This window comes from Phoca vitulina, unplaced genomic scaffold (assembly GCF_004348235.1).
Source record: "Phoca vitulina isolate PV1807 unplaced genomic scaffold, GSC_HSeal_1.0 scaffold19, whole genome shotgun sequence".
NCBI lineage: Eukaryota > Metazoa > Chordata > Mammalia > Carnivora > Phocidae > Phoca > Phoca vitulina.
Window position 1 is genome coordinate 30,665,364 of NW_022589722.1, and position 141,889 is coordinate 30,807,252.

The 141,889-nt window shown below is 52.8% G+C and overlaps 1 protein-coding gene across 2 annotated transcripts; it reads left to right on the forward strand.

Annotated features, from left to right (window-relative positions):
* The first annotated feature begins 23,132 nt into the window (after positions 1 to 23,132).
* Positions 23,133 to 105,544, forward strand: FBLN1 (fibulin 1). 2 transcript variants are annotated; one of them, XM_032416637.1, is made up of 17 exons: positions 23,133 to 23,233; positions 40,150 to 40,255; positions 45,064 to 45,199; positions 47,193 to 47,364; positions 51,491 to 51,550; positions 52,959 to 53,060; positions 53,670 to 53,807; positions 54,949 to 55,086; positions 59,202 to 59,345; positions 60,156 to 60,284; positions 61,016 to 61,141; positions 63,750 to 63,869; positions 64,660 to 64,791; positions 66,724 to 66,847; positions 82,468 to 82,610; positions 84,549 to 84,680; positions 104,747 to 105,544. In XM_032416637.1, exons 1-17 carry the CDS (start codon positions 23,158 to 23,160, stop codon positions 104,884 to 104,886), a joined length of 2,118 nt encoding a protein of 705 aa, XP_032272528.1. In that variant the 5' UTR covers positions 23,133 to 23,157; the 3' UTR covers positions 104,887 to 105,544. The 2 variants fall into 2 exon arrangements, with proteins under 2 accessions (XP_032272528.1, XP_032272529.1); XM_032416638.1 differs by lacking the exons at positions 82,468 to 82,610; positions 84,549 to 84,680; positions 104,747 to 105,544 and adding an exon at positions 74,154 to 74,612.
* The last annotated feature ends 36,345 nt before the right edge of the window (positions 105,545 to 141,889 follow it).

The window sequence follows — 141,889 nt, forward strand, 5'->3', positions numbered from 1 at the left end:
CCTCCTTCAACCCGGGGCTCCAGGTGGAAAGAGGTAACAAAACATCTCTATCCCTCCCAGTCAGGGAGATTTCAGTGGAGGCTCAGTGGGGAGCCAGAGCTCCTACCTACCCCCCAGAGGGAATGGGAAGCATCCACCTTGGGTGTCAATGAAGGCTGAGTGGAAAACCAGGACTTCTGTCTCCACCTGGCAATAAAGAGGCAGGGCCCCCACTTCCCCTGCCAGAATGGTGTGAGAAAGCCACCTGAAACAGAAGGTTTAAATAAGATCCAGAATTGCATAGGTAATATGAGAATGTCCAGGTTTCAGTTGAAAATCACTCATCATGCCAAGAACCAGAAAGGTCCCAAACAGAGTGAAAAGCAGAGGTGATGGCAAAGATGGCGAAGATTACAAAGCACCCATGATAAAAATACTTTAGCAAACAATTATGAATATGCTCAAAGCAAATGAAAAAATAGAAAGTCTCAGCAAAGAAATAGGAGATAGACAAAGGAAAGAATCTGTGAACTGGAAGACAGAATAGAAATCATCTGATCTGAACAACTGAGGGAGAAGAGACTTGGTGGGGGGCAATGAACAGAGCCCCAGTGACCCGTGGGATTATATCAAAGGATCAAATATTGTTACGTCAGAGTCCTAGAATGGGTAGAGAAAGGGGGTGGGCCTGAAATAATAACTGAAAAGTTCCCAAATTTGGCAAGAAACATAAACTATGACTTCAAGAAGGTGAGCAAATTCCAAATATGATAAATTTAAAGAAACGCACACCAAGACACATCATAGTCAGAATTCTGGAAACCAAAGACAAAGAAAAAATTCTTGAAAGCAGCAGGAGGAAAAGGACACTCTACCTGTAGGGGAAACCATTCCAATCACAGTAGACTCCTCACCAGAAGTCACAAAGGCCAGAAGAATGTGGCACCATATTTAACAAGGGCCAAAAGGAAAAATTCAGAACTCTATACACAGGGAAAGTAATCCTTGAAACGAAAAGGAAACTAAGGAATTTTTGTCAGTTGACCTGTCCTAAAATAATTGCTAAAGGAAGCTTTCTAAACAGAAAGGAAACAATAAAATGAGGAAACCTTGGTACATCAGAAATGCAAGCAATAGGATGGGAAAATACAATGAGTTTTCCTTCTCCTCTTGAGTTTTCTAAATTATGTTTGACATTAATACAAAAACTGGTTGTTGTGGTTCCAAATACATGTAGAGGAAATATTTTGGGCAACTATAAATGGGGGAGAGTAAAGGAATCTGAAGGGAGGTACAATTTCTACACTTCACTCTGATTGGTGAAATGACACCAACAGACTGTCATAAGCTTTGTATATATAATGCATACCTAAAGCAACAACTAAAACAGTTATACAAAACAATATATTTAAAAACATGATAGACAAATGAAAATGTAACTCTAAAAAATATTCAAATAACTCACAGGATGACAGGGGAAAAACACAGAGAAATAAAAAAAATAAAACAAATATAAAACAAAAAACAAAAGGGAGACTTAAGCCCTAACATGTAAATCATTAAATTAAATGTAAATGGTCATTTCCCATGTGAAGACAACTAACAGACAGAAATTGGCAATTAAAAGACAGGAGTTAGCATAGCGGATTTTTAAAAAGATTTTATTTATTTATTTGAGAGAGAGAAAGAGAGAGGAAGTGGGGGGAGGAACAGGGGGAAGGACAGGAGGGGGAAAGAATCCCAAGCAGACTCCATGCTAAGCATAGAGCCCAAAGCAGGGCTCGATGCAGGGCTCAATCTCACCATCCCAAGACCACAACCCCAGCTGAAACCAAGAGTCAGAAGCCCAACTGAGTGAGCCATCCAGGTGCCCCAGCAGAGTGGATTTTTTAAATGACCCAACTATATACTATCCACAAGAAACTCACTTACACTGACATAGGCAGGTTAGAATCAAAAGGGTAAAGAAAGATCATATAAATATTAATCAAAGGAAAGCAGGTGGCTGTATCAGATGAAGTGGATTTCAGAGCAAAGCAAATTACTGGAGATAGAGACTATATGATGATAAAAGGATAGATTCACCAACAAGGCACACCAGTTCTGAATGTGCATCAAATAACAGAGCTGCAAAATATGTGAAAGAAAAATGGGTAGGATTGAGAGAAGAAATAGATAAATCTACACTTATACTTGGGGACTTCAACATGCCTCTCTTGATGATTGATAGAACATCCAGACAGAATATCAACAAAGATGGGCACCTGGGTGGCTCAGTCATTAAGCATCTGCCTTTGGCTCAGGTCATGATCCCAGGATCAGGCTGGGATCCCCCGCATCGGGCTCTCTGCTCAGCAGGAAGCCTGCTTCTCCCTCTCCCACTCCCCCTGCTTGTGTTCCCTCTCTCGCTGTCTCTCTCTGTCAAATAAATAAATAAAATCTTAAAAGAAAAAGAATATCAACAAAGATACAGAACTCAACAACACCATTGACCAACAGGATCTAAACAACATTTATAGAACACCCTACCCAACAAATAACAGGACACATATTCTTTTAACTGCCAGGAAACATACGCTAAAACAGACCATATCCTGGGTCATAACACAGATCTCAAAAAAATGAAAAGAACTGAAACCATACAGTGTGTTCTCTAATCACAATGGAAGCCAACTAGAAATCAATGACAAAAAGCTAACAGGAAAATCTCCTGACACTTGGAAAGGAAACAACATGCTTCTAAATACTCCATGGGTCAAAGAGGATGTCTCAAGGAAAGTAAAAAAAATACATTGAGCTGAATTAAAACAAAAATACAACATATCAAAATGTGTGGGACACAGCTAAAGCAGTGCCAAGAGGGAAATTTATAGCACTAAATGCATACGTTAGCAAAGGGGAAAATCCTCAAATCAATAATTTAGGATTCCACCTCAAGATTCTATAAGAGGAAGTGAAAAACCCAAAGGAAGCAGAAGTAAGGAAATAATAAAGAGCAGAAATCAGAAGACAGAAGAAAGAAGAAAAAAAAATAGAAGTGGAGAAAATCTACAAAACAAAGAGTTGGTTCTTTGAGAAGATAAAACCGACAAACCCAGCAAGACTGACAAATTACAGAAAGAATATACAAGTTGCCAACACCTGGAATATAATAGAGACCATCACTCCAGATCCTGCTTTTAAGGGCTGATAAGGGAAATCTATGAGCAACTGTACACACATAAATTTGGCACATTAGATGAAATGGGCCATCTTCTCCAAAAACACATACTAATCACAAATCACTCAATATGAAAGAGATCATTTGAACAGCCCTACAACTATTAAAAAAATCGAATTCATTATTTAAAAATTCCTGAAAAAAAAAAAGAAAGAAAGAAATCTCCAGGCCCAGATGGTTTTACTGAAAAATACTACCAAATGTTTAAAGAAGAATTAACATTAATTCTATACAGTCTCTTCCAGAAAATAGAAGGAACACTTCCCAAATTCACTTTTATGAAGTTAGTATTATACTGATATCAAAATAAGATAAAGAAAGGACAATTAAGAAAAGAAACAAAAAAATTACAGACCAAATATCCTTCATGAATTTAGATACAAACATCCTTAACAAAATGCTAGCAAGTAGAATTTAGCAATGTATAAAAAGAATTATACACCATGACACATGGGATTTATACACATGGGGTTTATTCCAGAAATGAAATCCAGTTCAATATTTCAAAATCAACTGATGCACTTATTAATGAGCTAATGAAGAAAAATAATACGATCGTATCAACTGATGCAGTAAAAGCATTTGACAAAATTCAACCCCATTCATGATAAAGAACTCTAAGAAGAGAGGAATAGAAAGGGATTTCCTCAACTTGATGAAGAGCATCTACAAAAACCCTACAGCTAGCCTTAGACTTAATGGTACAAGACTGAATGCATTCCCCCTAAGATCGGGAACAAGGCAAGGTCTGCTCTCACCATTCTTACTCAGCATTGTACTGGAAGATCTAGCCAGTATATTAAAGCAAGAAAAGGAAATAAAGAGCATTACAGACTGGAAAGGAAGAAATAATACCATCCCTATTCACAGATGACCTAATTTTCTACATAGAAAATTCCAAGGATTCTGCAAAAAACTCCTAGTGCTAATAAGTGAGTTCAGCAGTATCTCAGGATACAAGATAAATATACAGAAATCCATTTTTCCGGGGCGCCTGGGTGGCTCAGTTGTTAAGCGTCTGCCTTCGGCTCAGGTCATGATCCCAGGGTCCTGGGATTGAGCCCCGCGTCGGGCTCCCTGCTCCGTGGGAAGCCTGCTTCTCCCTCTTCCACTCCCCCTGCTTGTGTTCCGTCTCTTGCTGTGTCTCTCTCTGTCAAATAAATAAATAAAATCTTAAAAAAAAAAAAGAAATCTATTTTTCCTATATACTAGCAATGAACATGTGAACACCAAAATTAAAAATACAATATCATTTATAATCACTCAAAAAATGGAATACTTAGGAATAAACCTAATAGAACATGTACAGGATGAAATTTATACAATGCTGATGAAACAAATTACAGAAGAGCTAAGTAAATGGAGAGACATACCTTGTTCATGGATTGGAAGACACAACACAGCATTGTTGTCAATTCTCTCCAAACATACATACATGTTTAATGCAAGATATAGACAATATATAGATATAGACAAGATTGTCCCATAATCTATATGGAAAGGCAAAGGAACTACAATAGCTAAAACAGTTTTGAAAGGGAAGAATAAAGTGGGGAGAATCAACGTACCCAGTTTGAAGACTTATTTTACAAACTGGTTATAGTAATCAAAACTCTTCTATTGACAGAGGAAAAGACACACAGATCAATGGAATAGAATAAAGAGCCTAGAAATAGACCCACTCAAATATGCCCAACTGACTTGTGATAAACGTGCAAAAGTAATTACACAGAGGAGAGATAGCCTTTTCTACAAGTGGTGCTAAAGCAATTGGACATCCCTCAGATAATAAATAAATAAATAATAAATTAATAAACGTCAACTGAAGTTTCCCATCCATTAAAAAATTAACTCAAAATGGATCACAAACTTACATGTAAGATGTAAAACTTTTAATTTTTTTCCCCAAATTTTTCTTTAAATTCTAGTTAGGTAACACATAGTGTAATATTTGTTTCAGGACTGGAATTAAAATGTAAAACTTTTAGAAAAAAGCATGGGAGAAAATCTTTGGAATCTGGGACTAGGCAAAGAGTTCTCAGAGGTGACGTTCACAGTATTATTCAGAAAAGGAGACACTCATAAATTTGACTCATTAAAATTTAAAAATTTTGCTCCTATTAAAAAGTTGAAAAGACAAGCTACAGACTGGGAAGAAATATTTGCAAACCACATATCCATCAAAGGATTAATATGTAGAATATATCAAGAATTTGGGGCGCCTGGGTGGCTCAGTCGTTAAGCGTCTGCTTTCGGCTTGGGTCATGATTTCAGGGTCCTGGGATCGAGCCCCGCATCAGGCTCCCTGCTCGCCAGGAAGCCTGCTTCTCCTGCTTCTCCCTCTCCCACTCCCCCTGCTTGTGTTCCTGCTCTCACAAGAACTCTCAAAAAAACAAAACGGAAAAAAACCCTCACGAGTGAAAAAAACCCAAACAATTCAATTAGAAAATGGAAAAAGGACATAAAAAGACATTTCTTTGAGTCTGGGCAGCTCAGTCAGTTGAATGTCTGCCTTTGGCTCAGATCATGATCCTGGGGTCCTGGGATTGAGCCTCGTGTCAGGCTCCTGGCTCAGCAGGGAGTCTGCCTCTCCCTCTGCACCTCCACACCACTCATGCTCTCTCTCTCTCTCTCTCATTCACTCTCTCTCAAATAAATAAATAAAATCTTAAAAAACGGAAAATATACAGAAAACAAATAGGCACATGAAAAGATGGTCAACATCCTTAGTCATTAGGAAATGCAAATTAAAACCATACTGGTATGGTTCAGTGCACACCTATCAAAATGGCTAGAACAAAAAATAGTGACAACACTAAATGCTGGTGAGGATGTGCAGAAACTGGATCACTTGCACATTGCTAATGGGAATGTGAAATGATACCACCAGTCTGGAAAATAATTTGGCAGTTTCTTTAAAAATTAAATATTCAACTACCATATGCAGCCCCCCCCCCACCAAGCACTTGTCTTCCTGGGTATTTATCCCAAAGAAATAAAGATTTATGTTCACACAAAAGCCCGTACACCAATGTTTATATCACCTTTATTCTTAGTGGCCCAAACTGGAATAACCCAGATGTCCTTGAACATTTCCTGAGCATGTTCACTGTCAGTCTGTGTGGAGGACCTTTATCAGGTTGAGGGGCTCCTTTCCATTCCTAGTTTGCTGAAATGTTTTATCATGAATAGACATTGAATTTGTCAAATGCTGTTCCTATATGTATGTATCATATATATACATATATACACACACACACACAGAAATGATGGTATATATATCAAATGATGATATATATATATATATATATATATATATATATATATATATATATACAACACACACAGAGAAATGATTATATAATTTATGTCATCTGGTAAATTACATTGATTAATTTTTAAATGTTAACCATGCATTGCATTTCCATAACTCCAACTTGGTCATGATATATTATCTTTTTTTTTTTTTAGAGGGGGAGAGGGGCCGAGGGAGAGGGAGAGAGAGAGAATCCTAAGCAGGCTCCATGCCCCCAGTGCAGAGCCAGAGGCGGGGCTTGATCTCACAACTCCAAGATCACGACCTAAGCCGAAATCAAGAATCAGATACCTAACCAACTGAGCCATCCAGGTGCCCCAACCCCCCCTTTTTAAGTTTCATTCATTTAAGTAATCTCTACACCCAATGTGGGGCTTGAACTCATGATCCTGAGATCAAGAGTGACATGCTCTACACACTAAGCCAGCCAGGCACCCCAATGTATTATCGTTTTGATACATTGCTGGATGTGATTTGACAGTGTCCTGTTAAGGATCTTTTGTGTCTGTATTCATGAGAGATGTTAAGCTGCAATTTCCTTTTCTTCTAGTGTTCTTGTCTGGTTTTGGCAAGAGAGTAATTATAAAATGGGTTGAGAAATATTCCCTTCTCTGTTTTCTGAGTTTGTGTACAATTGGTGTCATTTTTATCTCAAATGTTTGATGTAATCCACTTACTAATCTTTGAATCTCCCCTCTAACCGTCTGTCCCTCTACAGATACAGTAGGTACTTAGCACATGTGGAATGAACGAATCTGTGCTTCTGGATCAACGGTTACAAATTGGAATGGCTTCAGGGCTGAACCAGTAAGATCAACAGGTGAAGCAGCTGAGTCTGTAATAGGGAGTGGTGGGGTCTGTGGCTAGAGAGCAAAGCACTCAAATTCAAACTTCTTTAAAAAAAACTTCTTTGTGGATCTTGGCTGCAGACCTCTGGTTTGCAACCCCTATAAGTAATTCTAATTCCAGTTTTGCTAAGACACCAAGAAGAAGATAGAGCACTTTGTGAGCCCTACTATACCCAGAAATTTAAAATGTGTACATGTGGCTCTGTTTGTTGCCTTCTTTGCACTGGTTTACCCCATTTCTCTGCCTCACTTCTCCTCCTTCTCTCTCATTCTTACAACACTGAGATCAAAAGCTTCCAATAAAGCATGTTTTAAAACAAAAGGGAGGGGGCATTCTGGCAATATGTGGCCATTGCCCAGCGAAGTATAATTACTTCTCCAAAATTAAGGGCAGGTGGAAGAAGCCTGCTCTTGTTCTTTTCAGTCCAGGCCCAGGTAGGGGTCTTGCTGGCAACGCATGGTTTTGGGGCAGCATTTCGTGGCTAGCAGGCCAGAAGGGTGCAGGAGTTGGAATTCTCTCTCTGGGTTGTCCTGATGCCTTGGTTCCATAACCCAAGTGTCTGGGGAGCAGATTCACCGAGGGAAGTTCACAGAACTTAGAGTCATTCGTCCTAGACTGCTGGAGCCCCTCTCCCTGTCTCTCCAGCTTCTGACTTTCACTCCTAGAAAGGGTCAATCAGCAAACCGTTAGTGCGTGTCTGTCCTGGGTGGGGATAAGCTACACACAAGCCCTGCTCTTGAAGACGCAGGACTGTGTCCCATCATCATTACGGCTAGAAATCATCAAAGGAAATCATAACCATATAAGCTCGCACTCCATTTCTAAAGGCAAGGAAATGTATTGTGTGTTTTTAAAATCTCTCCTTTCAAAATTGTCCAAATAAAAAACAGGCTTGTCGCTTGAAGGGAGAAGCGTCAAAACCGGGGGAGGGGGGGATTTGCTCATGTGGGACTGGTTCTTTTCCAAACACGCTTGATCACTGAGTGGTTACTGTGTGGTGTTTTTAAAGGGAAGATGGAATGTTCTGTGACAGCAGAGGGGGTCACACTGGCAGTCCGGCCCCTCGCTTGGGGTCTCGGTGGCAACTTCACTGTTGGAAACGATTTTTTTGATCAGGTCTAAAGTCTTACGAATTCTGGATCACTATGACCAAATTCTTACTTGTGTCTCTAAAGTAGAGGTCACGTCTTTACGGGCTGTTTCATTTTTCTATTAAAGTTTAAAAAATATATTTTGAATTTTCCCTGGCTCAGAATGAAGTCATAAGATCTCAGAATTGCCAACAGATGCTCTCTTTCTAGAACGTGAGCGTGTGGGGAAGTTTTATTAAAGTGATTTTCGTGTGCAGAAAAAGATTAGGCTTATATAAAACCTGCCATAAAAAATACGTGCATTCTCTGGGGAATGTCTCAGATTCGATTTCAGGGGTTCAGTCGTGCATAGATAGATAACGATGGCCTCTAATATATGCATGTATTTTTTCCCTTTTCAGCTTGGGCTTGCTTTTTGTTTGTTTGGCCTATGTCCCCAGTGTGACTCTAAATGGCCAAAACTCAAACCTGGGAAACTGGCATTTAAGATTAGGCGTGAAATTATGAGATTGCATACCTCCCAATTTTCTCATGCATTTTGGATAGCTTCAGCTCCAACGTTCTTACACGCCAATAACGAACATTGCACTGGGAGCAGTGCAGGTTGTTAAAAGTGCTTGCCAAATGCACTTCTAAAGCTAACCCCAGAGGGGAAAAAAAGAAATAGCATTACAGCACATTGGCTCGAAAGCAGTTTACCCCATGGTTGGCCCCCAAATGTTTCTCATTAAGGATCTTCCCCAAGGGCAGGCCTGGGACTCATTTATTCCTTAATTTTCAGCCCCTAGCTGCACTTCCGACAGTGTTAGGTGCTCAGTAGATAACAGCTAACTGGATTCTTGGAGAATGTTTTGACACCGAGAGGTGTGTTAAATGGATGGGTCCCCAAGGAGTATGATCCATGGCTCAGGGCAAAGGATGCCATGCTGCCTTTCATGTTCAACATGAACTTTTGGAACTCTGAGCAGACGGGGCCTTAAAATCTAAGGAGCTGCTTTGCTTGGAGGGAGGGATTCCAGAGAGGGGAGGAAGAGAGTTTATATGCTGCCAAGTCCCTGGGTAAGGCCTGTGCCTGCTCCCTGTGCCTCTCTTAGAACTTGATGGGGGTGATTGACTCCCAGGAGAAGTTCTGGGGAATCCAGAAGAACAGGGACCTTGCACTCTTGGAGGCCCTGGGCTGTGGGCTGGAGGCCATCCGGAAGTCGGGGCAGAGAGGCCTGGCTGGTGGCTTCTGTCTGGAATGTCCTCTCTCTTTGATCAGTGATTCCCACCTGTTGCTTAGGACTCCAGTCAGACGTTCCCTCTGTGGGAAGACCGCACCGCCCCAGCCTGGGTCACCTGTCTCGTCCCCTCCGAGCCTCTGTCTGCCATGAACAAATCACAAGGGATTGCAATCCTCTGTGTCATTCCCAGCCTGTGTGCCTCTCTGGGAGGGACCATGTGTTCGTGTCTCTGTGATCGGCACAGGGTGTTCTACTCTTCCCTAATGCTCTTTCCTCTGCCCACCTTAATTTATCAAGGGTGTTTTGAAGATAATGTATTTTCTCTCCCCCTACTCCTACTCCCAGCTGCCTTTAAGATTTTTCAACTTTAAGGTTTTTCAACAGTTGGACTATTCTGTGCTTTAGAATGTGGTTTTCTTTGTGCTTATCCTGTTTGGGGTAAACTGAGTCAGCTTTTTGAACCTGTGTGTTGACATCTTTCCTTGTTTTCAGGAAATTCTTGACCATAATCTGAGTACTGCCTTGCCCCTCCCTTTTTTTCTGGAGCTATAATTACGTATACGTTAGACCTTTTGATTACATCCCATAGGTCTTTTATCCTTTGTATTTTTAAAAATCGATTCTTCTTCCTCTTTCTTTCTATGTTTCAGTTTACATACTTTTTACTGACTTGTCTTTCTGTTCATTTTGTGTGTGTTGTGTTGTGCCTAATCGGTTGTTAAACCTTTCCATCGGGCACTTAATTTCTCAGTTCAAGAATGTCCATCTGGTTATTTGGTTCTTCCTTTCTAAAGATTTCATTTTGTTGTCATTGTTGTTGAAAATCACCTTTCATTATTTTGCCTCCATTTTTCTTTATTTCCTTTGACATTATTATTATTATTATTATTATTTTTAAAGATTTTATTTATTTATTTGAGAGAGAGAGAGAGAGGATAAGAGAGACAGCATGAGAGGGGGAGGGTCAGAGGGAGAAGCAGACTCCCTGCTGAACAGGGAGCCCGATGTGGGACTCGATCCTGGGACTCCAGGATCATGACCTGAGCCAAAGGCAGTTGCTTAACCAACTGAGCCACCCAGGCACCCTGACATTATTATTTTTAATCGTTGGCTAACTTCAGTATCTGCATCGAGTGTGGTTACGTGTTCTTTGCCAGTGTTTTCTCTTCATTATTTGTCCTACTTTCTTCACTTTTTTCATGTCTTATGATTTTTAACTGAATGCTGGACATTGTGTGTGGAAAGCAAGGGGGCTTCAGGTGACTTTATTCTCCTCTGGGAGTGGTCTCTCCTCACCTCCTAAAAATATTCCTGCTAAACTAAAAAAAAGCTAAATACAAAAACTGTCCCTACTCGATAAATAGTATGAGGGGCTTTTCACTCCAATCCAACCAGAAATTGAGCAGGGAAGGGTCTGGGTTGTAGTTTTAGTCATGGTCTGTGTGTCTCTGGGTGTCCCTGTCCCCAGAGCATGTCCTCCTGAACTTTGAATCGAGAACCTGATGAGACCTTGTCTCCTCAGCCCTGGCACACTCCAGGAGAGCCAGCTCTGCCCTGCAGGGGATCCTGCCCAGCTCTCCCACTCCCTGCCAAGTGGCTTCCACATCTGGCAAATATGTGGAGCAGGGGGACAGGCAGCGTGTTTGAGGCAGGTCTCTCCCTAGCTGGTCTTTTGTGCCCGAAGCTCCACTCTGCCTTCCAGGTTGACCCCTGGCTCCCCTGATCCCTGCACAGCACCAGAACTCAGCAAATGCTCCACCAGGAAAAATGATCCATGCATCTGAACCCTCTCAAGCTTCCTTGCCATGCACTCTGCTGAGTGGCTCAGTTCGTTAAGCATCTGACTCTTGATTTAGGCTCAGATCATGATCTCACGGTCCTGGGATCCAGCCCCTCGACAGGCTCTACATGGGGCTCTGTGCTCAGCAGAGAGTCTGCTTGAGGATTCTCTCTCTCCCTCTCCCTCTGCCCCTTCCCCCTGCTGGTGTTCCCTCTCTCTCTAAGATAAACAAATACATCTTAAAAAAAAACAAAATTCTCTGTCTGTCTGTCTCCTCCTGCCCCAAAGTCATGCCTAAGTGAAAAAAACCTAAATATACAATTATATCTATGCCATGATTCCAACTGTAAAAATCCTCCATGCAAATGAACAAGAACTGGAAAGAAACATGAAAAATGAGCCTCATGGGTTGGGGTGTCCGTTTTTCTCTGTTCTTTTGATTTCCTTTAATGTGATTAAAATGTGGCTTATAGAATTTTTAAAAATATCATTTTTGGAAACCAGTCTTGGCGATGTGGCTCTCCCTGAGGTCTGCTTGCCCGACAGTGTCCCAGGTTCTTGTAAATGGGCCACCGCCCCTCGGCTCTACCCATGCTGTCACCCGAGGTTATCCCTGCTTTTCCAGAGAGCCCCCACACACTTCATCTGGCCCCTGGCTTCCTCCTCATTGAGATGCTTTAAAAAGCTGGGGAGAATTAACCACATTGGCCCATTTGAGTCTCCTGTTCATTTTCTGGTACTTTGATGGATGGAGCTGTGGACATGGAGCCAGGAGAGTTGGGGCAAGGGGAACACCAGGCTTGGCCTCTTGCTGGCTGCACAATGGCCAGTGAGGCCCTGGCCTTCCTGAGCCCCTGTTTCTCCACCTGTGAAGTGGGCACAATACTCCTACCTCACAGGGTGCTTTGAGGACTCAGGGCCGTGTTGTCTGTGGCTCGCCAGAGCTGGGCTAAGCCTGCCTTGGAGCCGTGGGGTCAACAGGCATGAGCAGATGGCAGGTGTGGAGGCTCAGGGCACTGGCCTGAGTCAACACACTCACCAGCTAGGTCCACTCATTCATTCCCCACGGTTCCACAGGACGCTCAATGTGGGTGAATGCAGGACAAATGCGCACTTTGTCCAGGCGAGCCCTGAGCTGGAGTCTGAGATGAACAGAAGGCCGCCCTCCCTGTGGTGAGAGAGCTGGGCAAACGGTCCACACCATCACGGGCTGGCGAGTGTGAGGCTCGGGGGAGCAGGACCACGGAGACCCAGAAGAGGGCCGAAGGGAGAGGAGACGCGCATCCCAGCCTGTCCCCACTGAACACCCGGCTGTGCCCAAGGTCAACCCCGAAATCCCAGAGGAGTTAAAGGTGTTTGGTGGTCTGAAATGTGAGAGCACGTAAAGTGTGGTCATAAATGAAGTCAGCCTCATAAATTGTGAAATCCAAAACACAGACTGACTCTTTCCATGTCAGAGTAAACACTGCACATTTTATATTAAGACTGAAACTAAAACCAAAGGTAAGGTCAGAGCCCATGCCCTGGTGAGATACAGCACTCTATGTCAGATGATCGTGAAGCTTCTGTGTGTGGTCAGGGAGGGTCAGCAGGGGCGGTGCTGAGATCCCACCCCCCACCATCATTAGACTGACCCTGGGGAGTTGGGAAGACTTGGGGCACCTTTGAAGGATGAGGATGGATTTGCCAGAAGGGGAGGGGCTGAAGATGATACTGAAGGCAACAGGCAGGCCAGCGTCCCAGGGACTTCGTGTGGCAGCCTGAGGTCCTGGACGGGGTCCTGCAGATGGCAGGGAGCCAGCAGGGACGCAACAAGATCCCCTCGGTATTGCCCAACTGCCCCCGGCGCCCGGGGTGGGAGCAGGCGTGGGGCCGCCGGACCCTGGGCAGGGCCACGGCCACAGCCACCAACCTGGAAGCCCTCCAGGACCGCCCAGGGGCTTGGCCGACGTCTTGCTGTGAAGTCTGTGTGCGTGCAAGGCTTCTCCTGGCCACACCGCCACGGGGCCACGTGGCCAGAAGAAGCGAGAAACAAACAGCTGCGAAGCCAAGCGGCTGGAAGGAAGGCGAGGGGCAAGACGGGCTCAGCAGACCGGAGCAAAACCCCAAGAGGAGGCTGCCTTGTGCCCGGGGGAAGAGAGTGCCCCCGGGTGCAGAGGGGCATTGTGCCCCCAGGGCCTACCTCTGTAAAATGGCAGCTTCCCAGCCCACGGGTTCTAGGAACACCGTCTAAGCTGACGAGCCAACAGGTAGCACGGCGCTGGCCCGTGGTCGGGGCTCCCTATAGACACACCGGGATATTTCTAAAAACGACAGAAACACCAGGTCCACCTGGGGAGGCCAAGGCCTCTCTCCAAGCCTTTGTTGTGCTTTCTGCCCCAGATGCCCCACCCCCAACTTTTCATCCTCTTCCCAGGTCGGGTTTCAGCACCTCCTTGAGGTCTTTCAAGATCAGCTCTCCCCACACATCCTCGTCCTCCGCTTTCTTCTTCTCTGTCATGGCTGACACTCACCAGACAGGTTCCCTGTGCCGTGCTCAGGTCGAGAAGCCTCACATATGTGACCCTATTTAATCCTCCCAACACCGGTATGAGGGTGACGACAATATCCTTTATTATAAAGAAACCACTGCAGCTCAGAGCAGGTAAGGGGCTTGCCAGTGATTGGTGGAAGCAGCATTTAAACAGAGGTGTGTGAGGACAAAGCCTGCTGTTAGCCATCAGGAGACATTGCGAGGTGTGCGACAGGTGACTGTAGTCTCTGACGTTGTCCGTTGGTGCTCTGTATGTGCACAGAGGGAGTCCTGATTATTTTCCTCTAGGGTTAGCTTCACATGCTTGTCTCCATCCAGCTGAGATTCTTGAGAGCCAGGCCCACGCCCCACTTGCCCACATTCACCACACACTCTCCTCCCGGGTTTCCCCTCTTCCTTGCACACCTGACACGCTTCTGCGGGCAGCCTGAGCCCCCCGGCTCCCTGCAGCCTGCCCCTTGCCGGGGCTCCCACGGCTCTCCCCGGTACTGAAATGGCTGGTGTAGGTCTCCCCCCAGACCACGAGGTCCCAGCACAGGTCTGTGCTCAGCGTTTGCAGAATGAATGAATCCAATCCAACGTGGACTGATTCTGAAGCGTCCCTGGGACTGGAGGGACTAGATGGAGCATTGGTTTTGCTACTGAATCCCTGTGGGCTCTCGGGCATGTCCCTTCACCCACTTGAGCCTCAGTTTTCTCATCTGTAGAATGGGGACAATTTGAAGTAAAGAGAGATGAAAACACTTGATAAACCAAATTGGGGCGTGGTGGTACGGAGGGACAATGGCAGTTCCCAAGCCAGCTCTGGGGAAGGCCTGCTCCTTGCTAAGCCAAGCAGACGCTCTGTGAGGCTCACAGCTATATGGATTTTCCTCTATCATGAGTCAGTACAAAAGATTGCAGAGTTCCTTTTAGAAAAACACTAACTACAGAGACTTCTGGCACTCACCACTTAGTTTAGCAAGTTTGCTCTGGTTGCAGAGACCCCAGCCGCTTCTCCCCCTCCACGCAGCTGGAACCTACGGGAAAACTTTGGGCCTTTAATTAGAACCATTTGTCCTTCCAGCAAACGGCAGGTGACTCGGCCAGCTTCGAGAGAGATGCTCATTGGGGCAGCATGTGCCCTTTGACCCATTCATCTGACTTCTGGGAATCTGTCCTAAAGAAATAATCCCGAATATGAAAAGCCTCACAAGCAAATAAACGGTCTTTGCAGTATTCCTTATATCAGCAAAGAAACTGGAACGAACTCAAATATCCAATAGGGGAATGAGTTGATGTTTCCCCAACTGGATGGCGTTTTATTGCCCACCGAGACGGCGTGGCCACGGAGGACTTGCAGCCACACAGAGCATGTTTATGATAGAATGTTAATTAAAGAAATCGGGTTACAAAACTATGTACCCTGAGATGAGCTATGTAAACTATGCATACAAAATACGGGAAACGAATGCACCACAGTTCTGCTTCTGTCAGAGGGTGGGATCATGGATAATTTTTCTCTCCGTCTTCCTGATTTTCTGCAATGTGGTTATAGTTAAAAGTATATTATAAACTAAGAAGTCAAAACAAAGAAACAATGGCTGGTTTTCCCGGGGTGGAGATAGATCTCCTGACTTTGTAAAAACAAATTCTGCAGAACCACTGGCATGGCTTATTTTAGATTTTATTTTTCTTCAGTGAAAAAGTAACACACATAGAGGGTAAAAAAATATTCAGTGCAGAAAGATCTAGAAGTGCCACCCCCCTCATGAAACGGCATTTTTCTTCCAATATCTCTCCATATTTATATATGTTTTAACAAAGCTTAGTGTATGTGCAATATGTATATTACAATTTTAAGTTCTGCTTTCATTTTTATTTGATTAAAAAACAAGCATCTCTGTCTTCATATTTGTAAATTTACAAAGTTACATGATATTCCAGAGCGGGGGTCTGCCATAGATTTACTTAACTATTTCATTCTCCTACACACTAGATGCTATGTTTCCATTTATGCTCATGTTTCTATTATAAATCTCATGGCAATAAATATAATTGCATGTGATGCCCATATAGTTGTACGAATTGGATATGTAAAATCTTACAGCTTTCCTTTATATCAGCGGCAACAACGTAGAAACCACGATGGAAAACATATTCCGGTGGAATGTCAATCACACACACAAAGCACTTAGAACTAAAGAGGTAAGTTGTAAAATTTGTCCTTCTGAAAAATATGAAGTTTTATTTTTTTTATTTTTTTTTAAAAGAATTTATTTATTTATTTGACAGAGAGAGACACAGCGAGAGAGGGAACACAAGCAGGGGGAATGGGAGAGGGAGAAGCAGGCTTCCCGCGGAGCAGAGAGCCCGATGTGGGGCTCGATCCCAGGACGCTGGGATCATGACCTGAGCCGAAGGCAGACGCTTAACAACTGAGCCACCCAGGCGCCCCAATATGAAGTTTTAATAAGGGATGCAGCTCTCCAAGAAGAGGGAGTCATGGCAGTGTGTGATTCCCCAATGGTGCCCACAACATTTTGCCCGTTGGCGCTCTCAGCACCCTAATATACCTTCCTTTCTCTCTCTCTCTATATATATATACATACAAGCTTGTCTTTGCTGAACTCAAGCCAACTCTCTTGCATACAACTACAAAGCTGTGAACTTCCTCCCACCAGAGGCAACCGAAGTCATGTTCAGAGATTGTATTCAGACGCGAGATGACATGAGAGCCCCTCTTCCCAGGGCCCACCATCCGTAGGGGAAGGCCCGTTCCTCCTCCTATAACAAGGCCCAAGTGTCAGTCAGGACTCTTAGTTGCCACCGACTGGGGTCAATGTAAATGGAAAGCAGTTTATTGGCATGGTATTGGGCAGCCTGTAGAATTATCAGCAATACCGCAGACCAAGCTGGGCTGGACCAGGGGCATCTGGAGTGAAGCCAGGGCCGCAGACAAATTCTGGCCACATAGCCAGCCAGTCAGGTGATGTCCCTGCCACCCACCACTGTGCCCCTTGGTGCCCTGGCTTCTCTGTTGCCAGAACGGACCCCAGAAACTCCATGTTCTCGCTGCCGTTGCTTCTCACTGCCAACAGAAGGGATGTGCCACCAGCCCTGCCTCTTCCCATTACCAGCTCCCACTACAAAGTCTGGGGCGGTTCGCTCCCCTTGGGCAAGGGCCCGCACCCTGCTTTCAAGGGAGGCGGGTGTGGGAGAAGTATGGGTTTAGGCTCTGTCGTGGGAAGAAAGCAGAGCTGCCTCATGAGGCTCTTCAGCGGGGACTTCCTCAAACGAAGGGGAGAAAATGATAGATGTGCTTATAATCCCACTCGTGACTCCGCAACCAGACTAACAGGAAGCTTCGAGATTCCCCTTCCAAAGCAATATCTCTGGCAAAGAACACAAGACATGCAGATCTGTCGAGACAAACGAAAACCAAACAAAAGGCAGTCCGAGTTTCCACCACTGTCCCCAAGGCATTAGGGGGCAGTTTTTCCAGAACCTGATCAGTTAGATCCTCTCATTTTTGTCAAAACAAAATTACATTTGCTTCAGCATGTAATAGCTTCTCCCCCACAACACGCACAACTTAACCACATGAGCTCCGTGCTTTTAATCTTGTTGACTTTCATTTTTCCCACTTCTACTTAACTACTCTTAGGTCAGCCCAAACATCATGCCTGGTCCCCCAAAGACAGAATCTCGTTGGCTTTTCTGTTGTCTGGGCTTCTGCTTGGATGGCCCTGGAGCTCCCGAGGCCCCTCAAGACTTATGTGTAACACAAAAATGAATGATGGTGGTTTTATTTGAATTTGCCCTGATAGTTCTGATCCATAGAGTCCTGGGACAGCTGAGCTTCTAGAATGCTCTGGAATGTTGTACGCTCCCCCTCCTCCTTCCTTCCACAGACTGTGTGGTTTGAACAACAGAGCTATATTCTCTCGTGGTTCCGGAGGCTGGGAGCCCGGGATCACGACGTCGACAGGGTTGCCTTCTCCTGAAGCCTCTCTCTCTGGCTTGTAGACGGCTGTCCTCTTGTGCCTACAATGGTCATCCCTCTGTATGTGTATGTATACTAGTCTCGTCTTATAAAGACCCCAGTCATATCGGATTGAGGACTGCCCTCAGGACCTCGTCTTACCTGACTTACCTTTTCAAAGGCCCATCTCTAAATACAGTCACAATCTGAGGTCCTGGGAGTTAGAACTTCAACAGGTGGATTTTGGGGGGAGCCTAATTCAGCGCCCACCTTAGCCGACCACCTGGCACTGTGCTGGGTGGGCACGGTGGGGTGGTAAGACACACCTGGGGTGCATCCTGGCCCTGCAGTTGGTCCATGTGAGGCCAGCAGCTTCCTCCATGATCCTGCCTCACTCGCTGCGAAATAGGGGTCACACAGAGACTCCCTCACGGCTGGCCATGTGAGTGAAATTCGATCGAAGGCCCGAGGCATGCTAAGCCACTGGAAGTGTGGAAATTCACATCTTTAGGTGTCACGGGGGGAGACAGAAGTATTAGAAGGCCCCGGTCAGGGGCTTCCCTAGTCATGGCATTCCCTGATGACAGTTGTCACTAGACGTGGAGGCACCCAGGGCGGGCCTCGATTCGGTGCCCTGCTGTGTGGGAGTTTGGGAGAGAGACGTGTGCTGGGGGATCTGGGGAGCCCAGTGGGCCTCCCTATTTTGTGTATTTTATGGATATTTGGCATAATTTGGAATCTCTCCTTTTCTGCAGCCACCTGGAGGGGACAGGATTCTTTTCTCATTTGTCACTCTAGTCATGCCATTGTCCCTAGGACCTTCCTAGTAAGGAAAAGACCCTGGGATAGCATGGAGAAGGGACCTGGAGGGGCCGGGGAGGGGAACCGGGAGTGGAGGTGGTCGGATCGCAGCCCGGAGCCAGCTCCTGAGCTGAGCCACACTGGGCGTCAGGGACTCTGTCACCTCCCCGGCTCAGTCTCCTCGGCCGTCGTATGGAAGTGATGTCCAGCCCAGTGGACATTGTGATGCTCTGTGTGTCTCTGATGCAGAACCCTGCTTTTCTTACCACATGGCACGGCCAGCTGCTAGGAAGGCGGCTTTCTCTGCTGATGCGCTCAGCAAGGACTTCTTGTGCACTGATGTGCCGACCCCGTCCCTGCCCTCAGGGAGCTCACAGGCTAGTGGCCAGAGAGAAAACCAACACATTAACAAAGAAGTAAAGGAGTATGAAGAGGGAAATTGTCGTGAAGGGGATGGAACTGTGCAGCATGGGGCCCCGGGCACTCGGGTTAGCACCAGGGGCAGCAAAAGACCTCTGCCAAGTGACATCTTAGCAGATGCCTGAAGGACAGAAGGAGCCGGCGGAGCAAAGAGGCAGGAAGGGAGGGGGGTGCTTGGGTGCTCTGGGAGCCGTGAGCTAGGGATGCAGGGCCGGGTGGCGCCTGGAAGGGTGGGGGGGCCAGGGCAGCCACTGCCTTTAGGGTGGGGAGCACATACAAGAACCACAGGAGGCTTGTCCTCCAGAGTTTGGGCAGCGCCAAAGCCATTTGTTTTCTGACTTGGAGAAAAACAGTCCACGTGTGCCAACAATGATCTTTCAAACGGAGAGCTATTTGTTATGGGGGGTGGGGAGCAGTGAGTGGCTCGGCTCCTCTGAGATGGGAGAAAGCTGGACTGTCACAGTGGGACATGACAGATGGCTTCCTGCTTGGAGCAGAATCGGGGCGGGGGGGTGGGGTGTCGTCTTTCCCTGGACCCGGGGGTCAGATGGTGGGGGGGCCTCCCTGGTCCCTAATCCTCCGGTGGAACCTCTCTGAAGACCAGTCCCATCTTCTGCAAATGACATGCAACATGCAATGTGCCACTCCTCAAGTTTCTTGATTCTTACATAAGGACCCAGAGGGAAAATGGTTAGAACTTAGTGCCAGAAGAAGCTGGTCTCTCCTGACGAAAGGATGCATGCTCTTTGGTCAGAAAACAGGGATTATTTAAGTGCTCAAAAAAAATTATTTTTACTTTGGTTGCCCAGAAACTCAGTCAAGTTTAGGTATAGGGATTATACCACTCCAGGTTTCTGGTACAATTACTCCTTTCTGTCGCAACTGTTTCTTAAAAAAATAATAATAATAATAACAACAACAACAAAATTTTCACTAGTAAACACAATATCCCATTTCTTTTAGTTCCCTTTTGATCTCTAGCTACATAAAAATAGCTTTCTAGGGTTGTAATTGCAGGGTGGACCTATACACTCATACTCAATTTTGTTTTTTGTTGTTTTTGTTTTGTTTTGTTTTTTGTTGTTTTTACATAATATTAGTTCACAAAGATCCTATTTCTACTTAGGCATCCTATTCAGCCTTTTCTGCAATGGTACAATATTCCCTTGAACCACAGAATATTGGTATAGTTGAATCTAATCATATACACCATAAATAGGCTATTAGACACTGCATTTTTTCTCGATCATTCACTATAATAAACAATTTTGTTATTATAAAAATAAATGAGTAAAGGTTATGAAAGAAGTCGCAAAGAAAAGAAATACAAATGGCTAATAAGCCCCTGAAACTTGTTCAAATTCTGTGGTGATACATCAGATGATGATTGATGATGCACTGAAACAGTGAGACGCCCGTTGCTTTTGCCTGTGGACCTGGCCCAAATTAAACAAAGATGTTACTCAGTGCGGGGCAGTAGTGGAGAGACTCGGGGCTTGGCCGTGTCCCTCTCCAGACACATGAGTAAATCAGTCCATTTCTGGGTGCAGAATTGCTCTTCTAAGGTATCCTCTTCTACGCTAGATGCTGAGCCTAGAACATGCAGGTTTCACTGCAGCATGATTTATTAAACACCCCTCCCCCGGCCCCCCAATTTATTATTTATTTATTTATTTATTTTTTAAAAAGATTTTATTTATTTATTTGACAGATAGATAGAGAGCACAAGTAGGCAGAGAGACAGGCAGAGGGAGAGGGAGAAGCAGGCTCTCCACTGAGCAGGGAGCCGGATGTGGGGCTCGATCCCAGGACCCCAGGATCATGACCTGAGCCGAAGGCAGCCGCTCAACCGACTCAGCCACCTAGGTGCCCCGGCCTCCCAATTTAAATGCCCTAAATGTCCAGTCCCCGGGGAGTGGTGAAGCAAACGTGTGTACAGCATTCATAGTATTCACTCTCAGATGAGCCCAGGACTGGGACTCAGCCGGCCTGGTTTCAAACCCTAGCACTGTCAATCACCTAGTTGTGAGCATTTGGCCAGTGACCTTGCCTCTCTGAGCCTCGGTTTCTTCATTTGCAGAATGGGAGCACTAAGACCTTCCATGGCTGTTGAAGTAACAAAATAATGTGCAGGCGTGTGATATGCACTGCACATACCACACCTACTCTGGCCATAAACTCTCTGCAGGGCCCCCTTATTCTCCCATGGCTTAAAAAACAAAAACAATACCTAAGCACAAGTCTTCAATCTGTCTCCAGCTCAGAGCTCCCCACCCACGCCCATCCAAGTGCCAACAGGTCTCTGCCTCTTGCAGACACCCCCCACCATCCAGTGAAGTGGACCAGATAATCTTCCCGAGCTGCCCAGGGCAGGGAACCCTTTGTACCCTCTGCTCATCTGTCAAGGGCCAATCCCAAGCCACCTCTTTTGGGAGGCGTCCTTAGCCTAGGAATTAGCAAGTGATCCCCTTTCATGAGCATTCCTAGACTCTCTGCAAACCTCCACCTCAGGAGGCATCCTGTGAAGACATGAGTTTTTTGTCTTTTTGTTTTTTATTTTTGAATCTAACGTTTGTTTAGAAAAGGGCACATAGCATAATTGAACAGTTGGATACATTTTCACATAGGGAACCCAACCTTGTAACCAATACCCAGGTTTAAAAACCAGATCCCAACCAGCCCCCCAGAAAACTCCCTGGTGCTCCCCAAGGACTATCACTCTCCTGACTTCTAAGCTGTTCTTGTCCTTCCCATAGAGGGAATCCTGCAGCATCCACTTTTCAGAGAGGTGTGGCTTCTGCCCCAGGATGTTTTCATTCTGTGCTGGTAATGTCTGGCAGTTCCTAATTAGAAGCTACTAGGAAGAGTGCTGTTATCGACACCCTAGCACCTGGCTTGCGGTGCACGCTTACACGTGTGTGCGTTTGTGCTGGGTGTGAACGTAGGAGTGGCATGACGCATCGGGGGTCCATACTGAATGGTGTTTTTTCCGGTTTCCTCTCATCCTCCGCACCTTCGCCTGCACTAGTTTGGGGTTTTTTCCCCCCTGTTTAAAACAAATGTATTTATGGTTCCAACAGACTAATTCCCCTTCAGTAACCACGGCCTGGTTGCAGCCATGAATTCCCGCACAAAGAGGTCATTCCTGCAGGCCCAGCTCAGGGGCTGCTCCCTCTCGGCAAAAACGAATCTCTTCCTCTGCGCTTCGGGGTCCTGGGTTCAACAGATTCCCGGGGAGTTGGGATGTTGGTTGGAGTTTGTCTCGCCTGACTGGCAGTCTCCTGAGGGCAGCGCCAGGTGCCAGGACACAGCTGGGACGGCCGGGGACTTGCAGGCCCCAGGATGGTGCGTGGGTGCAGGGCGGCCGAAGGCGGGAAACGATCTGACAGTGGGTGCGGGGCTTTGCTCGCGGGCCAAGTCCTGCAGGGAGCGCCCCCGCCTCGGAAGGGCACCGCCCTGTCTCCCCCCCTCTCCCCCGAAGGTGCCTACGACCCTTCGGGACCCCTCTCTACCTTGGTCTCGGTCCCCCGCCCTTTCCGCGGAGTCGGGCGGAGCTAACCTTTGATACCCAGCCCGCCCCTCGGGCCGGCGGGTGGGGAAGGGATCGGGTTTCACGGGCGCCTGGGGGGAGGGGGAGGGCGGCAGCGGGTGGGGGTGTCCCCCGCCCGAATGCGCCCCCCCTTCTCGGCCCCCACCTGGGAGAGATTTGGGGTCCCCGCTCCCGCCCCGGGCCGTGGGCCCGCGCCCCCTCGAGGCCAGGGTGCGCGGGCCTCAGGCAGGGGGCGGCCCGGGAGGGAGGGCACCGCGCGCCCCGCGGCCCCGCCTCCGCCGCGCCCCCCTCCGGGGCGGGATAATTGAACGGCGCAGCCGGGGCCCAGCGTTGGCTGCGGAGGCTCGGCCGGAGCGTGGAACCCAGGAGCCGCGCCCCGCGCCCCGCGCCTTTGTCCGCCCGCCGCCCGCCGCCCGCCACCCGCCGGCCCCATGGAGCGCGCCGCGCCGAGGAGGGTCCCGCTGTCGCTGCTGCTGCTCGGCGGCCTCGCGCTGCTGGCGGCCCAAGGTAGGGGCGCCCCAAGTCCACGGCCCCCGCTCTGGTGGCTCCCCTCCCAGCCCCGCACTCCTCGGAAGTCCTGGAGCTGTAGGCGTAGCGGGAGTCTGGGTGCTGCGCCCCCGCGGCGGCCCTGGGGTCCTGTGCGCTGTGGCCGTGCCCTCCCCTCACCCCACCCCTGGCCCTGGTCCTAACCTCGAAGACCTGGGGCACTTGTTTTAAAGAAGATTTTTCCTCCTCCCCGCCCCCACCGTCGCCCGCACCCTCCTGCTGCCCACCCTGGTGCCCACCCATCTTCCCACGGGGGCCAAGGTTGGGAGGTTAGCGAGGAAGCCCTAGCTGATGGTTGCTGAGCCCCTGGGTGCCCTGCTCTGCATCCAGAGCACCCATCTGTTCCCACTGCCCCCACCTTCACCTCTTGGTAGGGGCTGTTGTACCCAGGTTGTTGGTGAGAAGACTGAGACTGGGGACAGTACTTTGTCCAGGAGACAAAGCCACTCATGGGTTAGGGGGTGGATTTGAAAAATCAGAAAAGAAGGGAGCGGTCTGGAGATAGATTTTTTAAGGAGATAGCCGTGTATGGGGAAACCTCTGTCTGCCCTCCCGGGATATAGAGGGTCCCAAGACAGAGGCTCAGCCAGGCTACATACTCAGCCTGGGCTGGGGACAGGCCACTTCCACACCCACCCACCCTGTGGCAAGGGGGATGTGTCTCTCCTGGCAGACCCCTGGGCCAGAGCACTCGGCCCAGGACTGACAGCACGGGGATGGCCCTTCTTTCTCCCTTAATTCTCAAGGCCTAACTCCTGGGTTGGGGTGGGGGGTGCGCGGGGAAGCATTAGACCCTGTGGATTAGAGCAGTTGCGGGTGAGCAGAGCCCTGGCCTCTGACCTCTCTGCTGACCCATGACTCATGAGTCATTAGTCAGGCCTGCCTGCCTGGAGGCTTTGTTCTTCCTGGGGCCAGGCCCAGACAAGAGCCCTGACCACCCTCAGAATCCTAGATGCTTTATCTCTGGCTTAGTTTAGTTTCTTTTCAACTCTCAGATGACCACCCTCCTCTTTGGTCAAAAGGTCACCTGGGAGAGGTTGGGGGCAGAGGGCAGATCTCTGCGGAGGTTTCTTGGCTTGCTCACTGACTGCAGCAGATCCTGGGCCTCTGGCTCTGTCTCGGGCGTGTGCTGGGGGGCATCTCGTGGGGGGAGATGTCATGGGAGGCACAGGGCTTGGGGTTGGCAGCGAGAGCCATCCTGGTCCCCCCAGGGGCTCACCGGAGGCTTGTTGGAAGAGATGGTGCTGGGGCACGAGCGGGTCAGGCAGGCAGAGGGAAGATGGGCATTCATCAGAAGGTGACTGGTGGCTGGGGTGAAAACCCGGGGACTGGGGGGGGGGGGCTCTGATTGGAGGCCACACAAGACTCTTGTTGGAAATAGAAAGGGCCCCAAGGCCCCCTGTGTATTTTACAAATGGGGTAACTGAGGCAGGCCCAGACAGAAGGCATGGGTGAACTCTCCCGAGGCTGAGTACCCGCTCCTCCATCACTGTGAGGGTCAGGCTGGAGGGGCTCACATCGTCTTCATGGAGGAGGCCCTGACTTCAAGCGGATGTGATAAAGGAGACCTGCTCATTGCGTACCCCGGTTGGCGTGGCCTTCTGTTTCTTTTGGGGTGGCCCTCTTTTGAGTTTCAGCAAGTTTGGTGTGGTTTGGGGGGAGGGAGCTGGAGCTCCCTGGTTTGTGTCTGCGGCTGCAAGCTTGGGGGCTGTCAGGTTCCCTGAGGTGGCACGGGCCCACCCTCTGGAGAGCCGGCGGGGGGCGGGGGGCGCACCAGGAAACGTAATTTAGAAGTGACACTGGGAAAGGCCATCCAGTGGTGGGCCCTGTCACTAATCTGCTGCGACTAGCTTGGCCTGGCCACAGCAGTGCAGGAGGGCGCTGACCTTCCGTGCCAGGGGACAGAGCCGAGCCACCGTCTGTCCTTTTGGGCTTTACTGAGAGCGGGGTGGGCGGGAGTGGAGAGGAGGAGGGCACTGGGGAAAGACAACTGTGCTTTCTGCAAACTTTCTTGGCCTCTGGCTCCTGTGGGCAGCGTTGCTGACTGATTACAGAGCAAGTCTCAGGGAGGGAGAACAAAGACGGGAGGGGAGAGGGCTTGGCTTGGAAGCACGTGGCCTGCACTGCTGCTGGAACTTTCCCAGGCAGGGGGGTGTGGGGGGGCTGCTGGAGGGAATTGGATGCATGAAGATGAGGCTCGGGGTGCCCCGGGGTGGGGGGCAGTGCCGCGGCGCCTCCTGTGGGGCCCCCGGCTTGGGGTGACACCTTCTCCTGGCTCTGCCTGAGGCCCCCCAGCTCAGGACTCCATTTGCCACCCCTGCTGGACTGTGGCGTGTGGGGGCGGGGGAGAAGGGACAGCATGGCTCACTCATCTTGGGGTCCCAGCGGGCTGCCACGAGCTTTTGTGGGACAGGAAAACAACTTTGCCTGTATCCGGCTGGAAAAGCCCACAGGATGGGTTGGTGGTTTTCTCATTTGTAAAACGAAGATAGCAGAAACCGACTTCTTAGCGTGCCTTGGGGTCTGGGGCGGGAAGACATGGGGCCACGCCTGCCAAGGCAGCTGGATTAGTATGACCTATTATTTGTGTGGCCCCCTCCCTTAGGGTAAGACAGGGTCCTTTTCCTCGAGAGTGCTCTGAAAGTCCTACTAATTTCCCCAGGAGGGCCTCAGAACCCGCAGCTGTCCAGAGCCAAAGCCGTGTTGGGAAAGGTCATGCGGAGGGGCGTCGCTGGCCTCCCCAGTCATCTACACACTAGATATCTGCTCTGTGCCGGATGCTGCTCTAAATCGTGGGGGTACGGCAAGGAAGAGGCGAGGGCGGGCCCTTCTGCCTGTGGGGCTCCCACCCCCCAGGAGAGCCAGACGAGTGGACAGACCATTACAAAGCAAGCCCACAGGCGGAGAGTCAGGGACGACATCCCCGAGGACGAAGGATGCAGCCCGTAGACTGGCAGACAGCAGGCGCTGCTGGGTTTCTGGGGAGGGTGGCTGGGAGGACGGTGCTCCGGGCAGAGGGAACAGCACAGGCAAGAGCCCAGAAGGCGAGAGAGAACGTGGACATGTCTCCTCTTCCCTCCTGTTCCTTTGAAAGCAGGGCTCTGAGCATCGGGGGCAGCGAGTGGGACAGCCTTGCAGATACAGTTTTATGAACACAGGTCTACTAGCACGCACGGTCGTCTTGCTGGTATATTTTATCCAATAAAAGACTCCTTTGCAAAACATCGCATTATAACAATTTGATTCATAAAAGCTTGTTCAGGCTCTGTGTGGTTCCAGTGTCCTGGCAATGAGCTCACGTGTGGCCACCTAACCAAACGGGGACACCCATTCTGTCAACTTTCCTGGGATCGGAGACCCTTGAGCCTGGAGGGAGCTTGGCGAGGAGGGGGTGTGGCAGGGAGGCTGATGAAGTCGCAGCGGGCAGGGCAGGACCAGAGGCTGGGTGCTGCAGACCAGTGCTCTTCCCCTGGGGCTGCCTCCCTTAGCCCTCAGGCTGGTCCTCAGCAGGCTCTGAGGCAGGAGGGAGTCAGGTGTGTGTTGCTCCAGCTGCCTGCACGTTATCAGCAGGTGGGGGCCAGCACTCAAAGGAGGTGAGGAGACTGGTCCCAGTTCTGAATGTGACCAATCCCATACTCTCTCTCCTTTTCCTTAAGTACGGAATGAGAACACACTCTGCCCTAGGAAATTTTAATAATTGACATATTTTATATGTAGTCCCTAATTTAATCCTCTCAACAATTCTATGAAGAAGGGACTGTCCTTATTTTCATTTTATAGATGTATAAACGAAGGCCCAGAGCAGTTAAGTAACTTGTCTGGGATACACAGTTGTGAGTCGAGGGCCAGGACACGGAACCCCACGCTCCTGACCGCTTGGCTGTCTTGCCTTAAACCTAATGAGGGGAAATAAAAGCAGGTTGGACAGGACTTAAGCCCCATAGACAACTGCTGCACATGTGAGGGGGTCCTGAGGAAGAACAGGTGTTTCCCATTCGTGGGGGACCACAGAACCCTTGAGGGGCTCGTGGCTGGCTTGGTAGGATCCCCCAGGTGATGGCACCTGTCTTGTTTCAGATCTGCGGACAAGCCCGTCCTGTCCTGGGGAGGCAGTGGCCGTGGTGGTGGAGGGCTGTTTGCTGGGGTACCCAGCCCAGGGTCTGGCCTCGGACCTGCCTCTCCCTTGGGTGTGGCCCAAACCAGGCCCTCCTTGCTGCCATCTGGGGGTGGGGCTCGGGAGCCCCCCAGGAACCTACGCTGGCAGTTCTCCTCCTGCTGCAGGGGGAGGTGGTGCCCTCAGGGACGGATGGCTCTGGCCATAGGACGATGGGTGAGGTCTAGAACTGTCCGCAGGGTAGGAAGTCGCCCCTTTCCTGGCACCTTTGTAGAGGAAAATGTTCTTGGCCTGGGTCCTGGGTTCCAGACACAACAGGGCGGGCCCAGCATCTGGAAAAGACAGCCCTGGAAATTGTTTAGGTCATATTCCTGCCTGATCGGGCCCCGGCCTTGCCAAGTGATCCTGCCAGACGGCTGTGCTGACATGACCAGCACCGGGACTGGGGACGCTGGGTTCCCGCCCACCCTGTTGCTGACTTCCTAACCTTCTTTTCTCCATGTGGGGGGTCTCCGATGTGTGTTGTTACCTGCACTGCTGGCTTCAGGCCACTCAGAGGGGACACCACACAGAGGGGGGTCTGGACCCTCCGGGGTCCCTACACCTCCCAGGCGTAGCAAGGATATAAGAACCAAAGAACCAGCCTTGGGGTCCGGTGGGGCCCCGGATGGGTTTTATGATGGGCACTTGAGGTGAATTTGGGAAGACATAGTTTGTCTATCGGGACATGGAAACCATAGATCAGCTGATCCAGTCTTTGTATAGGTGGGGAAACTGAGGCCCAGAAGGAGGAAGTAGTGATCCGCAGTGTCATTTATCGGCTGTTTCTCAGTTCTAGTTAGCAAACGTTTCCCGAGCCTCCCTTATGAGCCTGGCCTGGCCTCAGAGGAGCTAATCGTCATGCCGCCAGCATTTGTCAGCATGTCATCCCTGTGCTCGGCAAGTGCAGGGCCCCCAGGACACGGGACAGACGAGGCCCCTGCCTCACGGAGCTTGTGTGCTGCGTGGGTCTCCTGCGGCTCCGAATCAGATTACTGCAAACCGAGCGGCTTAATACAACAGGTCTCTATTCTCACCATCCCGGAGGCCGCAAGTCCGATGGCACAGTGTCTTGCAGGGCTTTGCTCCCTGCGGAGGCTCTGGGGGAGGATCCGTCCTCACCTCTCCCAGCTCCTGGGCTCGTGGCTGCCTCTGTCTTCACGTGGCTTTTTCTTCCTCTCTGTGTCTCTTCTAAGGACCCTTGTCATGGGATTTAGGGCTCACCCGGATGATACAGGAGGATCTCCTCTTGAGATCCCTAATTACACCTGCAAAGACCCTTATTCCAAATAAGGCCACATTCCGGGGTCAGGATGTGGATGTATCTTTTTAGGGGCCACTGTTCAAGCCACTGCATATACTAGTAGATGCCCTCACAAGGATGTATCGGTAAGAATCAATGCCACAATGACCGTGACGTGCCATGACGGGGACAGCAGACAAGGGTGCCTCTCAAGTGGGTGGAGGGGGGGTGACACCTAGCTGAGGTGTGAGTGGCGAGGAGCCATCTGTGACCTGAGAAGAGCTTTTGGACAAATGAAGCAGCTGGCTCCAGGCCCCAGGGGGGACCGGGTGTAGTAGAGGGACCGGAGGGAAGTGTGTACCTCTGGGGAAGAGTAGAGGGGAGACACAGGGTGCTGCAGAGGGCGGCTGAGACAGGAGGGCCTTAAAAATTAGGGTGCAGACTGTGGGTTTTATCCAGAGTGCACTGGGAAGCCGCTGGAGATTTTAAGCAGAGGAGTGACTTTATTTGACTCAGGTTTCTAGAAGCCACTCTGGACTCCTGCATGGTGAATGGACTGTGGGGAGACGAGAGGAGGCAGAATAAGCCAGCGTGGAGGTTTCTGCAGGGTCCAGGGCTCAAGGTGCCCTGGGTGGAGTGGTAATCAGGGGGCCACTGGGAGGTGGATAGATCTAGGGTGTCTGGGAGCTCGAGTGGCCAGGACTTGCCCTGGGATGGGAGAGAGAAGGTGAGGGAGAAGGTATAATTCAGGCTGACCCCGTTATTGTGGTGCAAGCAGCTGGATGGATGGTGATTGCTAATGACTGAGCTGGAGAAGGCTGGATGGGGTGGGGCCGGGGGGCAGTAGAAGAGTCCAAGTTCCTAGTGGACCCCATAAGCTTCCTGCTGGGCATCTGGTGGAGCCTGGGGTTGGAGGCAAGACCAGGCTGCAGGCAGAAATATGGGAGTCTCAGCCCATAGGATGAGGCTGCAGGAGATGGGCTGGGGAGATGGCAAGGGGGGGACGAGGGGCCACAGGACTGAGCCCTCCCAGGCACTTTGAGGAGGGAGAAGCTCCAAGGTATCAGGCCCGCTCGGGGACTTCCCAGAACCCTGGGTGGTAGCTGGGACATTGCCAGGACTGGTTTTGAGATGGGAGGGACCCGTGTGTTTTTTTTCTAATGGGGTATTTTTCTTGAGCCTGTTTTTCCTTTTGGATCATGTCACCTGCTGGAGTAAAATGTACTGTAAGTTTTGCTGCCTACATATGCTTCTGATTTTGACATAAGGCTTCTCTCTGCAACCCCACTCCTGTTATTATCCCCCATTATCCACGAAGGAGGGTGTGAAGACACCAAGGCTCAGAGAGGCCAAGTAGTGTGACTGAGGGCACACAGCTGCTAAGTGGGTCCACCCGGACTGAAACCTGGAAGCATGGCTCTCAAACTGTATTGTTTTTTTTTAGGATTTTATTTATTTATGTGTGTGAGAGAGAGAGAGCACGAGCAGGGGCAGAAGCGGAGGGAGAGGGAGAAGCAGGCCCCCCTGCTGAGCCAGGAGCCCGACGCGGGGCTCAATCCCAGGACCCGACCGACGGAGCCACCCAGGCGCCCCTCAGATTATGTTCTTAAGCAGGACACTGCCCCGCCTCATTTATCTTTCTGACTGAAAAGTCTTGATTTTGCTAAGTCCAGCTTCAGGAGGAAGCCAGTTTCCTTCGGCATGTGACGGGGGGGGGGTGGTGAGCTTTCGAGTTCGAGCCAGACTCCAAGGCCACCTCTGTGTTTGCTCTGTGGCCTGGGGCAGCTTGCTTAATCTCTCCCTGAGCCCCTATTTCCTAGAGTTGCTAGGATCCCATGAGATCATCTGTCCATTGGTTCTTTCCCAGGAATTTATTGAGTGCCTGCTCTGAGGCCGGCCTGGGGCAGCGTGCAGAGCTTGTCCCGGTCCCTCGGGTGCTAAGTACACACGCAGTTAATTATTTGTGCTCAGTGCCGGGAAGTTCAGGGTGCAAAGAGACCATGGAGTGTGTGTGTGTGTGTGTGTGTGTGTGTGTGTGTGTGTGTGTGTTGAGGGGGTAAGGGAAGACTTCTGGAGGAAAGGACCTCTGAACTGATGTGGGTGTGAATGAGCCAGTCCTAGGAAGGGAGTGGACCCAGGACCACCCAGCTCCAGCTTCTAAAGGCCAGGTGCAGAGGACACATGACAGGTGGCCAGAGAGTTCAGAGGGAAACCGGGGGAGATGGGTCCCGCAGGGTGGGATGCTGTACGGAGGAGACTGGAGACTGCTGGGGAGTCTCCTGGGAGACGCTTCTCCTCTCCTTCCCAGAGATGTGCCTTCTGGTCCTTGTCTCTCGCTGCCTCCGGCCAGGTGGTCCTCTGCCCCGGACCCCTGTCTCTCGTGGCAGGTGCTAGTGTGTGGCAGTTTGAGGCACCTGCGGCTCCTGTGCGAGCCCTGAGAGCAAACTCCGGCAAACCCCACTTCCTCCTGGGGAGGTCAGCTGCCCTTATCCTTACGACCCGCAAGGGGTGCGGAGGTCCGGCGCACCAGACCCCAGTGACAGTTGCCTGGTGTCTCCCTGGGCTATCCCCTTGAGGACCAGGTCCTACCGTTTCACCTCTGGATCCCTTGCCCCAAGCCAGAGACTGCACATGGAAGTGTTGTAAGAGGGATTTTTTTTTTTTACACGATTTTATTTTTGAGTAATTTCTCCACCCAACGAGCGGCTTGAAGTCACAACCCCGAGATCAAGAATCGCGTGCTCTACGCACCGAGCCAGCCACAGAGGAGCTTTTTGGATGCACAGAGGATGGACTTAGGACAGCATGAGAGCCGTGGCCAAGGGTTGGGGCCTGGGCTGGACTCCTGCTGGCTCCCCAGCTTCAGGAGGCGAGGGGCCCTGGCAGGGGTGGGCTGAGTCTTGCAGGGTTCTGTTTGGTCACAATTTCCCGTTGGTGTCTCACTGCATTTCAGGCTTCCTGGTGATGTGGGTCCTGGACCCCACGGGGGCCCCCTCCAACTTTGGCTGCAGCTTTAGCCAGTTGCTGGGGAGCAGATGAAGCATGAGCCTTGCGGGGTGGCAAGTTCAGGGGACCCACAGGACACACCAGGATCCCATTCCCATTCTGAAACACTCGAGGCCCCCTGCAGCTTTGAGCTTGTACGAGGAAATGAGAAAATTGACTTGCTAGCTAGCTTCTGGTCACACACCTTCCCCCCCTTCTCGTTTATGCACAGAGCTTGTCAAGTTTTTATTTTGCCAAATGAGAATATTAAAATATAAAGCAGAGATCCAACCGCTCACCACCTCCTCTCTTACCATTTCCTGTACACGCAGGGCGTTTGGACGGGCAGGGTCTCAGAATAAGAGAAAGCCTTTTAAGCAGGATCAGGCTGACTTGTGGGAAACCTCCCTTGGCCATTTCCTTTCTCGTTCATTTTGTTGCAATCCAATGGGAATTTTGTCGGACCAGTGTCCATACACACGGTGGGGTTTGGCAAGCCTTCGCTTGACTCCAGGCCGACTTCTCCACCCAGTTTACAGATGAGGAGACTGAGGCCTGGCCTTGCTCCAAGTGGAAGGACCCTCGATGGCGGAGCCGTAAGCAGACCCTGGGCCTCTGGAGCTCCTGTCCCACCACAATGTGGCGCACCAAGCAACTTGGCTTGCTGCTAACCTGCTCACAGGCCAGTCAGACATTGCCTAGAGCCCCTGTGATGATAATGGGTGGCGGGCTGACATTCTGGAAGCTTCTACCCAAAGAGCAGTAGAGCCCCTCCAACTGCCAGCTGGCATCTGTGGTGTTAGAAAGAACATGTGTCTGTATGTTTACCCCTCGACGAGAATGTGTGCAGCTTTAGACCGTGAGCCTCGGTGTGGCTCCCAACACGTGGTGCGCCTTTGTCCATCAAAACCACCACGACTCAATCCGCGCTGTAGTCTTTATGACCGCATAACTCACCTGGGAGAAATTTCGTTTTAGCCACTGTCTCAGGTGACAAATGGTATCCGATGCCCGTGAACCAGGCCTTCTCTGTCCACATGCTCGCCAGTTACGTCTGGAAGGTGTGTCTCTTTCCTGGAGGGAGGTGGGGGGGTGTTGGCGATGTGTGAGTCTCGGGGAGCGTGTGATTCCCTTCAAGAGGAATGCCCTCCCCGCAGCGGTGCGGTAACTTCTGTGACGATTCCATTTTGAAGATTCTTTCTGTGGCTGGCTGCCAATTTAAGCATTTTGCCTGGATGATCACATCGATCTTCCCCGCCCTACCCAGTTACCACCCCATTTGACAGATGGAGAAAGGGAGGCTCAGTGAGGTGGAGGCAGGTCCGGGGCCTGGGCGGTTTTAACTCACATGTCCGTCGCCTTCCCTTGGAAGGTCCACGTCCAAGGCTAACAAGATCTTGCAAGAGAGTTTATTCTTCATTTATATTTAGTGCAATGCTTTGTGGATCCAATTTACAGTCCGATTACAGGAACCAGAGATGAAAACTGTGCTCGATCGAAGCTTCTGCTCAGAAGCGAGGGAAGTGATCTGAGAGACTGCAGACCACTTCTCTCTTAAGAGCACCTACAGCCCCGCAACGGGCATGGGTGGGCGTCCAGCGTGGGGTCACCTGGAGTAACGTCATCGATACTGGCATGGCTCCCAGGAGTGAGGGGTAGAAGAAGCAGTAGTGGCCTCGTTTGCTCCATGTTGCTGAGGGCCGTTCAGATGTGCTGGGGTCTCTGCATGGGATTTCTGTGAACTGATGTCCTTCTGGAAGGGCTTCCAGCCAGTGTGGCTGCCGGTTGGCCCGGTTGATCCAACACTGTCGACTGCAGTGAAATCCTTGGTGGAACCAGTGAGATGTGGTGTCCAGTGGGAGGTGTCACTTGTTTTCTTGCTCCCTCCCCCCCGCGCCCCTCCCAGCCCCGCGGCCCAGCTGTGTGTCCTGTGTCGGAGTGAAGTCACTGCCTGGGAGCCCCCTCTCTCTTTCCCTTCCACTGACAACACTGAATTCTTACTGTGTGTGGTTGGGGAAGTGATTCCAGAAGCCTGGCCTCCCTGTCACCTCCTGAGAGCCTGCCCTAGGCTCCTCCTTGGGCTTGGGAGTGAGTGCTGCCCTCTGCTTTAATTCGTTCCATAACATTTTACCTGTCGCCTTGGAGGTCACCTAGCTTGCTTATGTAAAACACTGCAGTCACAACCAAACTGCTATGGGGGGGACGCTCTGAAATAGTTTACCAAATTAATCCTCTCTACGGTATGCGTGATCGTGCATTAAAACATCGATTGAGAACAGCAGGTGAGATCATCAGCAGAACATCTAGGCCTTTTCTGAGCGAAGAGCAGTACAAAACGGCATGCAAACACTTAGTTTTTTAAAATGTATTTTTTTAATCGTGGTGAAATATGCATAACATAAAATTAGCCATTTTAACCATTTTTAAGTGCACCGTTCAGTGGCATTTCGTACATTCCTGTGGTTGTGCAACCACCACCCCTGTCCGTCTCCAGAATGTTTTCATCTCCCAAAACTGAACCTCTGTGTCCAGGGATCAGCTCCCCATCTCCCCCTCCCGCAGCTCCTGGCGCCCACCATCTACTTTCCATCTCTGGCTGTGGCTTCTCTAGGGACCTGGAATCACACAGGGTTGATCCTTTTGTGACTGGCTTATTTCACTGAGCATGATGTCTTCAACGACAAAATTTTATTTTATTTTTTTTTAAGATTTTATTTATTTATTTGAGAGAGAGAGAAAGAGAGCATGAGTGGGGGTGGAGGGGCAGAGGAGGGAGAAGCAGACTCCCCGCTGAGCAGGGAGCCTGACGTGCAGCTGGATCTCAGGACTCCAGGATCATGACCTGAGCCCAAGGCAGACACTTAACCCACTGAGCCACCCAGGCATCCCAACAACAAAATTTTAAACAAAACATTTAGTTCAGTATTAGGTGCTCAGCTTTTAAACAACTGTGGGGAAGTTTAAGTTAATTTTAACCCAAGGATGCATGCATGGCCATTATTCTACAGGAATGGGAGAGGGCGAGTAATGGTTTTAGTAGAACAGCAGGTTGGGGTCTCTAGCCTCTGAACACAGTAGGTAGTGGTTTTCATACTCTCTGTCCAGGTTACAGCAAACATTGATAGTGACCGCACCTCCCTTGGTAAACACCAGGCAGACAAGGTGGGGACGCCAGCCCAGGCTCCCTATCTCGCACTCTTTCCCTGGGTCACTGTGCCTCCTTTCTGGCCTAATGTGATTTTCATCACCAGAGTAAAGCTTGCTCACTCCAAAGGGGACAAGTATGAAAACAGCAAAGACAGCTCTGTGCCCCTATCGAGTTGGCATGTGTCTTGGAAGAGGTGTGTCCAGGGGTGGGAGTAGCATTGAGAGCCTGGTCCCGCCCCATGGAAAGGAAACGCTTGGGAAGAGCTGGGCAGCTTTTTTTGCTGTGGTTGTTTCAGAACATAAGTTAATAACAGACCTTTTCTTGGACGGGATGCACGAGTCTGTTAAAGACCGACCTACTGCCGACGGTTATCTCTGTTGACATCTTGCGCCAGGACTCCAGAGGATTCTGCAGGGCGTTCCCCTCTCTCCATGAGACTCCTCCTTTCTCCGCAGCTCTGATGGGTTGGGGGCAACTGTCTCTAAGGCCAAGCGAGTGGCAGTTCTGGAGTCTCAGACCCGTGCCCCAGCATGGTCCGGGCTCTTGCGGAAATTCTAAGCAGCCCTGCTCTTCGGGGTCGTCGGCTCCAATCACATATTGTTCCTTGGGGGTCATTCCCTTCCCGTGATGAGGCGTGTTTGCAGCAAACCCTACACTCCAAGGACAGCCTTGCAGTTCAGGCCCCTGGTTAAGATGCCTGTCGCCAATCTGTCCTGTTGAACTAACACTGAGCCTCACTGTTTGTGCTGGGCATGGGCGGGTGCTTCAGAGTCACTGAGAGGAGAAAGATACCATCCCTGCCCCAAAGGAGTTTCTAATTCACCAGGAGGCAGACTAGACCTGCTTTGGAGACTGTCAAAACCAAGCCCCATGCGTGGCTCTGCCGCTCACTGGCCGACCTCTCAGGCTGTGTGACCTTGAGCTAGTCCCTTAACCTCTCGGAGCTGGAATTTTCTTATGTGCAAAATGGGGAGCATCATGAACTGGCCTCTCTGGGTTCTTGTGAGAACCAGGTAAGAGCTGGTGCAGTGCCTGGCACGTGGTGAGCACTCAGTGAGGAGCACTCAGTGAGGAGCACTCACTGAGCCATGGCAGTGATGCTCAGGAGGCCTGGTGCTGAGGAATATCTCGACAGAACTGGGTAGTGTCTGGAGGTGAGCAGGTGACAGTGCTGGGCAGAGAAGGACCAGCGCCTGGAGGGGCCAGAGCCCAGGCCGAGGAGCAGCGGGATGAGAGGTTGTCAGGAAAGCATCAGGGATTTTGAGTGACCCCTGTGCAGAGCTGGCCACCCAGTGGTTTCGGGAGGGCAAGGCATGGTCCCGGTGGGGACGAGGACACCTTAGCGTTTATGTTCACATCACTATTTGGGGACTTAACTCCATTTGGCTTCTTCCGTTTGTAATTACGTTTGAAGTCCAGGTTCCAGACCTACAGCCACTAATTGTGACAGTTTGGTTGCCCGTTACTTATGGCATATGGTTTAAAGAGAGTGGCGAATGGGGATGGAGCAGGAATAGGAGTAGGAAGATCCCTGGCTGCCTTCCGTGTGCCGGGCGCCCGCAGGAATCCTGTGATTCGGTGGGCCGAGCCCCATTTCACAGATTGGGACACGGATCCGAGGTGCAGACAGCTTCAGGAATTTGCCCCGGGATGGTGAGCCACAGAGCATGGGCCAGGGGCTCAAACCCAGGTCTGCCCGAAGCTGACCCCATCCTCCCCTCTGCCCTGCTGCTCTCCGGAGGAGCGTGATAAACACAGGGGCTGGTGTTCTTCCTCAGGTCCCTCTGACTTGCAGCTGGGGCTCTCAGCTCATCCCCAGGTCCATGCCTCCGCCTTGACCAGAAGCCCATGAGCTGCGGCCAGTCAGCCCACCTCCAGCAGGCCCGTCGGCCCCAGGTGCTGGCTCTACACACATCCCTGGTCACCTTGCCCCAGCTGCAGGGTCGGCAGGGCTGTGTGAGCAGGGACGCCTCTCGGGATAGCAGTCCGCTGTTTGTTTGGAGAGTCTCGAGAATGTCTTCCCTTTGATCCAGCTCCTCTCCTTCGGCTGCCTAAGCAAATGCTCAGGACTGTCGGAATGACGGCGTATGAATAGAGATGTTCAATCCAGAGCTGTTCATCCCTTGAGAATAAAATATAGGAAGTGACCGAGGGGCCAAGAGAGGGGGAATGGTTGGAAAAGATGCCTCTTCTACTCGACAGTGTGACACCATGCGCCCTGGGCATAACCAGGAAGGTATGGGGTTGAGGGGGCAAAAGATGGTGACTGAAAGAAGCTCATCACGTGTCAGGGATGCTTGTTACAATGAGGACAGTAATGCCCGGGTCTGTTCCCTACACCTCGGCCTTGTCACCGTCCGGCCTGGCTGTGGTCCCTGGGGGGCTTTCCATCGCCCATCTGATGGGGCTGTGTGGGAACATCCCTGTGGCTCCCAGGGGGCTGCATGCTGATCCCACCCAGCCCCGGCCCTCAGATGGCTCTGTTTTGCATGAGTTCCAGCTCTGTGGCTGCTTGGAGCATTCCAGGGACATTCCAAAATTTCTGGATTGAGGAAAGAACTTAACGTGTTATTGTCCTGCTGAGAGCAAGGTTCAAAGTGCTCAGGTTCCCCAGAGAGAATCATTTCCAAATGTTTCCACGGCTCAGGGCACAAAGTGCTCACCCCACTGAGCTGGTCATGGGAGTCCGAGCTTCCCTCGTGCTTGCCTTTCTCAGGGGTGAAGGGAGGCTTTGGGGCTGCTGCTCATCCCCGGGGGGCTTCCGCACACCAACCCGGGGCCATGGTTCCCCATTTCTCATGGGCCACGCACAGCAAGCAATCTCCTTTGTTCCTTTAACACATAATCAAGCGCTGTTTACCGAGAGCTCCCTGTGTTGCTCAGAACTTTGGAGCTATATCCATCCGCTCAGCGACTCTGCGAAGGTACTTCGAGCCCCATTTTACCGTCGAGGAAGCTGTGGCTCAGAGAGGTGAAGCAGCCTGCCCAGGGTCACAGAGCAAGAAAGAGCTGGAGCCGGGACTGGAGCTGTGAGCCCAGAGCTCAGGCTCTGATCAGCTCTGTAGCTGCCTTGTGCGGAGGAGCGTAAGGACAAGAGATAGGCCAGCTCACAAGCTAACTGTGGGTGGGAGGGTGAGGCCGTCAGGATATTAGGAAGCAGGGAGCTGCGCTCCACGTGCAGGCTGTGCTGTGCGAGCAGAGGGGCCCCCGGGCCAGGCAGGCTGCAGGAGTGGGGGGCCCTGTTGGGTGGGGGGCAGGCCGCCACTGGAGACCCGAGAGGCTGTGAGAAGCCCGAGGGGTGAGACTGTGGGCAGGAGGGCTGGGCGGGCGCAGCTGGAGCCGGGGCGGATGGGGAGTTGGGCTTGGCGGCGTGGGGGAGATCAGCCTCCCGGCTGGGTCACGCTCATCCTGGGGTGAACCGCAGGCCATATTTTATCTCCAACAGATAAGATCCTCTGTTTCGCGAATGCTTTTCCTAAATTCAGGGTAAGAATGAAGGAATGAGCGAGGGGGTGTGTGAATGGGAACGTTCGACGTTGTCCCCGTAACTCTGTGGCTTCCCCTCGGGACAGAGGTCCTGTTTTGGTGCTGGGAGGCCCGTGACGCCAGGCAGTTTTATCTGAGCCCCGGCCCCACGGTGAATCTCCCATGTTCACCAGATGGCATTGTCGGGGAATGAGGAGGGGCGACAGCTGAGCTGGGGAGGGGCCGAGTGGCCAGGTGGCAGCAGACTGGGTCTCTGTCACTCTTTGCCCTGTGTGGGTGAGAACAGGCCAGGGCACATCTCTCATTGGGGGGAGCGGCTCAGAGATCCCCGGGAGCCCCGGGGAAGGGGTGGTGCTCACTTGGCTCCAGGTGACACCCGTCTTCCTCCTGGCCATGTGGAAAGGCTGGCCAAGCACGAACTGTCCCAGCGTCCTTCTGGAAGCGATTACTCTTGGTGGGCAGTGGTAGCTTCTGCCCACTGGGTGTTCAAGGGCAGCGTGTCCCACACCCGGTTGAACCGCAGAGGTGCTTGTGACCGTTGACTGCAGGTTGTCAGGGCTGGCGTTTTAGGAAGTCGTGGCCTTGTGCTAAGCCCGAGAGTGAGCCTCCCTCCTGGGGCCACCTTGAGGGCCCAGCCTTGGAAGAATAATGAGCCCAGACCAAACACCCATGGCCGATGGTGCCAAGAAATTCTGCCGAGCCCAGCAGGATTTACCCCATTGGGTGCTGGAAAGCCATCAGTAAGAAAACGTGGTGTTTCTTAAAACCCAATCTTGCCACATCCTGCCACAGTGTGGCCTTCCACGCAGACTGCGGAGGCCGTCAGGGCTAATGCTCTGGCCACGCGAGTCCCCTGTGCTGGGGGCACCTCCGTGCCCAGCTGCTCCTCCCTTGGGCACACTGGGGCCCTCTCCTTCCCGCCAGGCGTGGGGCTCATCCGGGCAGCAGTTTGGGGTGAGGCTGAGAGAGCCAGGCTGGGGACTGGAGGGCCATTGTCCAGCTGTGAGGGCGTGCGCGGCCGGCTGCTTGACCCACATGAGCCCTTCTGCTGTCCTCCTTGTGGGCGAGGACGCGGTCTTGCGCAGATCGAGGGCAGGAACTGTTGGCCACTGTATGATGAGGACTGACGCCTCGCTAACAAGGAGCTTAGAGAAATTACAGCAGAGAACACAGCTGTAGCTCCCAGAAGTTGGTCTAGAAACGTGGGCTCTTGTCGCTGAGGGGGCTTGTGGCGATGCGGACTCCATTTCCATTCTGTCCCCCGAGTCTTGCTTCCGCTGCACCTCCCCCTTGGTGCACGCTCCCTGCTGGCCAGGCGATCTCTCCTCGGCGGGGAGCCTTCCCGGATTGTCCCAGCGTCTGGTGTCAGCCCTGCTGGGAACCTCCGGGCCGCCCCCATTTCTGACCCTCTGAGAGTCAGGTTGGCAGTGTCTGAACCCCCTCGCCGTTGGGCTGGACGGCAGCTGGCTCGTGCCTCGTTCCTGCCGTGGCTGCCCTCCCAACCTGTCTGGGCAGGGTCCCCGTCTGAGTTTCTGGCGCGTGGCTGGAGCAGGGAATCAGCCTGGGTGAGCGTGGATCCCAGGGGCTGAGCTGCAGCCCCATAAGAACTGGATTAGGAAGGTAATAGTTCAGACATCAGGCCTTTCTAGAAAGGAGCGGGTGTGCGTTGCAGCCCAGGACCCGGTGGGTTTTCCGTTCACGTTTGTGGAGTGACTCACGGATGTGTGCATGCCCGTTCAGACCGGCCTGACTTGTAGTGGGGGCCCGAGGAACTGGGAGGGGGGCTGCATGTCAGAGGGCACCTCCCGTGGGCTAGGGGGGAGTCGCTCCCTGACCAGGCACCCTGCTCTCTCCCTGCACAGTGGCCGCGGACACCCTCATGGAGGCTTGCTGTGCGGACGGACACAGCATGGCCACACAGCACAGGGACTGCTCGCTGCCTTATGCCTCGGAATCCAAGGAATGCAGGTACGTGTGCCAACGGCCACTGCTCTCCCAGAATGGTGTTCCTTTAGCAGAACGCCGGGCAGGAAGGAACAGCGTGAGCCAGGACCCCGGCAGAGCCTGGCGCACAGGCCCACGTCTACGCAGGCTGCGGGAGGTGTGGTGGCTCACCCCGGCCTCCTTCCTTTGCGCTCCCACGTCCCCGTACGGGACTGAGCTCACCATTCCTGGGCCGCCCTGGGATGCCCGGGGCATCTCTCCCCTTCCCCGGGCTGCAGAGCAGGGAGACCCGGGTTTGCTGCTCTCTCTGCCGCCGCTGGGCACTGTGGCCACGTCAGGCTCCTCCTAACAAAAAGGGGTCTGTTGTGGGGTCGGATGTGATCACGTGAGTGGCCAGGCGAAGTGTGGGCTGCCTTCAGACCCCGAGAATGCAGACGGGCCAGTCCGGAGCAGAGCTCCCCCAGATGGCTGTTCCCCCTTATGCAGTAGCCGACACCTGGATCCGCTGTTCTTCTTCCCTTAAATCAACCCCAGGTCCTTCAAACTTTTGGGAGGATACACGCTTAGAGAAAATGACAAAGATCTGTAATGTTGATCGTCACCGTAAGAGTAATAGTAAAAATAGTAGCAAGTCTGTGGGAAGCACGTCCTCTGTGCTGTGCTTTGTGGCACGTGACCCCATTTAACTGTTATTAATCCCGGTTCACAGATGAGGAACCTGAGTTTTCCCCCGTACACGCAGCTGGTAGGGGACGGCGTTCGGATGTGAACCCAGATCTGCTTGCCTAAGAGAGCCAATGTCGCGGGGGCGACTTTCCCTCCCTTAGTCTGCTCTGCCTCCCGTCCGGGTCTGAGCTGAGCCACACTCGGGCTGTGGGCAGCTGGGCGGAGAGCGGCCGCGGAAAGAATGTGCAGGGAAGGCTCGCTCGCCTCGTTCTGGATTTCTGCATTTATGCTGGCAGCAAGCATCATGTGCAGTCTGCCAGCGCGGCCGGGCGATGTAAATCTCGATTTAGGAAATTCTTGAAAAGTCAAGAGCATTATAGACCGAACAAAGGAAGAGAAAACAGGATGCTTGGCTGTTGGAATTGACTGGGAGGCCCCGCAGTCAGGATTTGCGGGGCATCTGAGGAGTGAGAGCCGAGAGTTTGGCTCCCGAGTGTGGCTCAGGGCTAGAAATGTCAGAGGGGCCGGAGCCAAGCTGGGTGGTCAGCACCGAATGTTCTGTTTGCAGACTGTGTCCATGACAAGTAGCCTGGCCGGGGGAAGCTGGATGGACCGGGGCTGGATTTCTGGCTGTGTGACCTGAGCCAGCTCAGAGCCTCAGTTTCCCCAAGTGGAAAAGGAGGATTATGATGACATCCCTTCAGGGTTGGGAAAATGACAGAGGGGAGGGAAAAAGCCAGCACCACAAAGCCAGACAGTGTGAATGTCAGAGTCTGCCTGGGCTGCCATCACAAACACCACAGTCCGGGGCTTGAAGAACAGAGGTTTATGGTCTCCTGGCTCTGGAGGCCAGAAGTCCAGCATCACGGTGTGGGCTGGGCTGGCTCCTCCCGAGGCCCCTGTCCTGGGCGTGCAGACGGCTGTCCTCAACCCGTGTCCTCACGTGGTCGTCCCTCTGTGCGTCTTATCCTGACCTCCTCTTCTTATAAAGATCCCAGTTGTAATGGATTAACGCCCACCCCAATGACCATTTCACTTTAGTTACCCCTTTAAAGACCCTCTCTCCAAATATAGTCACATTTGAGGTACAAGGGCTGAGGATGTCAACATAGAATTTTGGGGCGGGGGAGACACAGTTCAACCCATAACAGGGAGCCACTATGATCAATACTTCTTGAAATCAAAGACTTTCAAAGTGAGGCATCAGCCAGCCAAACCTCTCAACGTGCAGATGGAGGGACTCGGGTCAGAGAGACCTAGAGGTCGCTGGGCCCTACTTGTGAATTTGGATTTCAGTCATTACTAAATTTGTTAGTGACTTCTACCCACCAAAGTCTCTAATAAGTTCCGGAGTTATCTGTAATCCCCAGTTGGGCCCCAGATTACGTAGAAAATATACCTTCTTAGCTATGCAAGAGGCTTTTGTTTATGACCTGCATTTTGGTCAAGGGTAAGTCTCGAACAGACCTCAAGAGATATCCTGAAATGTCAGGAATATCATCTGAACGGCTGAGCAGGAATTTCTTCTCTCTTTGGGAAATGTGGCTGCAAGTCCGGGCTCCCCCTGACCCCCCCCATGTATTGCTGGTGGAGCTCACTTCATCGCAGGGACCTGCGGAAATTCTGGTTGGGGGGTGCGCATTTCCACATTACAGTGTCCTCAAAACATGTCATTGAACTCCCGGGACACCACCTACGGGCCACTGATTGGCAGTGACCAGACTTCTGTTTCACGGAGGCCCCAGGAGGCTAGTTGGCTCGTCCTGGGGAACTCACGGGCCGGGCTGCGTGTGTGTCCGGGGCCTCTTGGTGAATAGTCAGCCATCGAGCTCACTGGTTCTAACTGTGTCACAGTCTGCCACCCCCTCCAGACCTCCCCTGCCTATTTTCCCCTTTGCTCAGTTAACATTGGGGTTTGAACCCCACCTAGTCTGCAGAGATCAGAGGCTGAGCCTGGACTGTTGGCTCAAAGAGAGGTGTCACTCAAGGTGGGATGGAATAACACAGCAGGTGAGCCTCCTGGGCAGACTTGGGTGCGGCCAGCTCCCCTGGGCGGGGAGGGGGCGATCCCAGAGGACCGCGGGAGGAGCTGAGCCCTCTCTGCACACATGGGCAGCCAAGTGCATTCAGCTTCCGCCAGAGCCTCTAAACAAGACACATTTGGGGGCAGTCAGGGGACAGCAGCTCTGATGCTTCCCCCAGACGCATATCACCCCACACCCCAGCCCGAACCAAGGACCAACGTTCCTTATTATCTAAATTTACTAAAACCTTGGACTGAATCAAGCCCACGGACCGCTCAGAGGAGTTTGAATACGCACTGGACCCAGACCTAAGACTGACGTTTTTCATCACACCTGTCTCACCCAGACGCCTTCATCTCTTAATCTCACAAACATCCCCGAGGGCCTGCGAGGTGCCAGGCACCGTTCTCGATGAGACGGGGATAAATCAGTGAACAGAACAGACAAAATATCTTCTGTAAAGGATACAGATGATCAAACAATAAGTTAACTATATGGTTTGTGAGAAGGTGCTCTGTGTCATGGGAAAGGAAAGGTCCATCCGTGCCCAGAGCGGGTGCGGGATCTCCTTCCTTCCTTGTTGAGGCTGAATCACGTGCCACAGTACGGATGGACCGCATTCTGCTTAGCCGTTCCTCAGTGGACACGGGGTTGCTTCCGTCTTTGGCCGCTGTGAATGATGCTGCCGTGAACCTGTGTGTGCAATTATCTTCTTGAGTCCCTGCCTTCAGTTCTTTTGGGTGTATACCCACGAGTGGGATCGCTGGATCATATGGTAGTTGCATATTTAATTTTCGAGGAGCTAACCTACGGCTGCTGCAGCATTTGCGAGTCCACCAGCGGTGCCTAAACCTTCCCATCGACCTCCTCACCAACACTGTCTTCCGCGCAGCCAACATCGTCGAGTGCATGGACAGACGGATGCCTGTCTGGCTGCTGTTCTTGACAATCTAGTGGAATCCCTATTATTTGTAAATTCACCGAAAGTGTGAGTGAAACGTGTAGTATCACAAGCATAGATAAATCCTTCCAGATGGTTCAGGAAGCACATGGGAAGCCAGGTGCAGAGAGCTCCAGCCCCGCGGGGTGGAGGTGGGGGGCAGGACGGGCTGGGGGGTGCTGCTCCGCAGGCAGAGGAGGCCCGGCAGGCCCCATTCTCTCTGGACCGGCGCAGGTCGGGCGGCTCCTCCGGCCCTTGCCGGGGTTGGCTGAAGCCACGGGGGAAGTTATTTTGGGGGAAGCCACACCTGTGACTCACACACAGCCCCTGCTCGCTCACCCGCCTCAGGCCAGCCCTCCCTGCTCTGAGCTGAGGCACCACTTCCGGCTGCCGCTGGCCCTTCTGCCGACACAGGACACGCACGGGTGTCCTCTGGTTTCCGAGGACCTTCTTCCCGGAGCCCCCGGCAGGGCCAGGAGATGGGACGCCCCAGCCTGGCGTCACCGTTGCCACCGTCCCATGCCCTGTGGCCGTGGGCAAGCTCCTCCACCTCTCTGGAGTGATTTCCTGAGTCTGGAAGAGAGAGATGAGCGGTGAAGGATGAGGGTGCCTGGTCTAGAGTCAGCAGTCAGCCGGCCTGGTTTTTCAACTCGGCGGGAACATTCTGTAGGACGACGCTCAGAGCTCAGAGAGCTGAATCGGGCTGGGGCGGCACAACGGGGTCTCCTGACCCCACCCCCAGGCACTGCTCTGCTTTCAGGCTCTCCAGTTGTACGCTTCTGGAGCCCCTTCCTTCTGCCAGCTATTGTGTGCGTGCGAGTGTGCGTGTGGCTGTGCGGGTGGGGCGAGTGTGCGTGCGAATGAGCGTGTGCAAGCGAGTGTGGGTGGGGTACGTGTGCGTGTGCGTGAGTGTGAGTTAGCGTGTGCACGTGTGTGCAAGCGAGTGGGTGGAGTGTGTGCATGCGAGTGAGCAAGTGTGGGTAAGTCTGTGCAAGCGAGTGTGCGCGTGAGTGTGCGCACGTGTGAGTGTGTGCGTGTGTGTGTGTGAGTGAGAGTGGGAGTAGGTTGAGAAGGGGAGGCACCCAACGAGGCCAGAGCCCCCCTCCCTGAGGGGCTACCGCTCCCAGGCCCCGTGGACCCCCAGGCGGGACCCCCGCCCTCCCAGGGCCCTGCCCTCAGGCCGGCTGCCCCTGCGCCCACAGGATGGTCCGGGAGCAGTGCTGCCACAGCCAGCTGGAGGAGCTACACTGCGCCACGGGCATCAACCTGGCCAACGAGCAGGACAGCTGCGCCACGCCACACGGTGACAACACCAGCCTCGAGGCTACGTTCGTGAAGGTGAGGACCCGTCCTCCCACCCGCAGCCGCCCCTGTCCCCCGCGGGAGGCCTGGGTGCTCTCCTGCCTGCAGCACCTGCCCAGGCCTGTCCTTCTGAGCAGCAGGGGGGACCTCGGGTCCCCCCCCCCCCCCCCTGCAGTTTAGTCAGTAAACCCTGGACGACCTGGAGGAGACAGGGACGAAGGGACCCAGGCTGGCCCTGCGGACGTCCAGTCCCCGGGCTTCCAGCCGGAGTGCAGAGATCAGAGCAGAGGTTACCTGAGCTCCGGGGCCGTCAGAACCCTCTTCACAGTTCAAGGCAGACCCTCCCACCCGCGTCTGCCAGGAGCAGGAGGCCCTGAAGCTTTCCTGCCCACCAGGGCGAGGTGGAGCCTGGGCCTCAGACGGGGCCCCCACCGGGGCTTCTGAGAACACACGACCTCCCAAACTGCCCTAGAAGAGAAGAGGGAGGTTCAGAGAGGCCCCCACTCCAAAGTGGCCTGGCCAGGGGCACTTTCAGGACCAGCAGGGGAGGGGTCTGGAGAGGCAGCCCGAGGTCCATCGGGCCTGGGGGGAGGTGAGCGCTGAGCGAGTGACATCATCCATCGTGGGTCTGCGCTGGGTCCCTCCGGGGCCTCTGTCCCTGTGGAAGGTTTGCATTTTCCCGTGGGGGTGGGGGAGTTCCTGACCACTTTCTGGGCCTGAAAACTGCAAATTAACTAGGTTGTCCCTCCCTCACCACCCACTGCGAGAGAAAAACAAGCCCGACCAGAAGGAGCTCTGGACAGTTAACCTGGGCAGCTGGGTTCCCGTTGGAACTGCATTTCCAGGAAGAAAGATTTCCCATTCCCCGTTAGGAGGGCCAGGAAGCGATTTCAAGGAGCATGAATTGGAATGGAGTCTGAATTCTGGGAGGGAGGTCCTCCACCCACCCTCAGCCTTTGTGGGCCTACATGGGAGGAGGCTTCTGGCATGAGGGAGCTGGGTGGGGCCAGAGTAGGGAGGTCTGGTCGAGGGGGCCCCCAGAGCCAGGAGCCTGGGCGTCCAGCGACCGCCTCCCCAGGCAGGGCTGGGGCCCTGCAGACGCCGTCTGCCCAGCAGACAGCTCTGCCCTTGTCCCCAGACTAGAGAGAAAGGGAGGTGTGGAAAAGGCATGGAACATTCTAACGGGAGTAGGAATAGGCCACTTTGGCAGATGGGTGATTTGTGTTTCCGGGAAGGCTTACTCATGCCCTGGAAGGTGGAGGCGGTAACCGGTGCCCCGCTCTTTCTGGCGTGGAGGTTGTAGAACCAGCGGGATGGAAGACCCATCAACCCCCACAGAAACTCAAGCAAAGCCACACCTCCTGGCTCCTGCTGGGGGCCTTTTGGAAAGTTCTGTGCCTTTCTTAGGATAGTAAGGACTGAAATGGGGCTCTTCACATAGGCTGAATGCCGTCCCCGGGATTCAGGTGTCACTTTCAGGAACACTGGGGTCCAGGTGACAGGCAGTGATTCTGTCCCTCGCTTGATGACTTGTCTGGAGGTTCTCGTGCTTTTCAAATGCACGATGCGCTTCCTGCTGCCCAAATCACCTGCATTCGGGAGGGAAGAGACAAGTGCGTATTCATTTTTCCGGGCATGGTAGAGAAATCTTAGACCACACACCAGGAGGGGACCCTCGGGGAGCTCTTGTGTGACCCTCAGAGGGTCCCTGTTATAGCTAATTCCTCCTGGAGGTATGTGAGTGGGGCGGGGCGGGGATGTTGGGGGGGACAGTCTGGTGTGGTGGGGTACGTGTTGGGTGCAAGCCCCTTTAAGGTTCCTTTCAAAACCCGGAGGAACCTGGGAGATTTGGGGGGCGGAACGCCTCAGGCTTGGCTTGCTGAGCTGCTTACTGCCAGAGTTCAGAAGAGAGAGCTAAGTCCCACAGTGCCATTGCTGTGCAGGCTGAGTGGATACGGGGCCCAGGGCGGCGCGGGGGCTCTGCCGTGTTGGGCGGCTTCTCCATCCCGAGGGTCCACCTTGTTTGCAGAGGTGCTGCCACTGCTGCCTGCTGGGGAGGGCGGCCCAGGCCCAGGGCCAGAGCTGCGAGTACACCCTCATGGTCGGCTACCAGTGTGGCTTGGTGTTCCGGGCCTGTTGCGTCAAGGGCCAGGAGACGGCCGACTTCGCCCCCGGGGACATTGGGGACATCCAAGAAGCAGGTAATCCCCCCCTCCCTTTTTTCCCTTTTGGCCAGTGCATTAGTCAGTGTTATCCAAAGAAACAAACCCAATAGGATGTGTGTGTATATGAGAAAGAGATTTATTTTAAGGAATTGACTCACTCAATTGTGGGGGCTGGCAAGTCTGAAGTCTGCAGGTTTGGCCAGCAGGCCAGAGACCCAAGAGAGAGCCGATGTTGCAGCTCAAGTCCAAAGGCCATCTACTAGCAGAATTCCTTCTTGCTTGGAGGAGGTCGATGTTTCTCTGAAGGCCTTCACCTGATTAGACGAGGCCCACCCACATTATGGAGGGCAATCGGCTTTACTCAAAGTCTGTTGATTTAAATGTTAATCTCATCTAAAATAAAGTCATGGGCGCCTGGGTGGCTTAGTTGGTGGGGCATCTGCCTTTAGCTCATGTCATGATCCTGAAGTCCCAGGATCAAGTCCCGCATCAGGACCCCTGCTCAGCATGGGGTCTGCTTCTCCCTCTGCCCCTCACCGCTCTCGTGCTCTCTCTCTCTCATTCTCTCTCTCTCAAACAAATAAATAAAATCTTAAAAAAAATAAAATAAAATGCAGTCACAGCAAATACAGATTGGTGTTTGACCATATCTCTGGGTAGTGTGACCCAAGCAAGTTAACACGTAAAATTAACAGTCACGGGGGGGGGGGCACACCTGTTTGCTGTTGTTTTAACTCAGCACAGACTGATTCTAGGTGTCAGAGCAGTTTCGTGTTCATTACCTCATCTGAGAGAGCCACTGCCCTAGAGTGGGACCAAAGACTTGGGATCCCGGATCTGACAAATCTGGGTTCATGTTTCTGTCCTAACATGTATTTTAAGTAAACTGATGTATCCAGACCTCAGTCCCCTCATCTGTGAAATGGGGATAATTATAATCCTGCTTCATAAGGTTTCTGGGAAGATTATTTGGGAGAATGAGTATAGAGTGTTTGGGGTGACTCCATAAATGTTCGTCATCAAGATTCTTCCCAGTCCCTCCAACAGCCCTGGGCTGGTCAGCATGGTGGCCGACCCTGCTCTCATTTCACGGATGGAGGGCCTGATGCTCAAGGTCAGATGACCAACACACAGGGGAGGGAGAATGCTGGCCTTCCGCCCCTTGGCCAGTGCCCTTTCTCTCTCCATCTGGTGCCAATGACATGTCAACAAGAGGCGGGCAGGGTTACCACTCATTACTAGCTGGCTGTGCTCTTTTAACTAATAGATCTTTATTCCATGGCAGGGTCGGGGGAGTATCTCTGCTCTATCAGGTCAATAAAATGCGTCCTGGTCCCCGGCAAAAAAAAAAAGGGGGGGTGAGTGACCCCAAGGATAGCTTCAAGGGAGCTTGGGAGGGTTAAGGGCAGGAAGGCCTTAGGAAGGAGGAGCTCACAGACCCGTGCTCCTTAAGTCAGGCTGCCCATCATCCTGGCTTTATGACCCCAGTGGCTTTGTGGTCCTGGGTCAAACAGACCAGTCTCTCTGTTTTTAATTTCTCATGGATGCCGTGGGGCTGATTTCAGATATCTCAGTCATAAAGAAGGTCTGGAACCACATTCTGGCTCCCTCCTTGACTTTTGAAACCCCAGAGATAACATTTTCACTTTAAACAAACCCAAACTATTCGTCCTGGTGGAGAATTTCTCCTGTGTCTCTGGGGAGGATTTTTGTTGATTTATGTCTTGTTTCCATAACAATCTCTGAGCTTTGCTGCCGCTCCAGATGTCTTATTTCTCTTCTGTCTTTTATCTGTTTCAATTCTTGCCCCTGACCTTTCCCCCAAAGTCTATGTGAGGACCCCCTGCCCTTCCTCCTCGCAGATACAGGCGTGTCTTCCTTCCTTCCAAGGGTGTTTGTCCCAGGCCTACTGTGTGCTGCCGCGGGGCCGCACAGAGGGTCCACAGACCACTACTGGCCTCTAACAAACTAAGTACATGAATTGAGAGTAAGCTTTTAGAAACTTTTATAAGCCTTTGATAGCATGACTTATGTCTGTTTCATCTAAATGGGGGCCTATTTGTCTGTTCTCATAACTTAATTTTTCTGGTAATTACTTTATATTACATGTTATCAAGGTATTGGCCTACGATGGGGGAAAGAACCCTGTCCCTTTACCGCAGAGAGTTTGGGAGGAACTGTGCTGGGACATAGATTGGCTATCCCCATTCTACAGATTGGGAGGTGGAGGCTGGAGAAGCCCAGGTTTGGGATTCGCTTTCTGGCGGAAATGGTGGTGTCTCTGTGCCAGGCTCGCTGGCTCCCACAGAACACCATGCAAACCTCGATGGCCTCCTTACCCGGGCAAGAGGTAGCCCCTCACGGGTTCTCCTGGCCGACACCCCGACCTGTGCCCTGGCCTCGACTGAATGCCCCAAGTGAGCCAAGAGTCCCCAGGTTGAATGACCGTAGCAAAGGCGCTCCCAGCCCCCTAAACTAGAAGACATGATTCACACTCTAAAGATCTTTTTGCTTAGTTTCTGGCCAAGTGAAAGGTTTACTTAGGGACCCTGACCATATTTTAACAGCCCCGAAAAGAGACTACCTTGTGCCTAGTGTATATGAGTTACGTTGTATTGAATTGTTAGAGTAATTATTAATATGTTTCTTCTTGATGATGCTTATTTTTCTGGTGTATTGTTACACACTCACTGTGGGCGTTTTAGAAGATACAGAAAGCAGAAGGAAGAGGAAATCGATACAGAGAAATATTGTTTCCATTAGGTCACATTTCCTTTCCTTGTTTTCTCTCCGTCTCTTTTGGCTTCTCGCACACGGGCGCGAGTGTGCGGTGGATGCGCTTGGATTTATTTCCCGCCCATCGCAGTCATGCCAGGCTGCGACTCATGCCTGAATTGTGATCGCTGCTATCCTCTCTTGTGGAAGGGGCCTCGACTTCCCAGAGCGTGGTTTCCGGGTATTTTTAGGGATCCTTCCCTCCCTTGGCTGTCTTATGCAACCTGGAGGGACGAATCCATTTCTTCTCTTCACCCAGAACTACCAGTGGAAAACTACCCCATTAGGTTAAATTAGGGGACCCCACTGGTCCCACTGTCTCCCTTTGCCCTGTTGAAGTCTCTGTTGAGAGTAGGGGCCTTGTCTCTGCCGAGTGCTCGGCCCACAGAGCAGATGCTCAGATACCTCGTCTGAATGAACCCAGTGAGTGACTATTGATGACCCGCACTAAATTGAGTTTTGCAGGCAGACTGTATATAGTTATTTATTTCCTGGGGCTGCCCTAACAAAGCACCACGGACTGGAGTTGGGGGGGAGCTTAAACAACAGGAATGTTCTGTCTCCCAGTCTGGAGGCCAGACGCCCCTGATCAAGGTGTTGGCTGTCTGTCTGAGTCCCTCTGAGGCTGTGGGGCAGAATTGGCTCCAGGCCGCTCTCCTGGCTTCTGGTGGCCTTGGGTACATGGATGGCTGTCCCCTCCCTGTGTCTTCACATCAATTGCCTCTGTGTCCTCTTTCCTCTTTCTTTAACGATGCAGACATACTGTCTGGGGGCATGCCTTCACTCGCCTTAACTCGATCATCTGCAAAGACTCTTCTCCGAAGGAAGGTTACATTTGCCGGTACTAGGGGTTAGGGCTCCAACATCTTCTGAGGGGGGTGACACCGTTCAGCCAACAACAAGTTTTCACCGGGTGCATTGTTTAAGGTTTGGGGGCCACGGCCCGGTTTAGAGCAGGACCGTGACTACATTTGCTGAAATAGGCAAGTAATGTGGAGTGCCTCACGTCCCTTGGCAATCCCTGAGTTCCCCAAATGGGCATGACTGCCTGGTATTTATAAGGAGATAAAGTGGGGTGCCCGGGTGCCTCAGTCTGTTAAACGTCTGCCTTCGGCTCAGGTCATGATCCCGGGGTCCTGGGATCGAGCCCCGCATCGGGCTCCCTGCTCAGCGGGAAGCCTGCTTCTCCCTCTCCCTCTGCCTCTGCCTGACGCTCCCCCTGCTAGTGCTCTCTCTCTCTCTCTCTCTGTCAAATAAACAAATAAAATCTTGAAAAAAAAAAAAGAATATTTTTTAAAAAAGGAGAAAAAGTATTCAGGGTTTCTGCTGAGACATGATGGGATGCTGCATTTGTAGACATGTCCTTTTTGCCTCTCTTTCCCCTCAGCCAAGATTTCAGAGATCGAGGAGGAGCAGGAGGACCCGTACCTGAATGACCGCTGCAGAGGTGAGGCCCTACTACCTCCCAATCCCACTGGGAGTTCGACCTCAGGTTTTGCTCAGGTTCATGTGGGAAGAGCCCTCTGGCTGTGAGTTGGCTCAAGTCTGTCTGCCCTCCCCGCACTCCTGGGCTCCCACCTTCTCTTTCCCTTCGAGCTGGGGCCTGGTGGGCTGATAGGGAGGGGGCCATGTGGGAAGCAGGCATCAGAAGTGCCCCCCCCAGCCACAGCACCCACCTAAACACAGGCTCTGCGAAGGGTGAACACCCGGGGAGGGGGGAGCGTTACTTGACTTTGGGTCCTGGAGCCCCAGAAGGTGCCGTGGACTGTATCCATTTGTCTGGCAAGGGAGACGTTTGCAAATTAAAAGTGAGTGGGGCCTGGCAGGTTTGTTTTTCATGTGATAAAACGTTATTTCTCCTTCATGGAACATTCCCACATGTCTAGACTGGCGAGTCTGCTCCAAAGCTCCATTCGGAGGCTTGCCCTGTGGCTGGAGCATTGATGGGGGGCCAGTGTAATCACAGAATGATGTGGTCAGTGCACAGTGCCAGTCTGCCCAGGGGCGGGGGTGGGGATGATGGCGGGGGTGGGGGAGGGCAGAGAGCCCAGAAAACTCCCTGGGGGGGGTGTGGGAGGGCCTTCCTGGGGAGGATGTAGCTGGTTTGCGAGGGGTGAGTGTGGGTTAGCCAGGAAAGTACCACTGGACAGAGATTTGGGCAGGAGGAGTGGAGACATGTGGACCCAGACTCGGCGTGGGTGAGTCTGGTGGCCATGGCATGGGGGAGGGGTGTGGTGGGGGATAGAGGAAGAGGCTGGGGAAGCAGGCAGAGGCCCACAGGCCCTGGGCAGCAGTCGGAGCTTTGGAAGCATCTTTAGCTGGTAGAGGTTTGTCCCAGTGAGAGGCGCTCTTTGAGCATCACTCAGCGGCCTGCAGGAAGTGTGGTTGGAGTGGGCAGGGGGAAGGGGGGGAGTACCAGGGACAGTCAGGGAGCCAGGTGAGCTGTGGGGGCCCGTGGGGCCTCTGCGGGGCCTGGCCTCCCTCATGGGACGGCCCCGTCCGTGTCTGTGCTGGGCGGCAGCATCCCTGGCTTCTCTGCCCGGCCTCTCCCGGCGCCACTACGACCTGCAGGGGTGGCCCAGCCCGCTGCCATTTTGTCGGACCAGGGCTGGGACCTGAGGCAGCCGCCCCAAGGTTGTCCAGGGCCAGATCCTGGGCTGGGGGGGGTCTCGCGTGGGAAGGGAGTGGTGCTAGGCCGGAGAGGGTGGGCTCCAAACCGGGGAGACTGCCTTTGTGTGTTGTCCACCCTGAGGGCGCTCGCTCCGGCCTAGTCCAAAGAGAACTGGGAACCCAAAGGGCCTCTGGTGTGTGTTGGGCTCCTGGCTCACATGCGCTCTCATCTGCTCTGGTTCCAGGCGGCGGGCCCTGCAAGCAGCAGTGCCGAGACACGGGGGAGGAGGTGGTCTGCTCGTGCTTCGTGGGCTACCAGCTGCTGCCCGACAGCGTCTCCTGTGAAGGTAACCGTTGCCGTGCTCCAGCCGCAGCAGGATGGCACGCAGCCGCCCTGGGGGCCTCGGCCTCGGCTTGGCACCGGGCAGGGCCCACCCTGCAAACCCCCGGGCCCCCCTCGGAGGTGAAGAACAGCATTCCCTGGAGTCTACCGCGCACGGCGCCCAGCCACGGCTCTCCTGCAGGAACGCACAAATACCGCGTTGGGGAAGAGGGTTGGCTTTGGGGTCTGACCGGGCTCTGAATCCAGGATCTGCTGAGTGGCCCCGGGCACGTCCCTCAGCCTCTCTCGGCCCCTCCTGTCCGAGGTGGGGGAGACGGAGCAAGGTGATCGCCTCTCGTAGGGGCCTTGCGGATCACGTGGCTCGGGTTCAGGGCCTGACACCTGCTCCGTGGGTGCTCAGGGAGAACAATAGATCTGAAACTGAGCAGGGGATAGAAACCATTGCTTTTGATTTGGTGGTGGGTGCCCAGGACCCCGACTAGGCACGTGCGTGGGGGACTGGACAGATGGCTGGGAACCAATTGCACCATGCCTTCCGGGACATTCCTTTGGATAAAGCTCGGGGGTCCGTGGTTCCTGCTGGTTACTCCTGCTTTGCCTCCATCTCTCCTAGATATCAATGAATGCGTCATGGGCAACCACAACTGCCGGCTTGGAGAGTCCTGTGTCAATACAGTGGGCTCTTTCCGCTGCCAGAGAGACAGTAGCTGTGGGACTGGCTATGAGCTCACGGAGGACAATGACTGCAAAGGTATAACATGCTTCGAGTCTACACACCTCAGCTCCCCGGGACTAGATAGGATGTGCTGGTAAAGCAGCACCGGGCTCCCGGGGGTCTGGGCTCCCCGTGACTGCCCAAGGGACACTGGCCGGTTATGTCTTTGGTAAAGATTTACCTTTTTGACCGTAACGTTGAGTTAATGACAGTGGTGAGTTTGCATTTCTGGAAAGGCTCAGAGCAGGATCATTTCAAAACGAGACCAGAGGTGAATTTCAGGTGCTCACATGTGCTTTCTCCCCGCAACTCCCCCCCAAAATATTTTCTGTACAACAGCTGCCTTCCATCTGACTCCAGGCTTCCTTGAAGTTCAAAGCATATTCTCTTCCGCTGCATAAAAACATGACATTTTTGGCTGCTGGCCTTTTCCTGCCAAGCCATAGATGTGATTTGGCAGATAAGGCTTTGATGAGGATCTATTAGAACATAGTTTTCTTCTGAGGGTTTCCAGCCCTCCAGAATGACAAAACCACTTGTGTGAAAATTTTGGTTGAGTTACGAGGGTAACTCAAAAGCCAGGCACACCCTCCTGACGTCTGACGGCCTTTGGGCAAGCTCACGCCACTCCACCCTCGCTGGGCGGTTTGGACCCTGAGAACCCAGGGGCCCAGCCAGCTGAGTATACACTTTTGAACACTTGACAGCCATGAACTTCAGGGGAAGGGCAGCCAACGTGTCTGATCATGACAATCACCATTGTTCATGTTTGGAAGATTATGACGATTTCAGAATGAATAACTTTATAGGGACAGTGTTTATTGCCACTAAGATCATTGCTTATTATCTAAACTAAACATGCACTTAGCCTAAAGTGAAGAAAAAAAAAAAAATCCCACATACTGCCAGGAAAATGCCTGGGATATTTATTATATAACAGAAAGTTTGCCTCATAAGAGCCTTGGGGGAAGAAAAAGAGTTTTCAATCTTTAGCAATATGAGCACTATTTGGCTAGCTAAGGCTCCTTTTTATGTGACCTCTCTATTGGAATGTTTTGGGTTGTAGTCTGAGTAATGAGCATTAAAAAAAAAAAAAACTTTCTTGTGATTTTTAAATGTTGTATGATGCTTCTGGCAGGACTCTTGCTAACAATTTCCTTTTTTTATGACGTACCAGATATTGACGAGTGTGAGAGTGGTATTCATAACTGCCTCCCCGATTTTATCTGTCAGAATACTCTGGGATCCTTCCGCTGCAGACCCAAGCTACAGTGCAAGAGCGGTTTTATACAAGATGCTCTAGGCAACTGTATTGGTAAGACACTGTCGCCAGGGCTGGCAGGGTCCCCCGGGCGGGGCCGATGCCCCAGTGCCGGGCCACGTCTCTGTGACGTGAGGGGCCGCCGAGCAGAGGTTGGCAGGCACATCCTATAAAGGGACGGGGAGCAAACACTGAGGCCTCGTGGGCCGTCCGGTCTCTGTTGTGGCTACTTAGCTCTGCCGTTGAAGCTGGAAGTCAGCCACAGACAACGTGGATGAATGGGCGGTGTTGTGTCCCCATAAAACTTTATTTACAAAAGCGGGTACAGGCAGGGGTTGGCCCCAGGGCCAGAGTTTAGCAACCCCCGGGTTTAGACGAAACCCCCGGTTTGGCTTCAATTTTGGACTCAGAGACACCTGGTTTAGAACTCAGTGACTTAAGGTAATTGACTTCCTTCCTCTGACCCTCAATTTCTTCCTCTATAAAATGGGAAGAATCGTAATATCTGCCTTAGAGGCTTGAGGCAAGGATCGAAGAAGAGGATTGTGAAGAGTCTGGTGTACTAAAGATTTGTTTTAAGAGATACTGTGTGTTAGTAGTCAGTTTCGTAGAGAGAGGAGAGGAGCACGGGAGGTGCAAAGGGCCTGGGGCAGGGGAGTGGGGCGCTAGTGTTTACTGGGCAGGGAGTTTCAGTTGGGGATAATTAAAAAGTTGCGTGGTTGGATGGTGGTGATGGTTTCACAACAGCATGAACGTCGTTGATGCCACCTGTCTGTAGACTTACAAATAGGGAAAACGGCATATTTTCTGTCACACGTATCTCACCACAAAACCCCACAAAACTACTCTGTTGCTATCAGAGAAAGAAAATCCCGTGGGAACGTAGTAAACTAGTAAATGCACGAGGCCTGGCGAGAGGCTCAGGTCGGGGAAGCAGCGTGCGGGAGGGGCAGGGAGCCGAGCGGACCAGTTACCTGCTCTGTGCACGGGGGGTGACTCCCCTTTCTCCTGGGCTCACCCTGGCTAACCACCTGGCTCGGTCACTGTGTGCTGTTGGCCTTTGCGTCCAGATCCGCCGGCCTGGCCTTGGCCTCTGCTCAGCAGAAGCTTCTGGGTCCTGCCTTTGAGGATAGGAAGACTTCTCTCCCGATGAGAGCTGCAGATGCCACCCGTTAGAGCCCACCCTCCCTGGGGGCTGCCCCGTTACCCTCTTTGAAAGGTTGACACCTCCGAGAGTGAGGGATGGCGGGTGTCTGTCTTCAGTCCGGCTCACCCACTCTCAGAGAAATCTGTATTGATCTTTGATTTGAAATGGTAGTTTGGACTGAAAGCTCTCCTAGCCTTTTTTTTTTTTTACCACCCTGGGATATTTAAAGACAAATAGAACAGTGACCCTCACTTTGGACAGGGGCCTCCTTGGAGCCCTGCCCCAGCCTCCTTCTTTAAAGCTCCCCTGTCATCCCGTGCGGGGAGTGTGGGGAGGCTTCGGAGCTGGGGGGCGGGGGAGGGGCTCAGCTTGGCTGGGCTTGGCCCCTCACCAGCTTCCACCCAGTGCAGGGGACCATGCTGCTGACGGCCCTCCCAGGGCCAGCAGGGAGGAGGGGCCTGCCCAGACTTGCCGTGCACTTGGAGGGGGCTCTCCCGAGGAGGCTGGCATCTGTTTGGGATGGAAACCCTGACTCATGGCAAAACCAGCCCCGATTTCCACAAAGGAACATTGGCAAGTCTCAGTGTGGCCCCCTCTTCCCCCTCTATGGGGTGCAGACCGTGCACGGACAAGGTGTGAGAGTAGCGGGAGGGGACAGTCCCCTCAGTGTCTTCCCCTAGACACAGGGAGAGCCCGGGGGAGTGGAGCTAAGCCCCAAAGGAGCCCCACCCGCCAGCACCTGGTTATGTGGATGGTTTGCAAACCAACCATGAGGTGCCCCTCATCTCAGCCCTGGGGCGGCCCCCCTTTTCATGTGCCCACACTCCTTGCAACCAGACTCAGGATTCTTTCTTTAAATTTTTTTTTTTAATTTCAGAAGTTTTATACATATATATATCTTTATTTACAAAAATGCAAGCCAATCCCAAAGTGCAGAAAGGAAACGCTTCTCTCTAGCTCAGCAGTGTGTGTGTGCCCTTCTGGGCTCCTGCTGTCTGGAGACTCTTTGTTTCTGATACAAATGGAGCCAGACTGAGCTGCAACGTGCTCCCCCCCACCCCACCCCGACCCCTTCACGATGTATTTTGACATCATTTTACGTCAGTACCTTTATGTCATCTTTTTAAAAATGACCTCGTCATCCCAAATACTTCTCTACAAGGAGAAAGTATATCGGGATCCGATGCTAGTTTCAAGGCCGTCTGGGACAGGGCGCTTCCCCTCCCCTGTGTGTGTCCTGGTCTTCGGCTTGCACACCTCCACCAACGGCACCCTCACCCCCTCCAGAACAGCGTGAGGTGGTGGGAAGCTCTGACTTCACGGGCAGCCAAATGCATCTTCCTGGGACTCCTGGAAGCATTCCTGGTGCCCCACAGGCCTGCCTGTTCCCCTCCGGCCACCGGCAGACAGCCCAGCAGCTGTAGAGCTCTACCCCGGGGTGAGGGGGGAAGGGGGGATGCACAGAATGGCCATGCTCTAAGAAAGCAGAGGCCTTTTTCCTTATTATAAGACATAGAATGTTCTAGAACCTTGAGGTTTGGTTGCTGAGGGCCTTGAGAGATCCCATCTTTTTGTTGGTTTTCTTTTCCCTGTTTCTTCTGATTCCCAATTGGTGTGCGCCGTCTTCCCTTCTGTTTTAGAGAGGACCAGAGCAGGGCTTCCCACACGCTGGCCCACTCTGTCTTGGGACGCTCACAGGTCCGGGGACAGAGTTTGGGAACTGTAGATCTGATTGGCGAGCACAAGGCTTGGAGGGAAGCCATGTTGTTGCTAAACACTGCATTTATTCTTGATGCAGAATTTTTTTCTGTAAAGGGCTAAATACTAAGTACCAGCTTCATGAACTCTAGGGTCTCTGTTGCTGTAGACAACAAGTAAAAGAATGGGCATGGCTGTGTTCCAATAAAGCTTTATTGACAAAAATAGGCAGGGGGCTGGATTTGGTTGGTAGACTGGCAGGCTATAGTTTGCCCACCCCCGATTTGAGGGCGGGGAGGCAGGACTCCCTGGTTCTAGAGCTGAGTGGGCCCAAGGCCCAGCTGCGTGCTTGGGGAGTTTCCTTGTTTATAAAATGCAGAGACTAATCCTGGCCCTGCCTAACTTGGAGGCTAGCTGTGGCAGGTGAGGGCAGTATGGACCTAAACGCTTTTGTCAACTGTTAAGTACTGCACTCGTGCTTAAGGCCGACTCAAGGGGGAGGATGCGGCTGGTCACTGACTGTCCGAGGAGGGTGGGGTGTGGCCGGGAGGGGAGAAGTACAGCCAATCCCTCTTTTTGACTTCAGCTCAGGGGTCTTCTACCATCACTCCCTTCTCTTTGTCCCCTAGATGCTTTGTAAGTATCTGAAAAAGGGAATTCTTAAAAACCTCGGTCCCTTTAGAAGTCTCCCCTAGTAAGAAGTTCAGCCTGTGCGGTTTGTTGTTGTTGTTTGAGAGAGAGAACGCGAGTGGGGTGCAGGGCAGAGGGAGAGGGAGAGAGAGAATCTTAAGCAGACTCCACGCTCAGCACAGAGCCCGACACGAGGCTCGATCTCACGACCCTGAGATTATGACCTAAGCAGAAATCAAGAGTCTGACACTTAACCAACCGAGCCACCCCCGCGCCCCAGCCTCTGTGATTTTGCACCGAATTGGAGCTAGAAGAGTGAAAGGTTATCCTTGTGCATTTACCGGTTCGCACTCACTAGGCGTGTGAAATTCAGAAGAGACATGGCTGTGTGACCATGGGCAGACCTGAGAGCCAGGCAGGCAGCCTCAGATGCCGTGCAGGGAAAGACGGGCGGGTTGAAGGTTCAGGGGCAGGGAGATGGCCCAGGCAGGTGGTGTTTGAGGTGGCATGTGCTGGCAAGATCTGGGAGCCACTTGGGAGGCTGCTGTGTGGTCCAGGGTGCGGGGGCACCATGGTACCTCTGTGTGGGGTTTTGTAGTGAGGGGGGGAAGTAGGGGTCTTCTGGAGGCCGGGTTGTTGGGTTTCTGCAGGCCCTCCGTGTTTCACCACATTGTCTCTGTCTTCCCTGCTGCAGATATCAATGAGTGTTTAAGTATCAGTGCCCCGTGCCCTGTCGGGCAGACGTGCATCAACACGGAGGGCTCCTACACATGCCAGAAGAACGTGCCCAACTGTGGCCGTGGCTACCATCTCAACGAGGAGGGAACCCGCTGTGTTGGTTGGTATTAAAAAAGAAAACCAACTTTTCTGTCTGCTCCCAGCGCACCCCTCCCTTCTCTGAAAGGGGAGAGGATATCCCCAAAGTGAAGCTGTTTCCACCTGTCCATCCATCTCATTGCTCATCTCCAAGCATAGACCTTTGCCATCGATTGCTTGGACTGTTGCAGTAGGATGCCAGCCTACCACCGCACCCAGCTTTGTCCCTTTCAGTCTGTCTGGGGTGTCCTGAGCTGAAAGCTCCCTTGTGCCTCCCTGCTCACAATCCCCACTGGTGGGACAAAGAGTTCAGGCAGTGACCCTGCTTACAATTCAGTCCTCCTGAGGTTGACCCAACTTCGAAAACCTTATAACTCAGATGAAATAGGTCTTGCTGCTCCCTAAACAAGCCCTACCCTTTCCTCTCTGTGTGGTTTTCTGCTTTTACATCATTCCCTCTGCCCACCTGCTGCTACATTCCTTTGGATCCAGATCCCTGCTAGCAGGAAGGAGTCTTTCTCCCTGTGACTCCCAGAGCACTTCCCTAGCATCTCCCCCGGGTCACTGGGCACTTCCTGCCTTCCCTAGGGCCCTTGCTAGCCAGCCGGAGCAGGAGGCCCCTGAGGGCAGGGGCTGCACCTGGGTCCGCTGTCTCCCCAGCATGGGGCGCAGCACGAGCAGGCACTCTGTGACATCGTGTTGAAGAATAAATAATGTTGCTTTGTCAACATACATGTTAGTTTGCTGCTTTCTTGTCTTCCTCTCTGATATCTTAGGGGAAAAAAAAAACCCACACTAAACGTTTTTTCAATGCGTCATTCTCTTTTACAAGATGTGGACGAGTGTGCGGCACCCTCTGAGCCCTGTGGGCCGGGGCACCTGTGTGTGAACTCCCCCGGAAGTTTCCGTTGCGAGTGCAAGGCTGGATACTATTTCGACGGCATCAGCAGGACGTGTGTGGGTACGTGGGTGTCCCCACAGGCCTCGGTGGTCCCCTGAGAAAGTCCCGGTACAGCAGCCCCAGAGAGCAGACCCTGAGTCGGGTGACCCCCATCCGGTTCCACCTGCCGCTGCGCTCCCGGGTGTGAGCCAGGCCCCCTGCCTGTACACCAGGTGCTCTGCTTGACCCAAGGCCGGCAAGGGTTTGGGAGACTGCGGCCCGCTCCACAAATGTCCAGAGGCATGAGTGATTTCCCAGAGTCCGTGCTCACCCGCAGGGCTTCGGGGCGGTGCGCACGGATCACGGCAGAAGAACCCGCGGTGGCATGGCCACCTCTCCGCCAGGAACGGGGACAGACCCCCGCTGACTGCCACCTGCCACGCCCAAACCAGGCTGCTCAGGGGAGGCTGACAACTGCCCCGTTCAGCCCCAGAGCCCCGTGTCAGACCCCAGCGGACCCTCCTTCAGGACTCCAGGGTGGAGAACTGGCGGGTGGGCACGTCCCCAGGAGGGCGGCTGTCAGGGAAGGAGCCTGAGACTTGCCCGGCGGACAGGCAGAGGCCGGCTGTGGTCCCGGCTCCCCCGCTGACTCGCTGTGGCTTTGGGACGAGTCGCTTTGCCTCTCTCATCCGAGAGATGGGGCTGCAGGCGGTGGGGGACGGAGGTGGCGCGCAGAGGTGGCGTGGGGCGTTGCCTGCTGGGGGACGGGGGACGGACGCTGCCCTGAGCCGGCCCCGTCCGCCCTGTTGCAGACATCAACGAGTGTCGGCGCTACCCCGGCCGTCTGTGCGGCCACAAGTGCGAGAACACGCCGGGCTCCTACTTCTGCAGCTGCACCGTGGGCTTCCGGCTCTCTGCCGACGGCCGGTCGTGCGAAGGTGAGGCGCTGCGGGCAGGGCGGGGCGCTCCGGGGCCCCTGCTCCTGGGGAGAGCCACCGCTCCACCTGCAGGCCCCGGGGACGGACTCGAGTTTGGTTCCCCAGCACGTACTAGGTGACGCGCTGGTCGGGGAACCGTCTGTAAAAGGTGGCTTGTCAGAGATGACTGCCCACCCAGTCCCTCCCAGGCCCTGGAGCACCTGGTGGCATCTGTCCAGGGCCACGCACGTGGGGGTTAACGAGCTGAAGAAGCTGTGTGGGACACGGCTAAGAGTGTGGGATTTGGAGGCATCCGACCCACCCTGTGTTCACGTGACCGTGGGGAGTGGCTGATGTCACCTGCCTCCGTGTCCTAACAGGAGAAATGGGGTTGATAGGTCAGATTTTCAAGTAAATTGGAAAGACAGGTTTTACTCAGATTTTGCAGTAGCGGAGAGAGACAGATGTCAGTGTAAATCCATCTCAGCTCTGCAGAAACAAAAGGCGAGAGGCTTTTGAGATGCTGGGACATGCTAAGGAGAAGCACCACAGGATGTTAGGTGGGGGTCAGCCTGGACCTGCTAACTGGCTCCTCCCCTCCCGCAGAGACTGGGAGAGGGGCGCCTCCCCTTTTGATGACCACATCTCAAAGGTGTGGTTCCTGCATCCTGGAGAAAGACTCTTGGGTGGCAGAGGATACATCTCAAAGGGACAAGAGAGAGGGTTTACATTTACAAGTTTTCTAAGGTAAATACTTCTAAGAAGAAGGAGGCCAGGGCATGTCATCAGGTGTTGGCTGGAATACTGAGTATCTTCTTTGGGCAGCGCTGAGCTTTCTCAGGCAGGCCTTTTAAGGGTCTGAGGCCGTCATCCTAAGTACCCCGTCTTGGGCCAGTAGAAGCCACGCTAAAGTGTGGTCAGGTCTCTCCGTCCACCAGGTGGGGGTTGGATGGAGTTGTTCGTGCTGCGTCTTTCGGTTAGCACACAGCACCAGCCTCTTCTGGTGACGGACCGAGATGGCGTGAAGGGCATTCAGCACAGGGCTCGGCACACAGTAGGTGCTCAACAGGTATCGCATCTTCTGTGGGGATTAGGTTCTGAGGTCAGCAAAGGAAAGAGCTTTGACAGCCCTCAGTGATGCCCTCCCATTGCCCAGCACAGCCCCTGGACCCTCAGCAGAACGATCACAGGAGTCAGCTATGCCCAGATGCACCCAGTATGCACAGTTCTCAAACTGGAGGCTGGACAGTGTGACAAAATCCTGGGCCCTAGGGTCCCCCCAAGAGTTAGGATCTGCCCCCAAGAACCAGACCCAATGCATGTATACTGGCAAGGAAAGCATTCACACATTGGGGGGCGGGGGGGTTGTCCCTTGAGCTTGGGTTCAAATCCTAGCTCTGCCATTTTATGGTCTTGAAGAAGTAACTCAGCATTTCTGGGCCCCAGTGTCCTCACCTGCAAAAGTGGGGGGTAGCAGGACCCACCTTATCGGGAGTCATGAGGGTGAAGCACGTGAAGAGCTCATCCCAGTGTCCTGCGTGCGACAAAGTGCCATCTGTGGAGATGGCCGGTGTTCTTGCTCTTATCATTCATGGCTTATGCTGTTCCTCATCACTGCTAAGTGACCAGAAAGGAGATATTCACGTCTACATTAGCAGCAACACTGGGGACAGAAAACCAGGGCCTGGCCAGCTTCACCGTGTCATTCCACTAGGCTTTTCTGAAGGCCCCCTGACAAGGTGTGTGGCGGGAACACGGTTCCTGCCTTCAAGGAGTGTCTCCAGGATGTGACGAGAGCAGAGGTGAGCAGGTGGGCAGGTGGGCAGGTGGCGGCCAGGCTGGGCACCGGGCTACTGCAGGACGAGACACGGGGTGAGAGGCAAATGGACATTCTCAGCCGCTCGCCCCTCCTGCCCTGCTAGGAGTTAGCAGTAAATAAATGTGAGAAGAGGCTTCTAGGCCAGAGGTTGGCAAAGTTGTTTTTTATCCCTGAAAGCCACATAGTAAATACAATCTGTGTTGTAGCTACTCCCCTCTGCCGCTGTGTTGCAAAAGCAGCCACAGATCGGGGTAAATGAGTGAGCGAGCATAGCTATGTGCCAATAAAACTTTCTTTACAAAACCAAGAGGTGGGCCGGATGTGTGCTGATCCCTGCTCTCAGTGAAGGGAACCGAGAAGCAGGAGCCCAGGGTTGCCGAGTGGGCTGGTGAGCGCCAAGCATTGGCGTGTTGGGAATATTGGCCTCTCGGCTGTTCACCCCGGCCTCCCTGTCTGCAGAGGGCATCGTCTTGGAGGTGCAACGGGGAGGGCCGTGATCAGGTCTCCATTTGAGGACTAGAACAGACCTGGCGGTAGTCTGATGGGGACCCACTGGGAGGAGCCGAGGCCGGAGACTTTACTGTCGTCCTGAGGAGAGGTTCCCGGCCCCTCGGCCGTGGGGGATGGAATGGGAGCCGCTGTCCCTCGGGACGAGCCCAGGCGGGTCCCCAGCCCCCACCGCCGCGGGAGCTCTGGCCCTTCCTCTGTGTTACCTTGAGGGAGGTGCTGTGTCTACAGCCCGGCCAGGGAGCCCAGGCGGGTGGCTGGCTGGCTCCGAGCGCTGACCTCCGGGGACCCTGTCCCTTTCAGACGTGAACGAGTGCAGCAGCAGTCCTTGCAGCCAGGAATGCGCCAACGTGTACGGCTCCTACCAGTGTTACTGCCGGCGAGGCTACCAGCTCAGCGACGTGGACGGGGTCACCTGCGAAGGTGGGGGCGCCCCGCTCGGCTGAGGGGAGAGCACCTCCTCCCCGCTTCTGCTTAACGCCCTTTCAGGCTGGCGGGGGGTGTGGGGTTTTCTTCCCCCTCCAACTGAGATTTATTTGGATACAAAGAAGCCATTGCGAGTGAGGTTTAGAAAGCAGCAAACACGTGACCGTGAGCATCACGTGCGCCGGGACCTTGAACCGCGCACGTGGCCGGGCTTGGTGGTGGCGACCCAGGGGCGAGGCGGGGGCCCGGGGGCCGCCCACAGGCCTGACCCGAAGCTCTGCCTCTCCTTGGCCGGGCCGTGCGTCCCCTGCCGCCTGAGGGCTGAGCCCAGACCCGCCAGGCTGTCAGAGGATTAAACCGGACGACGACTCGGAAGCGCTTGGTCCGGTGCCTGGCGCCCCGCGGGTGCTCCGAGGACAGCTGCTGTTAGGATTCCTGCTCCTTTCCCGGCAGGCGTGTTTTTTATCAGCACATTGGTACTCATTAGCATCAGGATGCACCTGGGGCCTGCAGGTCGCCTGTATAATGTGCTAGTCCCCTCCCTGAGCCCCCAGTCTGCCTCCTCCCCCACATATGCACGCTCCACGCCACGAACTCGCTGTGTGACCTTAGGCGAGGCCCTTCCCCTCTCTGGGCCTCAGTTTCCCCTTCTGGCATAATAGTTTCTGAGGCCGCCCCAGCACCGGAGGCTTCCTGTGTCCAGATTGCCCCATCCTGGCCCACTGTTGGGAATGCAGCCCGGCCGGGGTCCACACGGGATGCTGAGGGGGGGGCTTTGCCGTCACAGACATTGACGAGTGCGCCCTGCCCACTGGCGGCCACATCTGCTCCTATCGCTGCATCAACATCCCTGGAAGCTTCCAGTGCAGCTGCCCGTCGTCTGGATACAGGCTGGCCCCCAACGGCCGCAACTGCCAAGGTGAGCATTGTGGAACCCTCGGGGGTCGCTCAGGCTGTGCGCGGGGCTCTGCGGTGCTGGGGAGCTGAGGCCAGGCAGCCCCCAGCTGTGGGGATGCGCTCCCCTGACCCAGGGGCCACACCGTAGATGGGGTGCATCTGGGAGGGCGAGGGGAGGCCTCTGCGCACGCACCCTGGTCTCCCACACGCGGCACACCTGTCTTCAGGGGGTTCTGACCCTCCTGCCGGGCCCCCAACAGCCCCAAGGGGACCAGAACAGGGGATGACAGCCTTTAGGAAGGTGCCAGCCAGGGAGGAAATGGGAGCTCAGTGCCCAGAAGACCCCATTCCACAGCACAGGGCCACTCGCTCCATCTTGCATTCGCCCACTCGACGAACCCTTGATGCGAGCCTGCCAAGAGTTAAGGGCAGAACAGTGAGCGGATGGTGGAGGCCTCTGTCCCCGGGCGCTGATGATGACTGCCCGGTCGAGGGGACGGGTGTGTTGTGGTGCGTGACAGCCTACATAGTTATGAGCATAGTCCCTGAAGTTATGAGCACTATGGCTGCGAGGGTCCTGCTGGGGCCGGGGGTGGGCTCCAGCATGGGCTAAATGAGGGGGCCAGCAACACCCATCTGTATTCAGCTCCCACGTCTAAGAACACTCGAGGGGTCATCGTGAGCTCTGGAACTGAGCCATTTGGCAACTGAGAGGGGGTGCTGAGTAGATATTTGTGAATGAAGGACCCTGGAATGGATCCAGGGACGGCCCCAGAAGCTGAATCCCAGAGGTCGGGTCTCTCGGCCCCTTGCTCATGAGTGCCCCCCACAGGACTGTCGACCCAGAGGCTCCAGAGGCCCCGGGTTCTGCACTTGTCAGTTCTGGTCGGGAAGAAGGTGGCTTTGATTAAAGGCAGGCAGGAGCTATATGGCCTTTCCTGGGAGGCACCCACTCAGCTCGCCGGCAGCTCTGGATGGAAGTCACTTTGTTTTCTCCTTTCTGGCGGAAGAGATGACTACCGCAGCCTGGGTGCTCTGCCAGGACCAGCAGAAACACATTCCTGAACCTCGGTCTTTGAGATTAAGACTGTTGTTTTTGCCACCAAGATCAGGCACCTGGCCCCTCTTCACAGATGCCTCCCAGGCTTGGTGGCGTCCCCCGGACCCCACTGTGCGGCTGCTCCAGAGAGCTGTGGGAAGGGGGACAGTTCCCCGTGTCCAGGGTCCTCTCAGGACCGTGCCCCCGGCATCACCGACCCCGGGCTCGTGGTGCAACCTAGAATTCCTGTAAGCCTGGGTCTCCTCCCCTACACCACATGGGACCAATAGCGTCTGCCATGTCCCTGCCGGGATGTCACAAGCCCCACACGAGGTAAAGGTGTCAGATGAGGGTGCACCGACCCTGGCACCAGCCCGTGTGGGTTCAAAGCTCGACTCGGCCGCTTGCAAAACGTGTGACCTTAGGCGAGTCATGGAACCTCTGTGAGCTCCTCCCTAAAATGAGGATAATAATGGTATTGCCCATGGAAGCGTTAGAAGGGACAGAACTTGGGGCGCCTGGGTGGCTCAGTCGGTTAAGCGGCTGCCTTCGGCTCAGGTCATGATCCTGGGGTCCTGGGATCGAGCCCCGCATCGGGCTCCCTGCTCTGTGGGGAGTCTGCTTCTCCCTCTGCCTCTGCCTCTGCCACTCTGCCTACTTGTGTTCTCTCTCTCTTTGTCAAATAAATAAATAAAATATTTAAAAAAAAAAAAAAGGACAGAATTCCCCAAAGCACTTCCAGAGCTGTTATTGTCACCCTCATCCCAGGAACTGTGAATAATAAGTACAAACTCTATAGATACCGCTATCCTGTAAGTAAAGGAGCTGCGCGGTGGGAGGCCTGGGCTCCCCGCTGGGGATGGCCACAGCGCGGGCGGCCCCCGCTTCACCGGGCTGCCTCGGGGTCTCTCATAGACATCGATGAGTGTGTGACCGGCATCCACAACTGCTCCATCAACGAGACCTGCTTCAACATCCAGGGGGGATTCCGCTGCCTGGCCTTCGAGTGCCCCAAGAACTACCGGCGCTCCGCAGACACGTAAGTCCCTCGGGCCCCCTGCGGTCTGTCTGCGTCGGCCTTCCTGCGGGGCGTGGCTCCCGGCCTGGATGGCCAGTTAACCGACTGTGCCCTCCCACGGAGGGGGGGGTGACCCGGGAAACTGGAGGACCCCTGAGTCTCTAGTCCCCAAACGCCAGGAGAGCGCAGAGAGCCAAGGTAGTGACTTCAAGATGGGCGGGCCTACCCCCCTCCCCCGGGGGAGCCTGTGCGTGGAGCCAGGCAGAGATCCCAGGCGTCTGGTTTCCGAGGGCAAGACCAGGGCGCGGGGCAGCTTGCTGGGCCTCAGCTTTCTCATCTGCACGATGCAGGTGTCAGGACGTGCTCTGACCCAGATGAAGGTAGTGCTGGTTCTGGGTGAGCTGATGTGATTGCTGGGGCGTCGTCAGTCAGCGACCCCCCCTTCTTAAAAGCCAGATTCCCTTCAGCCCGGTGACAGTGTGGGGCCAGCACAAAAGGTCTGTGTCCCAGACTTGAAGCTATGTGTTCCCATGTCATTGGAAGCTCCTTCCCTCCCAGGCCACTGGGATGTGTGCTGGAGCATCCAGAAACCCCCTTCCTCAGGGCGTCATGAGGACCCTCTGATCTCCCTACCCGCCACCCTGCCCCTGATTTTATTCAGCGAGTTTCATTTGGTGCCCCTGTCAGTAGTCTCAGGAAGAGCTCTCCAGTGGGGCCAGATTTGGGAGCACAGGTGTGTGACCCCTTCCTCCAACCCCTGGAAATGCTCAAAGCCAGTGCACAGCTAGGCTGACTGTGACTCGGCCTTTTGACCTTGAGTCTGCTGCTCCCGCTGGAGGGTCAGGGCCTCGGTCTCCACTTGCTCAGCCTCAGGGGCGGCTGCCCTGGCTTGTGGTTCTGGCCCGGCCTCCGGTTTGCCAAACGCCAGAACGAGAGATGCTCAGATAACCCGTCTCCCCCGCAGCCCTTTGGGCTCTTCCCAGTGTCTGCGTTCGTCCTCTGGCCCCCCCACCTCCGTGGGCCCGCTCTGTTCCCCCAGCGTGGGTATGTTCGTCTGCCTGGAAACCCAACAGCTCATGTCCTCCCTGCGCCCCTGTGAGGGAAGATCCCCTCCAGAGCTGGGTTTTTGAGTGTGCGGCATTCCAGAGACGTCATGGGTTACCCGGAGGTCCAGAGGGCAGTGAGGACGTTCCTCTGACCGCTAAGAAAGTTCCGTGTCCTCAGTTTGAGGCTGGGATGCCATTGTGTGTTGTGCCTGTTCTCCCAGGCCTTTGTCTGTGTCTGGGTTTGAGGACTCTGGAAGACTGGCTGGCACTGGGCATGGACTTCTCACACCCAGCCATGAAACCCAGAGGAGGCGGCTGCCCTGTGGGGGTCTGCACGCCTCCCAAGCCCGCGGGGCTGACACGTCGGTGCTGTGTGTCAAGGTCGTGGCTGAAATCAGCAGAGCTGGCTCCTTGCTGCATGTTGGCACATGCTGGAGAAAGTCTTTTACTTGTTTGGGGACAGTGGGCAGACCGTGTGCAGGTGCCTGGGCAGACAGGAGGCCCACAAAGGCCCCCATCCCCTGCACCGTGCCTGCTAGGGGCACATGCCAGAACAGCAGTGGCCACAGAGTATAGCAGGGTTCCCACCTGGCTGGGGTGGGGGCCGGAGGGCTGCCTGGAGTAGGCGATGCTAGAGAGAATGGGGAGGTAAGAGCTGAGTTAGGCAGAGAGGGAAGGGGTGGTGGGCAGGACTGGAGTAGAGCTGTGGACAGGGGAGCGAAGGGGTTCCAGCCGTGAAATGGGGTGTTCAGCAGGGAACCTGGACCCGCATTCCATTCACTGGGGGGTTGATGCTCCAAGGCTCAGTCTGTCCCCATCCCATGGATTGATTCATCAGCCGGTACCTGGGGCAGATAACGAGGGGGCTCGTCATTTTCTGTGAGTAAGGACAGGAAGTGGGCCCCTACCCACAATACAGGCAAGAAGGGGAGGATGAGGCTCCAAGCTGCCCCTCCTAGGAAGATGGCCAAGATTAACGCATGGTCCTGCTCCCCGGCGCCACCTAGCGGTGGGAGCGGGGGGGGGGGGGGGGGGAGGAGAAAGGCGCTGGGAGCCGAGTCTGGACCTGACACCCGGTGCACCAGCCCCCGGTGACTATTCTCAAGCCTCGTGGGGATGCTGTGGCATTCTGGAAAGATGCCAGCTTGAAGTCAGGTTCACTTGGGTTTGCCTCCCCACTCAGTCCATTCCAGGTCCCTTGAGCTTCTTAGAGCCTCCATACTCCAGCTGTGAAGGGGGTGGGGATGTCACCCTGCCAGGTTCCCGTGGGGTGAGCAGTGATTGTGGGGCAGAGCCCCCTCATGTATCTCACACTGGGTTCAGCCCTAGTGGGGTGTGGGTAGGCACCCCAAAGGCGTATTTCACCGCCAGTGTAATATGGATGAAGGGAAGGTGGGTGGTGCCCCTGGTGTCCAGGTCCGGGTATGGCCCGAGCGGCTGCGTGGAAAGCGGAAGAACCAGGGCCAGGATTCTAGGCTTCCAGACTCGTTCTCCTGTTCCTCGGGGCTGTGGCCTCAGGTCAGTGTCTTGGCCACCCAGGGACCCTTTCTGCGTCTGCAACACCTGCTTGGCAAGGTCTTGAGGATTAGCGAGGATTAGCGGTAACGAGCTCCAGGCGTCCAGCCCAGTGCCAGCACCTAGTCCATGCTTAGAAAAAGTCGTGGTGAGGAGAACGATCACTAGACATCCCCGTTTCTCTTCCTTGGGGCGCGGCAAATCCGACGCGGAGGTTCCTCGGGGTCACTTTGCCGTTCTTGCTCTGTTGCTTGCTGACCGTCTGGCTGACGGAGTTGCCCGGCCCTCAGATGCGAGACGAGACGGGGATTCTGGAAGGGCTGGGTGGTTGGGGCCGTCACTGCTGCACACAGGAATCCATCTGGTTACAATTTTCTCCTTTGCTGATCCCTGCAGAGAATCACGGGCCGGCCAGGAGCCCAGAGTAGGAAGTGGGGGCTGGGGCTGGAATCCCAAGTTGAGTGGCCACAGGAGGGGTCTTAGCCTGGTTGCCCCCTCCTAGTGAGGGGAGTTACTCTGGGACCATGGAAGCTCATAGCTTAGTGTGAACCTAGTGACAAGCCTCTGACAAGTTGAAAGCAACACGGGCAGGATGCAGGCCAGAGCTCCAAGCAAGGAGGGGCCGATCTTCTCAGCCCTGCTAACGGCTCAGGCTGGAGTTTACCATTTTTATGGCTTCTTTTTCTCCTCCTCAAAAATCCTCTTAAAGAATTTATAATCTGACCTTCAGAAAGCAATTTGTAAAACTTAAAAGAGCTGTCTTAGGAAAGACCCAGTAGCCAGCATTTCTGAGGTTAACATTTAGGGTGCCTTGAGAGGGAAGATTTAAGGCGTGCATACTCTCTCTTTCTCTCTCTGGGCCTCAGCCTTCTCTTTCTCTTCACACAGTCTCCTTCTGGGCAGTGTCCCTGGCAGCCAAGGGGCGGTAACTGGAGCATGACCCAGCAGGCTGGGCCACAAACCACAGGGCTGGGCTTCGTGGATCATCCAGGCTGTTAAGATCCTGACCACACGATTCCTTCCGACCCACAAGAGGAATGTCAAAGTGTTCCAGAGCCTGGGATGGGACTGAAAACATCCTCTTTATCCCCTCAGCAGGGCCAACCCCTGAGGCTCGTGGTCTTGGCAGCCTCGGTTGGCAGGGCTCTGGACGTGAGGGTGTACCGCGGGTGGACAAGAGGGGGTGGAGTCCTGCCTCAGCCTGTTCCTGGGGCTTCTCTCCAGAATGACAAGAGAATGGAAGTCAGGGAAGTGCTAGCAGGGAAGGCTGTGAGCATGAGACAGCCTGAGGGGTGGCCCGGGTGGCCATGCCTTCCAGAAGAAGGGATTGGGCCTGGAGGACCTTCTTTCTCTGGTGTGTGCCGACTTCCAATAACTGCATTTTCACAGAAAATAGGGTGTTCTGATCCAGCTTGTTGAACTGAAAAATTAGGGCACGTTATTCTCTTGTACACGGTGAGATGGAAACCAAGACGTGCGGTCCCAGGGACCTGGCCGTTCTCTGCGTGACGGCGGCCCCTCCTCAGTCCAGACATCCTGGCTAACGAAGACTTTTGTGTCAGGCAGTTTGCCAGATGCAGTAGCTACGATTTCTGTGATGTGTCAGTAAGTGTAGGGTAGAGCAGCATAGGATCGCTGAGGTTGGAACTGACCGGGAAAATCAGGGCCATATTTATTTGTGTCCATTTACGAAGCACATAGTAGGTGTCACGTGCTGGGTCCTGGAGATAAAACCGAAGAGCCATCGCCCGGCTCTTGGGAGGTGAGAGCTCAGAAATGCCTAGTGTGGGAAAGAGCGTGGGGTGCTCTGGCTTTCGGGTCAGGGGAGCGGTGTGGAGCCCATTGAAGAGGGAGTGTCCAGTTCTCTGGTGTGCGATGCCTATGGGAGCTCTACCAGAGCATCACGCACACTTCACGTTCCCTCCCTCCGTACACGCTCGGCTAATGCTTCCATCGGACAAATCAAAACCCTGTCCTTGGACGGGGTAGAGGCCACACAGAAGTGGGCAAGCTTAAGTCACATGAAGGAGACTCTAGTGCCACCTGCTGGACAGACCCACCAGGCCCTTCCCGACGCAGCTGGTACGTGTGTGTATGCGCGCACGAAGGCTTTCAATGAGGCCAATTTTGTTTTTGCCACTTACTACGCTATGGAGTCATGGACGGGTCCTCACTGAGCTTTGATCTTCCCGCTGGTAGAACGGGAGAACAGAGTGGGACAATGAAGTGAGCTAATGGAAGGAGAAGCCCTCATGCACCCAGCATAATGCTAGGTACCATCCCTCAGTGGCTCCCAAATCACCAGGAATGCTCCCATTTGGCTTGGACCTAGGTGTCTCTGGGAGTAAGCAGCCCCTCAGCAGCACCCTTCTTCTGCTTACCTTCTTTCCCATCTCTCCCCTCTGTGTCCGGGGCCCCTCCCATGCGTGACTCCTCACCTACCATGGAGGATCATCGCCCAGGGAGGGCCATGGCGCTCACGCCCAGGGATGTCCTTTCTAAGTGATCAGAATGGTAAATGGCCAAGTAAATGAAATGATTCCTACCAGTCCTGATAAAGAGCTGGAAATAGGATATAAAAAGAGACCACACTGACAGTAAATGCCAAGTGTAAAATAAGTCCAAGTGACCCAACATGAGGCATGGGAACTTAAAAGAGCTGAAAGGGAGACGTGATGAAAGACTAGGACAGTACATGTTCCTGGCTGGAGAATCCCAACACAGTCAAGATGGCAGAACTTACTGGGACATGCTCTGCCAAGTCCCATAGGGCTCGGCACTTTGGCTCCACTTCCTAAGGTAGCTCCCATCAGAGTGTGAAGGCGTAGCATTCAGGAAGCAGAAGATAGTTCATGTCCCCATCCTCTCACAGGAAGTTAGAACCTGTCTCTATCTCCATCACAGGGAGTTAGGAGCTATCATCATCCTGTCACACGAAGTTAGAACTATAACAGGAAGTTAGAACTTCTTTCCATCCTGTCACAGGAAGTTAGAACCTATAATAGGAAGTCAGAACCTCTTCCCACCCTGTCACGGAAGGTAGAACCTGTAACAGGAAGCTAAAAGCTCTTTCCATCCTACCATAGGCAGTTAGAAGCTATCATCATTCTGTCACAGGAAGTTAGAACCTATAACAGGAAGTCAGAACCTCTTTCCATCCTGTCACAGGAAGTTAGGAGCTATCACCTACCTGTCACAGGAAGTTAGAACCTGTAACAAGAAGTCAGAACCTCTCCCCATCCTGTCACAGGAAGGTAGAATCTGTCACAGGGAGTTAGAACCTATAATAGGAAGTCAGAGCCTTTCCCCATCCTGTCACAGGAGGGTAGAACCTGTCACAGGAAGTTAGAACCTCTTTCCATCCTGTCACAGGAAGTTAGGAGCTGTCATCATTCTGTCACAGGAAGTTAGAAGCTGTAACAGGAAGTCAGAACCTCTCCCCATCCTGTCACAGGAAGGTAGAACCTGTCACAGGAAGTTAGAACCTCTTTCCATTCTGTCACAGGAAGTTAGGAGCTATCATCATTCTGTCACAGGAAGTTAGAACCTCTCCCTATCCTGTCACAGGAAGGTAGAACCTATAACAGGAAGTTAGAAACTCTCCCCATCCTGTCACAGGAAGGTAAAACCTGCCACAGGAATTTAGAACCTCTTTCCATCTTGTCACAGGAAGTTAGAAGCTATCATCATTCTGTCACAGGAAGTTAGAACCTGCCACAGGAAGTTAGAAACTCTTTCCATCCTGTCACAGGAAGTTAGGAGCTATCATCATTCTGTCACAGGAAGTTAGAACCTGTAACAAGAAGTCAGAACCTCTCCTCATCCTGTCACAGGAAGGTAGAACCTGTCACAGGAAGTTAGAACTTCTTTCCGTCCTGTCACAGGAAGTTAGGAACTATCACCATCCTGTCACAGGAAGTTAGGAGCTGTCCTCATTCTGTCACAGGAAGTTAGAACTGTAACAGCAAGTCAGAACCTCTCCCCATCCTGTCACAGGAAGTTAGGAACTATCACCATCCTGTCACAGGAAGTTAGAACCTGTCTCCTTCTCCATTCCAAGCCCTGGCTGTCCCTGTGGACACACAGGAACCTGGGCCTGGAGCACAAGGCTCAGCGAGGGGGTTGAGGAACACACCTCACTGCCTGAACACAAATCTGGCTTCCTCACTCACTGTGACCTTGGGAAGGCCCCCGACTCTTTCAGGCTCAGTTTCCTCACCTGAAGAATGGCACTCAACCCACTGTCACAGTGCGGTTACAGTGATCACACTAGAGAAAGCTTGATGACGAATGGCCAAGCACTTGATAGATGGCAGCAGCCATGACTGCTAGTGGCGGAGATGATCACTCCCAGGGGCATCTCCGTGACCCACCAAGAGCCCTGTATGGCCCTGACCGCTGTCTGGGTGAGGGGCCAGGCGCCTGGACGACCCTCAGTGGGCAGGGTGTGCCTGGTGAGTGTGGCCCGGGGTGGGGCTCTGCCAGTGAGAGGGGACACGCCTCGCTCCCGGCACAGCCCTAGACCCCAGCCACCCAGCGCCCCCTGAGGGTGTTGCAAGAGGCTAGTGGCTGAGTCAGCGGCCCGGAGGTCCACGGCACCTCCCGCAGGTGAGTGAGGGGGGCTCTTCCTGTCGGCTGAACTGGCCAGAGGGGTGGCGGGAGGCCCCGCACAGCGAGCCCCCCGCTTTCCCTCATGCTCTGTTGTTCCTCCGCTTGCTGAATTTGCTCTAACCCTCTTCTTGTCTCTCTGTCCACTTTTCTTGCAGCCGCTGCGAGCGCTTGCCTTGCCATGAGAATCAGGAGTGCCCCAAGCTGCCTCTGAGAATAACCTACTACCACCTCTCTTTCCCCACCAACATCCAAGTGCCCGCAGTGGTTTTCCGCATGGGCCCCTCCAGTGCCGTCCCTGGGGACAGCATGCAGCTGGCTATCACTGGCGGCAATGAGGAGGGCTTTTTCACCACCCGGAAGGTGAGCCACCACAGTGGGGTGGTGGCCCTCACCAAGCCCGTCCCTGAGCCCAGGGACTTGCTCCTGACCGTCAAGATGGACCTCTACCGCCACGGCACCGTCAGCTCCTTTGTGGCCAAGCTTTTCATTTTTGTGTCCGCAGAGCTCTGAGCACTTGCTTTGGGGCGCCGGGGGCTCCCCCTTGTCGCTTTCCTAACCCTCCCCTCCGGGATTTTAATAAAGTTTTAGCAGGCGATCCCTACACAGCATGCCTCGCGTGCCTTGGTTTTATTTCGCATGGTGGGGATTCTGTGCTGTCTCTCACCCCAGGCGGGGGGGCGGGGAGGGGGGCAGGCACCTGCCACTGCCTGGCGCCCCCGTGCGGTGACGAAGTGTTTTTCATACAGTAGCGTGCATCTGGGGGTCCCTGTTGATGGAGGTCACCATACACCCCACCAGGGAGCCCAGGGGCGGGGAGAAGGAAGCTCGCGTGTATCATTTCAGATGAAGGATCTCTTCGTTTTGTGTTGAGCCCAAAGGATGAGGCGATCATTGAAAGATTATTGAGCTCCTTCCTCTCTTATTTTACAAATGTGGAAACCGAGGCCCGGAGAAGGGAAGGGGCTCGGCCAAGGTTTTGTGGCCCGTGTGTGGCAAAGCCAGGCCGTGGGACCAGGTCTTCTGGCTCTCCTTGGTTTCCTTGCTCTGTCGCATGGAGCTGAGCATTTAATGGAGTCAGAAAAACTCTATCCTGAGATTCGAGCCTCTCGTTCTGTTTGTCTTGATGAGAGGCCTGAACTTGTGGGGAAAAACCCCAAACACAGCTGCAGAATCTTGGATGCAGCTCTTGCCTAAATGAGGGTGGTTGCCTCTACTGGGGATTTTGCCCGCATGCCAGGAGGCGGTGAAGGACGACACAATAAATGTGCCGCTCATGGGAACCACTGAGGGTGCTTCAGGTCCTTTGTGATCCTTACTTCCAGGGGGTGCAAGGCAGGTGTCTCATCCCCATAGAGACTCAGAGAGGGCGAGTGATTTGCCCAAGATCACACAGCTGGTATTTGAACCCTGGCTTGCTGCCTCCACAACTCTGACTATTCCTTTCTATCACAATACCTTCAACGTGGGCCTTGACCCACCCGCCTCTCTTCATCTTCCCCACCATGATTCCAGCCAAACCATTGTCACAAGTCCCTAGGGTGCCTTTCAGGCCCTGTATAATTTAGTCCTTGCATGCATCTCCAGCCTGACTTCGAATTATTCTCCCCTTGATCACTTCCCTTGAGCCACACTGCTGAGTTCTTTGCTGCCTCAGGCCCTTTGCACATGCTTTGTACCCTCGGCTTGAAAGTTGGTTAAAGCTCAGCTTAAGTGTTCCTTTCTCAGTGAGGCCTTCCTCAACACCATTGCGTTGTCTCCTCTGTCAGTCTTTCTCATAACACTTCAACATTATGCTTATCACAGTTTGCATTTCCCATTTGTCTGTGTTTCCCATCTGTCTTCTCCACCACCCAGAAGCCTCTGTGATGGCAGAGACCAGCTCCATCTCATTCAGTGACGTGTCCCTAGCTCCTGGTGAGGTGCGTAACACACACTAAGTGCTCTGTCCATGTCTGTTGAGGGAGTGGATGACTCTCTGTCAACATTGGCTTATGTCTGTAGCATTTTCTGTGACTGCCGTTGCTGTTTCCGAGCAGAAACAAGAGGGGAAGGCAGAATGCCACAGAGGAATCAAGTAAAGGATATTGCAGGATCCTAAGATCCTTTCTACAATGACATGTAAGTTGGTGGGGAGGTGTCCTGGCCTTGCTGTCTGGTAGGGAAGTAAACTCTACGCTTTGTACTTTTGACAGAAGCAGCAGTTAAGTTGCCATGGAGCCATGCACACTTCTAGCCAGTCACCTCAAGCCTCCAATCTGTCTCCCATACCTCTATCTGATCATGTCTGGTCTGGACCAGCACCCAGTCTCCTATCTTCTAATGCATTCTCCAAGCTGCAGCTAGAGGACCCTTCTGAAGGGCCGGTCTGGTTATGTTTCTCCCTCGTTAGGACCTTCTGTGGTTTTCTATTATGAGCAGATGAAGTCCAACTCTCTTGAATGGTATTCAAGCCTCTGCCCACCTTTCCAGCTCCATCCTAGCTCATCCTCTTTGTTCTAGCCACGCAGAGTTGCTTGCCCTTCCCTGAATGTGCCTGCCCTTGGCTTTAGCATGTGCCATGCTATCCTTCTGCAAACTGCTATTCTCCTTGAAGCGTGAGCTCAGAGGTCACCTCCTCCATGAAGCCTTTCCTTATTCTGAGCTTGCATAGCCCTGGACATACTCCATCCGAACATTTTTCCTGTTATCTTGTGGTTGTTACTTTTTTTTTTTAAGATTTTATTTATTTATTTGAGAGAGAGAGAGCACATGGGGGGGAGGGTCAGAGGGAGAAGCAGGGAGCCCGATGCGGGACTCGATCCCGGGACTCCAGGATCATGACCTGAGCCAAAGGCAGTCGCTTAACCAACTGAGCCACCCAGGCGCCCGGTTGTTACTTTTTATTATCCCTACTGCACTGGGGCCTTTTTTTTTTTTTTTTTAAGAAAGGCTTTTTTTTTTTTTTAAGATTTTATTTATTTATTTGACAGAGAGAGCAAGAGAGCACAAGCTGGGGGAACAGTAGGAGGGTGAGGGAGAAGCAGGCTCCCGACCAAGCAGGGAGCCCGATACAGGGCTCGATCCTAGGACCCCAGGATCATGACCTGAGCCGAGGGCAGATGCTTAACCATCTGAGCCACCCAGGAGCCCCTGCACTGGGGCCTTTTTAAGGACAGGGATTATGTCTGTATTCTCTATCATTTCAGAGTGTTTGGCCTGTAGAAGGAGTTCAGTAAACATCTGAATAAATATATGGATCAATGGATGGCTGGATGGATAGATGGATGGATGATAGGTGGATGATGGATAGGATGGATGGGTGGTGGGTGGATGATGGATGGATGGATGGTTGGATGGATGAGAGATGGATGATGGTTGGATGGATGGATGGATGGTGGGTGGATGATGGATGGATGGATGGATGGTTGGATGGATGGTGGGTGGGTGGATGATGGATGGATGGTTGGATGGATGGATGGATGGATGGATAGATGGACAGATGGATAGATTGATGGATGGATGGATAGATGGTTAGATAGATGGATGGATGATGGATGGATGGATGGTATTTTCGAGGCTAGTTCAAATATCATCTCTTCTGTGAAGTCAGCAAGTTACAGCAGGGATCTAGTTATTGTATTCAATTATTCTTTCATCATGCTCCAGATCATTCAGATTGGAAGAAGCACTTTTCCTTCATGTCCATAGGAGTGTCAAGTGGGGGAGAACTCTCAGGGGCTTTAGAGGCCATGCAGTGACGTTACAGGGTTTGCCAGAGTCCCCTGTACAACATTCCCACCAACAGACCATCCAGCTTTGCTTGCACTCTCCTTTGTTTGTGGAACTCCTTAACTCATAAGGTGGCCCATTCCATTTCAGGACATCTCTGCTGTCTCTGTGTGTGCCCGAGTGCACATGTGAGGCCATATCTGCATTACCTGAAGGCTCATCTCTGCCCGGCAGTTCCTTGGGGCTACATGGTGATAGTCCTACATCGTGCTGTGGAGATCATGCAGGGCAGAAACATAACAAAAGTTACAAGAGTTTGAAGGTCCTCCTTGACATTTACTAGTTTTATGACTTATCCAAAGTCATAGATAAGTCATTTGCCTTTCAGAGCTTTCATGGCCCCCTCATGGATTATTTTGAAGATTACATGCAATTGCAGATGAGGCATTATCTGGTATATATAGTAGGCAGTCAATAAGTGTTGGTTTCTTCATTCATTGGAAGGAACATTAGTGTTCATTTGGATCTTGAATTAAATGGGGAATGAAGGTTCAGAGGGTTTGGATGTGTCCAAGGTCACTGCCATCACTTCTGACTAACTCCTAGGCCTCTGCTCTTCTGACTCGATCACGGTACTAACCTTAGCTCCCAAGGGCAAATGATAATAATCATGATTGTCATTATTATAATGATAATAATCATAGCTATGATAGCTAACACGTGTACTGTTTACTGAGGCCCAGGCACTGCTCCAAGCATTTAACTCAATTAACCCTCCCAACAGCCTTGTGCGGAAAATACTGTTATGATCCCCATTTCACATGGAAGCCTTGGAGACATAGAGCAGATAAGTAACCTGCCCAAAGTTTCACAGCTGGTATCAGGTGGGGCTGGGATTCAAACCCAGGCAGCCTGGCTCTGGAGTCTTCTCTGAAACCCTGCCCCCTGCTGCCTTGAATGTTGTGAAGAGGGCAGGATTGCTGGGATTAGTCAGTGCTGGTCGGATTGTTATTCTGGCCTCATTTCCTAAATCATGGATATGGGCCCTATTCTATAATTCCCAGGTATAGAATTGGACGTTTTATTAGCTGAAGAGGGAGGCAGTGTGGTATAGAGGGAAGAGCTGTGGAGATTAAATGAGATAATTTGTGCAAACTCTCTAAGCACAGAGAATCTGGGAAGATGCAGGAGCATAGTGTTTGAAGCTCTCTGGATCCAAACCCAAAGATCCCAACCCAACCCAAGATGGCTGGGCAAAAAATTTGAAAATCCACAGAAAAATATGCCCAACTAAACAAGGTGACATGATATCCCTACAAGCCCCAAGATAACAGTTTATGTCCACCTGCATGGTCTTGGCACCTGTGCAGAAGAAAGCAGTGGGAGACTCCAGAATAGTCAACAGGTATTCCCTAGAAAACACAGTAGAAAAATTTTGGAGCAGCAGCTGAGACTGGGAGACATTTTACTCATTCCATTCCAGTGTGTGCAAGGAGCTCACGGAAGCGTTGAGGGAATGGAGCCATCTAGCCCCTAGGAACTCTTGGAACTGAGCCAGCAGGGCTTGCCTTAAGATCAGGATCTCACACTATGGAGAAGCTGCTGGAAGAGAAATGCAGAGTTAAGTAGGAAAGAGACAATAGACTCTGGATAAAGAAAGTCCAGGTAAATGTAGAGGAATCTCAGAAAGCACACTGCCCCAAGTGACAGGTAAGGGAGCTCTGTGAAGTCAGGAAAACTGCTGTGAATATGCCCTTTTCTAAAATTTCAGGAAAATTAATACACTTGAAAATGACCAACCAAAAAGAATCAACATTGAATCTCATACAAAATTATGTAAGAGAAAGGATAATAAGGAACAGAATGACATCCCTCTGCATAATGAAAACACACCAGAAAGATATGCTCAGAATCCAGATCAAAACTGTAACCTGTATCAAAACAAAGTAAAAGCATTAAGAAAATGCTAAAAAATGGATGAAAACTGTAAGTCAGAATTAGGAAAAATTGAGAAATACAGTGACAGAACGCAGGAAATAATTTAAAATTAAAGCAAAAAGCAACTGCAGAAATAAATATTTGAGAGAAGGAGGGACCGAGAAGAAGACAGATTTTATAAATCAAAAAAGAAATAGAAGAGATGAAAAAGCTTGAAGAGAAAGTGACAGACATTGAAGACACGCAAAGAAGACCCAACATACAGATAATAGAAATCTCTGAGGAACGAACCCACAACAAAGGAAAGAAATAAGTATTAAAAATGGTAACTCAAAGAAGTTTCCAGAAATTAAAAAAAAGGATTTGAAAATCCACATTGAAAGAACACACAGCATACCTGAACATACCTATTCAGAGCAGCAAATATGAAGACATAGCCTCATAAAATTATCAGACTTTGAAGAAAAGACAAACATCTAGAGGGCATCTAGGCAAAACCAGCAACGACTTTGAAGGGGAAAAATTATATTGTCATCAGACTTGTTCACAGCAACACTTATGCTAGAAGAAGGTGAATACTTAGGATCCTCAAGAAAACATAGGCCAAGGATTATAGACCCAACAAAACAGACTTGTGTGGACAAAGGACACAAAGTATTACCAACACGAAAAAGTATCAACGTGCTGGCATTAGGCATAGTTACTCTTCCAGCTACAACTAAGTGAGTGTTATAAGGAAATGGTATACTATGAATTGCTATATGTTCAAACAATGTAGATATAGCACATCCATTAAAAGAGGTAGAATAGGGAGAACATATCCAAACAAACATTATTTTAAGTACTTGTGTCAGTGGTGGTAATTTTAGTATTGCTCTTCTGAGACTACTGTGTCAGAATATAGAATAACTACATCAATAATTATGGGATATTCTAACATCTCCTGTGTTCCTAAGAACCAGGATTCTGTTATGGAAGAAAAGAGATTCCTTTGTAATATAGAAGAGATTAAAAGTCTGTGTCGTTCTTGCTTTGAATCAGAAATATCAGTAGGAACTCATGATATATTTTCCCTTTAAAAATCCACTGAAGAGGCCTGGAAGCGATGGCCAACCTAGAAGCACCCACCATACCTGGTATCTAGGGTATGGTCTTGAAATACCATTTTCCACTAAAAACCAAAACAAACAAACACAAAAAACCAAGACTTCTTGGAGAAGTAGCTGGGGCAGGAAAAGTACAAGATGAGGCTGGACCACCCTGTTGGACCACAGAGTAAGAGACCTACTGAAGATTCCTGGAGCCACTCTGATCTTCCCTCTGACCAAAGATGGGAAAGCTTGAGTTCCAACAAAGGATAATAATTGCAATGGATTGAAATCCATCAAATAGTTTAAATCCATGAGTTCATACTAATATTTTAAAAAATCAACTGGTAACCTCTGAGTGATGATGGAGAGAGAGCAAGTTCATGATCCTGAAAACCTATGAAAATAAGGCAAGAATCAGGCATTGATCTTGCTTTTCTTCTGTGAATGATACCTCCTGGTAACCAGATAGCATATGAGGGGCAGTGCTCTTTACAGAAGTATTCCAACTAACACACTAAAAAGAAATGATAGAATCGGACGACCAGCATGTTGCAATCCCCGATGGATCAGTGGATCTAGGCCCTGAGCATCAACAGCTGCTGACATCACAGAGAGAGAGACAACCAGACACCAAGTGCCCCCCAATGGAAGAGACACCACCAACTGTCATCTTGCCAAAGGCACTGGGCCTGCATCTGATCAGATCTGGATCCAGCGGCCAGTGTGCCAGAAATGCAGAGGACAGATCGACAGCCGGCATCGCACCACGAGGATGCAATCAGCGAGCCCACATGTAGGAAGCTCTATGGTTCAGAGGCTTCCAGTTCCTTAACAGATCAACTGTCTGGGAAATGAAGGGATAGAGAGGAAACCTGTAGATTAAAAAGGACTTGAGACACAGCACGTTTTTCTCATGACTGTCTTGAGGCATGCACCCGTGTGATAGGAACTATAAAGAAACCCAGGTAGGCGACGCTGGGGCCATCAGGACAGGGGTCCTGGGAGGGGTGGGGCGGGCAGGCAGGCACTGAGATTGGTGTGGGCACACGAAGGGGCCTCAGATGGCAGATGGAGGATCTCTTTCTTGACCTGAGCGGTGATTATACTATTCATTAAACTACATCTTTGTTCCGAGTAGGTTTTGCATCTGTGTTTTATTTTACAATAAAGAGGATTTAAAATATGTCTAGCAAACAAGTTCCCCCCTCGTCTCTCCCCTCCCGGTCTGTCGCATGACACTGTGGGTTTGACCTCTTTGTGCTGGGCACCGAGCTGGGCGCTACCTACGCGGTCTCTCACTTACTACCCCTGCGACCCACCTGACCGGGGGGCTCCGGGGAAGCGGGACCACGTCCCCCATGTTTGCTTCGGCGTCCCTGGTGCCTCGAACCCAGCAGGCCTTCAAAACACACTTGTCAAGCGGGTGAATCCGCCTGCAGTTGTGGAAGCCGAAGCTCAGTCCATGCAGTTTGGCAAATAGCAAAGCTTCGCTTATCCACAGCCAGGGCAGATGGGGACCGGAGTGTGGGTCCTGGTCCAGCTGGCAGGAAGGGCTATGCGGCATCCCAAGCGAGCAGCTCGGCTGTGGAGGCCGCTGCGCTTCTCTGGTGGGGCCGTCTCTGGGACAGGCGCTCCCCGCCGGGCCACCTGCGGCTCCTCCTGGAACATGGGTCTCTGTGGGAGTGGCAGTTCCGACTTTCCCATCCTCCTCTTGTGCTGTGGTTCCCCTCAGGCTCCGCCAGGAGAAGACAGACACTGTCCGCTGCATCAAGTCCTGCCGCCCCAACGACGTCACCTGCATGCTGGACCCGGTGCACACCATCTCCCACACCGTCGTGTCGCTGCCCACCTTCCGAGAGTTCACCCGCCCTGAAGGTGAGTGGTGACTCCCACGGCTGGAATTGGCACGGGAGAAACGTCCCTGCGAGGCAGCCTCCTCTGGGGCTTCCCAGGGCTTGAGCCCAGAGCTTGGCCTCAAGGAGCTACTCCCTGGGAAAGCCGTGGATTTGCCTCTGCGTCTCCCAGTGTGCCCAGAGCGCACAGCACCATGCCGGCCCGTTCCTGGCTCTCAGCTCAGGAGGATGCTTCTTCTGGGTGTTGAGCGTTGGCTCTGTGCCAAGCGCTGGGGCGTCAGGGAGGGCTTCTGGGAGGAAGTGACTTCCACGCTGGGGCCCAGATGGTCAGTAGGAGGTAAGTAGTAAAAGTGGGGAGCAGGGAGAGAGGAGGGTGCCAAGTGGAGCAGAACTCATCTGGAAGGTCTGGAGGTAAGTTTAGGGGGCGGTGGGTATTTGAGGAACGAAGCCAAGTTTTTCTGGCTGGAGTGGGAGAGGCTTGGCAAGAGACAGGCTGGGAAGATAAGCCTTGACTTGGGGTTGGGGCTTCCACTGCAAGGCTTTTGGGAGCCATCCCAGGGCTGTGCCTGGTACTATTTGCGTAGAAATGTCACCCTGGAGACCGAGGGCCTAGACTGGATCCAGGGGGCCCAGGAGTGAAGTAGGGGCCCCGGCGGCTCCTGGCCTGCTGTCTAGACCTGCCGTCATAGCACCCTTTCCGCTGGGGTGGGACCTGGGGCACCCCACCCTCCTGGCAGCTGTACACCTTGCTTCTGGGTGTGCAGCCCCCATGCTGAGGCCACCCCTTCCTCTGTGGGGTCTTCAACCCTGGCCTTGCCGCGTGATTGATTCGCGCAGCAAACATTTATGGAGCCTCCTGGGTGTGAGGCCCAGGGCCAGGCTCTGGGGCGCAACGGTAAGGAAGAGCTCCCTGAAACTCCGAAGGGAGATGTGCAGTTGAGCCAGTGGGACTAAAGCTCACGTTTACACACTGTGATAGCATCCCACGGGGTGACACAGGGGCACACGCCAGAACATAACACCTGGTTGTGGGGGGCGTGGGGGTGACGAGGGCAGGAGATGCTCCCCAAGGACATGGTCACCTGAAAGAGCGGGTGGCCCCCTGCTCCCCTCCCCACTGACTCGTTCTTCTAGAAAAGGAGAGGCACAGAATCTCCGCAGGATGGCATAGACTTGGACGAGAAAATCCACTGACTGGTGTTTGCCTTGCGCCAAATGACCGGTTCCACCAAACCACATACAAATCCTTCCCAAACCCCTAACGGCCGGTTTTGTGGCCTCTTGAGCACTGCTGGTCTGGAAGTTGATTCTATAGGGAGTTGAGCGTGGCTGGGGATGCCTATTAACATCTGGGGCCCAGGAAATCCTGACCTTGACCTTTAGTGCTGAAAGGACCCTCAGTGGGCACTGGCGGTCTGCCTCCTTCACTCTACAGATGACGAAACGGAGGCCCAGAGGGAAGACGCCTCCAGATCACCCAGAGCCAGGGTAGAATCGGGGCCTTGTGCTCCCAACCCAGGGTGGTTGGCCCGCTTTACACGGGGTGGCCGAGGAGATGGACACAACCACCAAAATGCCCAGCCCACCCCAAGAAGTGGCTTTTTTGGCCCACGTCACCACGGGGCAGGAGACCAGCCTGCTCTCTTGCCCTTGCTGACCTCTCTCCATTTGTCCCCGCATCCACCGCCCTTCCCCTTCTTCCCAACTTCATGAAGATTTACAACTAATTACCAAGTACCCCTCAGCCTTGCCACTGCTGCCCATTAGCCGCAGGACCTCAGGGAAGATCCAAAGCTTCTCCAGGCCTCAGTTTCCCCGCTGATCACAAGGGGGATAGGTGATGACCTGTGAGCCCTCAGGACCCCTCCTCCGCCTTCTCGGTGCAGGGCTTGCCGGCCCTGGGTTCTTGGGACCCGAGGGTGCGTCTCCGGGGGCTCCATGATGTGCTTCCCTCCCGCAGAGATCATCTTTCTCCGGGCCATCATGCCCGTGTATCCTGCCAACCACGCCGACATCATCTTCGACATCACCGAAGGGAACCTGCGGGACTCCTTTGATATCATCAAGCGCTACATGGATGGCATGACTGTGGGTGAGTGGCTGGAGACATTCAGGTCCTCCCAGCCAGTGGCCTCGTGGAGGCCCGTGGTGCCAGGCTGCTGGGAAAACCTCTCTGGACCAGCCGAGGTCCCATCTGAGTCCCGCTCCTAAATCCCTCCTATTCTTCAGGGCCAGCTGGAACCCCCTCCTGCCCCCTCCCAAGGCAATCACAGGCAAGGAGTGGGCTCTGCTCCTGGCTGGGCTCCAGGTCTCCGGGGACGACCCCTGTGGGCCTCCGTCTCCCGCCTGTGAATGGGTGGATTAACTAGATCTCTGTCTCACGACCATGAACTGACGATATCACACAGGTGACTTGCATGTCTCAGGGCTCGGACCATCTCCAGGTCAGTGGGACCTGATGGGAGGTTTATCCTTGTGGCACGACAGAAGGAATAGCAAACGGGGGGTCTGAGCCCGTGCTCTGGCCTCGGCCCCGGACCGCTTGCCTTGCCGTGTGTCCAGTCGGTGTCCCGCCCGGCAGGTCATGCGCACAGCCCTTGAGCGAGGAGCCTGCTGGCGCCTTCCACCGAGGTTCAGCGCCGCGGGAGCACGGAGGAGGGCTGGGGCGGACAGGGAGGGGAGGGACGCCAGCGGAGGCGGGAAGCAGGTGAGTCTGGGGAACCGGCTCGTAAACCTCTCCTGAACTGTTGAGTTTTAGAGACCTCAAGTTCATGGGGAATGGAAACCATCCCAGCTACCATTTTGGACTTAGATTTAGACTCTGAGTATGTTCAAAGCAGATGAGCAGCCGAAGGCCAGGCCCTGTCCTCGCGTGGGCCTCAGTTTCTCCATTGCGAATGGGGGGGGCACGGGCTTTGTGGTGTCCTGGGTCGTGGATTCTGTGAGGTGTTGACCAGAAGGAGCGTCCGAGCGGGTGACCCTTCAGCCGAGTTTTGGAACAAGGTCTCTAGGTGGCGCTGTTGGATCTCAGAACCCTGGTCCCTGCGCCCGGACACCCGCTGCCAACCCCAACCGTTGTTAAACTGGCAGCTGGAGACAGGGGATCGTTATTCCCCTGTTGCCAAAGAGCCGTTTATAGCGACTTTACAAGCTCTTAAATGGGTTTGCATGTTGTAAACATGACTGAGTCATTTAGGGGCTCCCCACCCCCAGCCGCCTCCTCCGCTAGTTGGCAGCAGGAATAATTAGTTAATTACAATTAATGGTACATTAGTCCTAGCTGGGATCCCAAGGGGAGGGCATGCAGTTTGGCTGTCAGCCGTCATAAAACTTGCTGCTTGCCCTTGAGTCACTGCCCACCCTGGGCCTCAGTTTCCCCCATGTTAGATGAAGAAGCCCTGCAGGGCCCCAGGGATGAGGGCAGACGGGAGGAGGGAGGTCAGGCTTCGTCCCGCTTGGGTGGGGTGGTGGTGAGCTATTCGAGACACTGGCGTCCAGAAGCCCCCTCCTAGCAGCCCTGTGCTTGATGCGAGGCCGGCGGGCGCGGCTGCAACACGGCCTCGCGGGGGTAAAGCTCGGCCTCGCAGGGGAAGTCACAGCTTCGGAACCATAGGAACTGGACTCAGAGCCTTCAGCTTCACTCACTTACTCTTGCCCTTCTGCTCCTTTCCCGAGCCCTCATCTGTACCGGGCCCTGGGCTGGACACTGCAGCGACAGGTGAATAAACACCATGCAGACCCTCCCCTCGGGGGCTTTGCCGTCCGGTGGGGAAGAGAGATGGCCCCACAAACAGATCATCAAAATCTGACACTCCAGAGACTGACAAGCCTCTGTGGCCCCAAGAGAAACCTCTTGGGCGTGGCTCCTTGCTGCGTTTTCGCCTTGCGTTCCCAACTAAATCCCTCCTGGGTGACCTGAGCCCGGGGGTTGGGCAGCGGCTGGGCCCAGATCCAGTGCCCACCAGCGCATTTTTCTAGCCGCATCTGTACGCCAGACAAAATCGACCTGGGAGCCTCTGTTTCTCGGCTTCCCATCCACTGGGGCAGAAAATCTTGGCGTGTCGAAGCCTGGAGGCTCCTGGAGACCATCTCTTTCCAACTCCTTTGTAGAGGGGGAAACTGAGGCCCAGAGAGGCGTGAGGGTGTGCCAGGCTTCTCACAGTGCCTCGGGGCAGAGTGGGGAACAGAACGGAGCCCCTGGGAATGGAATGTGGATCAGGTCACAAAGATAGAGCGGCTGTCCCTCACTGCGCTTGGTCACGCGTGCCCTGGTCTTTGGAATCCGGGCTGGGGCTGCGTGGAGGAGGGCCCAGGCTGGCCCCGGAAAATTCGTCCTGCTTCTGGTGGGCCCGGCCTCCTCCGCTCCTCGCTCTGATTGCAGGGCATCCATCTGGCCAGGACCCCGTGCCGGGGTCCTCGCGCCAGTGTCATCTCCTGGGTAGAGGACTGAGGCCAGGGGAGTCCAGATGGCAAGGTCCCACTGGGGTAGGACCCGGACTGTATGTTGGGTTGGACCCTCATCTCTATGCCCACCCGTCGCTGCCTTATTTCTCTGCTTGGGTCTCTTCCCTGGACTTCCTTAACCCCACCTCTTCCCCTCTCCCCCTCTATCCCAAATAACTCCTGTGCACCCCGGGAGCTCTGGGCCGCCGGGGGTGGCCGTGCTGGTGCATGCTGGCCCTGGACACGGGCACAACGCTGCAGCTCCAGGCCTGTCCGCCTGCGGCGGATGGTTTGCTGCTGGACCCGAGCCCAAGTCTGAGCCACCCGCAAGTCGCAGCCCAGCTTGTCTACCCCGCACCCAGCTCGGTTCTCACAAACACCTTCAGGGACGGGTGTGATCGTCTCCCTCGGGCGAAGGAGGGAACTGAGTTAAATAACCACCTGGGACCGGGCATCTGAAACCCTATGGGGCCTGGGTGTTTGCAAACTTGTTTTTAGGGGCGTAGTTCTCATTTCAAGCAACGTCTTAGAAACCCTGTATGTCAGTGGAAAGGAAGAAATTGTTTTCTGGGGCCACTCACCCCTCCTGTCTGCAGCGTCCAGCGGGCTGTGGGGGGGCTCCTAGCTGGGCCCAGTGAGAACCAGTGTGCAGCCCCGGCCGCCTATAGCACCTGGAAGAGACACGGACCTGCTCACAGGTGTTGGCTGAACACCTGCCGCTTTAGGCCACGCCCTGTTCGGACACTGGACACTGGGGTCTGGAAGGCTTCCTGGAGGAGGTGGTCTGAGCTGAGTCTCGACACATGTGAAGGAGTGACTGACACCTAGTGAGTAGCAGGAGCAGGCGTTTCCTCCTCGCCACACCCCTGTGACATGGTGGGACTATCGTTATTCCCAGGTGAGGGAGCAAGGGCCAGAGAGAGCGAGAGCCCGGTGCTCCCCAAACGCCCGGGGCCGGAGCCCACTGATGGCTGGGGCCGACTGGGGCAAAGCGACTGAGGGTTTGGGTCCCAGAGAAATACGCGTGTATAAGCTGCCAGGACCCTGAGGCCACGGAGCTCCTTCTTCCCCCAAATAACAGAAGAAGAAAGTGCCCCAAGTCCACTCAGAACCTGAAAGGGCCAGGCCTTCCCCTAATGTATCCTTTAAAAGCCCGTTCTTAGCGGGGATAAAGGCGGCTCTGCAGCGGGGCTGAGCCTGCTGTCGGCCCAAAGCCTGAGCAGACATCCTGTTGCATTCCTCCTTAACCAGCTGTCAGTGAAAAATGAAGAAAGCATTTTTAGCCTGTGCAAAAATGCCCTCTTAATGCCTGAGGTATTCTCGGGCCACGACAAAGCCTTCCTCACCCAGCCCCGGATTCAGGCTTCGCTCTTCGGGCTATTGGCTGCGGTCAAGGGCTGTGCCAAGAAGGGGGTCCTTCTGGTACTAGCTCGGGATGGGGGACTTGCGGGGGGCTGGGTCCTGTCAGCCCCCCTGCCGCGGGGGGCCGCCCCCTCCCCGGGCCGCTGGGCCCCGGCTAGCCTCAGCCCTCCCCGCCACTCTCACTCCTCCCTGCTTCTTTTCAACTCTTTTTCCAAGGACAGGAGAATAAAATCGGTCTATCCTGAGGATCAGCTTTGCCAACATTTCTGTGAAAACCTCCCCAAAGCCAAGAGGAGCTAGACAGTTCGTAGCTTGAGTGGCTTTTTAGACCCACCTTTCGATTTTGTATAGGCCCGCCTGATCCTTGGCCAGTGGGCACGCGGACGGGAGATTTAGTGGCTTTTTGCCAGTCAGCCCCTCCTGCCACATACCCGTTTCGTGAGCTGGAGGGTGCTCGGGGAGCCTCGGGACAGCACGTCAGCCACGTGGGGCGTGAGCTCTATGCAGGCCGGGACCCTGGTTCCCCATCAGGCATGGACATACAGTAGGCGATCGAATATTTACCCAAGGCCACGCTGGAGGGACAGGAGCGCCCCGGCTCACACAGCCTCCAAGGGTCACAGCCTCCCGAGGCACTCCCCCCACCCTGGCAAGAAAGGGCCACCGGACTGGGATGGAGCCGTGACTATAGCTCACGTTTCCTGTTTTTAGTGGAATCCTTCACGCCTGGCCCCTGGTGTGTGAGGTGAGGTTCATGAAATTTGACTGTATTCGCGGACGTCCCTTATAAATAATGACAATAATTAAGGTAAGAACAGCCCTAAAACTACTAGTTAGTGAGCTCTCCCAGCCCCAAAATAGGCTGAAATAAAAGAGATGGACTTGCTAATTGTTCTTGCCTGGTGGAGTGGGGAGTTTCGTTTTTCCAGTCTTTGCATAATTAATGGGAGGGCTCTAATTTTACTAAAACGAGCAGGAACACAAAAGAACAGATCAGTGTCAGCGTCACCCGCGCTGTTAGCCTTGGGCCTCGTGAGATCTGCACTAGTCTTTCCACTTGAACTCTGATGTGACCGTCCCTGCATTCCGGCTGCAGAGATCCTGGAAATAAACTATTGCGTAGAGGTTTCACGCGGGTATGAATCGTAGCTTCCGGGGCAGGCTGCTCCCCTGAGCTGCCCCCGTGTCCCTCCGAGCAGCTGCTCCCCCTTCGCGTTCTGATTAAATCGTGGCGGTCTGCAAGGATCCGATGGTGGCCGCACTAACGCGGCTCCCTGGTCCCCCGTGGGCAGTTGGCAGTGGGCGTCGGGGCCGCCAGGACTGATCGGTTAACCGGCTTGCGCATGCCACAGTGCTTCCTGTGCTGGGTGAGGAGCATGCAGTCTCTGCCTGTGGGGAGGCTGACAGTCCCCGGAGTGGGACAGGAGAGCACCGCGGTGCCCCTGCCTGGGCAGACTGTCGCGTGCTGCCAGGAGGAGGCGGTGCCTGGATGGCTCCGCCCTGGCCAGGTGAAGAATCAGACAAGGCTGTTCCCGGACCTCGGTCCCCCCGCCCTCAGTGTGGTGGTGTTTTGAACATCTTGACCATATCAGTTTGAAGGAGGCACTATTCCTGGCCCAGGGGCGGCATGACGAGAGGCAGTGGGTGGGAAGGCACCCCACGCAGTTTGGTGCTACCAGAGCAAGGGCGAGAAGAGAGGCTGGGAGGGGGCACAGGGCCGGGCTTCTGTAGACTTCCGCGGCCCACAGGGAGCCACTGGAGGTCTGTGACGCTCCTTGGGAGGCCTGCACTGCCCAAGGTGCTTCTAGATCCTTCTGCAGCCTCCTGCAGCCTCCTGCAGCCCGAGGTGGTGGTTGTCCCCACTTCGCAGATCAAAAGACTGAGGCCAGGGGAACTAAGCTGCTTGCCAGGGCCTCTCAGCTGGGGAGCATTTGAGCACGGAAGTTGGACCTGGGCCACCTGTCTCCAGAGCCTCCCACCCCCATGGCCCTCGTGGTGCGCCCTGTTTCCCTCTGGTCTACACCGGCTCACATATGTACCACTGGCATCTGTCAGCAGCAGTCAGAGGGGCTAGGTAGTGAAGCATTTCCTTTCAAGTAGCCACAGTGCTCCCAGCCATGGGGTCTTGTGTTCCTGTGAATAAAGAGCCCCTCCAAGCCCACATGGTCAAGAGATGAGGTTTAAACACCACCACGCTGGGGAGGGAGCAGGGTCCTGGAACAGCCTTCTCTGATTCTTCACCTGACCAGTGCGAACTCATTCTTGTTCCCACAGGTGGCCATGGTTGGGGGGGGCTGCTGCTTGGGACCCTCGGGCCTGCCTCTTCCCCATCTGCCCGCAGGAGGCTGGTAGGGGGGTCCAGGGCTGCAGTGGGGAGCTGCTCAGCCTGGGCCAAGCCACACCCCCTATGGGTACTTGCAACTTAGGGGGATTGTTTGTAGGCTGCGCAGGACTCTGGCTGGAAACATGCTTTAATTATAACCTACAAATCTGGAGAGAAATTCAGATCCCACTCTATTTGTGCCTTTGTTTCTGGAAAAGCCCTCTGGTCTGACAGTGTGTGTGTGTGTGTGTGGGGGGGTGGGTGGGTGTGAGTTTACGGGTGAGTGTATACGGATGTGTGTAGGCATGGGTGTGGCTAAGTGTCTAGGTCTGTAGGAGGATGCAGATGAGCGTGTGTATGCACACAGGGTTTGATTTCTGAGATGTGTGATACTTGCTGGCTTGGAGAAGGGTGACCCGATAATATCAGGGCTCAGCCTCATGTCCCCAGTGCAAAGCCACCCTGGGCCCAGGGCCAGGATCTGGAGGTTTTGCTCACGGTTTTGCCTGGGAGTGGAGAGGTCACCTGGTGCCCCTGTGTATGTTCACTCATTCCCGTGTGCAGCACCCTTTACACGCTCAGCACTTGTGAGCAAAACACTCCTCGTGCTGCCTTGTGGACTGGCGTCGCTGTTTCTGTAAGAAAAGACTGAAGGGCTGGCCCTGGGTCCTGCAGCCAGTGAGGCAGAGCTGCAGCTGGAAAGCTTGTCTGCCGCTCCGTGCTCGGTCTGCCCCGAGCTCCCTAGCCTCATGGGCGGCTCTGAGGGCCCCTGGGTCCCCCCGAGAAACTGATGGGCTCCTGTTCTTGCCCCTGGCACCGTGGCAGCTAGTCCTGCGCTCGGTAAAGTCAGAATGAATGGAGGATCATGTGATTGTCCCACTCACCTTAGAGATGGTTCCCAATGTTAGGTGTAGAAGGGATATGCCCTAATTATAGACGCCCATTAATGCAATTAGATGAAATGATTATGTGAAAGCTCCTAGCAGTGCCTGGCATGCAATGAGTGTGCAGAAAGTCAGTCCTAGTGGGACCTGAGCCTTCTCCATGGAAAGGGGTTGACAGCCCCCACTTGCCCCGCTGTCTGCCGAAGCGTGATGTGTGCCGACCAGGGCGCGGGCACCGTCGTACAGTATTCCTCTTGAAACAAACTAAAAACATCTTCGCTTTGAAATAGCATTCTGAATTTCATCTGTGAGTATAGGGATTATTACTCTATTGCAAGTTTACTGGTTGAAAATGATCGTAGTTGGGGTGGCCCTTCTGGGGCAAAACGTGATTGAGTCTCTGTGGCCACAATCTGAGCACTGGACTCGGGGTAAGACATTCTGGGCTTGATTCTTGCTTCCCTGTTTCTAGGTGTGTGACCTCAGGCAGTTTGCATAACCTCTCTGAGTCTCAGTTTTCACCTCAGCAAAATTGCCATAATACTTGCCTTGCTGGGTTGATAACCGCCTGCTGGGAGGACTGGATGTGTGTATTCGAACACAGCTGGGTGGGTTGTTCGGGGATAAATGAGCTGAGGTGAGGAGCTGTTTGAAGCTGCGGTGGGTGACAGCTTGGTGCCCTTTGAGGGGACGACAGGGCTGAGAGTGTTCACCCCAAAGCAGCTCCAGCTGCCTGGGAGCCATCCTCGTGGCCTGGGTGGGCGAGGCAGGCCCAGCCAGAAGCAGGATGGTGGCGGCCGTGCCGTCCAAGTTCTGCCATCCTTGAATTATCTTGCTCATTCGACAAGAACATCCCGGGTTCCTACTCTAGGCCAAGTCCCGGGCTGGGTGCTGGGCAGCAAACTTACACCCAAGCCACAGAGCTTTCTTTCATGAAGCTGCCTCCTAGCTTCCCTAGTATCCTGCCGTCTGAGCTCCTGTAGGCCCCGGACCTGTTAATGTCTCAGAGGGAGAGAGAAGTGGGGTGTGGCAGGGCTGCCCCGTCCAGCTGAATATGTTGTGTACTGCAAAACCCCAGGGTTTTCAGCCTCTTCCATGTGCAGTGCACAACACACGGGCTAGCACACAGCAGCCCGGGTACAAGAGCTCGTGAGCGAAGATCCCAAGCTCACGGCACCTCTGCCACCCGCCGAGGGAGGCCTCTTTCAGAGCAAAGCGCTTGCTTGCCCAACCATCTGGCTTCAGGTCACCTTCGGCTGTCCCAGCCAGCGGGGCGCAGATCACCTCTTTAAAATCATTACCCCAAGGGGTTAAACATGTGCTGCTGACCCTGTCCTGCAGCCTGATTCAGAAAGCTTGGCCCAGGATCAGTACACATTACAGATGACATTCAGAAATTCCACCTAAAAACAACAGTGCGGCTGTCCCTGCCGGGTGACGAGTGATTGGCCCTGTCCCGGCTTTCACGGCAAATCCTGGGGATTAGGCGCTCTCTCTGCTCCCGGAGACGCAGCCTGCCCGTCACCCCGGGCCACACCCTGGCCAGCAGCCAGCATGTTTCCTGGGGTGATGGCCCAGCAGCCTCGGGGCCCAGGATGGGCTGTGGCCCGTCTTCACCCTGAGGCTGGCAGCGTCACTGAGGGTGGTGGGAGGTGGAGGGTACGTGGGAGGGTCTCTTGAAGGGGACGGGATGGAGATGAGAGGGACAAACACTTCTTGTGCCCCCTGTGCTGGGATCCCATGGAGCAGAGATGGAGTGGAGGGCATGGGGCCCAGTGCTGCGCCTGACCTCATAACCATGCTCAAATGTCAGCTTTATGCCCCCAAAACCCTCGAAGGAGTGCTCTCGGCTGCCAGTTTCACCGACACAGACTCTCAGAGGTCACCCCTCACACAGCTGACGATGCCCCCAGGCAGCCCCCCAGACTTGTGCTGGACCTTCCGAGGGCTCGGTGGGGCTCAGGGCTTTGGAGTCCACCCGAGTGAGGCACGCAGGGCACCCTGCTCCTGCCCAGACTGCCCCAGTGGCCCGAGCTGGACCCGCTGAGCCTGGCCAACGCATCCCTCCTCTCTCAGCAATGTGCTTCCGTGTCACGGCAAAATGTGCCCTAGCCCCTCGGTTCCTAAAGCCAGGAGCCAGGGACCCTCTACACCCCCTCAGTGGCTCCCCTTACACCCCCACAACCAGCTGCTGCCGGGACTACCAGCTTTTAAACCCCTGCTGCCCGGCCAGAGAGACGTCCTCCGCCTAGGCCTGTCCTTGTCCTCCTCGGCGCTCAGCACTCTTGTCCCTTCTCTCTGTCCACTGTGCTCCAGCCCCCCAGCCCGTGCCTCAGACCCCAGACATCCGTGGCCTCTCCCCTCTTCTGGACATTAGCTAGGACATTCTCCTCTTTTTCCTCTGGGTAAACTCCTATCCATCCCTCAAAGCCCAGGTCAGTGTCAAATTCTCCTCTTGCCCACCTTCTGCACCCCCACAGGCTGAGTATTCGGCTGCTCCCCTATGTTCCACAGCAGCCTGGATGGGCCTCTTTTGGGACTCTTCTCATATCCCTTCTTTCAGCAAACACTGTCTATGCCCTGCAGAGGCAGGTCCTGGTCCAGGGGACACAGCAGCAACCAAGACAGACAGACATGCATCCCTGCCACATATTCATTTTATTCCAGAGGGTGGGAGCAGACAAGAAACAAGTAGAATATGGTCACGGTCAGGGGGTGGTGAGTGCGATGCAGAGGGCTGGAGAGGAGGAGGGGGAAGGTGTGGGTGGGGCAGAGGAACAACTTTAAATCTGGTAGTCGGAGACAGTTGTCTAACCCGAGGAGCTGAGGCAATGAGCCCCACGGAGATGTGAGGAAGAGAGCAGTGCAAAGTCCCTGAGGCAGACAGAGGCAAGCCTGGTGTCTTTGAACCACAGCAAGGAGGCCAATGTGGCTGAGCAGAGGCATGAGCCGGTGGCTGGTGAGGCGGGGTCTCGAGGCTGTTGTGAGTCCACTGGCTTTTCCGCTGAGTGAGGTAGGAGCCAGGTGAGGGTCTTGAGGTGGGGAGAGATGACCTAAGGCTTTAAAGGCTGACTCTGGGTGCGGGGCCGAGGCTCCCACAGCCGGCTGGGCTGAGGCGATGGTGGGACCCCCCCATGCGGGTCCAGCAGAAGGCATGAGAGGGAGACAGATTCGGGGTGTCATTAGAAGGGAGTGCCACATTTTGCTATGAGTTGGAGGTAGGCTGGATAACCCCACAGATTTTGGCCCGAAAACGGGAAGACTGGCATTGCGGTCTGCTGAGACGAGAAGGCCGAGACACTGCAGCTTTGGGGAGGCCGGAAGTTCAGTTTGGACATTAGGATCAAGACGCCACGGCCCCGTGGTGGTGAGCACTGAAACAGATGAGCTTGGGAGATGTTAGCGTGGGGATGGTGGTCAGAGCCCGTGACCCCATGAGCTCCCCGAGGGAGCGAGTGTAGACACAGAGAAGAGGCCAAGATGGGGCGCCGCAGCCCTCGTGCTCAAGGTCGGGGTGAGCCAGCGAGCCTGGAGCCGAGATGTCCTGGAAGAGGGGAAGGCATTTCCCGGAGGGCACACCCATTGGATTAGGTGACGCCCAGGCCACTGGCGACCTTGGCAAGGCCCTCCCGGTGCACAGGGTGGAGGGGAGACGCTCGGAGCAGGATCACTGGAGAATCCTTCTGGAATGGGAGCACAGAAATGCCCGCGCCCGCGGCAGGGGCGCGGTGCTCACGGCCCCATGAGTTCTTGCTGGTCTTGCTCTTCCAACAATTATGAATTCCTGGAGGCAAGGACCTACGAGGGGCTCATCTGTGCAACGCCCCCCTCCATCTCCCTGTTCGTTTGTCTTTCTCGCACACACATGTGTGCACGCACCTGCCACACGCACCAGGAGGTCACCCAGGCCCGGCGCCCGGCCGGCTGTGAGACCACACACGCCTGCTGACTTCCAGAGTCACCACGGGGTTAAAGCGAGCTCAGAGCAGACTCTTAGCGTCCCCCAAGGTCCTCCCGGGGACCATCTGTGTCCAGCAGAATGATTTGTGAGCCTCCTCCTGCTGCTATCATGCACCTTTGGAAAAGCCTTTGATATCACCAGGCACACTCATAAATCGTTCTTTATTAAAAAATAAATAAATAAACTAAAGTGTTTTAGCCAAATAGCAGTAGAGGCACGTTGTGGAAACTTAGGAAAGAAAAGTTGGATGATGATCCGAATCTTCCAGCTGCCTCACCTCACAACCATAAATGTGCAAAGGACCCAGATGCCCACCGTCACCCATTATCAGGAGGAGTGTTTCCCGCAGCCTCGATGTTGGGCGTTTCTGGACGGACTCTGCAAGGAACATCTGCTCCGTGGCCGAGACTGGGGACCCCAAGTAGCGTCCTAGTTATCACTGTCGTCAGACTAATAGCCAACCCCCTGGGGACCTTGCTGTGTGCCAGCCACTCTTCCAGCACGGTGGAGATGCTACTTACTTTCCTCCCCATCCGCGGAGGGGGAAACTGAGGCACACAGCACGTTCGGGCTCAGGGAGCGTGAGTCAGGAGAGCACACGGGGTGTCGGGACTCCATGTGGGGTTCTTGGGCCATGACCTTCCAGGGCGACCTTGGGCAGGGTGAAGTCCGACTCTTCGGGGTCCAGCCCAGTCCTGAAATTCCTCTGCATCTGCATTTCCGAGCATACCCCCCAGACTGTTCTTGCCAGGCCGACTTGTCCTTCAAAGTTCAGCTGAGACTAATTCCTTGGCGAAGCTTTCATGGGCTGCCAGGGCCCGGTCTGGGGTGAGCACTTCTCCCGAGCTCCCCCGAAGCCTCTTTCCTCACTTTCCCAGCCTCTGCGGACCTGCCATCTACGTCTGACTCCCCCAGGGGGCCGAGAGCTCCATGAGGACCCTCACCAGCGCTGGGCAGTGTTTATACCCGTGGCACCCAGCACGGTGCGTGCCCAGAGCACGGGCTCCATGCTTGCCAAAGGAAAGAGAAGAGAGGGCGCCGTGTTGCAACCAGAAGTTGGGGCTCGGGGCCCCTACTCTGCACTCAGCAGCTGCACACCGGGCCGGCGTCTTAATTCCTCGGGGCCTTGGTTGCCTCTGAAGAAGGAGGTAATGTCGCAGAGGTCAGGACTTGGCTCACTCTGGTACTCCCGAGTCTCTGATTCTAAGTCCAGTTGGCAAGACTGTGCACACCTGCCTTTCCGTGGTCTTTGTACATCCTGGGGGGACTGTGAGGGGTTCAGTGCGGCGGGGGCAGAGTGCTGAGAACGCGGGGGACCTGAGCAAGGTGAGCTCCACCTGGTGTGAGCTGGGGGCTGGGGTGGGGGAGATGCGATTTTTGGCTGAGGCACACCTCAACCCCAGGATCCGACCTGTGTTCTAGAAGGCTGGCTGTGGCCGCAGCGGGGGCAGTGCGTTGGGGGTGAGGAGGAAGGTGTTGTAAGGTCAGGCCTGACCTGAGGCGGGGTTGGGGCCAGAGCAGACAGGAGGGTGTGGACACTCTTGCCGATGGAATTCCTCTGCGTCCGTGGTGACTGAGCGGGAGGGATGGAAGCCAGGCGGCCTGCTGAGGATGGGTCCAAGTTCTCTGGAGACTGGAGAAGAGCAGCGGGTTTGGGGGAAGGGAACATCTGGGGAGATCTGAGCGGCTGGTGAGCTTGGGTCTGGGGCGGAAGGACCCCAGCAGGCAGGGGTGGGGGCAGCAAATGATTTCTCATCCTGCTCCTCATGGGCACATTTTTTGCTAACTCCGTTAAAGTCGGTGCCTTAGATGGTGAATCCCTTCCAGAAAAGTGCCCGGCCTCCTCTTCCTCTGGCGAGCCACACTGCTCGGTGGAAGGGGCGGTGGCCCAGGGTGGGCTCCCTGATGCTCACTTCCCCGCCCTGAGCCGGTTCCTCCTCCAGGAGCACAGACAATGCGGTTGACAGGAGGAGGACCAGACAGTAGACGGGAGTGGGCTTCCCAAGGACAAAGCGCGGTAGAAACTCAGCTTCCACATCAGGGAGGAAGGCTGAAAGGTCTAGCTTTCCACATTTCTCCCGGAGGGGAAGGGTGGTCTCCGGGGGCTGCCTCTCGCGCCTGCAGCTGTCCCATCCAGGCTGCTTTAGCTCCCAGGAGGCTGGCGGGGGGAGCACACTTAGAACAATCGAGAAGTGCGGATGGCGAGTTCTGTGAAGACATGTTGAGTGCCATTTGGTATTTTAAATATGCAGCCAGACTCCTGTCCCCCTTCCTTCCAAGCTCCTGCCTGGGTGTTTCTCAGGGGGAGAAGAGAAGACGGGGTTTCGGGAGCTCAGTTCCTCCACTGCCGATTACAGATGTGATTGCTTCCTCATTCCTTTCTGCCATGCTTGCCCTATATGTATGACTCAGCCAAGGGCAGCACATTCTGGAAGTTTCCTCCATGTCACGTGGCACTGTGAAGAGGGAGGAGACGCAGAGGGTTGGGAAGAGCTGGGCTTTGGGGTCAGTCCCAGCTGGATGGCATCCGGAGCTGTGCGCTGTGGGACCCGGGGCATCCGGCCCTCCAAGGCCACTCTACTCCCCCAGGGAAGTGAGGGGACAGTCTGTTCCCGATAGCACTGTGGTGAGGACTGAAGAAGCCACGGGCCCGTGAGGTCCACCCGTTTCCCTTCCCCTTCGCCTGCTGTGTGTCCCTCCCTGAGCCCATCCATGCTCTAGTTTTGTTTTGTTTTAAGTAATATCTAGGCCCGATGTGGGGCTCAAACTCACGACCCCAAGAGCAAGAGTCGCACGCTCCTGACTGAGCCGGGCGCCCCATCTAGTGTTGTGTTTTGTATGTACCCGCAGTATATCTTCATTTTCTTGGGTTTTCCTCTTTGCCGTTGATCTGTGCTCTTAATCCTCGTCTGCAGGGTTCATTATTTGTCCCAAGGAGACTTCACTGAGATGTGGGTGATGATGTGCCCCTTCCCGATTGCCCGTCATGTCTGTGTTTGTCATGACCACGTGGGTCTCCTCCGACCTCCCTGTTCTCGGTCCCAGCACCTGGGTCCCAGCACCTCGGCCGGCACTCCGCCTTCCTCCTTGCTTGTGGCCCTGCATGGCGGCCACCGAGGCCAGACAGTGAGGTCTTGCTCTTCCTCGTCCCCTTTCCACCTAAGCCAGGAAACTCACCGACCTTCGACAACTGTGCATTCTCCCTCTCCCCACGCTCTCCTTTCCGGGTGATAATTTTCCACTTTGTAAACTGTGCTTAATGCTTTGATGTTCAGTTCGTTCACTCATTCATTCAGTAAATGTGGGCTGAGGACCTCCTGTGTGTCAAGTGCAAAGCAGGACAAAGAACCTGCTCTGTGACACATGCCAGAGACACAAGAGTGGCCGGAAAGACGGTGCCGTTGGCCTCCGGAATTACACAGCCACGGGGAGACTGATGACTCCCAAGAGAGCAAGTGGTTCTATAACCGGGTTTCACGGGGTGATAGCTTCTCCCTCTTTTTATTATGCCGGCACGTGACTTTCTTACCTCTGTCTTTCCTAAGCCGGATCTCTCTTAAAAGCACGGTTAATTTCCACTGACATGAGATCAACACGAAGTCTCCTGATGCATCACCTGGCCTGTTAAAATCCTCTCTGACAACCCTGTTCACGCCGTTATACTTTGTCATTTAGAATCACAGGACTTCTGGGTTGAAGGCTGACCTTGAGAACGCATGGTGACTTGCACAAGGTCACACCTCTGGTCCCTGTGGAGCCAGAGCCGGAACCCAAGTCTGTGATCACGGGTCTCTTTATGGATCAGCGTCTCGTGTCAGAGACAAGACCCGTGCCGAGAGCTCCACGGCTCCTTTCCATCCTTCCAAACAACAGACGGACACTTGGGTGCCACGCCAAGTAGCAGACACTGGGGGGTGGCTTCAAGGGCCAGGAGGGCCGGCCACAGACCCCACGGGATGACCAAGATCCCCGTTGGACCTTTGTGCTTCATGTCGGGCTCCTGGATCCCAGCACATCAGCTGCAATTTACAAAGCAGAGACGAGACGTGAAGGTGAAGTGCCCGAGGGGCCTACATTTTTCAAAGGGAAAAAAAAGGCTTAATTATATCTTTAAGAGGCACAGACACGTCGACACGCCAAGGAATACTAGCAGCGTCTGAGACCCGAAGCAGAAATGCCAAGGACGAGGATTTGGAAGATTAACACAGTTGAACTCGGCACCATGGTGGTTTTTGTTTTTTTTTTTTCCTGGGGCTCTGGAAAGCTGAGGAGGTAAACACCCCAGCAGGTCAGATGCACACGCCAGGCTTGATGGAAATGCACCTCTCCCTTGGGCCTGCATTTTGCTGCTAGACTGGTCATTAACTAGTGTCCTTCAGAGTCTTCCGTGGCTCCTCTTTCCTACAGCACAGAGTTTTGTCTTCCTTCCTAGATTGTGGGGGGCCTCAAGGACTCCTGTCCCTTCTTTCCTCTGGCCTTCTTTCGTCCTCCGCCTTTATCCCACTCAGTCATCATGATGGTGCTCTGTGCTGGGGACAGTGGGAAGAATGAGTTGCAGATGTTGCCCCTCGAAGGGGGAGCCGACTGTTGCTTCCCAGCCATGGGCAGGTGCAGCGTCAGAGCTGAGGGGGATGAGGTATCAGGTACCCCAGGGCTGGGGAGGCTTCATGAAAGAGGACCTAAGCGGTCTAGCTGGTCCCCAGTGCCTGGCATGCAACAGATACCAATATCATATCTGTAGGATCAAGTTGAGGGGAGAGTTGGGCCGCGGGGGAGACTTTTCGATCTCTGCAGGGCCACAGATGGGAGCACGTGTCTCTCTTCCCCCCCCCCCCCCCGTTTCCCTGCTGCAGGAAGGTTGGTACTGGTTCTGAATGAACACTGGTCTAGAATCCACGGTGGGGAGGAAGCCAGGAGACTGCAGACCTAGACTCCTGGTTCTGTGAGACTGACGAGGTGTGAGGTCCTGGGAGCAGGCTGTGACCACCTCCTCAGCCTCATCTGCCTTTCTCTTCCCAGGATTGACACCGTTCTGAGAACTGGCCTGAACCATCATACTTTTGGGATTTGCCCAAGTCCTTCCTGCTTCCTAGGTTCATAATTATTCTTCAAAATCCAATTTAAATGTCTGTAGAATCTTCATTAAACCTGCCCTGTGTAGAATGTCCTCTAATGGATGGATGGGTGGATGGATGGATGGATAGCTCGGTAGGTGGATGGATGGATGGGTGGATGGATGGCTGGATGGATGGATAGGTGGGTAGTAGATGTATAGATGGGTGGGTGGATGGATAAATGGATGGATGGGTGGGTAGATGGATTGATGAGTGGATAGATGATTGGGTGGATGGATGGATTGGTGGATGGATGGGTAAGAAAGCTGTAAAGAAAGAAGTGATATCAGGAGAAAGCCTGGGCTTGGTCAAAGGGAGGACTAGGAGGTGGAACTCAAGCTCAGACTATCCTGGGAAAGGAGGGAACATGTTCACCCAAACCAGAGCTCCAGGGGAAGTGTGACTAAGCAGAAGAAGTAGTGGTCAGGTCCACAGAATGGGTGTGGCCTGGAAAGGGAGCCCTGGGTTAGCTAGGATTATGGTTAGAGGTGGGGATTCAGTGCTGACTTCAGGTCAGAGGGAAGGGGTAGAGAAGCTCCTTCTGGTGAGGTTGGGGGGGAGCAGGGGGGCAGGCAGGGGACACACTTCTGAGCTCTGCTATGTGCACTCATGATTTCTTGTTTCACACTTGCAGCACGCATATTTGTCCTGCCTTAGTCATTTTTCTTGTTAAATGCAAATACCCTGCAGAAATCTCGGCTCTGAGAGTGACCTGCTTCAGAAGTCAGGCCCACCTCCCCCCTGGCCCTTCCCAGTGCCCCTTTCACTCATGCAGCCCCTGGCTTCCTTCCACGCCTCTTTTGTCTCAACACTCAGCTGCAGCCGAACAATGAGCCATCGCATGGCAGAGACCAAACCTCGAAAAGTGCCCAACATGATGGATTTAGATGCAAATGCTTTCTACACATTCGGGGCTTTCCTTTTAGTACAATTTTAAAATCAATCCCGTAAAAATACTCAACACTTGCTCTGTTTTTCCATTATCCAAGAATTCAGCCATACTTTGAAAATCAGATCACATTTAATTTGGAATTGCAAAATGCTTTTTTTGCTGTCCAGTAGTCATTTCTGAGGGTGAAGGAGGAGGATGTCCTCGTGCTTGTTTTGTTTCTGATCTTGAAGGTTGTTATTTTTAATCCCCGTTTCACAGAAGAGCAAATTAAAATGCAGGAAGGTTAACAAACTCTTCTGGGGTCATACTGCTCTTCCCTGTCCCCATGCTGAGCCACGAGGACAGCCCAACGTTGCCTTTATGTACTTACTTAGCACAGTGTTTGGCACACATACACAATGCCCAGAAACTTCTGTGGCTCTGAACCGTTCATGCTATTCAAATGTGTGTGTATAATAATTTTATAATATTTATATTTTACATATAAATGTATAAGCACATTTTATATTTCTATACAATATTCATAAATTTATATAAACACATTTATATATATAAATATATATATAAAAGTTTACATACATTTAAAATATATAATTATACATTTTTATATTAATATTTATATATAAGATTTTAATATATATTTAAATAAGTATATTTACATATTTCATAGTATCTAGTTATATATTGGCATTATAATAATAACATAATTTAAATTATTTATAATCTATATCACATTAATTATATGCTATATAAAGAGAATAATGATAAATAGAAATAAATACATATCCGATCGTAGCTTGCAGAAATGTACTCTCCACTCCACTGCTCCTCTGTCCCAAAATAGTTCTCAGGCTCCCCCAGCCTCTCACCTCTTCCTTGAAGACCCGGAAACTTCTCTGAGCACTGGAAGCAGAGTAGTAACTTCTGCCCCGAGGGTGGGTGAAGTCAGGAGGTAACCCGGACCACTGAGTCTGGTGGGCAGCACCGTGGGCCTCAGGCCTGGGGAGAGGAGAAGCTGACATGGAGGGGGCCCACTGGGGAGCCCCCACCGACCCGGCCCAGATTCTGTGGGGGGGTTCGTGGGCGGGAGCGGCCGGGTCGTCAGGGGCCACTGGCAAACGGAGGGCTGCTGACAAGCCCGCGTCTTTAGCAGCGAGCTGAAGATGTTCACGGGCATTCACCCGGGACAAAGCTACAATGTCACCGTCGGGCAGGGCCAGAGAAAGGGTGCTGACAGCCTGCAGAATCTCTCTCCGTCAGAGCGAAAGCCCTTGTTTACTTAGAATAGCCTGGAATTCCACCCCGGCTGCTGGGCATTTCACTTTTGAGACATAAGCCCAGAGACGGAAAGGGGGGATGGCACGCCGAAATTCCCCTTCTGAGCATGAACTTGGCGCCACTGCAGAAGGCCTTCGCCAGCCTGCAGTGTCCCCCGAGCCTCTGACGCGGGCAGGGGCGGCCCCCGGGGCCTGACGGCGCTGCCCCGTGCTTGGGTCCCGACGGCGCTGCCCCGTGCTTGGGTCCCGACGGCGCTGCCCCGTGCTTGGGTCCCGACGGCGCTGCCCCGTGCTTGCTTGGGTCCCAGGTCTGCGGCAGGGAGTCAGCACTGTGGAGCAGCAAACCATCAGCGGCGATTCCTCAGCATGTGGTTGCGGAGCCGCCGGGCCGAGCTTGCCCCCTGCCCGCACACTGCTGTGGGGCACCTCGACGGCCGGCTGAGGGGCGCCGGTCCACGCTTCCCACCCCCGCCCTCAGTGACCTCGCCTCCGCGGCTTAAAATCAGCCACGGAAATTGTACAGTCCAGCGGGAGAGCCACCCCTCGGGGCAGGTCCTAATATCAGAGCAGGCGGGACGGAGAAAGGACTTCGGACGTCGGTCATCCCTAAATGTCAACAGCTCTTGGTGGCACCTGGTCGGCCGCAAGCACCGGGAATCCATCAACCTGCAGACTTTGCTTGTGTTGCTTCCTCGGCAGGGGGGAGCCCCTCCTCCAAGAAGCCTTCCCTGACTCTGTCAGACTCCGTCTCCTCCATTCTCCTCTGCTGGACTTCTATGAGAACACGGCACTTAACTTAGATCCTTCACGGGCTTTGAAACCAGGATTCTGTTATTTTCTCTGTATCACTGAGAACGGCTCCGGGGGCCTATGGAGGAATGTATGGATGCAGGTGGAGGTGAAGGTTGAGCCCTCAGTCTGGCGGGGAGGCGGCCCTGCACACCCGCAGCTCATCCTTTGGGCAGTTGCTGTGCTGGGTCATCTGGATCGTGCGGTGCAGAAACACAGGGTCACATGGTATCATTTGTTCACTGAAAAAGCCGAGGCCCAGAAAGGGCAGCAGCGTCTCCATAGTCCGGCCAGGGTAACGCCCACCCTAGCCCCATCCATCTCATCCCAGAGGGCAGGAGAGTTCGCTCTGAGCCTCTGGGTGTCCTGCGGAGGCAAGGTTGGGCTAGCAAAGCCTGGCCTGGAGACAGGGAGATGGCCAGGCACGGGTTTGGAGACAGTTATGGAATCCACTCTTTCCCCCCAGTCCTGCTCCCCGGCAAATCTGCCTCGAGTTGTGCCCTCTTCCAAGCTGAGCTTTGTCTGTGCCCTGTACTCTGAGCCCCGGCGGAGGAGGCCGCCAGTCGTGGCCTCTGTGTGGTCCCTCCACCACCTGTCCTGCTGATGGCCCTGGCCAAGCTCCGCTGCTCAGGCTGGACCTGCTCTGAGGCTCTGTGGGCAGAGCTGCCTCTCGCTCATTGGTCACTAGCAACACTGCTGAGCTCAGGTGTCACCCTCCACAGAGGCACGGACAGCGAGGGGCCCAGGGGCATGTCCCGTGGAGACAGCTCTGCTTGGATAAAGGGTTTCCAGGACCCCGCTGTGATCTTCAGTATCACAGGAGACAGGATCACATCTGCTTTGCTTCTTCCCCAGGGTCAGAACTGGGCACAGTGGGTAGGAAGGAGGGGGACAAGCGTCTATTGGGCATCCACTCCACACCAGGCCTGCTTCTAGGCTCTTCCAAATCCTCTGTCAGGTAGATGGCCAGAGTGAGCTCACTGTCATTTGTCCCCTGGAGGTGGAAGCAGAGCCCAGGGGTGACCACTGGGAGGTGGATGCTAGACAGGGGACTCAAACATCTGGCTCAGCATGGGACTTGAGGGGTCTAAGACGCCTTCTGTTTCTCTCCAGGTGTCGTGCGCCAGGTGCGGCCCATTGTGGGCCCATTCCATGCCGTCCTGAAGCTGGAGATGAACTACGTGGTCGGGGGTGTGGTGTCCCACCGAAACGTGGTCAACGTGCACATCTTTGTCTCTGAGTACTGGTTCTGAGGGCCTGTCCATGGCGCAGCACGCCTGTGCCTCCAGGCCAAGTCATTGCCACACCAACCACGCCTATCCCTCGTGACATTTCTTAAACTGATGTATTTGTTTTAGTGTTAGGCCAACATGTATTAAGCTGGGCCAGATGAATAAGTTCATCTGATGTATTTTGGTATTTAAATAATGAGTCCAATTACTCAACTGTTTGTTGAAAACCTTGCTTATTTTTGAACGCAAAGGTTAAAGTTTGCTCCCTTTCTCTGCCCGGGGGCTAAGCATTGCTAAGGACCAAGGAAAGAAAGACATTTTTCACGGGGCAGCCAGTCTAGATGCCAAGAGAAAACCAGTTCTTGCACTGATCATATGAAATTTGACATTTGGTACATTTTTTGCCAATTGGATGCTGTATGTCCAATGACACGGTTGCTGTCGAGTAGCAGGTATGACCAGTTCTGCCCAGAAGCAGCATGACGCGATGCCTCGGGGCGCACTTAGAAGGTGCGTTATGGTTCTGTTAAAGCAGGAAAAATTCTTCGGGAAAGAAAGACAGAGCCTGTTAGGTTTGTGTGTGGACTCTGTGCGGTCAGCAAGGGAGTGGCTGGGTTTTCTCTGCACCCTGCATCCATCTTTTCTTATCAGAGGTGGGAAAATAAACAGTTTTGTGATCCTCCTGATGGCCTGTGCATGAGAGTCTTTCAAGAAGGGGGCTCTCCTCTAGCAAAGCACCTGGGAATGCCCCTTCACGCCTTCTTAGAGACCCTCCTGCCCCCTGGGAGGCTCTGGGGTGGGACCCGGCCCGTGTATAGGAAGAGCTTCCCACCCATGTCGTTTCTGATACCATGCTGCCCTCTGACAAGTGTGGCTCAAGCCCACTCCATGCCCCACGTCCAGCCCTGCTAGGCAAGATAGTATTCCATATGGGATCCTGGTCCCTTCTAGAAATCACCGGGGAGAAATAACGATTCCCTTCAGCAGGAAAGAGAGACCACCGGGTGCAGTGAGTTCCCATGCACTTGGCCTGTGGTGCTTCATTCATTGCTCCCAGAACCCAGCAAGGTGTGCATGATCAGACACAATTTCAAGATGAGCAAAGAGGACTCAGAGGAACTCCACTGCCCAAGTCACACAGCTTTTTAGGGACACGGGATTCAAATTCAGTTTATCAGGTGCCAAACTCCATCCCTCTGTGAAGCCCTGGGTCAGAAGAGAGGTGGATAGACTGGGTTTATAGGGTGTCCCAACACCCTCAGCCTAAGCTCTGCAGCACACTGGGACCCACAGGGATTCAGCACCAGGGCCCCTCGCTTCCACACATGCCTCTCCTCTGGATCCTCCCCGGGTTTATCCCATCTTCTTAGGCAGGGACCCCACTTGTGGCTCAGAGCCTCTCTTCTCCCATGTTCCAGCTCATCTCAGCAGACTGGACCCTGGTACTGGCTGAGAGCTCAACCCCACATGGGATGTCACCCTTGGGATTTCAACGTGGCTGGTGTTCTGGTCTTTGAAATGAGCACTGCTCCAACTGCAGAATGTAGTCTCTAGCCGCCTTTGGGAACTCCCTGTGTTTCTGAGGTCACTCATTCTGGGCATTGGTCTGTCAAAGCCAGGCCAGGGCCAGCCAGGCACAAGACCTGCGGGGCCTGGGCATCTTGAAGTCGTGGGAAGGGGAAGAACGGGAACAATCCAAGGAGCCATCCGAGAAGCTCTGAATGCCAGTGAATTGGGGTCTTGGCAGGGAAGGGGGGACCTGGGGTCCGATCACAGGAATGGAAGCCTCAGGGTGATGGGCAGGAAGTGAGAAGGCCACTTGGGGTTCTGGTTTCCTGCCTGCAATTTGGGGGACAAGTCTGCAAGGGCCAGACAGTTGGGGCCCACGCCCTCAGGGAGAGGGAGGTTTCTCCTGCTCCGGGATTCCTGGGTGGGGCCGAGTGGGAGGACAGAAGCAAGGACCCCTGGAAAAGGCCTTCCCACTCTCTTTATAGGGGTTAGGGTGGGAGCTGCCATTGGCGGACAGAGCCACGCCTCCTGTCTTTGATTGGCTCTCGGGAGAACATGTGACCCACGTTGGCCAATCAACCTTCCTGAGGGTGGGCGGGGGGCGTGGGCGCGGGCAGCGGGAAAGCGCAGAGGGCGGGGAGCTGCCAGGAGGAAAAGCAGAGGGGAAGAGAGTGAGCCGGGCCCTTGCCCCGCGTGACCCAGAGAGCCAGAGAGGCCGAGTCAGACCTCACCTTGGCAGGGGCCAGCAGCGCGGGCCACCGCCAGCCGCCCAGCCTCGGTTTCTGCACCTGCAAAGTGGAGGCAGTGATCCCTGCCCGGCCGCCCCCCCTCGATGGCAGCCCGCGGCGCCGGAGACGAGGAGCACAGAAGGGCTCTGCATCTTCAAGTGCTGCGTACCTGTGCCCGATCTTAATGCACTCATCGTCCAAAGTGAGGAGGAGGAGGAGGAGGAGGAGGAGGAGGAGGAGGATAGCGATGGCCTCTGCCAGTCAGGCCACACCAGTGCGCTCTGCATTTCCTTTTCTTAGCCACCCGTGAGAGACTGGGGACACAGTTGTGTAGATTACACAAGAGCCCAACTTTGCGTATTTGATATCATGCTCTGGGTTGGGCACCGGATGGAGCAATAAGTGTCCCATTATTCTTGCCAAGTAATTACTTCCAGGGCCCAGCTTCGGCTACATTAGGGGCCCAGCTAATGGGAACCAGCAGGGCCTCTGGGCCCCAGACCACAGTGATCTCTTTTTAATTGCAGCCTTAAGACAAAATAATCGAGGGGAGTCACTAAAGGGAAAGCAAGTTTATAAGCAGGACGAGAAGGCAAAGGCCCACAGACATTAGACCGAACTCTCTTTGCTGATTTGGTAGCAGAAGAAAGTTGGAGGGAAGGTTCCAGAAGGTCTTTGTTGTCATGTTCTGCCGGAAAGCTGTGTCTGTTTTGAATGAAGGGAACCTACACTAATGTTCAGAGGAGCACTGCAGCGTGGTGGCAGGAGGGCCTAGGTCGCCTGGCGTCCTGGAGGGACCAGTGTTAAGGTGGTGACCACCCGGTCACCTAGAGCCCAAGGAGGTTAGCTTTCCTAAGTCCCATCAAGGTCCTCAAGTTCGTTCAGGTGAAAAAAGACACCTGGAAATCATGCTACATTTTCTTGTTACCAATATTTTATCATGAAAATTTCCAAACATACAGCAGAGGTGAAAGAATTCAACAGTGAAGGCCAGGGTACCCACCACCTAGATCCTACCATTAACATTTTACAAGATCAGTTTGCGTTTCAAAGAAATATGATTTGATGATATTAAATTTCACATTAAAAAAAAAAGCTCTGTGGGTTTTGCAGGCTCAAGGTCAGATCCTGCCACTCACAAACTGTGTGGCCTTGGGCACATTGCTTCGTGTCTCAGATCCTCAGTTCTCTCTGCTACAGAATGAAAGTTAATTCCCTGTACTTCATGGGAGTGGCAGTAAGGACAAAATGATCTGATTACATAAACAGCACAAGGACCACCACACATCAGGTCCCCAGGAAATAGCGCTATCATTACAAATAGAGTTGAAGAAGGCATTCTTTATTCGGTTAGTCTCGTGTGGACAAGCCGTGGACACAGCAAGACTCCAGAGGAGTTTATGAGAGAGTCACCTAAAGGGGCTTCATGTGAGCTGGCTGCCACCGCAGACTCCTTGCTCCTTCCATTGGGGACACCAGCAGCTAGAGGTCATGCCCACTTGTCCTCGGGTTACTTCCTGGATCACAGCTGGACTGTCCCCCTGGGCCAGTTCGCATATGGTGCCCCCGTTCCTGGCTGCACTCTGCTTGCCCGGATGACGTCTGGGTCTGGGTGTTGGCAACAATTCCTCATCTCCTGTCACACTTCCCAGCATCATTCATGCCAAAGAGATGGGCTCCTAGGGGCTGCTCACCATCCTCCTGGAAGTGGTATGAGACGGAGAGTGACTCTTGAGTGACTTGCGAAGTCTCAAGGGAGAAGTAGAGTGCAGCAGAGCTTGTATAATATGGCCCTTAGGGAGTGTGGGGACAGTCACCATGACCCCGAATAATCACATTACATTTTGTACAACACCTGTTATGTGTCAGGAACACCTCTGTAACTGTCCCCCCAAACGCACGCACGCATGCACACACATGCACGCTCACACACACACGCACACTCACACACACACACACACACATACACGCACGCGTGCGCACACACTTCATCCTCAGCCCCTCTGCCAGGCCAACTCAGGGCTATCTTCTCCCAAGAAGACACCTGTCGCATCCCTGGGATGATCCTCCACTCCCATCACTACAGAATTCACGGTGTCAATTCACAGTGTCACCGCCTGTCCTGTGCTCTTGATATACTAGCCCAAATCCACAATGCTGCTGTCCCCAACATACTGGATCTGTGACTTTACTTTCTCAAAACTTGCTATTGTAGAACTTCAAAAATGCATTAAAGTACAGCAAAGAGTCTACGAAACCTCTCATACCCATCACCCAGCTTCAATAATTACCAACTTTTTGCCAGTCTTCTTTCATCTCTCCCCTCCCCCTGGCTCCTTTATGTTATAGGAACATTTTTTTCAATAAACTTTATTTTTTAGAACTGTTTTAGATTCACAGAAGAGTTGTCAAGATAGGACAGAGTTCACAGACACCTGGCCCCCAGTTTCTCCATTGTTAAGATTTTGTATTAGTCTGGTACACTTGTTATAATTAATGAACCCATATCGATATGTCATTGTTAACTAAAACATGTACTTTATTCTGGCTCCCTTGGTTTGTACCAAATATCCTCTTGTTGTCCCAGGACCCCATCCAGGATCCCATGTTACATTCGGTTGTCATGTCTCCTTAGCTCCTCTGGGCTGGGACAGTTTCTCAGACTTTCCCTGTTTTTGATGACCTTGGCAGTTTTGAGGAGTACTGGGCAGATATTTGTAGGATGCCACTCAACTGGGATTTGTCTGATGGTTTTCTCATGGTTAGACTGGGTTATGGGTTTGGGATGACCACAGAAGGGAAGTGCCCTTCCCAGCCCCTCCTATCGGGGCACCTGACATCCACAGGGCTGATCATTGTCAGTGTCATCACCTAGGTGAGGTGCATCTGTCAAGCTTCTCCACTTGAAGTCACTCTGTCCCTGTGTCCATTCTGTCCTCTTTGGAAGGAAGACATTATGCACAGCCGGGGACTTATTCAGGGATGAGAACTTATTCTCCACCATCTTGAGAGCAGAGTGCAGGAATATTTTAAGGCAAATCCCAGACATCAAGTTATTTCATGTTTAAATACTTTAAACACTTTTTTCATATACATTTCTAATGATGAGGGCTTTTAAAAACATGACCACCATACCTGTTACACCAAACCATAGTAACGATGATTCCTTAATTATTTCTAATAAGTGGCTTATGGTTTTTTTAATTCAACTCAACAAGCACTTAGCAAGATAGGTAGAAGGACCCTGCTGGGTGGGGCAGGGGCAGGGGCGGGGGCGGGGGGGGAGGTGGTGAGGATACAAAGATAAAAAACACCTGATCCCTGGGATGGGGGGATGGGGAGCAAAAGACAAGGCACTTACTTCCTTAACAAAAGGAACTTTTCATTTACCAAAGGATTCACCTTGGGACTGTTCTACAAAACCAGCTTCCACCTTGTGTTCATGGCTTACAACAAATGGACTTGCTTTAGTCTCCACGTTATTCTCCAAACCTCAGCCCAAACGTGTCTCCCAGAGTTGAGGCTTCCCCTGGATCCCCACCATCCAGGGCACAGACTTCCCTTCATACAACACGTGTTTGAAGCGTGTATCCTGCATAATCCCGGGACTGTCTGACCTGGAGTCCCAGGCATGGTCACCTGCTTCCGGGCGGGGCTCTGGCCACTGAGAGGCCAAGTGATCAGAGCCAGGAACTAGAGGCTGGGGAGGCAAGGGAAGGGGAAGGGTGTGAGCAGGACCCCCTGTGCACCTGCTGCCAAGTCTTGTTGGAGTAGGGCAGGGGGACTGAGGTGAGGCGAGGGGGCTAGAACGACATCCCCTCAGCCTCTGTTCGGTAAATGAAATAAAGTTCAAAGTTAGAAGGTACTAATTATCTATGTGTAGGCAGTTAAATAGTCTCCCCCCAAAAGATAGGTTTAAGTCCTGATCCCAAGCACCTATGAGTGCGACCTTACTTGGAAACAGGGTCTTTGCAGATGTGATCAAGTGGGGGATCTCTGGGTGAGCCCATCCCGGATTTATCGTGGGTCTTAAATCCAATGACAGGTGTGATGATAGAAGAAAAGAGAGAGAGACTCAACATGCAGACCCAAAGGGTATGGCCATGTGGAAAGGGACACAGAGGTCAGTGACGCACCCACAAGCCAAAGATTGCCAGCAACCTCCAGAAGCTGGGAGAGTCCCGGGAAGAATCCTCCCTCAGAGCCTCCGGAAGGAGCGAACGCTGCCAACACCTCGATTCCTGGCTGTGGGGGAGCGTACATATCTACTGTGTCAGCGACTCCTCGGTTTGCAGGAATTTGTTGCCGCAGCCATGGGAAAATGATATGGTGGTGTGTGTGTGTGTGTGTGTGTGTGTGTGTGTGTGTGTGTGTGTGTACATACATGTGCATGTATATTTTTAAAATTCCTGCTCCATAGTACATCTTTTGGCTTACATCATAGATGGAGTATCTTGGACATCATAGATAAGGAATTAATACTGTTATTTCCTCATGTTTTGCAAAAACGAGGCACACCTGAGTGTGGGTGCATGCGCCTTGCACGTCCCTTTGGTCTCAGTCCTGGGGAGAGCAACTCCATCGAGGCACCTGTTTCCCTGGGAATTGCTGCCGGGGGCGTGGGGGGGGGGCACAGAGCACAGGGAATCATCCACCTCAACACGACTGCTTCAGTGAAAACAAGCATCCTGAGTGATAGCAAGTGGCAGACAAAGTGCAGCTGCCTTCCATTTGGAGAATTTAGTGGTGATTCCCCGTGGCCACCCCAAGTTCAAGGTGCCACGATTTAATTATTCAACATTAGGGGGCATTAGAAGGTTTTGGCGCGTGGTGACGAGGGGTCCATTTTTAACACAGCTGGTGTATTCGTGTCTGTGGCATCTGCATGACTCGGGGTCGTGTAGGCCACGGTACTTTAATCACGCATAAAACTATGTACGGGAAAGGGTCAACAGTACGAGTCAAAGTGAAGTGATTACTTCGAATCATTAAAACCGCCTGGACTTGGTCTCCCTGCAGGTTAATGTCACCCTGGCTTGTTCCTGTTGACTTTCTGCAGGGACTCAGAGTCCGGTGCTATCGCCCTCTGAGCAGTCTTGCACATGGTGTATTTGGTGCCCCATGAAATAAGCACAGGTCTCTTCCACCTGGAGCCAGTCCCTGAGCCATCCTAGACACTCTCAGACCTCCAGGTCCTGCTGCTCCCTGGTAACTTGCTCCTTTAGAGCAGAGAACCCTGGATCCCAGCCCCACCTGGTCCCATTCCTTCATCTACTCTCTTTAGTTCATTCGTTCATTCATTCGCCTCACTTCGCCCCCACCCACTGGTGACTCATTCCACCTGAGTCATCCCACAGCTGCCAGGCTATTCTTCCAAAACCCAGATCGGATGGAGCTCCCCCTGGTCCCAGATCCTTCAGGGGCTCCCACACCAACCTCCTGGTGTGGCTACAGGACCCTTCACACTGGCCCTCCACTTACTCCCCACCACTCCCCCCACCCACTCTACGCAGGGTCCAGACACATGGAACTTACTCGCACACACAGATCCCTCCACCTCGAATAACACCCTTTCCACCTTCTCTGCCTGGTGAACTTCTCCTGACCCTACAAGACCGAGTGCGGAATGCCAACCGTTGTAGGTGCACATCCAGAAGGACTGAAAGCAGGGACTAGAACAGGTATTTGTACATACATGTTCAGAGCAGCATTGTTCACAACAACCAAAAGATGGAGACAGCCCAAGAGTCCGTCAACAGATGCCTGCACAAACAAGCATGGTCTATCCATACAATGGAATATGATTCATCCATAAAAAAGAAGGAAATAAGCCAGACACAGAAGGACAACTATTATATGGTTCTACTTCTAAGAGGTAGGTACCTAGAAGAGGAAAACTACATAGAAACAGAAGGTAGAGCAGAGGTTTCCAGGGGCCAAGGGCATGTTTTAGGGAGCCAGTGTTCGAGGGGCACAGAGTTCTTGTTGGGGAGGATGAAAAACATTGAGGTAGAGAAGGTGTAGGGACAACAACATCGTGAATGTCTTTGGTATCACTGAATTGCACACTTAAGAATGACGAAAATGATAACTGCCATGCTATGTGTATTTTACCATAATTTTTTTTTTTTAAAGATTTTATTTATTTATTTGACAGAGAGACAGTGAGAGAGGGAACACAAGCAGGGGGAGTGGGAGAGGGAGAAGCAGGCTTCCCGCGGAGCAGGGAGCCTGATGCGGGGCTCGATCCCAGGACCTGGAATCATGACCTGAGCCGAAGGCAGACGCTTAACGACTGAGCCACCCAGGCGCCCCTATTTTACCATAATTTTTGAAAGATTTTTTTAAGCACTCTCTCTACCCAGCATGGGGCTCGAACTCACAACCCCGAGATCAAGAGTTGCACGCTCTACCGACTGAGTCAGCCAGGCGGCCCTCATTTTTTTTTTAACTCTAAAAATGAAATGCCAGTTACTCTGAGATGCCTCCCTTAATTTCCCAGGTGTGATCAGTTCTTCCCTCCTCTGTGCATTTGGGATCCTCCAGTGGGACCTGCTTGCTGAACTGTACTTTAAATGCCCATTCGAGTGCCTGTCCCCTGCCGGAGAGCCAGCGCCCGGAGGGCGGGGACTCATCCTTGTTCTGGGTTTCCCCGTCACAGTGTCAGGCACAGAATAGGCTCTCGGCACATGTTTATTGGATGGGAAATTTAAAACCACCGTACTGTGGACTGAATTAGTCCCCCCTCCAACTTCGTATGTTAAAACCCTACTTTCCGGTGTGACTCTTTGAAGATGGGGCCTTTATGGGAGTGATTCAGTGTAATCAGGGAGGGGCCCGGAACTAATAGGGTCAGAAGAAAAGACCCCAGAGATCTCATATGGACATCATATGGACACAATGAGAAGGTAGCTGTTTACAAGCCAGAAGAGAGACTCCCCGGGAACCAAGTTTCTTGGCACCTTGATCTTGCATTGCAGCCTCCAGAACTGCAAGGAATGAATGAAAGGGAAAGCCGCCGTCTGCCGTGTCTGGTGCAGCAACCATGCAGTGACACGCCACGGACACACAGGCCCATCAAGCCATCTGATGACCCGTGACAGCTCCGTGGCCAGTGGGCGCTGCTGGCGGTGGGAGTTAAAGAAGGGCCAGTCTCGGGGGGCGCTTCCTGGTCTCTCAAGAATCGAGATAGTCTAGGGTCTCATGGTGGGACTTCTTTCTGTGATCCAACCTAAATCCGCCCTTCTCAACCTCCTCTTTTCCCCCATACCATAACTTCAGTCTCACCAGAAAAGAGGCCGTTCATTGAAAAGGCCCAACACCCACAGGGGCAAGACCCAACCTCACATCTGCCCCGAACCAGGCCTGAGGCCTTGGTCTCACCCCCAGGATCCTCTGTGCCCTCTGCCGAGTGTCCTCTCCGAAGTGAAACCTGTGTCGGCAGGTCAGGGTTGGCAAAGACCAGGAGCCGCGTCAGCTTCCTCCGCCTGCCTCGCCCCCCAGCCTCCAGCCTCCAGCCTCCGGTCTGCACCAGGACCGCCTTCTCCCCTTCAAATTCTATATTTGCCATATTGTGTTAATACTGCCAACTTTCAGGGGGAGAAGTAGTCACAGTGATAAAAAGCGCTAGATACCTCTGTAACTACGGTTTAGGTTTTAAAAATGATACATACATGCCTAAGCGGGGCTATAACCCCAAAGCACTAGATGTTGCTTTAACTGCGGCCAGCCATATGGGGTTTAGAAATTAGAAAGGAATGTTTTCCACTCTGCAGAGTGGAAACACTCTTATCCCACGGCCTATCTTGACAACTTGATGGTTGCTCTTCTCAACCCAGCCTAGATAATTGCATAATTAATTGTGTGCAGGTAACTCACCCAGAGAAGGTGGTTATTAGGAGCGGGGAGCCCGACACCCACTCCCCTGGAGAGTCGCCAGGCTTGCCTCTGCGCCAGGTCTCCGGTGTGAAGGAGCTGCCCGCCGGCGAGCGGGGTCTTCTGCACACGCACCGATCCCAGGACGGCTGGACCTGGGAGCCTGGTGGCCCTTGCCCTGCCTGTTCGTTCTGTTGGGTCAAGTCTGAGACTGTTCCTTGGAACCAAGGCCCTGCCAGGGTAGTTGCAGGGGAGCTGAAAAGAGTTAAAAGCTTCCCTTGGGGCTTCGGCCATTCTCCCTTTGGGTTTCCTGAGATACTTCTAGAAAGCCAGCTTCTACTTCCTTCCCCCCCCCCCCCAAGGTGCACATAGCTCAGGGTCTGACGCACCTGTGCCTGGGCTGGTTCCCTGAGTCCTGGCCACAGTCACGATGCTGGGGAACGGATGCAGCCCTGCCCTCTGGTCCCCCCTCCCCGGCCTTCAGGGAGCCAGGCCATCGCTCAGAGAGCTGTCATCTGGAGCAGGTATGTCCTCAGAGGGGCCCTGGTACCGCTGGATCAAATGTTTTGGCTGCTGGAGGCAGGGAACCGGTCCCCAAACCAGACTTGGTTCTTTGAATGAAGCCCATCTCCAGCACCATCACCACGATTCCTGGCCTCTGGTGCCGCATCTGGCAGGCACACATTTCTAAGGGCCTCTCCCCACTTTGCCGTTCCACCAACTGGGCCGAGGCAGCCGCCGGTGCTGGAGCACCAGGAGTGGGGGGCACGGCCCGGGGCTGTTGCAGAGGGGGTGGTGGAATAATTCCCTTGTGCCGTTACCCTGCAGATGTCCACCTCCCTCCCTTTGCCGGGAATTCGGGACAAAGTACGTGGTGTCTGTGTGTGGTCACCTTAATCACTTGCTTGTGAGCCCGGGATAACCTTAGAGTATATCACAGAAGCCCATACTGTAGGGAAGCCTGAAGCCCCCCTCCAGCACCTCTCTCTCCCCCCACACCCCTACAGGAACCTAGAGTCTGCCCAGGAGCCCTGGCTTTGGGCAAGACTATTACGAAGAAGGACAAGCAGGGGTGGGAGGTAATGGAGGCAGGAGACAGGCATGCAGAGCTCTGGGCATTGAATAGGACCAAGGAAGAGGGGGTTACCTGGATGGTGGGACCCAGAAGCTATTGAAATGTCACAGAGCAAATGTGGCCATCTAATAGCCTGCTAACAGACCTCTCAGAGTAGTGGCCAAGGGCCAAGGTCCTAAACGGGAAATCTAAGCAGGTACCAGAGCTAACTATAATGGTGACATCGGCCAACACTATGACCCTGACATTGTATTATTGCATGAAACCCTCCCTCTCAGCACTGAGTCCCACGCCCTGCCCCTGCCCCAGATCCTGCACCTTTACGGGTGAATTATTCCAGTCTGTCTGTCGAGAAGCCAGTGATCGGGGGTCATTCCTAAGAGGTGAAATCCTACTCTGCATTCCTTGTGGGCAAAGGCAGATAGATCCCAGAAGAAACTCTCCCGGACATCCTTTACTCTCTGACTAGTACACTGCGGTGCATGCTGCAGGTGCTTAATTCTTGCCCTAGAGAGCAGAGCCTGCCTGCCCCAGCGCGAAGAGTTTGCGTTTGTACAAAGAAATGATTTCTGCATTGTCTCCCTCGATGAGCCTTTACTGTCAGGAACTGCCAGAGCCCCCCCAGCAGTGTCACCCTGGAAACCTGAGCACGTCGCCCTCCCAAACCAAAAATCATAGCCCAGAAAGCGCCCGGCATCCCTGGGCCACGTGCTAACGGCACTGATGTCAAAAGAGAACCGCCTCTGGTCTGTGTTGAGAACATTAGTGTTGTAGGTGAACAGGAAGAAATCCATTCCCAGCACAATTAACCCAACTGGGATCTAGGGGCCACTGTCCACGTTCCAGGCTTCTTCCGGTCCATGGGAGGCAAAAATGACTTTTTTTTGCTTTTTGTCCCACAAAATTTTGGTGGAGAACACTAACCTGGGGTAGCGTGAGATAGTTTATGGGGTCGGTCTGTGGCTTTCCTACCAAGCTTTCTGTTTATTATGCGACAGGAAGACAGAAGCAGCTGGAGGTGAGGCGTGGCATGGTGGGTTTGCGCCCCGGGCTCCCTCGGGTGGTCGTTGGCGGGGGTGGGGTGGTTAGGGGAGGCAGGACACCGGCCGCAGGAGGCGGGCTTGCGGAGCTCTGGGATGGAAGCCACCTGCTGCTCACAAAGTCTGTTTCTAACAGAGATTGGAAGAGAAAAGACACTTCCGACTGGACCAGGATGGGTTTCTTTAGAGAAAGACCATACACCACTTCCAGGCAGCACTGGGAGGTCCTTACCAGTAATACCACCTGGCAGAGGACCTACCTGAGCCTCAGAAGTTCAGGGACTCCCCCAGCCTAGCAATTCCTCCTCTGGGGCCCTCCTAGGCTCTTTCCACTGCAGACAGACACACAGGAGAGACGGCCTTCCGCCTAAGCTCTGATGGACTCTGTATGTAGCCAGTCTTTCCTCCTTACCAACTACATTCAGTTCCGTTGGATAAAAATCAGTTGAATTTTAGTATGCAAATCCCTAGGATAAAAACAACAGCACGACAATAACCAAGCCAACAGGCATGGATGCAGGACGGGATCCTCTGTGCACGGGCACAAAACCTTCCAGAAGGCGCGGCTCTGGCGCTGAATGCCTGGAAAGGGGTCCTTTCCTCCTTTCTCCTTGTAGGGCCACACCCAATGCCTAGCACTTTTCTCCAGCTCGTGTCAAGATCCTCCTCAGACTTTTCTTTGTGTCAATGTTCTCATCCGAACAATGGGTCCAATCACTGCTGCTTCATGGGGCTCTGGGAAAAAGGAAGCAAGATGGTGAATGTAAACCACCGTGCCCAGTGTCTGGCCGGGCAGAGTTGCTCAGAGAATACCTGTTCTGGTTCTTTCGTGGGCTCTCAGTAAATGTCACTTCATGCACCATTATTTTTTTTTTTTTAATTTTAAGCAAATCTTGATTGTGCATCTTCAATAACACAGGTCCAGAGCCAGGCCCGGAGGCACAGTGAATGCGGCACAGTGGCCAGCAGGGTAGTGGTGTGGGGGTCTTTTAGGCCCAGGGGAAGCCAGTTTCTTTACTTGTCTCTTGCAACTTACTGGACTAAGTTTTGTTTTCATCTCTTTTGTCAGTTTTTCCTCTATGCGCCAGGATATTTAAGACAGAACTCATTTCAATTTCACAAATATTTAGAGAAATAAATTCTCAAAGAAACCTCCAATGAATCTGTCATAATTTAACTCCACTGACTTTACTAATAAAAGCACCATATGCTTTCAGAATCCTGAGACTCAATATATTCCTTTTCACTTTGGCCACTAGGAAGCTCAAGTCTAAATTTAATGTCCAATTGAGTAATACCCTATCTGACATTTAAAATTTAATTTTACCTCCTGCCTTGTTTCTGATCTCCATTATCTTACTCTATTCTGTTCTAAATAAAGCATGTTTTTTAGAGGAAGTCATCTCATATCCTTTTTTGCTTATTTTTTAAAGATTTATTTATTTATTTGAGAGAGAGAGAGCTCGTGAGCACGAGCAGGGGGAGGGGCAGAGGGAGAGAGAGAATCTCAGGCAGACTCCCCAATCAGCACTGAGCCCAGTGCGGGGCTCAATCCCAGGACCCTGAGATCATGACCTGAGCCGAAACCAAGAGTCAGACGCTTAACCGACTGAGCCACCTGGGCACCCCTCATACCTTTTTTATTTTTTAATGAGGCATAAATTATTATTTTGTAAAAGGTGAAGAGAATATGACAATAGAAATCACCTGACACAAGAGCCAAAAAGATAGAAGCAAACTAAATGTCCTTCGGTGGCTGAATGGATAAACAAAATATGGTCCATCCACACAATGGAATATTGTTCAGCCTAAAAAGGAAGGAGATCCTGACACCTGCTACAACGTGGATGAAGCTTGAAGACATTTTGCTCAGTGAAACGAGCCAGCCACAAGAGGACAGTACTGTGGGATTTCACTCACCCGAAGTACCTGAGAAGTCAAGTTCATAGAGACAGGAAGTAGAGTGGTGGGCGCCAGGGAATGAGGAAGTGCTTAATGGGAGCAGTTTCAGTTTGGAAAGAGGAAAACGTTCTGGAGGTGGATGGTGGTGATGGTTGTACAATGTGAATGTCCTTAACACCCTTGAGCCGCACACTTAAAAATGGTTAGAGTGGTAAATTTTATAGTATGTAGATGTTATCACAATTAAAAAAAAAAAAAAAGAAATCACCCGAAAATGAACACTGAAATGTTTGTCTTCTAGAAAATGCCCTACGCCAGTCTCTGCTGTTTTTCTCTTGGTGGAGGGCTAATGTAGTAGCCTCCTCCTTTGGACGCACGTGCCCTCCTACCAAAGTTGATTGTGTTCTAGGGCTCTCCAAGGAGAATCAAAGTAGCACAAACGCTGACCACGGGGCGCAGCTAACACAGTCCCGCTCAGTGAGATGAGTGAGGTGAGCCCTGTCCCCGGAGCAGCCCCGCATTCAGCTGAGCAGTGGGGCAGAGCCCGGCGGCCGGTGAGGGACAGGAGCACCACAGAGCTAGTCTCTCAACCCCCACCGCGGAAGCAGATGGCCTGGGTTTGAGTCCTGGCTCCACCGCCGTGAGCTCTGTGGTGTGGGCACGTGGTTAAACCTCTCTGCGATTCTTTCGGGGACCCCGATTCCACTAGTGAAAGCTCCTAGCAGGGCACCTGACACACAGCGCCCTGCCCCCAACCTTCCCCATCAGCATACGGTGAAAAATACGGTCCTGTCGGTTTAGGTCACTCCAGACACCCTCCTGCATGCTCAGCCTGTCTCCGGACTGCCCTCCATCTGTGGAGGGCAGCCTCTAAGGGACAATGATCACCGTCCCCTTCTCAGAACTACTCTGGCTGGTGTCTTGCAGATCAGCAGGGCTAATTCCTAAGGGCTTGACTTGGATGTTCTGCCCACCTAGTCTCTGCGGGATGCAAACCCACAAAACAGGCAGAAATGATCGCGATGCCAACAAAGTATTAGATAAACAGAGAGCGTGATTGTGGTCCAAAAGAGCTGAAGGCAAATCTGTAACGAGGAAATTCAGTTACAGGCGTAAAGCCTAGTGCGGTGTTCGCCGCACAGTTAGCTTGCAGTAAATACCAGCTCCCTTTATAGCCCCTAGAATAGAACGATCCACTTTCCATATGTAAGAATTGGCAATCACAAGGCAAGGCGAGGCCAAGGCCTGATGGAACCAGCAGTAAAGAACAATGAGCCTTATTGGATTTACACGGTTTGTTACTTACGTAGACAGCGAAAGGGAGAGTAACCCCTGGTGCCAGCAACAGGGAGCTGACTCTGGACTGCCCAAAGTGGTTTCATATCGTGCAGTTGTACCCTGGGGGGTCAAGGCAGGAAGTCTCATACCTCATCAGAACTCAGGACGGGGTGAGAAACAGGATATCGCATTGCTTCACTAACTGTCTCATGACAGCCTCCTTGGTGGACAGGGAAGAGAGTGACAAAGGGTGTGGTGGCCGCTCCCCCTAAGCCTCCTGTGCTCCTATGGTCCAGGAGGACCACAAGACCAGGACTTGGACCAGCTGTGTTTCAAGCTTTGCCCATGTGACCCATGTGTGGGTACAGGCAGGAGCCAGAACGGAGCTGTTCCCTCACAAGAATATGTGCAACATTGCTAATAAAATATTTGATGAGGTGCATAGAAGTTTTGGTTCAACTACAATAATTTCATAAAAAGGTGATTTCTACACTTGGGTCTTAGTTTGTTGTTTTGAAGTGAGGTTTAATGTAAATAGAGTGAATTGTATAAATCTTAAGCACACAACTTAAAGAATGTTTATATTTGGGGCACTTGGGTGGCTTAGTCGGTTGAGCATCTGACTCTTGATTTTGGCTCAGGTCATGATCTCAGGGTTGTGAGATTGAGCCCCACGTTGGGCTCCACACTGAGCGTGGAGCCTGCTTAGGATTCTCTCCCTCTGCCCTTCCCCCACCCACCCCCTGCTAGCATGTGCCCACACGCTCTCACTCTCTCTCTGTCTTAAAAAAAAGAAAAGAATGGGGGACCCTGGGTGGCTCAGTTGGTTAAGCGTCTGCCTTCAGCTCAAATCATGATCCCAGAGTCCTGGGATCAAGCCTGAGCCCCGTATCAGGCCCCCCGCTCAGTGGGGAGTCTGCTTCTCCCTCTCTCTCTGACCCTCCGCCTGCTCGCTCTCTCTCACTCACCCTCTCAAATGAATAAATAAATAAATAAAATCTTTAAAAAGAAAAAAATGTTTATATGTGTATACACCCACATAATCACCCCCCCCCAAATATAGAACATTTCCAGGATCCAGAAAGCTCCCATGGCCCAGCACCCAGCGGTGAACACTGTCCTAACTCCTGCCACAATTCTGCTTAGCCTTGGGCTTGATATAAATGGAATTATGTAGAATGTACTCTTCTGTATCTGGCTTTTTTGGTTCAATATTATGTCTCAGACATTCTTCTTGATCACTGTGTAGTATTCCACTGTGTGAATGAACTACAATTTATTTATCACAGAGTTGCCATGTACTTCCTCGTCTGTGTCTTTTAGTGGACGCAGGCTCCCATTTCTGATGGGTATACAATTTACAGTATCGCATGGGAGGCTCACTCATTCCATAGCCTCGCCAACGCTAGAATTGCTGACACTTTCATTTTAGCCGTTCCGGTTGGCCGTATGACTTCAAGTACTTTCTTAACCAATTCATATCTCATTGTGGTTTTAACTTGAAATTTTTTTTGTGATGGCTAATGAGTCTGAGCCCCTTCAATTATGCTTTCTGGTCATTTGAAAATCCTGAGTGAGAGAGCTCCTCAAGTCTTCTGTCCAGTTTTGATCAAGTTGCTGGTCTTTTTCTTATTGATTCGTGAAGTTTCCTTATATATCCTGGTTGTGAATCCTTCTCTGAATATATCTCCCAGCCTACAGCTTGTGTTCTCACTCACTTACTGCTTTCTCTTAATGAATTTGTTAATTGCTAATTTGTTAATTTGAAATTGTTAATTTCGATGAGGCCCCATTTATCACTCAGCTGTTTTATGATTAATGGCTTTTATGTCATTTAAGAGATCTGTGCTTATCTGAAAGCCATGATGATATTCTCCTACGTTTTCTTCTGGGAGCTTTATTGTTTTACCCTTCTCATTAGGAATATAGTTCATCTTGAATTAATGTTTATGCTACAAGGTAGGGGTCAGGATCTGCTCTTTTCCGCATGCATATCCAAATCACCATCATTTATTGATAAGAACAACCTGTCCTCCATTCTCTTGCTTAAGTACCTTTATCGTAAAGTAAGTGGACATAAATGTGTGAGTCTGTTTCTAAACTCTGAATCTGATCCCATGGGCCTTTGTCTATTCTAACAGCAATATCCCACTGTTTAATTACTAGCACTTAATTTTGGTTACTTTTTAGTAGATCTTGATATCTACTAGGGTAAGTCTTCCAACTTTGTTCTTCCTCCTCAACATTGTCCCAATTATTCTAGGTTTTTTGCAATTCCATATAAATCAGTTTGTCAATATCCATTACAAAAACACGGCTGGGATTTTGATTGAAATTACATTGAATCTGTAGATCACTTTGGGAGACTGGACATCATAACAATATTGTACTTCTCAATCCATGAATGTGGTATATCTCACCAATCATTTAGGTCCTTCCTTAATCTCTCTTTAGAAATGTTTTGTAGTTTTCAGTGTGAATTTTGCACATCTTTCAAAAGATTCATTCCTAAGCATTCTATATTTTTATGCTACTGTAAGTTGTTTTTAATTTCATTGTCTAGTCATTGGCTAGTATGTAGAAATAAGCTAAATTTCATATATTGACATTTTATCCAGTGATGTGGCTAAATTCATTTATTGATTCTAGTAGTTTACAGATTCTTTTGGATTTTCTAGTATGTAATTATGCCTTCTGAAAATAAAAACAGTTTTCCTTTCTTCCTTCCTAATCTTTATATCTCTTTCTTTTTCTTGACTTTTTGGACTGGCTAGGACTTCCAGTACCGTGTTGAACAGAAATGGTGATAGTGGGCAAGAGGAAAGTGCTTAGTAGTTTCATTTACATTAACCATAGAGTTTTTTAAAATGCTGTTTATCAGAACAAGGAAATTTCTTTTTATTATTAATTGATGGACAGTTTATATCATGAATACATACATCAGATGTTTTCCTGCATCAGTGGGCATGATCATACTTTTTTATCCTTTATTCTGTTACTGTTACAAATTACACTGATTGATTTTCAAGTGTTAAACCAATCTTGTATTTCTAGAATAAACTATTTGGCCAAGAAGTATTATCCTTTTAATGTATCTCTAGATTGATTTACTAATGTTTTATGTAGGGTTTTCATCTACATTCCTGAGAGATATAAGCCTGTAAATTTCTTTTATTATAATGTCCTTGTCAATTTTTAATACCAGGGTTTTGCCAGCCTTATAAAATGAGTTGGGAGGTGTTCTTTTTTCTTTTTCTCTGTAAGACTTTGTGTAAGACTGGTATTATTTTTTCCTTAAGTGTTTGGAAAATGACTAGTGGAACCATCTGACTCTGGAGTTTCCTTTGTGAGAAGGTTTTTCATTTCAGATTTGGTTATTTTAAACTATAAGTATAGGATGCTTAGGATTTTCCATTTCTTCTTGTATTAGTTTTGCTAAATTGTGGTTTTTAGAGAATGTGTCCATTTCTTTGAGGGTGTCCTTTTTATTGGCATAAAGTTGTTCATAATATCCTGTTATCCCATTTAAAATGTATTAGGCTCTGTACTGATGGCCTTCTTTTATTTCCAGTATTGATGTGAAAAAAATCTGGGGCTATGTTTTCTGGTTTTTTTCCGTGATCAGTCTTGATGGGATTATCAATTTTGTTAATCTTTTCAAACACCTAGTTTGGTTTTGTTGTTGTTTCTGTTGTACTTCTCCTCTCTAGTTCACTGATGTCAACTCTTGATTACTATTGTCCTTCCATTTTCTTTAGATTTAATTTACTGGGTTTTTCTACTTTCCTGAGACAGAGGCTTAGATCACCTACTTTCAACCCCCTTATTTTCTAGCTCATGCATTTAAAACTAAAAATTCTCACTTGGGCACTTCCTCAGTGGCTTCTCACAAGTTTCAATACGTTTATTTTCATTATCATTCAGTTCAAAGTATTTGCTAACTTCCATTGTGATGTTTCCTCTGGCCTGTGAGTTATTCAGAAGTGTGTTGCTTAATTTCCAAACACTTGGGGATTCAACAATTATCTTTCTGTTATTAATTTCTTGTTTAATTGCACTGTGGTCAGAGAATGCACAGAGAATGAAATGTGTGATTTCAGCCCTTTGAAATCTGTTGAGACTTGCTCTAGGGCCCAGCATATGGTCTATTTTGGTACATATTCCATGATTTCATTTATCCCTTCCCTGGTGCCATAGATATCATGCATTTTAGCATTTGGTCACTTATTATTTCTCTAGATAGTTAATATTACCCTATATTTACCCGATTCTTCATTCCTTTCTACAGTTTGGTGCTTCCATCTGGGGTCACTTTCCTTCAGCATGAAGGACTTCCTGGGATTTCTTGTGTATTGACTTCCTGGTAACTAATTCTCTTAGCTTTTGAAGACATTTTTGCTTTAGCCTTCATTTCTGAAAAAAATATCTTCTACAAAAAGATTGGCAGGGTGTTTTTTTTCCCTTTCAACAATTTAAAGATGTTATTCTATTGTCTCCTGGATTACAAAAATGCAAATGCTTCACAGATCTGCAGGTCACCCTTGCCACCTTCCACGTGCGTCATTCCAATGTTGGTATACATGTTCTTGGTACTCTGGGTCCACCAGCCTCTTTTCCATTCCTCAGACGGCCCAAACTCCTTCCCACATTGGAGTCCTTTGCGCTGTTCCCTCAGTCAGCATGCTTGCCCTGGCCCTCGTCACCTGGCTCGCTCCACTCTCCCAGGACTCCGTTTCAAACATTCCTTTTCAAACTGTCCATTTTGACCCCCTCCCAATTCAAATCGGTTCCCCTTTATAGTCTTTCATCATCTCCTCTCATTTCCTTCTTTTTTTCTTTCTAGAACTTGCCATACACTGCGATGGCATAATGAGTCTTCTTGTTATTTATGTCATCTTGTAATGTATGTGTGTTGCCTCTTTTAGACCATGAGCTCCTCAAAGGCGTGGGCACATCTATTTTGTTCCTGGCTGTCCTCCCAGCCCCCGGCCAAGAACTTGGCACCCTGAGTCTTTCCTCATGCTCACCGGCTCTCCTCCTCTCCCTCTGTGCTCCGTTCACACTCTCCTCATCCTCCTCCCGGGCTGTGGGTGTGGGGGGTTGGGGGGGTAAACCAACAGCTGCTCTTCTTCTCTCCCACCTCCCGATTCTAGTGCAGACAAGCCAGGGAATTTCTGGGAGCTGCGCAGGTGCGTAGAGGTGGCTGCCTGGCGTGATTGTACTGGCCGGATCATCGCAGGGCTCCTGGCAGCTCGGCTTGATAACATGTTTACCTGAGTCATCTTTGGCAAAGCCTGCCAGGCTCCAGGATGGAACATGTGTGCGAGAAATAGCTCTTGTGTGGCACGCCCACCCCTCTTGAAAGTCAGTCGAGGGAGGCGGGCGTGGACGCCAGGGAAAGAAGCCTGGAGAGTACCAGGGTTGAGGAGCTCATGTGCCGAATGTGAAGTGGGTTTCTTTTTCAAGAAGCATCGGCACGGTTACTGTTCTGAGCACAGCCCACGCCTCTGGATCTAAAGCGGAGGGGTAAACAGGGGCGAAAGAAACAAAACAGCAAACAGCCTCTGATGCCATTGAAAGCAATTACTGACGATATTGAGATGTAACATTTGCAAAGTCTGCGCCCTTCTTGCAGAGCCCTGGGGCTCGCTGGCGGGACGGGGCGAGGCCAGGTCTGCGCTGTGTGTTTCCAGCCCGAGCTCCCCTGGCACAGCTGGCTTATCTGCAAGGGCCTGGGCCACACACATTTCGTGGCAAGGGAGCGGCCTCTGCGGCGACGCTTATCTGCTGGGTAGGTCTCGCCCTGGATTCCTTTTCGGGGACTGTGTGAAGCAAAACAAACCCCCAAACCTCTAACGAAACGGGACACAACAAATCAATGGAAACGCCGCGGTAAGGCATGTTCACTTCTGTAAAAGGTTTCTAGAAACCCAGGATGCTTCTGATCCGAGTGACTGGGGCGGGGCCCCGGTGGGGATGGCTCTCTGCGTCTGTCTCCTCGATGGAGCCAACCTGGAAATCACTGGGAACCGCTCTGGACAGACTTAAAGGTAAACTCACTGACTTCGGCAAGACAGATCTGTGGCTGCTTCAAGCTCAGCGATCATACTTTCTGGCAGGAGGAATACACTTAGTGAAAAAAAAATACAAATAAAAATAGTGTGACTTGTGGCGGCCCTGACGTTGCAGCAAGAGCCTTTCTGGGGCCCCCTCCAGCACACCATGCACCCTTAAAAAGAACCCTTCCTTCTCTCTCTCTCTTTTTTTGGTGATGCTACGATAGCCGTCAGAGGCCTATCCAGCAGAAAGCATCACATCTCTTCAGGGAGATACAAGGTACGGCGTTTGAAAATGGCTCCAAGCAAGCAACCTCTGGAAAAACCCAGAGACGTGCAGCCTCTTACCTGACATCTGTTGGGTCTGGACACGTCCTCTCAGCTCTCTATTTCCTGGTGGCGGACGTGGGAGCACTCACGCACGCCCCGCGCTGTGGTTGCTCCGTGAGCAGTACCTAGTCCCGCGCCGAGTCCTCCCTGCGAGCTGGCCGTCCTCACGAGCAGTCACGGCCCCTGTAATTTGTCATACGCTCTCCCTACCTGAACAACGGATGTGGGTCTCGGCCACAATTTCTACTGAGAACCTGCTAGATTCTGGGCAAGGGGTGAGAAAATGACATCGGAGGGCACGTGAATGACTTGGCCGAGGTCACAAAGCTGGTCAGATGCTGAGCTGGAATTAAAATGCAGAATTTCTCTTTTTTCTCCTTTCTTTGTCGCTTAACACGCCCTCCCCTGCCCCCAGCCCCCATAAAAGTGTTAATGAGCTCAGCTTCTAGAAATGCGACCTTTTATACTCAGTCTGTCATGTGGAGAGTTATTGTCGGGCTTTCCTCCCCCCGGCCGCCCCTCCCCTCGCTCCTCTGTCAGAAATGAGGACGATCCTGGGGCCGGCCACATGCCGTGGTCAGGCGGGCCACCGCTAACTAGTCTAGCTGGGTAAGAGTTAGCTAGTTTAGGCACCTGACCTCACATTACTCCCTCATAGATGACCCCCCCGCCCACCTCGTCCTCCCTCTGTGAATCTCACAGCACAGTTATTCCTCCTCCGGGGGGGAGGGGGTCTGCGGGGCAAGTTCGGCCTTTTGGGCCACTTAATAGCTGTAGGGAAAAGTGTGGAAGTCGTGGCTCAAAGTGGCTCGAGCTTCTGTATGGGCTGGTTCACTGCATCTGGCCCTCGCCCTTCGTCACCGATTATCTCAATTAAACTGTGAAGTGGCCCCAAAATTCACATCCCTGAAGTAGATTGTAGGGGTGGGAACAGGGTGGAGGCTCACTCATTCATTCATTCACTGGTTCCCTCGGCAGAGCGTGCTGGGAAGCAAGGGCTGTAATTAAGCTGTAGTTCAATTAGATTCACCTGAGTTCTAATTTAAACGCTGTTTTAAGGGGAGGAAGCATTTGCTGCCCGAGGACAGATGCAGGTGGCTGGTAGCTGGAGCGAGAGCAGATGGAGGGGCTGGGGGGCCATGCAGGAAGGGGGGCGCACAGAGCTCGGCGAGACAACACACGTGGGTTGAGTTCCCAGTGTGGCACGGAGACCCACTGGAGCGTGACAACAGGTAACTGTCATCACGGGTCCCCAGGATTCCATGTGCTCTGTGCTTCACGCACATCATGACATTGGGCATCACGAGACCCCCAGAGGTGAGCCCAGCTGGCACCGATGGGAACAGGGCTCGCTGTGTGGGGGAGGGATGCAGGCTCCAGGCTGGGGAGGGGACGCGTGAGTCTGGGCACGCATAAAGGTCATGGAGCCCCTGTGGAGAGACAGACAAAACAGGCAGGAGGCTTCTGCAGACCGTGCCTTCTCGGGGCGGGGGGGGGGGGGGCGGGGCAGCGGGGCCGAGAGCACAGCTGGAGCCGGACCACGCTGTGCCAGGGGTCCCCCAGACAGCAGTGAGCAGGCTGGAAAGTGTGCTCTCAGTTGCCCTAGCCACATGGCTGCTTGGGTTCAGGGAATTATAATGAAAAAACCACATGCAAATGAGGTAAATTGCAATTAGGAGGAACCACACATGGTCTGTCCTCGAGGAAGTGCTGGGGGGATTTGTGCAGCAGACAAAGGATGGAGGAAGGAAAAACATGGCATTGTCCATGAGCGACACACGGGCCTGGATGCCCTCGGCCCTTGGTCCTGCAGACCTGGTGGAATGCCCCTTAACTTGGCAGTGATCAGATGAGCAGTGCACATCACAGCTGCAGGGCCTGGATAAGGTGGTTGTTACACAGACCGGAGGGAGCAGGGTCCATGAAAAGTAACCAGAATTATCTCCTTCAAACCAGAACATAGGGGCATCAAAAGCTTTAGAGACTTGCCCAAGCTGTACCTGGTAGAAGCAGATTGGAGCATGGGTCTCCCCAAGATAAATTCAAAGCCAGTTTTCAGAACAGTCAACCCTACACTCACTGCGAACCCCAGGTGGTTCGGCCTCTGTCCCCCACTCTCCCCCCAGAATTCTTCCCTAAAGACCAGCTTTCCATATTCTGACACCTGGGAGCCACTGTCCACTGGTGGCTCCCGTCTGAAACCCACCACTCAGGCCTTCCCCCTGTGTAGGGCCTGGTCAGCTCCGGAGCATCAGGACCAAAGCAAACAGAGGAGAATCCCTGAGTGACAGAGAATTAAGGGAAAAGGCAAGAGATAAAACAACAGGAATCCCAGAAACTGCTGATGAAGACCCTTAGTGAGATGGGTGGAGATACTACATTTATAAAACAAGAACAGAATATGCTGAAAAAGGATGTTCCGGAATAAGAGAGAGATCCTGTCTGTGGAGATCAGCAGAGCGAGAAATAAAGGAATCTGTATACTGCTAGAGAGTGGGAGACTCTGACTCTGACTTCAGACCCTGTCCTAAAGAGGAAGAGGAGGACAGAGGTGTGGGGAGAAGGGCCTTCCAAGCAGAGGGAGACGCAGGAGTCAGGCCTTGCGGGCGCTGCCTGTAGGGGCCTGTGCGTCCCTGGCCTGGCGTCCTCCACCCAGCAGACCAGACCGAGTCCTGCCTTGGCCGCTTACTGCCCACCCCCCACCGGAGAGGCGCCCGAACTGCCCTTTGCCCTGTGGGTCAAGGGGCAAGTTGTCTAATTTTCCTTTGGCTGACCCCATCTTGAAAGTGATTCTTTGTCCCCCGGAGCAGGCGATGGATACAGAAAGGCATTGTGTTCAGGTTTGCAGGCTGTAATCCCTTCATGGGGGCAGGGGTGGGTGGGCGGGCACACCAGTGTTTGTCTTCTCAACCCACAGATAGCCCCGGATGGTGACCTAACTTCCAGCCACCCAAGCCGGAGTGTGCTGCTATTGTTTTGTTTGAGAAGCGACCTTAGTGTGTAGTTCAGGGTCGACCCTGGAAAATATTAGTCATGGAAATGAAGACTCAGGGAGGGCCTGGGCTGATAGATGCCTCAGACCTGAGAAGGAGCCAGCTAGCTCATCGCTGCTTCCTGGGAGCGGTGACTCTGACTCCCAGAAGTGCTGACGGTAAGACCAGCCCGGCCCGACATGTGGACCACGGGCACAAGGATGGGAGAGCCAGGCAGAAGGCCAGAACTCTCCAACACAGATGGCTGAGGCAGGGAGCGGTCCGTGGCGTCAGCACCAGCATTTGCTGGCGGGTAGACTGGGCAGGGCCGGGCTCTCTGCCCCTCACCCTGACACTCTAGAGCCTCTTGATACTTTGAGAGACGTATGTTCTCAGATGGGGGTTAATCAAGACACTGTATTCTAACACCACCTGCTTTGATTATAGTGGATCTTTCTTTTTTAAAATGTCCAGTTGAAGTTCACCTGACTGGGTCTTTAGAAAAAAGAGAGAGAGGGGTCCCAGGGAAAACCCGAGGTAAATGACTGGCTCTCCCGCTGGGTGGCGGGGGCTGGGCAGAGATCTGCAAGCCAGACCCCCACCGTGCTCCCAGGAAAGCCCTGTGGCCGGGGGCCCCAAAAAGGCGCCTGCTTGATGACAAGGCAAACAAGCTGTAGGCAGCCTCCGCCCGCTGAAGAGGACCAGGGACCCCCTCGCGTGTGCCTCACGATATGTACAGAAATGTTTCAGATCCCCTCTTTGCCTGACTTTAATCCAACCAGATGAACAGCAGTAAGACAAGGAATATTCCATTCTCAGAGTGATTTTAAGCAGCTGATTTTGACTCTTCTTTGTAAGCCCTTCAGAACACAATCAAGTGAAGCCAGCCATTTCTTTTCATTTCTGAGATGGCGCGGAGACGTGGCTCAGGGAGTTTCTAGAGCCTTCCAATGCCTCGCTTCTCAGCTTGGTGGCTGTAGGTCAGGTGGGGAGAGGGAGGTGACGTTTGGTAAGGGTGGACAGTGCTATTCCAGCCCCTCCCTGCCACTAGCCAGCTCTGATTCCCTGTTCATCTGCCAGGCACCTGGCTGCGGGTTGGCTGCCCTGTCATGGGAACAGTTTATAAAGAGTGTTGGTCACATTTTTACTGGAAAACTTGAGTGGGTGGGAGGCAGGACAGGTTGGTCTTGGATTCCCTTACAAGCCTTCAAGCAAGCTGGGCTCTCTCCCTCAAAACCTGGGTCAGACTGTAGACAAGGGAGGCCCAAGTTTGGTAAAAACAAACAAACAAACGGACAAAAAACAGAACAAAACAAAACCAGGGGAAATTTTTGATGATTTCTCATGGTTTGAGCTCTGGGCCAACTCGATTCCACTCAGGACGTTCTAATATTTTCCGCCTTAAACTTCAGATCCCCAGTGAGTTTCAGACAAACGGGACACCTGGGATCAGCAAAATTGGGCCATTTCGGTTAGCTCTCCTTCCCCGCTGAGTCATCCAACCTCGCTGGCCCGCGCAGTGAGAGCTGGGGCCACTCACCCCAAGTTAATATTCCACATCCTCAGGACTAGCTGACTGATGTGTATTTGAGAAGCAAAATCCTCACTGGCTTTTACAATTACCAGGCGAGGATCCCATGGGGGTGATGGAGCAGAGCAGTTAACCCCGCTGAGTTGTTTGCTTGTGGGGGTATTTTACTGGCCCGGGAAAGGACGTGATAGCTTGGGACTCCAATATTTGCCATAAAGTCCCCTGACTTGTACACCTGCGAAGGCCTTCTTCAACCTCTGTATCCAGGTAATACCTTTCCAAAGCCCTTCAGGCCAAGTGAGCCCTCACCCCTGTGTGCTTCCCTGTCTACCACAGCACCCCATTTTATATCTGTCCGGGTATCTAGCTGGTCAGGCCAGGAGCTTTCCAAGGCCTAGGGCTGCGTCTTGCCCCCCAGGATGCTTTCTTTGGGTGCAAACAGAGGGCTCCTGCCTTGAGCCACTCTTAGCACAAAGCCTCATGGGACTGCGACGGGTGCTTCTTGGACCCGAGATAGGGCAGCAACCGCAGAGAAGGAAAAGCCTATAACATTGAAAGGCGTTCATTGAAATGGGGCAACAGTTCTCAGCGCCTGGGCTCCTGCTTGCTAGAAAACACAGACTCCCCCATTTTAATTTTTCCTCAGCAAGCAGATCGCCCTTCCCCCACTCTTTTCCCTTTCTTTTGTAACCTGTCCCCCAAAAGGAAAATGACAAAATCCTCCCCACAAGAAGATTCTGAGCAGCAGTGACAGATCAAAGAAAATGTTACCCAGCTGGGCATGCATCTCAATCTATATTCATTCTATTCTTAGCCACCTACCCTCGTCTGTCTGACCAGATTCCTCTGCAAGCGTTCACGCCAAGGAAATTTGACTTGCTGCCACTTGAGCTATTGTGGATAAATGGGCTTTTAGTTGGCACATCCAGAAACTTCCATCCTCCTCGACCTACCCTGTGTAAGCACTTACTCAGTCTACGGCACGGTCCCGTGCAAGGACGTTTTTTAAGTCGACTAGGAAAACAAATCAACATTTGTGTTTGTCAGTAAGACGTTGATGGCATATGCGTGTGTGTGCGTGTGCGTGTGCACGCCTACACACCTATAAATGAACGACACCCATCGGCGAAAGGGATGCTATTTGGTTAAGACCAAAGGCATCGCTTGCGAGGGAGGCGGTAGAATTAGATGTTGATACGGTAGGTGTTTCAAACGTCAGATCTCAGTGATAATGGGAAGGAAAGGAAAGACGAGAAATGCCTCCTTCAGAAAATACCCATTCATCATTTTCTCTTTTGCAAACACTGAAAAAAGCCGGAGAAGCAGTGAGCCTTTCCTTGAGAGGTGCCCTTCAGTTCCCAGAGAAATGAAGTTTGGTCCGAAGTCAAGGTTACTAAGGAAACGCTGTATGCTTCTGAATAGCAAAGCAAATAGACATATAAAACTTGAGTAAATCATTAATTCATTATATTATTATTGATGGGATCTGGAGAGGCTTACATATTCCTTCTTTATTCCAAGTTCTCAAAAGTTTTCTTTCATCACAAAGCAAACACTCGGATGGCCACTTTATGGATAATTATTCCCTCTCTGCCTCACTCTAGAGACGAAGGAGGACCACCGGCTCTCAGATTTTAATGGATCAAAGAAAATGGTCAACCAGGCAAGAGACGTGCACTTCGTGGTTTGTGTGTGTGTGTGTTTGTTAAATTAGCGGCTGCGGTTTCTGTAGAGAATGGAAAATGCATTAAGGATAGTTTGACTTAAACACAAAGCAACCTTTCCGTTTGACAAACAGATCGAAGTAGAGGTAAAGCCTCACTATTGGACCCAGGACGATGTCCAGATTTCGTGGCACAAGGACAGGGCTGGGAGGAGGCGTGAGTCACCAAATGCAGGGTGCTGTGGGGTGCAGAGATGGGAAAGGTCTCCACGTTGATGCAAACCTGGGAGGGACGTGGGCCTGGCCCGGGCCGGAGACTGTGGTCGCGCCTGAAGGGAGCGTCTCAGCTTCCTATTATCCCAGGCGACCTAGTGAGTCAGCGTTTTCTCCTCCTGCGCCCACCAGGCCTGGGAGTCACCGCCAAGGTTAGCTAGCGAGAGGTGAACTGTCCCAGCTGGGTCTTGCCTCTGGCCCTCCTTGTAGATCCAGACCACCTTCACAGGCTGTGTGACCCGAGCCCGTGGCTTAACCTCGCTGTGCCTCCGCTTCCTCCTCCAGCAGCCAGGGTCAGTCCCAGAACCTGCCTGGCAGGGCCGTTGAGAGCACGCCCCCTCCCCGCCCCCCGGGTGGACTGGTGCACATCGAGGATGTTAGAGAGGCCAGGGAAGCAGAGGACTGCAGGACCGCAGCCTGGTTGGCAACAGGCCTCATCCCAGCCACCCTTCTCTTTAGGCCCCAGGGGAGAAAGCGCTTGTCTCCCATCACCCAGCAGGTTCAGAGAGAAGTCTCACGGCACAGGTCCTCTGCTCTGGAGGCCCAGCTTGCACCGCCAAGGTGAGAGCAATCTCGTGAAATGCCAGCCAGAGGAGGAGCGTCAGAAACGTCTCTAGGTTAAATAAACACGGTCCTCGCAGGGACATGCTGTGTGAAGGGAGACAGGAAAGCCAAGGCCAAGGTCACGTGCGAACGAGAGGTGCCTGGAACACCGGGTGGGAGCAGAGAGGCTCGGGTAGTCCATGCTTAAAGGGTGGGACCAGGGAGAGCTTCCCGGAGGAGGTGGCTTTTGAGGTGGGTCTTGAAGAATGAAGAGATGCTGAGGGAGTGAAGCCTTGGAGGTGGGGGAGTGCAGGGTGGTGGGTGTCCTTGGACAGAGGGGCACAGGGGGGCAGCAGGAGGGAGAGAGGGAGTCTCTCTTTTCCCTACCTCTTCCTCCCCATCAATACTCTTGGTCCTTGGAGATCTCTGTAGGCAAGCGAGGGGGAAACTTCATTGTCAGGTCCTAAGGTCTCTGAGGGTACAACCATCCTAAGCCTCCTTAAAGCCAGGGGCCGGGGCAGGGCCTAGGAAGACCTGTGGATTTTTCTCTCCTCAGGGTCAATGGGGACAGTCAATAATACAGACTTTTGGACCCTCTGGTCCCTGGTCAGGCCAGGGAGCGGCCTGTCCCAAGCTGGCAGCCCAGCATCATTAGAGCCAGTCCTGGCGGCTGGGGTGGGGGCAGGGAGGGCTTGGGGAAGAGTCCCTGTGTCCAGAGGAAGGGGGCTATGGAGATGCTGGTTGAAAGTGGTGCCTGAATTTCCCTCCTGGCTGGCTCCTGCTTGGAGACCCGTGCATGGAGCTGCCCCTTTGAAGGGATAGGGCTTGCAGCCTGGGGGGTTCCAGCGTGGGGGACTGCAGGTGGCCCGTGGGGGCAGCTGGGTGCCTTGTATCTGTGGCGATTTGGGGCAGCCACACTCAGCTTGGGGGGCACCCAGGCCTTCACGTCTGCCAAGACCTTAGGAGCAAAACTAGAATACCGTCTATCCTCTCCCCATATAGAATATTGTCTACACTCTCCCTGTGCTCAGATTGGAGGAGGGGGGAGGAGGAGGAGAGAGGCTCAGGACCACCTGAGGGCTGGTGGCCTGGGCATGGTGAGAACATTTTCACCCCTGAGAAGAGGCAGAGAGATGCTCCCTTTCCTCGCTCTGCAGATAGAGCACTTGAGTCTCGGGGCCGTTAACCAAAACACCCAAAGCACTACAACCAGGAGGAAGCTCGGCAGGCCCAGAATCAGGGGCCTCCGATGCCCTGTGCTCTTCTCGCTCCTGCTAGCTCAGCTCACGGACGGTCCTGCTGTCTTCCCCTGCCAAGCCGCAGGCCAGTCCGGGCCTAGTGGAATTCTCACATTCCGTCGACACGCGGGGTGAGACCTGAGGGGTGACACCCGGGCTCGAGCCTCCAGGCCCCGTTCGCACACTGGTGCCGCCGGCCTGGGGCTGAAACAGGCCAATGTCGGAAGGGCACTCAGCAGTCAGAGGTGGAGGAGACTGAGGGGGCAGAGGGCGGGTCCCTGAGGCTCTGCGGGGACGTGTCGGGGGCCGGAAGGGACCTGAGCAGAGGGGCTGTTTCAGACTGGACATTTCTGTAGATTCCAACCTGTGTTCTAGCTGTTCACCGAGGTCGCAGGGGAGGCCCACCATGCGAGGACGCCCATGTTGGATGTCCGACTGGACAAAGCCACCGAGGCTTGCTCTGTGGTTCCTGATTGAGGGAGCGGCCAATCACTGAGACACGGGGGTCCTGACTCAGAAGGCCTGGGGCGGGGGTCACAAGAAATGTGATTTCAGCCGCCCTGTGGGTGTCAGAGCTTGCGACAGGGTGCCGTCCCTGGTGGTGACTGGGCTGGTGAGAGCTGCTCGCCCCGGGTTTGGGCGTGGAGACCACACGTCTGGGGCACTGAGGAAACAAAGTATTTGGAGCTGTGGGCCTAGAGACCACATCCTCTTTGCTCCCCAAAATGGTGTTGTTATTAAGCACAAAGTTCCGTTGCATGGCTGCCTATAGACCCTGGACAGGTGGACCTGTCCACGGCACACTCTCCGAACCACCAAATGATAGGGTTCAGGATCAACCCCCACTCCTCTTCCCATCCCAGAAGGGCCTGTCTAGTCTAGACCCAAACGTGGACGGAAGTGTGTCTGTCTTCACCCTCTCCTTTCAATGAGCTGCTTTTCACTTTGGTCATTGTTTTTGGACTTGACATTTCCACTGTCCGGTTCATGAAAGTAACAGATTCCAATCCGTGTCCTCATTTTGCAACCCAGAAATTCCCCTGGGTGTGAACCCTGTGTTTTCAGAGGCTCGTCCGCCTGCCGCTGTGAGACTGGGCAGGGGATGAGTGTGGAGGGGCCCTGTGGTAAACTGAGGAAACGCTGCAAAGCTTTCTGCAGAGGTCCACGTACTCTGCCCTACGTTACTAGCACTCTGCATTGTTGGCAGCTCCCAAACAGATTCTTTCCGCGGGGAATCAGCCCTCACACAACATGAATGGGCTCGTTTTATATCAGAAGGCTAAATTTTAACTGACAAATTGGACAGGTTCCCTAAGGCGAGGGTTACTAAGCTTTGTCATTCTCACTAAAAATGTGATTTATAATATATTCCTATTTGCTAGACACTCCTGTTCCCAGGAATGAAGGCCTAGTGCAGAAACAGGAGGTCTTAATATCTTGACCCCATATAAAAACACCCTCCTCCAGAGTCTCCATGAGCAGATAAACAGATGTGCATAAATCAAGATTCAACAGAGCCAAGCAAGTTTAATTTCATTAAGTTTTAATGATAGTTTAAGCAGTCAAACACTTAAAATTCAGGGCAGGGCAAGAGGAACGAACCCACAATTTACTTTAGAATTTTTATATTCTAAAGGAAAGACCTAAGGGTCTGGTGAAAGCGATTTTATTTCCTCCGCTTCTAGTTTATGAAGATGAAAACCGTATCTGTTGTCCCCTAAATACTCTGATGTTTATGAACACAGAATATGTCAGATAGAAGAGTTGATCCACACCTTCAGCCAAGATTCCTCAAAGATCTTTTGTAAAAAACCACACACAAAAGAGCAGGGTAAACCATCTGCCTTCTTAAAAGTCCAAGTTAAAGTTGCCAACTCATTTTCCCCAAGATAACTGGCGCTGCTCGAAGCTAAGTGGGCAGGAATGGATTTGATTTCTGAATCTCATTGCTTAGCAGAAGTGAAGCAGCCAATTTTTGAACAATGTCTCCATATCATGAGACTTCCTAAAAATCTTCAAGGGGGTAACCTGAGCTTATGAAAAATGATCCTGAATGTCAATAGGACAAAGCTTCCCTTCCAAGATGTAATTAGGGGAGCTTGGAGCACGCCTTTCATATTTTACTTGACAAGCATCTTTTTTTTCTCTTTGTTCTGTCTGTTCTAGAGAGCTCCAGCCGGGCTTCGCCATTTCTTTGTGGAGGGGAATGGTTAAGAAAAACATAGTTATAGAATAGTAATTATTTAAAACTGAATCCATCTGATAGGAATGTTCATTTTACCCAATATCTGTGTGTGTGTGTGTGTGTGTGTGTGTGTGTGTGTGAAAATATAATACTAGCTATTCTAGGTAGTATGTGTCTTGAATTTAATTGTGTGCATGGCTGAGTTGATAAGTGCTTTGTTCAAAAATGTACCGACTGTATGAGCAGAGGATTGCTAAGAAGTCTGATGGAGTCTTTTGGCTCCACTGAGAGATGTCCAGCAGGTAGACCCCCAAGATGCCTAGGCTGGTCAGAGCTGGCCTGGGGTTCTGTACTATGTACTACATAGGATGGTAGAAATATCCACGACAAATGGAAAATGTCCGCCTGAGGGACTGGGATGCTGAGAAGTCTCGGAACTCCCAGGTAAGGCTCTGTAAGCTCAGCACTAATGCGTTTGGGGCTGGATCAGTCTTTGTGTGTGTGCTGGGGGGTGGGGCCCTCTGGGCCCTGCAGGAGGTGAGCGGCATCTTGGTCTCTGCCCACTAGATGTCACTAGCAGCCTCGCTCTTCCATGTGTGACAACCAAATGGTCTCCAGACAAATGTTCCCTGAGGGGCAAAATTGTTGGTTGAGAATCACTGGTCTAAAGAATGAAGGAAGTTGGGCACATTTAGCCCAAAATGACAATATTCACAGGGAAGGTGAAAACTCTTTGCAGGTATGGAATAAAAAAAAAAGTTATTCTGAATTGCTTCAGATGGCCAAACAAAGACAAATGGGGTAGAATTGTAGAGAGCCCAATTTTATCTAAGGAACAGGGAGAACCTTCTAGAAGAACTGCTCAGCTCTCATCCCAACGTGCTTATGTTTAGACTAGGCTAGAGTCCCGACTCAAGATCCAGTGCTCTTTCCTCCAACAGATCTTTGTTGGAGCACTTAACACCAGCAAAGCTCCGTGCCGATAGCCTGGCATCCATGATCAGAGCTAGTCTTCTGCTGGAGGCAAAATAGAAAGCTTAAAGGTGGACCTCATGTCCTGGGGTCTGCCTTTCCTCCACACTCACCCCAGTTCCACAGGGAGGGCGGGCAGGACAGCCAGGGCAGGGGCTGGCAGCGAATGGGAATCCCAGAACATGGGAGGGGAAGGAAGGACCCTCCCCTGCTTCCCAACGGACAGAGTTTCTGATCTAGAGTCTCCCAGCTGGTGTCTGAACCAGGACTGGAATCCAGAGTCCTCCAAGCACGGAGTAAGGTGAGCTCAGGGAGGTAAGCACCTGGCCCAGAGTTAGCCCTAACCCTAATCCAACCCTTGCTCTCAGCATCCTGAGCTCTAAGAAGCCACCTGCCTGAGCCTGCACCTCCCCTCCCCCTCCCCCGGCAGGGAGCACTTCCCCAGGTGTCCACTAGGTGGCACTCGGTGGTCTCGAATGACGGGTTTCTCCGCTGCCCCAGACAGAGGCGGCTTTTTTCAGACGTAGCGCTTTCCTCCTCTCTGCCTCTGGCACGAACATTCCAAAATTCCCCATGACAGATATTTTTGCTTTTCGGCTAAATGGCCTTCCCTCTTCGCTCCCTGCCCCTGCTTCCAGGATGAACCCCCCCCTCTTTCGTAGGGCAGCTCCCCTGTTTAAAGTGCCTGAGAGCAAGAGGCCAGCCTGGCCTGCTGAGCCTCCTGGGGTCTGGGGTGCCCTTTCGGGAGTGACTGTGGCCGGCCCTGCACCCCCAGGCATGTTGCTTGTCCCCCCCGCCCCCGAACATCTTCTTTCTCACGGTTGCCTAGGAACGCCTGCCTCTTCCACCTGTCTCACCTTCTCTACTGCAAACCCCGCAAATCTCCCACCGTTCTATGCCCCACGCCACGTAACAAAGTGTGCGGTAGGATGTACAGGGTTCGGGGTGGATGTCACTGAGGGAAAGAAAAAAAGGAAAGAAACATCGTAAGCACAGACACCAGAGACAGGAAACACATTCAAAGCCAGTAACAATTCGAGTTGTAAAAGCGAGGACCGCTGGGAGTGCGTGTCCACAGAGAGGATCATTTGGTCTGGCAAGGGGCTGGCTTGGGGGCTTCAGTGGGAGTGCCAGTGTCCACCTGCTTTGTAAAGGGGGCCTTGGTGGGGCACAGGGGGGCTGGCGAGCACCCCAGGTACAAGGAAAGGTGTGTGCTACGGCTTGGAGGCAGAAACGAGAGACGTCTGCACAGAGCAAACAGAGCCTTTAGGCGACAGAGGGGTCGCTGGGGCCTCCTGCAGGTTCTGAGAGCCGCTCCAACCCCTCTCCCACCCGGGCCTCACTTCCTGTCCCACGTCTCGCACAAAGGTCTCCTCTCCCAGAGGCCGAGGTGACAAATGACCAAACCATCAATTACTTTTAACATTTTTTCTGGGCGGTTTTGCCTGTGGTGGTGGGGTTCTACGTAGCGTAAAAATAACAGAAAACAAAGTTGGGAAGCACTGAGGAAGGGGAAGGGTCACTGTGGACGGGGGTCCAGCCGTGGGGCACTCAACCTGGGACATCTAGTTGTGTGACCATCTCAAGAGAGCGGATGACAGAGATCTCCATGCATTTGGGGGAACGTGTGGACAATCTTCGGGTAGTGGGGTGAACTCGTGAAATGTCTGATTATAAAGATAGTAGCTATTTTGAGCACTCGCTGTGTGTGCTGGACTCTGTTCTCAGAGCCCCCAGGCCCGCCCTCGCTAAATGCTCACAGTTCCCCAATGAGATGGTTCTATCACCACTGTCCATCTCCACCCTTCAGCTGTGGAAACCGGGTCACGTCAAGGTTGCATGTCCAGGACACACAGCTGGTGGCTCTAGGGACAGGGGTTAGGGCATGAGCAGCTTTACTCCAGAACTCCTGCCTCAACCACCATCTACACTGACAAGCCTCCACTAAGAAGGTTCTGAATGATACGAACAAAATAGCATTTAAGGGAGAGGGTTCTCCTTGGACCCAGACTGAAGGAGTACATGTAGGCAGTAGGTACCTATTAGTAAGTCAGGATGATCGTTGGCTAGCTCACTTGAGACTCAGACGTCCTCATTTGCAAAGTCCCTTCACGTGCATCACCATATTTGATTCTCCCAATAGCCTTGTGCCAGGGACAAAGCAGATATGAGTAACCCCATTTGAAGAGGAGATCACGGAGCCTCAGAAGCCGGGTGCTCAGCTCGTCGGGGTTGCAGCTGGGCCTAACTCTGGCCCAGAGCTTAGCATGCCGTGCGGTGCACTGCGGGTCAGGCTAGAGCTGGGCCAGTTCTCCCGGAAGGTACCTACCACGTGTCAGGCGTGCTAAGAGCTAACTTCAACTAATATTTACAATATCTGCTAGGCCGAGTGAAGGGACTCATGTGCAGCCCCCCATGGAGCTGGCTGAGCCAGGCTGAGGACCCACATCTGCCCGACTACACAGCTGTCTGCTATTTCTACCCCATTGAGGACTTCTTCCCCATATCCACCCCCCCCCCACCATGTTTCTCCCTCCCACCATGGATTCAGCCCATTTCTCAACCCTCACTTTTCAGGTCTGTGCCAATTCCTGGGTCGGATTTTAGCTCTGAAAACTGAAAGAAGGGGCTTAGCTTAGAACAGTTACGGACAGAATAATTCACGAGGCTCCATAATAGAGGATGGCAGGAGCAAAACCAGCAAAGAAGAGGAAATGAGTGACATAAAAATTGGGGGATTGGGAAGACAATGATAGGGTGGTTAAGGAAGGGAAGGATTTGGTAGAAAGAAAATAAGCTCCGTTTGAGAAATGTTCGGTTGTCAGAGGCGGTGAGAGCTTGCTCCCATGTTAGGTGGAGGGCAAAACAGAACAGCCGGAACTGAGGCTAAGAGGTGAGGGCCAGAGAGACACATCTGTGAGTCATCTGGAGGTTGGACAGAACCCCAGAAACCAGGCAGCGGGGCCCCAGAGAGGAAGGGAAGTAAGCGAGCGGAGGAGACAGGAGGGGGCTGCCAGTGCTGTGGGTCCCTCCCCACACCTCCTCCTCGCCCGTGACCTTCACCTCCGCTCTCCCCGGCCGCCCACACCCTGGGCCTTGTCATCACCCATGGCTCCAACTGCACTCCGGGATCCCACTCCCTGACCACAGCTTCCGAAGCTGCCAGTCCTCTCCCGCCTCTGTCCCACCACACCCCCCGCTGACCTCACCCCAAGCTCCACTCCCTGGACTTTCCCACGTGGACCAGCGCCTCCCGGCTCCCCATCTCCAGACCTCCAGACCACACAGGACATCCTCACGGGCGTTCTCTCGCCAGTACCCTCAGCGGCTTTGCCCCTTTGTCCTTCCGCCCTGCTCATCCGGCCCAACTTGAGCCAGGGATTTGCAAGGCACCTGTCTTCTCCGCCCTACACCAGCTTCTGTGCTCCAGTGGAGGAAACCCTACACCAAGGATGTCTGGTGCCCACAGAGCCATGGTGCCCAGAGTCAGCTGCTCGCTCCCCACAGCTCTACCTCCTCCTCTTCTCGGCATCTGTTCCAAACCTCCAACATCTTCCCCCAGCAGATGGCTCTGCCTCTGGTTCATGCAGGGCTCTGTGCTGCCCTGACCCGCACGTGCGTGTCTCTCCGTGTGCACCACACTCAGTGCTTTGTTCCTGGGTTACCCCATTATCCTCGCAACAGCCCCCTGTATGCTCATTTTGCAGATGAGGAACCAGAGGCCCACCGATGACCCTGAGGTTCCACAGCCTGCAGGCGGTCAAAAGAGGTCACGTGTCTTCGAACGTGTGCTCTTAATCCACAGGGCCAGGTGCTGTGCTAGACGCTAAGGATGTAGTAACGAACAAGATAGA

Bases quoted from the DNA above. Each gene is read 5' to 3' on its own strand.
- FBLN1 (XM_032416637.1), top strand. From the start codon at position 23,158: ATGGAGCGCGCCGCGCCGAGGAGGGTCCCGCTGTCGCTGCTGCTGCTC. The intron at 40,256-45,063 runs GTACGTGTGCCA...CTGCGCCCACAG, and splicing joins TCGGAATCCAAGGAATGCAG to GATGGTCCGGGAGCAGTGCT. The intron at 45,200-47,192 runs GTGAGGACCCGT...CCTTGTTTGCAG, and splicing joins TCGAGGCTACGTTCGTGAAG to AGGTGCTGCCACTGCTGCCT.